Raw genomic sequence first — 144,179 nt, 5'->3', positions numbered from 1 at the left:
ACTGACTACTGGCTTCTGTAATGGTGAGGAACTGAGAAGGATGTTGTCATGAGTCATCGGTGTGGCATTTCTGGTTGAACATGCTGTGAATGCTCCATCATTGCTTTTGGCAAGCAGGATTCATGTGTCTGATTAATGAACTACCTACTGCATTCTCCTTTTGCTGTTTAACATTCACAAAGTAGTCTTTCCCACCTCTTCAGTTTTAGGTTTGTCCGCTGCTGCTCCTCACATGTCCCTCTGCACTCTATACGGAACCGGGGTTGTTCTCAGAATTGATACTAATGATAGAGGGAGGGATATTCCAGGCCACCAGGTTACAGAATGGAGATGAATAGATGAATATCACTCCTTCTGTTGCTGGGCCTCAACACGATCCCCCTGCGAACTGCTGGGATTTCCCTGTGGGCATTCTGGTTTCCTCCCACGTCCCATTCGTTGTCTGGTGGGCTCATTGACCAACATAGGTGGGAGGCAGAGTAGGGTAAGTTAATGTAAGGTGGGTCCCAAGCCTGGCTGCGAAAGGAGGAGAATTGGGCAAGGGGCTAGCAACCCTATCCCGTAAAAATCCAGAGCTACAGATCCACCAACAGAAGTTACAAAGATCTCATACCTGGAGAGGAAGGGTATTCAAAGATGGACTACACCTGGGAACAGCTTGAAAGACTGGCCCAGGACAGAGGATGCTGGCAGGATGCTGTTGGTGGCCTACACCCCAGTAGGGGTGATAGCCTTAAATAAGTAAGTAATGGGCAGGTGAGAAAGAATGGGCTACAGGGAAATGCTCAGCGAATAGGATGTCGGTGATTATTCTGAGAGCCAGCAGAGATAGGCCAAATAGCCTCCTTTCCCTTTTACAAGAAAATATGAGAAACAAAATATGAAAGCATCACGTACAAACAAACTGGAGGAACCCAGCAGCTCGGGCAGCATCCATGGAAATGAACAATCAACGTTTCAGGAGTCTTGACGAAGGGTCTCGGCCCAAAACCGTTGACTGCTCATTTCCACGGATGCTGCCCGACCTGCTGAGTTCCTCCAGCTTGTTTGTACGTGTTGATTTGACCCCAGCATCTGCAGTGTACTTTGTGTTTAAAATATGAAAGCATATTGAATAGGTAGGACTTTATTCCTTGGAAAGTAGAAGACTGAGGGGAGATTATATACCTTTTCACCAGAGTTCGTATGCCAGTTTGGCTCACTGGGTAGATCTGCTAACAGCTACGTGACTCAGCAGTGGGCAGGCCACCTTTCTAAACAATGTATGTCTAGGGTTGGTGTGATTTGGGTTCAACCAAACAGGAACGTTGGGAATTCCGATTAAAGGAACCTTGATTTGAGCAAATGCTGTGTAAAGACTGCCCATACACAATTATCGGTCACCCAAAAATAACAAATCGTACACCAGCAGAAAGTTATAAAGAAAGTATATTTACCGAATTCAGCTTTATCAAACGGTTAATAAGAAAAAGAAAAAAACATAAAAGGGCCCATAACAGTTAAATCAGTCTAAATGTGCACATTAATATTGGAGCTAAAGACAAAATATACTGCAGATGTTGTGGTCAAATCAACACATACAAACAAGCTGGATGAACTCAGCAGGTCGGGCAACATCCGTTGAAATGAGCAATCAACGTTTCGAGCCGAGACCCTTCGACAGGACATTGAAGCTCATGTCTGTAGTGATTGGGTCTACTGCTTTAATCATGGTGCTGAATTCTCATCACCAATCACAGGTAGAACTTCCCTTTCTGGACTCCTTTGTCCCATGAAGCATTCGTTGCATTGCTCTTCCCTTCAAATAGGATCCTCCAAGCATCTTCCATGATCCTCTCCTCCCTGCATCTCCCACCAGAAGACCTCAAACCTGATTACTGTCCGTCAGAAACCGCACTCTGCTCAGCTCTCTCTAGAACCCTTTCTCCATCCCACCATCCTGATTGGCTGACACAACATTCCTAAGTTGGACAACATGATTGGTCAGGGCATCAAAGGATACGGCAAGAAAGTAGGAGTATGGGGTTGAGTGGGATCCAGGATCAGCCATGTTGGAATGGTGGAGCAGAATTGATGGGCTGAATAGCCTAATTCTGCTCCTATGTCTTATGGTCTTACGGTCCTTATCTTTAGCTGAAGCCCAAACACTCTCATCAGTCAGACACACTGCCTTTACAGAAAACTGCTAAAATAAAATACCTCACAGATTTCAGTAGAAACCTTAACCAGGGCATTACAGAGGTATACAAAATTATGAGGGATATAGATAGGGTAAATGCAAGCAGGCTTTTTCCACTGAGGTTGGGTAGGACTACAACTAGAGGTCATAGGTTAAGGGTAAAAGGTGAAACGTTTAAGGGAATCTGAGGGGAAACTTCATCACTCAGAGGGCCTTGAGGGTGTGCAACGAGCTGCCAGCTCAAGTGGTGCATGTGAGCTCGATTTCAACATTTAAGAGAAGTCTGGGTGGATATGTGGATGGTTGATGTATGGAGAGCTCTGGTCCCAGTGCTGGTCAATGGAAGTAGACAGTTTAAATGGTTTGACATGGACTAGAACCCAAAGATTCTCTACTCTGTTGTGAGTTCATTCCTGGTCACCTCATTCTGGAATAGCTGACACATTACTTAATGACAGTGATCTTGGTTCTAGACACCCAGCCAGGAGATATCTCCCCTTTTGCGTCTTGTGTTGGATAATTTAGCTTCTCATTGACCAGAATCTCCATGAATCGAGAGGCTCTCTCCCTCCTCCTTACAGTGACATTCTCTGCTATGGCCCCAGAACCTTCGCTGCTGCTGAGTGGCTGCCATGGTGGGTGTGCCTTTAAGGGATAATACCTTCCTCACAGAAAAGTCTTGGCAGCTGTTTCAGCTGAGCCAGGTCCTGTCAGGAAGTTGTGGGTCACATTTTAGTGCGTCATTCTGGATACAGACCACCATTCCCGACTTCATTTTAGCCAAGTTTGCAACTTTTGCTGAGGACCTGAATTGACATCAGCAAGAATGCAATGAAACTTCAGTGCATCAAAGAATCCAGTGTCTGAGTACCAACTCCCAGAGTTGCCTCTCACTGTTCAAACAGGGCCAGTAAATGGAGATAAAATGTGTGATCAGATACTGAGATTGAATTTGGAAAATCTTTCAGAAATGTCGGTTCATTTTTAGTCTTGTGAACCAATAACAAGGGTCTGGCTGTGTCAATAGTTTTAAATCAAGAAGTACCATTACAATAGGAAAACAACAAGGTAAATGCACGTAAATCCAAATGGGAGAGCTATCATTATGCTGAGCAGGTCATTCACAGTGAATGGTGTCCTGAATACCACATGCAAAACACTGGTTCACAATATCTTCCTACATCTGTAAAGTAACGAATTACAAATGTGTTATTTTAGAACTTGAGTCTCCCAGGGATGCACATCATTCAAACGTTCACATCATTCATGTTTAAAAATAGCCTTACACCTGTTTCTGATGTCATGCAAAGGAACAAGAAATACCATTTTAGTTCTTTATTGTGGAGAATGACCTAAATCCTCAGGGGGAGTTATTATGAAAGGAGTTTTTAGTGAGAGAATGCAGGCCCAACTGGACTTAATTATAAAACCATACTTTAACTCCTAACTTGCTACGTAAACAGTTACTGTATAACCATTACTCTGAGTTGAGTAACTCTGAACAGACTGAATAACCTTATTTTCCCTGAATAGGCAGCTATTTTACTAATAGGAATTAAACCTTACCATGACTGGACAGTAATCATGTCATTGGAAAAGACCATGAATATGGATTGAAAATCAAGGAAGAAAATAAATGATGAAGGGTACCAATCACCCTTCATCACAAAAACACAAAGGTTTTCTCACATGCGGTCTGAACAAAACGACTTTGGTAAAACGTCGAGAGAAAATGAAATGTGTTTCTAACTTTCCAGTGACCGGACTTTCTGCCAATGAGAAAGGAAACCACAAAGTGAACATAAGAGGCACATTTCTCAGCAGACACCTGATCGGATCCACATCCCACAATTTATCCCAAACCACTGGGCTCCCCAACTTCAGGAGTAAGTCATAACCCTTGGTTAGAAGCTTGTGAGCAAGTTTTTGATTTGGTGTAGTCAAACTTTATTGGTCAGGTACCGATGAAGACAGAATTCTCATAGCATCCCATAGTTAGTCCACTGAAAAACCTGAAAAACTTTGGTTAAGTGGTGTCAACAAAATTTAAGCTATTTCTTTTGATTATATGTAGATATTCCTCCCAGGTTATAATGAATGATTGGCGGAAACCTCTTGGAAATTCAACCTCAAACCCTAATTGCTGATAAGCAAATATGAAAGGTTTGTAAATCTGTATCTAGGATCACTTATGATATCACTTGGAATAATAATTGGATTCTTTTGTCTTAAATATGACAACATATACAGACAGAGGTTGAATACAGAAGTTTTCCAAGATACCCGAATAATGCTTCAATAGAGGACCCCAGAGAGATAGCATAAGCTATTCAAGGCTTTGACTCACAGCCGCAGTGTGAGAACTGGGATCGACCCCGGATGAACACATCAGAGTACAAATCTATAATGATTGTGCAGGGATGGTGGAGGGCTTTAGTTGGTAATTGGCAATTGACTTAATTTTGTTGCATGTACTGACTGAGATACAATTAAAAGCTTGTCTTGCATACTATTCATACAGATCAGATTATTACACGCTGCATTGAGGTAAAATAAGGTAAAATAATGACAATAGAGAATAAAGCGTAACAGAGAAAGTGCATTGCAGGTAGACAATACTGAAATTGGTTTATCATTATCGCATGCAGCAAGATACAGTGAAAAACTTGTCTTGTATACTGCTCACACAGATTAAATCATTACATTGAGGTAGGACAAAGTAAAACAATACCAATCCAAAATAAAGTGTAAAAGCTCCTGAAAAAATGCAGTGCAGGTACACGATCATAATGAGGTAGATTGTGAGGCCAGGAGTCTATCTTATTGTACAAGAAACCCATTCAAGAGTCTGATCACAGTGGGATAGAAACTGTCCTTGAGCCTGCTGGTGCTTTCAGGCTTTTGTATCTTCTGTGCGATGGGAGAGAGGAGGAGAGAGAATGTCTGGGATGGCTGAGATTGTGATTATGCTGGCTACTTGACTGAGGCAGAATCTACAGAGGGGAGGCAGGTTCCTGTCCTGTGCTGAGCTGTGTCCACAACTCTCTGCAGTTTTTTTGCAGTCATGAGCAGAGCAGCTGCCATTATACATCCAGGTAGAATCTTTAATGGTACATCGACAAAATGGTAAGAGTCAATGGTGCCTGCCAAATTTCCTTAGCTTCCTGTCATCAGTCTAGCGTTAAATAGGTAGGTTGCTGGGCGGTGCAGCTTGTTATGCCTGAAGAGCCTCTTCTCATAGACTCATAGACTATTTTCCAAACAGGGAGAAAATTCAAAACTCTGAGGTTCAAAGGAATTCGGGAGTCCTCATGCAGGATTCCCTAAAAGTTAATTTGTAAGTTGAGTCAGCAGTGAGGAAGGCAAATGCAATGTTAGCATTCATTTTGAGAGAACTAAAATATAAAAGCAAGGATGTAATGCTGAGGCTTTATAGGGCGCTAATGAGACTTCACTTGGAGTATTGTGAGCAGTTCTGGGCTCCTTATTTAAGAAGAGATGTGTTGACATTGGAGAGGGTTCAGAGGAGGTTCACAAGAATGATTCCAAGAATGAGCGGCTTATCACATGAGGAATGATTGTTGGCTCTGGGCTTGCACTCACTGGAATTTAGAACAATGAGAGGGAATCTCATTGAAACCTATCGAATGTGAAAAGGCCTAGATGGACTGGATGTGAAGAGGTTGTTTCCTTAGGAGTCTAGGACAAGATGCCACAACCTCAGAATAGAAGGATGTCCATTTAGAACAGAGATGAGGAGGAATTTCTTTAGTCAGAGTGTAGTGAATTTGTGGAATTCCTTGCCACAGGCGGATGTGGAGGCCAAATCATTGTGTGTATTTAAGACAGAGGTTGATAGGTTCTTGATTAGTCAGGGCATAGGGAGAAGGCAGGAGAATGGGGTTGAATGGGAAATGGATCAGCTATGATGAAATGGCAGAGCAGACTCGATGGGTCAGATGGCCCAATTCTGCTCCAATGTCTTATGGCCTTACGGTCTTATGGACAAGTATAAAAGTGGTTGAACCCATCAGGAACAGAAATTTGACTAATGGCTCACAGTCTCTGTTTGCCTCTGTGTGAGGTAGATTTCCATTTCCTAACCAATGCCCTGAGGTTCGTTACTGCAGGTGCAGCAACAATGTTGCACAGCCTCTTGCCCATATGACCCTGGTTCATTGAAATTAAAGTTTTCTTCTCATAAATTTAACTGGGTCTCCCATCTATTGACTGTGGTTAAGTTTGGTCTGAAGGGAAATTGTAGGTATGCTGCTGGACCCAGCTCTCTGAAACAAAGTAAAGAGATAGTGATTTAAGCAGTCTTGAAAAAGTTTATAGTACACAGAATATAGATCAGTACAACACAGTACAGGCCTGTCGGCCCATGATGCTTTGCCAATGTATATAAACCTACCCCATCTTACACAACCAATAACCATACACTTTTTTCATCAATATACCTGTAAAATGACCTAATGTACCAGCATCAACCACCAAACCTGGGAGTGCATTCTCGGCACTTAGCACTCTCTATGTAAAAGACTTCCTCTGACATCTCCTTAAACTTTTCTCCACTCACCTTAAAAGGACACCTTCTGGTATTGGCCATTACTGCCCTGGCTCTCCACTCTATGTATGCCTCTCATAATCTTATGCAGCGGTATCAAGTTGCCTCTCACAATCCTTTGCACCATTGAGAAAGCCCCTAACTCACTCAACCTTTTTGCTTAAGACATGTTCTCTAATCCAGGCAGCATCCTGGTAGATCTCCTTGGCACTCTCCCTAATGCTTCCACATCATTTCTACAATGAGGCGACCAGAAATGAACACAATACTCCAAGTGTGTTCCAACCAGGGTTTCGTAGAGCTAAAATATTACTTTGTGGCTATTGAGCTCAATCCCCCCCACTAACGAAGGCCAACACACCAAATATCTTCTTAAACACCCTATCAGCTTGTACGGCAACTTGGAGAAATCTATTCATTTTAACTGTTTTCACTCAAATAAAATATCATTGACAGTCTGAATAGAAATATGGAATTTCATAATTTAAAATAACTCAGATACATGTCACCATTAGGCTTTGTTATAATTATTTAAAGGCCCTTCTAAGAGAGATTTGCCAGCTTGATTCTGGGTGATACAATACAGAGCATCCCAGTACATTTCCAGAACCTTGCTGACTTTGCTGATGTGGTGTATAGGGGTTCTGGAGAGTTATGCTTCTTCCCAAAGCCCTTGGCAAGTAGGAAAGGGAGCAAAGATCCCTGCTCTTGGTTGCTATCCAGTGGCTCCTGCAGGAAAATGCAGGCATGTGGATGTGGTTTGGGTGATGGCTTTCGGCTAGGCTGTGATACTGCTTCTGATAAAATTGCTTGTCAACACTTATTGTCCATATTTGTTTGTGAAGGATGCTGTTTTGGCAAAGTCCCAAGGATTCCACCATTGTCTATGGAACTTCATTCCAGTTTGGTGGAAAAAGTCAGGAGAACAAAGTACAAAGGCTGATCAAAAGCTTCAATTTAAATGAAATTAGCTACAGGTGAAATGCAGGTGCGCCCGTTAAAGCTGTCAACTTTCAGAGGCAAATATCATTGTTCTCAACTTTTGGGATTGTTGGGGAGTTTACCTTTTAAAATAGAAAATTATGGCACAGTGACCTCTCTGCACCCTTCCAAACAGACCTAGAAGCAGAGTTACATGAATAAAGCTAAGCCAGTTTAACAATAATCAGTAAAAGATCTATGTCAGCCCCTCTCACTTTCTCCAGAACCTTTCTTGGGTTTGGCTTCATGCACAGTTTCCCCAGCCACTCCCTTTGGAAGAGACGTAACTTCACCATTCTTGGATTGAGAGCAATGGGAAACATAAATGGCCATTAAACTGGACAAAGCGATCGCTTTAACAGTAAATAAAATTCAAAAATAAACTACAGATACTGGAAATCTGAAACAAAAGTGGAAAGTGCTCAGCATTTCTGTGAAGGTCTTCTATCTGAAACAATTCTTTTTCTTTTGCACAGGTGCGGTTTGATCTGAGTGCCTCTGATTTGATCTCATTCAAACGTGATGTCCTGAAAGTGTGAGGTGGTCCAACAAGCTACTCAACATACTCGTATCACCTCCCCATCTGAGCCCATCATCGTCATACTGTCAGAGCATCTGAAATCACTGAGAGGGTCACCTTACTTCTTTCAGGCAAAGGGTACTCATATAACTAGGGTGTGCACATAACCCACAGCCCTTGTGGTCAAGATGTAGGCCTGACTTCTTGAAATGTACCATCTTCCCTGTGACAGTCAGAGCTTCTGCAGGCAAGTTCATAGGGTTCAGGGCTTGTTGTTAAAGTGCTTCACAGGTTCTAAATCTGTGGTACCAATTTGTGAAAATAAGATCACTCCAGTTAATCCAGGACAGGATATGCTGTTTATTCAATGCTGTATTATGAATAGAAATCTTATTGTGAGACTATGTCTAAAAATGGTATCATTTTACCTCTCAATATTGAGGGGCATGTCACAGGATGAATTTTATTGTGTGTTCTATGTTATCTGTTTCCTAAAATGTTTTACCATTGTTTCAAATTGGAATATTTGGCAACTCGACAGCTAATGAGTTTCAGTCTAATCCACTCATTGTGAAGGTCGCTCAGATATCCTGTGATAAGACTCTGCTTCACTGGAGGCTCCTTCTTCTTTGCAGCGAGAAGGTTAAACACTGATCATTATTCTTCAGCGTTATCGGATGAACGGCTGGGACAACAGAAAAACAAGGGAGAGCAAATATAGGAATCTGATCCAAAATAAAAACAAGCTACTGGAGGAACCCAGCGGGTCAAGGAGCATCTAGGGGGAGAAAGAAATGGTCGACATGTGGGGATGGGGTTATATGCCAGGACCTGAGTTATAGGGGGAAGTTTGGACATGGTAGGATTTTATTCCCTGGAGAGAGGAGAAAGAGGTGAGATCTTATAGATCTTATATGCAAAATTGCAAAAGGTATAGATAAGATGAAAGCAAGCAGGCTCGTTTCCTTCAGGTTGGGTGAGATTAGAACCAGAGGACAAAGGTTTAGGATGAATAGTAAAATACTCAAGGGGAGTTTGAGGGGAAACTTCTTCACTCAAGGGTGTGCAACAAGTAGCCAGTGGATGTGATAGATATGAGGTCAATTGCAACACTTAAGAGAAGGTTGGATTGGTACATGGATGAGATGGCTCTGCTTCAGTTGTAGGTAGGTGGGACTAAGCAGAAGATCAGTTTGGCATGGACTACATAGGCTGAGGGGCCTGTTTCTGTGTGGTAGTACACTATGATTCCATGACTTTGACTAAGAAGAGTGAGGGAAGCGAGTGAGAAGAGAGTGGACAAGACGAGAAAGGGACCAGCAGGTAATAGATAGATGGTGGAAGTATGAGCAATGAAGGCCAGAAGGAGTCAGGTGGAGGAAGACAGAGGGTGATAAATGGAAGCGGGTGAAGAAAATAATGTCTAGGACAATCTCGTCCACATCAAATACATTGAGAATGGGAGCCAGAATCACATACACTATGTATCATTGGACACTCAGTCAATTTTCCTACCAATACTAGATGAAATTGCAGACAATAATTGATTAAATAGCTCATTGCATTATTTGCAATTTTGTTCTGGACCATCTACTTACTGTCAGTATATTCTCGTTTCACTCTGGACAGAGACATCACTGCTTCCAACTACACATCAGTAATATACAGATAGGAAGATTTGTATTACTACCATGGAGAAAGATGAATCAGAATTAGGTTTAATAATTACACATAATAACTAATATAAATTACAAAAAAAATGCAATTAAGGAATCATGAGGTAGTGTTCATGGGTTCATAAACCATTCATAACTTTGATGGCAGAGGGGAAGAAGCTGTTCCTGAAACAATAAGTGCAAGCCTTTGGGAGCCTATACCTCTTTCCTGATGGTAGTAATGAGAAGAGGGCATGTCCCAGATGATGAAGATCCTTAATGATGGATGCCGCCTTCTTGAGGCATCACTCTTTGAAGATGTCTTTGATGCCGTGGAGATGGAGATGCTGGAATCCAGAGCAGGATCAATCTGCTGAAGGAGCTCAGTGTGTCAAGCAATGAATGTGGAGGGAAAAGCTATTGTTGATGATATTGAATTCATTTCAAGCAGCATCTTCATAATATTGTCATTGAAACTTCTAGCTCCAATTGAGAGAACAGATGGAGACTAGTTTAATACCTTACCCAACATTTCAGTGCTCTTCCTGTACCCCACTGAAAGCATCAATCTGGGTTTCATTGTGTCAATTGAACACACAGCCCTCCGACTCAGGGTGGAGAGTCCTACCATGACTGATTGTAAGGAACAGTTTGTGCACAGTTTTTGTTCTCTGTGAGCTGTGCAGAAGGCCTGAGATTTCTTCCTACATCTCTCCAGTGCTTCCACACTGGGAATGAAGAGAGTGGAAGAATGTGAGTCCTGGCCCACCATTATTGGACACCCTCCTCTCACTCTCCCATTAATCACCACGTCTTGCTATCCAGATCAGCGAGAGAGTTTGGAGGCTAAAAACAAAATAAAAGGTTTCCAGATTTTAATTTACATGTAAGAGGTGTCTTAGGAAAAGGTATTTTTCTCTCATCTGTGAAATACATTAATCAGATGTGTCTCAGCTGGGTTCTTTTCCAGCAACTCAGAGCCAACTTGCAACTGACTCAAAGGAAACAGATTTCCACACCACAGTTAGACCTTAATTCTATCAATAAATGTATGAGCACATCACTGCAGTTCAAAGAGAGTGGTGATATAAATACCAACACTGCAGCATGGAAGCATTTAAGACAAGGCCTGCTTCTGTGCTGCAGCCCTGTATAACCTCTTTGATCTGTACCGGTATATTTTATGTGTTGTCTGTCAAAACGTGTGAAGGTCTATTTTTATCGCGGATTTTCCACGCAGGTAGGATCTAAACCAGATGGGCTGGAGTTTTATCCCGAGGAAGTCTGTGTGGGAGCTTGTCTTTCAGTGTGGTTGATGGAGGATACACCTTAATAGAAGCTGTTTCCTCTTATCTTTGAAGCAGCACCAACATTTGAACAGTGATCTAATGTGGGTTGATAAACTTCATACTCTGCATGTTCCGATTCAGGGAGATGGAAGCAATCACACAACACCAGACGCCAGGTCCTGCCAAAGACCTGTTGCATCACACACCTTGCAAGTTACAAGTGTGTCCAGCTAGGTCTCTTCTTTATCTTTTGCTACAGAGTGTGCACAGAAATATTAAGAAAAATAATAAGTAAAATAAACTTATAACATAAAATATTACAAAAAAATTTGGAAATGCTTAGGAGATCAGGACACATCTGTGTGAAGAGAAGCACAGCTAATATTTCAGTCAAAGACCTTTTGTCAGAGAAATACATGAAGTCAAAGTTGAGTTTATTGCTATATGTGTACACAGGTGCAATGAACAACTTCCTTGCAGCAGGATCACGGGCACGTAGTACTAGAGACACAACATTCACAAGTTACCGCACCTGAGCAATTCTGCTATGCTACCTCGCCGGAGCGGGTCCGTCAAGCTAACCTGCTGGAGTGAGTCAAGAGCTGCTGTCTGTAGTTCCAGGGCCGAGTCGAGAGCTTGCCGCTACTTGGAGCCACTTTGTGCCAAGATAAAGAACTTGTGGTTTTGTCTCTTCTTGTCCTCGCCTCCGCTGGGTAGGTCCGGCCATTTGCCACTACCCTGAGTGGGAAACTGTCTCTTTGTGTTCTGTGTTCTGTGTTCTGTGTCCTGTGTCCAAGGAAGAGTCCCGGCTCCGTGTCCGGTGTCCAAGAAGAGTCCCGGCTCTGTGTCCAGTGTCCAAGAGTCCCGGCTCTGTGTTCTGATGCTCCAAGTCCAGGCTCTAATGTTCCGAGTTCCAAGTCTAAGTCCGGGTCCCAAGTTCCAAGTCCAAGTCTAAGTCCGGAGTCCCAGTCCACATCCGAGTCCCAAGTCCAAGTCCAAGCCCAGGCCCTAAGTCCCAGTCTAAGTCCTGGGCTTGAGTCTGAGTCCAGCCATGCTTATTCCCACTTCTGCTATGCTTACTCCTTGATTTCCCTCTGAACAATCCTTGCTTCCTGACTTTCCTTGTAATTATTAATAAACTCTGTTTTGTTAATGCTACAAAATGTGTTTGTGTTCTGCATTTGGGTCCACCCGTGCCCTGCACTTGTGACCGGTATTTACATATTTATGCATATTTTATTCCATATCTGTACTTTAACCTCAAATTTTATTTTTTATATAATTCTTTATTCTTCATAATTATTGAATATTGTTTTTCTTGCATGTTACACTCTGACCAACATACACAGCAATTCCTAATAAATGTAAATGTACTGTACATAGTGAATAAAGTTGATCTTTGGAGATAAATGTTGCCTCCTTGTTGCAACACCCCCTGTGGATACTATAAATGGCAGGGAGAGATGTGCCCATGATGTATTGGGCAGAGTCCACTTGTCTCTTACAGTCCTGTACTTTTGAGTTGTTGTACCAGACCACGATGCAGTCAGGATACTTTCACCAGTACATCTGTCGAAGTTTGTTAGTGCTTGGTGACATGCTCAGAAAGAATATGTCCATGTTCGTAAGGATGGTTTTAGGGACAGAAAGGGGAGTTAGGGGTCAGGTTAGGGTTTAAGGACAGGGATGTGGGGGAATTAGAGGTCAGTCTGGAGTCTAAGTCTTCCACTCCATATTTGAAGACCACTGACACAAACTTGGGACATCCAGGGTCAGATGTCAGATGCCGACTGGCAGAAGATGAATGATGCCCCAGGGTCAGTGAGCTGTTGGAGCTCCATGCTGGCAGGAGGAACAAATTCCGATAACCCACTGGGTTTGTGAATTGGTGGGACTGGAGTTTGAGGCCTAATGTTCTGGGACCGAAGTGGAGGATGAAGGTCTGAGGGTTGAGTTGAAAGTCCGGATGTCGAGGCTTCTTGGCTAGCGCCAAGTCTCTGCAAGTCCGCTGGGAAGACTGAGGCACGGTTTTATAGACTCAAAAAAGTTCAAAGTTCAAAGTTTGATTGGTTGATTTGGCAAGGAATGAAAATGACTGAAAATTACAAAATAAATAAATGACAAATGATGAGGAGGTGTCCATGAACCACTCAGAAATGTGATGGCAGGGGGTAAGAAGCTGATCTTAAATCATTGTGTATAAATCTTCAGTCTCGTTTACCAGAAGAGGACACATCCCAGATGGTGAGGGTCTTTAATGATTGATGCCACCTTCTTGATGCACTGTCAGTTGAAGATGTCCTTGCTGGAGGTGATAGTTGTGTTGTGATGTAACTGTTTGAACCTAAGACTCTCTGCATCCTTTTCAATCCTGTACATTGAAGGCTCCATACCAGGCTGTGATGCAGCCAGTTAGAATGCTCTCCACTGAATATCAGTAGAAATTAGACTTTGGTGATGGACAAAACCTCCTCAAATTCCTAATGAAATAGAACCACTAGCATGCCTTCTTCTTGTCTGCATTATCGTATTGCATCCAAGATAGAATCTTTTGAGATGTTGATGCCCAGGAACTTGAAGATGCTCACCCTTTTCACAGTTGACCCCTCAATAAGGATTGGTGCGTGTTCTGATTCACCCTTTTTGGAATCCACAATCAATCTATTGGTCTTACTGATACTGAGCGCAAGGTTGCTGTTGCGATATACCTCAGCCAGCTGATCTACCTCACTCTTGTACGCCTCCTTGTCACCAACGGTGGTGTCATTAGTGAATTTATAGATTGTGTTTATGCTGTGACTAGCCACAGCTTCATGAGAGTAGAGAGGGCAAACCACTGGGCTAAACACACACATTCTTGAGGTGTGCCTGTGGTGTGGCAATGAGAAGGATATGTTATTACCGCAGGTGTTGAAGCTTGTTTATTAGTAGAGAATGGATGATGGCTTTGAACAATGAGCTATAATCAATACGTTGTAGCCTGATGTATCTTTTTCTAAAGCCAAGTGGAAAGCCAGTGAGATTGCAGTTGTTGTAGACCCGTTGTGGCAGCAGGCAAATTGCTTCAGCAAGGGTTAATTCTAGCCATGACCAGCCCCTCAAAGCAGTTGATCACAGTGCATGTGAGTGCTACCAGGCAATAGTTGTTGAGGCAGCTCACCTTGCTATACTTGGGCACCAGGATGATTGAAGTCCTTTTGATGTGTAATACCTTGATTAAGATTTTTACTGCTGTGCTGCAGGTATTTCATTTTAGCAGTTCTGTAAGAGCGGTCTGTTCTGCTTTCAGTATGTTTGGGTTTGAGCTGAGATAAGGGGCTATGTTGTTCAACTTAGTACTGTTGTGTCAGCCAATCAGGATGGTGGAACTGGGAGAAGGTTCTAGAGAACACTGGGTGGAGAGGTTTATGTGACGGACTCTGGTGTGAGTCGAGGTCTTTCTGGCAGGGGTTGGGAGAAGACAGGAGGGAAGATGGCTGAGGATGCCATCCCTGTTGCACAAGGTGCTGTGTGTAGATGAATGGCTTCAAGGAAGAAGGACAAATACTCCAAGGGAGAGCTTGTTTGGTTGAGATGGATTTTGAGTGTCATTTGGTAGGTGGTGCGTGCTTTCACGCACACCACGGGTCCAGCGCGTGAGTTAAAGACAACTTAAAGATGAGCTCCAACTTATGTGCACACTTGGACTGGGTTAACTGTAATAGGCCCTTTTATTTTCATTTTCTTTTTCCTACTGTATGATAAAGCTGAAATACATAAATATACAATCTGCTATTTCTTGCCGATGGCTAATTGCTCGGGGGTAATATTTACACAGTATTCGCACAGATCGGGGTTCGGGTGGTCCAGACAACTTCCTGGTTTTGGCGGAACCCAAGTCATACTGACCCTAGATGTACGGAGTTCGAGAAAGGGGGCTCTCACCATTGAATCCAGTGGCTGCTAGTGAGGGGCTATCAAGCTGGGTCTCTAAAGACGCCCGGTAAAAGGGGGCTTCAGGTGCCAGGGGTAACATCAGATTGCATCAGCGAGAGGGTGATGATGTCCTTGAATACTCTATCCACTAGGTTAGCACAGATTTTCAGTATGCTGTGAGGTACACCATTGGGGTCTGATGCTATGAGAGGGTTCACCCCTTGTAGGATGTTCTGACTTCAGCTTCAGAAACAGAGATCACAAGTTGCTGTGGGGACATAGTGTTATTCTTCCTTTCAAAGCATGCATAAAAGACATTGAGCTCAGCAGGGAATGAAACATTTATGCTCCATTCTTTACATTTGAAAAACAGTCACAACAGCTCATGAACTGGAGATGGGCTGAGACATGGCACTCAGCAAATACTTGATTATACAGCAAGGGCAAAGAAAGAAACAACTGAAACTGCAGAAGAAGTAGAAGCTACAGCAACTTCCTCATGAGAAAATGGGACAAAGTGAGTTGAGGCATTTAGATCCTCAGTACAGATCTTTGCAGTGTCAACATCTGCACCCAGTTGATCTAGGTGGAGACCGGACACTATAGATAAAGCATCGATTCTATTCTGGGCAATGTAAACACAATGTAGAAAAACAACTGGGCTTTTCTGGTATAGGGAGAGGAAATGAGAAAACAGAGCTTTGTAGATCAAGCTCAGATAGTGTAGATTTATCCCAGATAAACAACTGTACAAACAGAGAATACATATCAGCAAGTGTGAACGTAACACCAATATTCTGCTGGCATCCTAAGGTCAACAAGTTGTCAGCAAGTTCTGGAGTTGGAGTTTTGTGCAGGCAGTTAGAACGAGGTTCAATGATCGCCTGGATTCGCGAATTACTGAGACCTCATGTTCAGGGTCCCAGAGTCCAGAGTTCGAGGCCTAGTGCTTGGTGATCATCATTATCCTGTGGTCGATGCCAAAGATCAAGGCCCTAGGATCAAATCAGAAGTCCAGAAATCGAGGTCTGTTAGCCAGTGTCCTGGGTTTCCAAATGTCTGCAAGTCCACTAGGGTGATCAAAGTCCCAATGTCTGTGTACCTGTGTCCGAATCTGAGTCTGAATCTAGAGGCTGAAGTATACAGACTGTTTGTGGTTAGAAGACTGTGCATGTATGTGGGCAGGAGGGGAGGCTGGAGCTTGTTTTGTTGTTGTGTTCTGTGTTGCTCTGCCAAGCATCGTGGGCTATGTTGGCACCAGAATATGTGGAAACATTTGTGGGCAGCCCCAGCTCACCATTGGGTCTGTTGGCAGTTAATGCAAACAATGCATTTCCCTGTATGTTTCGATGTACATGTGATAAATAAACTTGAATCTTGATTCCTGAATGTTGAATCTTGAATCAGAGTTAGAAATGCATTGTATGTACATGTTCTAATATTTATGGCCTCTAGTTTGTTCATCCCTGTGTAAATTCCTCTCAGAGTCAAGGTCTCTTGTTTGGCCAGGCTCAGCACTTGCAGGCAGTGTGCCAATCCCATTTTCCACCCTACCTGTCAGGCAGGCAGGCAGAAAGATCTGAATAAAGATAAGGTGTTGGAGAACAAATTCAGAGCTGCACCCAAGGATGTTTGTGACAGTCTTGAGGGGGTAGTTCTGTTTTTCTCAAAACGTGGCTGTAGACACTCTACGGAGCTCAGTGACAGAATTTAGAGAATGCTCCTCCTCAATCTGTCTAAAAGCCTTGCCAGCCATAGCAAACAAGAATTGGCATGTTTAATTTAGAGACTTCCATACATTCAAGCCAGAGCTTTCCCTTTTCACGAGGAAGACAAGGATAAATAAGCTCCACAGGCCTGCCCGCTGATTTCAGCATGGCCATGGCTGATCTGTGCTGGCCTTACCTCCTCCTCAGTGCCAGCTCCCCATAGCCCTCAGTTCCCCAAATTTATCTCCCTCCACTTCAAGTGTTTCTAGTGATCCAGCCTCCATATTCCTCTGGGGTGGGGAATTCAACACATTTTCATTTAAAGTGATTTGACCTAGCTTGTTCATCTTTTCCTGTGGTGACCAGAACTACGTAGAGTTCTCCATCCCATCCCTCGATCCACTTTGATGCACCATCAATAACTCTCAGAGACGGGAGATGAACAATAGGCTTTTATTAGCAGCAAAAGAGACCACGACATCTTGGAGACTGAGGGAGGAGCAGTGCCCCCAATCGCCTTTATACAGGGGTCTGTAGGAGGAGACACAGGAGCAGTCAGCAGAGGGGCGTGTCCAGACAGGTATACATAGTTTACCACACACTTTCATTATGGCATTGCGAATTTCTTGCTTTGTCCATTGTTCTACATGATGAGAGCAGTGGAGATACACGCTGGGCACCCGTCAAATCTTAATGGGCAGGTGGTGACTTCCTCATTGATTCAGAGGATAGTCCTTCCACATTCTGTGAATGCAGGGCAGTTATTTGCAAACAAGCTCCTTTATGACACTTGACGCAATGCAGTTTGGGAAATAAAAACAAAGATATCAACGAATCAGTGTGTTGCCCGTGTATCACCCGAAAGGGGTTCAATGTAGTCCAATGTTTGTATTGCTAATGGAATCACAGAAGGAGACTTGTGGGCTGCCGCTCAGTTTTAGCCAGGGGATGCTTTCTGAAAATGAAACTTTGTACTATTGGTGTTTAGCATTCCATATTAAGGTTCTAGTTATGGCAGAAAGCTGCTGTTATACTTTGGATTGAGGAGATTAACTTTGCCAAATCTAAAGAAGGCATTGTGACTGCAATTGTGCTTGGAATCTCTGTTCCTTGATCAACCAAGCATCCAGCACAGAGAGAAAGAAAGAGATATTGTTTTATATTTTGGGGCTTGCATGTTTGTGCGGGAGGCTGACATTACTGAGAACGCATCATCCATAAATGGACATTGCTTCCAAGTGCTTCTTGCCTTTTATGTTCCACCATTTCTTAAAATAACTGCTGATGAGACTACCACCGGGTGTGGGGGGGCTTTGAAAATTATGGCTGGAAGAGGCTATGAGGGGAAACTGTCATTTACAGGTGGGTACCAGCCAGGTTGATGAGCTCACCACTGTGACTTCAAAGACATTAAAATTGTGGTGAGCGCATATATTATTAGATTTCTCCATCAGAATGAGAGGCAGATGTGGCAGGAGCTCACAAGAACATGAACCACCACGTAGCTAATTGACAGTCCCTTTACGATCTCAGTATTGGCTTGGTGCAAAATTCTCTGCCACATTTCTAAAGGCCATATGGAGCTACTGGTAATGTTTCCCCTTCATGTGTAAATCAGACACATTTATCAGTGGATTATGGGAAGTGAGAGGTGAGCTAGATTTGCCAGTCCCAAAATTTACTTTGATGGTTGGCATGGGAGCACCCTCTTTCTGCTTAGCCTGAAGATTACAGCATTCAGATGCCAAGGTTTACAATTAACCAGGTCTTGCTTCAATCTCCTGAGCACATTGGAAAGGATTTTTTTTCATTTTTTTGTCCATTGATTCTGCTGACCTTTCAAGTGATTATATATGTTTAAGGAGAGGGGAAGCAGCCGGTTAGAATACTCCATCCAACACAAAGCATGCTGAAAGCTTAGCAGACCAGCTGGACTGTTCCTGCCCTTCAACTTGATATGTCCATAATTACATTTTCAAAGAGAGTAGTGTTTGTTCTTGTTTTCCAAATAAAGGGAGTAAACGAGAAGGAATTTATTCCATTGGCATTTTTTTTTTGGGATTCAGATGTGCATAGTTTAGAGGAATGTTGGACATTCGAATGAATTGGAAGGAATTGGGAATCTTGCAGAATATGGGTCATGAGGAAATCAATGCCAGTGAACAATTGTAGATTGAAACATCAACTATTTATTCCGGCCTGTATGTGTTTCCATCAGCTTCTGTTTTTTTTTAATTTATAGGTGCTTGCGTCTTTAGCTCATGCTCTTCACTAAATGTCATAGGGATAGTATTTCTCAGTGGAGGGTCAGACAAAGCCTGACAGTGAATTGGGCATGACCTCTGTGCTGGCTGATTCTTCACTGGGACAGATGTCTTATTTGAACTTATCCAACAGTAAACATTCCTTGACCTTGTACTCAGCATGCACACATTTTTCTTTGCAAGCTAAAGCTGAGTTTACAACATTTTATGTCCTTTTTCAAACCAGCCAAGGCAACTGAGGGTTAATGCATTAAAGAAATCAACAAAGTCACTATATGCGCACAGATGGGAAGGATCTAGATTCAGCAGTGTCCTGCCACCTGTACCTCAGATGCAGGAATCTCTTGTGGAGTTTTGGCATTAACTATCTGAGGTGTGGGGAGACTGGATGAAATTATGCAGCATTTCAGTCTGCCCAACATGTGCACAACATCATCATTCATCCAGCAAGCCATGGATGAAAAATGTTCTGATTAGAGTTCAATGCTGTTTGAGATGGAGCACCAGCTACTAACACAGCTGGGAAAGAACAGTCAGGGGAAGAGAAGAGGTGGCCAAAGAGATCTAAATTTTGGAAACAGATGGACATCTGAGACTGGAGAGAATGGAAGAGTGGGTAAATTGAACCTGGGATCATTTAGTTTGGAAGAGGCAGATGGACAGGCAGTCTGTCTGAAACCCGGAGAAATTCCATCTTTAAGTTTTTTTTAGCATGTCGCACCAGACAGTCAGCCATTCTTGTCTGGCGCGCGATGTCAGGATTGGTCTCCTTTCGGAGTAACTGGGTCACAATATGAATGTTCCTGACTCAACCCTTTTTTTAAAATGAGGCCGAGTGGCTAGCTCGACGCTCAACCCAGCATGGACGGAAAGTGTGCTTGGGAGTGGCCCAACTTGGATTCGAACTCATGAGCCTTCGCTCCGGAGTCCGGCACTGATGCCATTGCACCACCAGCTGGCCATTTTAAAATAGTCTTTACTTAAAGTTTGAACCTTATGGGTAGACACTGCCTGAGTGTTAAACTCACCCTGAAAACTGAGTGGCAACAATTGAACCAGGGCTGAGAAATGAAATCAAAGCAACAGACGCAGAAGAAATGATAAGCAGTCATTTTGACAACAAGATCTGAGACAGGTGGCATTGAGGAACCTTAACACAAAATGTATCCTTGTTGACTTTGGTCAGAGAGGTCTTGAATCTGTGGGAAAGGCAGACACTGAATCACAAAGAAAAAGATTAAGGTCGCTGATCAGAAGTAATAACTGCCTCTCTTTCCATTGATACTGAGTGTTACAGGCACAGAGCGAGGGCGAGCACTGAGCAGGGTGTAGCCAGCACACATAAGCTGCTGAAAGGGTTAAGGATCAATTGTGAGGAGCTGTTGATGAATGATAAAGGTGTGGAGAACCGAGGCAGTAGCTGGTGGAGGATTGCAATGAAGCAAGTTCTTTCGGAGTTGAAAATGGCACAAATTACAGCAGCTCATGATTTGAGAATGAGAGACCTGAGGACAGTTAATCAAGGATAGGGCTCAAACAACAGTTGCATCAAGGGGTTTTGCAGTAGAAGAAGAGGAAGGCTCTGAGGATATCATACAGAGAAACATAGCTCAAGATGATTTGGATTCAAGGACTCCGGAGTTGCCAGACTTGGGTTAGAGGAGCACTCTCACCTCTGAGGGAGCAGGTGCTGGGTTTAAGACCGTCCTCCCCACTACAGGAACCTCAACGAGAAAGTACAAGGAATGCTCCAAAGTTTTCAACATCAGACATTGAATCAAACCTTCACTTTCCCATTCATTTAGATATAAATGTTTACACAACATTCTGCAGAGGGAGCAGAGTTTATTCTACATCTTCTGGCCAATGTTTATCCCTTGTTTAACAAATTATCTGCCAATTTGATCATTACTCATTATGGCATGTTGCTGCATGCAAGTTCATTAGTACATTTCCCCAAAGGTGATGGCACTACACAATATAAACCAACGATATAACAGATTATGTAAGATAGTATTGCATGGTTATGAAACACTTTGGGTTTTTTTGAGGTTGTGCAAGCTGCTGTGAAAGTGCAAATTCCTTCTGTGAGATGGGCTTGAACTCTGCGTAAGGCCTTTGCAAGGTGTGTAATGTGCAACGTTAGCTGCAGCGTGTCACACGACTGCACCTTGCACACTTTGGCAAGGGGAGGAGGAGGTACAGTACATGATGGAGTAGGTGAGCAGGTAATTTGGGAAGCAGTGTGCTCCTTCAGCATTTGCTCTTGGCTTCTGGGGCTTTCAATGCCATCCTGAGAGTTCCTTCAATTTCCAATGATTCCTATATGCTGATTCATCACCACTTTTGATCCGGCCAATGACAGTGGTATCATCAGCAATCTTAAATATTGCATTAGAGTTGTGCTTAGCCTCACAGTCATAAGTATAAAGCAAGTAGAGCAGGGGGTTAAGCTCATAGGCTTGTGGTGCCCCCTGTACTGAGGGAGATTGCAGAGGAGATGTTGTTGCCAATCTGAACTGACTAGGGTCTGCAAGTGAGGACATCAAGGATCCAGTTGCATAAGGAGGCATTCAGGCCAAGATCTTGAAGCTTATTAATTAGTTTTGAAGAGTTGATAGTATTGAATGCCAAGCTGTAGTCAATGAAGAGTATCCTGATGTATGCATCTTTGTTGTCCATATGATCTAGGGTTGAGTGAAGAACCAATGAAATGGCAACTGTTGTGGACCTGTTGTGATGGTAGGCAGTTTGGAGAGTATCCATTTTGCCTCTCAGGCAGGAATTGGTATGTTTTCAGCACAAACCTCTCAAAACACTTCATCAGAGTGGGTATAAATGCTACAGGGCGATAGTCATTGAGGCAGGTTACCACGTTCTTCTTAGACACCAGTGTAATTGAAGCCTGCTTGAATCAGGAAACTGCTGAAGTGAGTGGTTAAAGATATTGTAGAATAGTTGATCAACACAGGTCTTTAGTACTCGACCAAGAACCCCGTCTGGGCTGAAAGCTTTCTGTAGGTTCATCTTCATGATAGATGCTCTCACATCGTTTTCTATCTGGAGCAAATGAGGATGAAAAGTGACTTGATAGAGGTATACAAGATGATAAAAGGCATAGATCAAATGGATAATCAGAGACTTCATCCCAGAGCGGAAATGTCTGATACAGATGGGTATAATTTTAAGGTGATTGGAAGAAAGTTTTGTGGGAAGTCAGGGATAGTTTTTTTTTACACAGAGTGGTGAGTTCATGGAATGCTTACAGGGATGATATAAGGGGCATTTGAAAAACTCTTAGATAGGCACTTGGATGATAGAGAAATGGAGGGCTACGTAGGAGGGAAAGGCTAAATTGATCTTAGAGTAGATTAAAAGGTCGGCAAACAGCATGGCCCAAAGTGCCTGTACTGTGTTATAATGTTCTGTCTTCTATGTTCTAATACAATTCTGGAGACGTGTGTCAGAAGTTGCTGGTATCTAGATCAACACACATGATATTGGGGGATGAAGGGTATTGATCAGAAACATGGACTGCCTGAACCACTGAGTTCCTCCATCATTTTGCATGTTAATATAATTCTATAGGGGGCCGCGTGGGTGCTCCAGATTCCTTCCAGAGTCCAAAGACGTACCGGTTGGTAGGTTAATTGGTCATTGTAAATTGTCCTGTGATTAGGCTAGGGTTAAATCGGGGGTTACTAGGTGGTGCGACTCAAAGGACTGGAAAGGCTTATTCCGCACTGTATCTCCATAAATTAATAAATAAGTAAATAAATAAAGACAAGCCCATAAACAATTAGGGAAATTGAGGGGTGTGGACCAGTTTGAGGCAGATGGAATTAATTTAGATTTGCATACTATTTAACACTGTGTGCTGAAGTGCTGTTTCTATGCTGTGCCATGTTTATCTAGATATGTTCTACATTCTAACTCATAGACGTGTAAAACATTCTGAGAAGGCTGAAGTTCTTAAAGGCCAAAGAGTCAACAGAATGATTCAGAGATGCTCAAAAGTTTAGAACTAGATGGTAACAGTCCCAAAATGAGTGGTCGGCCATTTAGAAAATAAGGCGCACCTGTAGCTCTATTTCATTAGGAGTTTGAGGATAGTTGGCATGTTACAAAGACTCTGACAAAATTCTACAGATGTACAGTGGAACACATTCTGCCTAGTTGCTTCACAGCCTGGTATGCAGGATCCAATGCACGGAATCACAAGAATCTCTAGAAAATTGTGAACTCACTCCAGCTCCATCATTTGCACAACCCTCCCCACCTTTGAGGACATCTTCAAGAGGCAGTGCCTGAAGAAGGAAGCATCTATCACAGAAGAGCCTCACTATCCTGGACATGTCCTCTTCACGTTTTACCTTCAGGAAGGAGATACAGGAGCCTGAAGGCCCTTACTAAATGCTTAAAAAACAATTTTTCCCCTCTGCCATCAAATTTATGAACAGTCCCTGAACCCCTAAACACTACCTTGCTATTTGTCATTTGCACAAATTTATGTTATAACTTATAGTAATGTTCATGTCTTGCTGCTACAAAACAAAGTCACAACATACCGTATGTCACTGATAATAAACATGATTCTTATTCACACAGAAGGTTGTGAACCTTTGGGATTCGTTGCACTGGTGAGTTGTAAAGGCTTGATCATCGAAACAGAGGTCAATAGATTTTCAGCAATTAACTAAATTGAGGGAAATGGGGATAGGGCAGGAAAAAAATGTTGAGGTAAAAGATCAGATGTGATCCAATGAACTGCAAAGTAGGCACAAGGAATATGCCCTCTGCTGCTCCTGTTTCTTACATCCCAAACTTTACATTGTAGAGTGGATGTTGCTGGTGTGTGGATGCTTACCTCACCTGCTGTCCTGACTTGACAAAGTAAGGTCTTGTTTCGATGGCAGGAATGATTGGAGACCAGGCTCTGTGAGTGGCTATTAACACACAGAGGTGGGCACGTGCATCGGCACCTGTCAGCATGCTGACATAAGCAGGCTTGGGCACAGATGCATAGTGTCTACTGTACAGTTGATTCTACTCTCTCACAATTCCCTTGATTCCTTTTAATTATCTCCCCTCCCCACTCTCTAATCTCTTCCATTTCTCCCTCAGTCTCCCTCTCTCCAGTGCTTCCTCCCCCACCCTCTACACAGTTCTTTACCTGGTACCAAGCTTATAATAGAAATAGCAATTGCTTAGAAACAATATCAGGCTTTGTATATCTGTTTGTAGTTGAAACCACATAGAGAATCTGCAAGTTTCAGATGTTGAATCTGTCCCAGATGCAAGTTCAGGTTGGTAATGTGCCAGAGGATGTTTTGCAATACCAGACTATCAAGGGCAGAAAATAGAGCAATTTGTTTTTTTTGAGTGGATGCACATACAAATTTAGCCCAGGCTGCTCACACCCTAAATTCCATTGAAACTGCATTCCATCACAGTGCCGGGGGACTTCCTTCCTCCATCCTTATCTCACTGACCATGCAGTGCAGGGAGTTGACTGATCTTGGAGCTCCAGTGCAATTCCCCATTGTCTTCAGCCTTTTGAAATGTAAATGTACACTGACCCTTTGACATCTCTCCATTGACTCCCCTTACCTTTTGTGTGTAACTGGATAATGAACTGTTCTATTTATTTGTACTCAGAAAGTAAATGCCTAAATTATCCACAACACAAACCCACATGTTGACCTGCTTGGAGCTCTCCTACCTTGATTCTGTGAAGGGCAGACAGTTTTATACAAATCTGTAAACAGACACGGGTCTCTTAAAATACTTACATAATGGTTCTATTGTTTTTGGCTTTTATCCTCTCTGTGCTGGGCTGTGGTTCTTTTGGTGCTGGCAGCTTGTGGTATTTGAGCAAGTTACTATGCTTACTATACATCTCTATAGACCTGCTGCTCTCCACATGCCGTTGATGGAGCTCTGGATAGCGTGAAGGTTGCAGCGGGACATTGACAGGATGCAGAGCTGGGCTGAGAAATGGCAGGTGCAGTTCAACCTGGAAAAGTATGAAGTGATTTACTCTGGAACGCTAGATTTGAGTTAGAGTAAGGGGTTAATGGCAGGATTCTTGGCAGCGTGGAAGAAGAGAGATCTTGGGGTCTACATCCACCGATCACTCACAGTTGCCGCACAAGTTGATAGAGTTGTTAAGAAGGTGTATGGTGTGTTGGTCTTCATGAGTCAGGGAATTGAGTTCAAGAGTTCAAGAGCTTCTTTGCAGCTCTATAAACCTGGTTAAACGCTGGTTAGACGACACTTGGAACATTGTGTTCAGTTCAGGTTGCCTCATTATAAGAGGGATATGGAAATTTTGGAAAGGATGCAGAGCAAATTTACCAGGATGCTACCTGGACTAGAGGGCATGTCGTGTGAATATAAGTTGGGTGAGCTCGAGCTTTTCTCTTTGGAGCGAAGGAGGATGAGAGGTGACTTGATAGAGATGTGCTACAATATAAGAAGTATATGTACAATGGATAGCCAAAGAGCTTTCCCTAGGGCGGAAATGGTTGATAGAAGGTGCATAATTTGAAGAAGGTTGGAGTAAAGTATAGGGGGGATGTCAGAGGTAAGTTCTTCCCACAGAGAGTGAGGGGGGGGGGTGTGGAACACTCTGTCAGGGATGGTGGTAGAAGCAGGTACAATAAGGGCATTGAAGACACTCTTAAATAGGCACATTGTAATGAGAGTGCTACAGATGGTGGCAAACCGAAGTGCAGAGCAACGTCTAGAATTAATTCAGACTCAAGATAAACAAGATGCCACAAACAAAGTTCAAAGGCAAAATCACAAGCACTATCAGTAGAAGCGGAACTCTCACGATTGAGCACAGAGTGTTCAGCACGAGTCCTTAAAGTACAGACTTTCCTTGAAGGAATGTGGCAGTCTGAGTCTTAAGGGAACAATAGCAGTTACGGGGAATTGAGTGCCAAAACGTCGATGCCTGCTGCTGTTCAGTTGGGACCATGATACACATAGATGTTAGAAAAATGTAGCGTTAGGTAGGAGGGAAGGGTTAGATTGATCCCAGTCTGTTAAAAGGTCAGCACAACATCATGGGCCAAAAGGCCTGCACTATGCTCTAATGTTCTATGTTCTACTGACACACCAGCAATGGTAACCCATTTGTGGCTACCACTAAGACCACTAATTGCCAGCAGGTGGTAAGGAAGGGCATCTTCACCTCTGTCCCTCTGATTCTGGCTGTGTTCTGACACCCCTCCTCTACTCCCTATACACTCATGACTGTGTTGCCATGCACAGCTCCAAACTGCTGATCAAATTTTCAGATGACACGACATTGATGGGCCCTATTTCCAACGATGTTGACACAACCTACTGAGGAGAAGTCAATGCCCTGATACAGTGGTGCCAAAAAAACAACTTTTCCCTGAATGTGAAACAAATGAAGGAGTTGATCGTGGACTACAGGAGGGATGGAGACAGGCTAGCCCCTATTGACATCAAATGGGACTGTAGTTGAGTAGGTGAATAGTTTCAAGTTCCTCGGTATACACATCACCGATGATCTCACCTGGACTGTACATGCGGGCTGTATGGTGAAAAACACACAACAGTGCCTCTTTCACCTCAGACAGCTGAAGAAGTTTATCATGAGTCCCCAGATCCTGAGATCTTTCTACAGGGGCACAACAGAGAGCATCCTGACTGGCTGCATCACTGCCTGGTATGGGAACTGTACCTCCCTTAATCGCAGGACTCTGCAGAGAGTGGTGTGGACAGCCCAGACACATCTGTGGATGTGAACTTTCCTCTGTTCAGGACATTTACAGCAGCAGGTGTGTAAAAGGGCCCAGAGGACCATCAGGGACTCCAGCCCCCCCCCAAACACAAACTGTTTCCGCTGCTTCAGTCTGGCAAATGGTACCACAGCATTAAGGCCAGGACCAACAGGCTCTGGGACAGCTTCTTTCACCATGCCATCAGATTTATCAATACACATTGATCAGATTGCATATCTGATTGTATGTACATGTATACAAAACAATTATGTTTACAATCTTAGTGTTTGGGGCAATATCCTCCCAGATTTCCCTTCCTTACCGCTTGTACTTAGTGATAGAGATGCAACATAAAGATTTTTCCTCGCTCATACTAACTATGGAGAAGTGTTCATTCCAAAATCAAATGCCCCTGTTTTCAGTTCCAGATAGCCTACTATTGCAAAATGGCCTTTGGAGTTTAAAAGTAACTTTGAGAGAGGGATAGACAGGTAAATCTTTCACCAATATCCGTCTTTGCTCACTGATTAGTACCTAATCTCAGAATGACCTCATTTTTAATTATTTTTGAGTGCCTTATCTTCTAATGATTCAGCCGCCTTTATCCATTTATTGCCGGTCACCTGCCACCATGTTATCTTGTGACAGAGATAACAAAATGTATCAATGTCTCCTTAATTATAATAGAGGGTGAATTGCAGTTTCATCTTGATAAGTCAGGGCTGACATGTTCAAAACCCAGCACACCAGAAAAGTCACTTAAATTCAGTTAGCAATCAGGAATTTGGAACAGCACTATATCAATAATATTGACCACAAAAAACTACTGTACTGAGTTGTTGAAAAAAAATCCATCTGGTTCACTTATCCTCTTCAGGGAAAGGAATCTGCTGTCTTCACCATGCCTGGTCCACCTGTGACTCCAGACTCACCTAATGTGGTTAACTCTTTCAATACCCTCTGAAATGTTTGAATAAACCACACAGCTGTCAGTACCTTCTCGTGGTCAATTTAGATTGATTGCTGTTTTTACCAGTGACCAAATTCCACCCCAAAAATAAGTCAAAGTCAAAGTAAATTTATTATCAAAGTAGATTAATGACATCACATCTACTTTGAGATTCATTTCTTGCAGGCGTTTACAGGAAAATAAAGAAATACAATAGAATATATGAAAGAAGAACTATACATTAGCAAACACAAACAACCAATGTCCAAAAGAAGGTAAATTGTGCAAATAAAAAGTAACAATAATAATCATGTTATAAATAAATTGAAAAATAACTATATATATAAAGATATAGATAATAAGTAAATAATTCTGAGAACTTGAGTCGCTAAGTCCTTGAAAGTCTATCCATAGGTTGTGCAATCAGTTGAGAGTTGAGGTGAGTGAAGAGTGATGGCTGTAAGGTGCAAATGAAAATAAAAATAAAGAGCCTTCCCAACTCAAAATTGAATTCCATATCTTCACGGAGCCTAATTTTTGGTCTCTCTCCATTGGCTCAGTTCGTTGGTTTAGTTCAATTTTCCTTTTTGCCTCCTTTTTGTGAAGACTATGCTCAGCATTTTCTCACAGATGCCGCCTGATGTACTGAGCATTTCCAGCATTTTCTGTTTTTACTTTAGATTTCCAATATCTGCAGTCTTTGCTTTGGTTTTCAACTCATCTTGTTCCTCTGCCCCAGAGTCGTTTAACTCAACAACTTTCCCTGCATCTGTTACTCTTAGGCTAAGCCTTTGCTGGAAGTCTCCAGCATTTTCAATCCATTCTCACCCTGTTATTATTAATCTAAGGCAAGTAATGTACACCAGGGTCAATGGATCTTTATAAGTTTCCATCAAAGTACACAGGTCCTTCTATTGACTCAATATGCCCAGTAAATATTGTGTCGGTAACCCCCTATGAACAGGGCGAGTGAATGCTCTTTCTAGGTAAGGTGAGACTCTGCTTTTGCTGAGGATGGTGATAGATTAGCTGTTAGATATAATTCATACAACAACCCTTGCTGTGCATTTATTGAGGCAGTTGCACACTACAAAGAGACACGTACTGACTACTCTATCACCACCCACACATCTGCTGAAAAAGTAGTAGGTTGCCAAATGTAGAGAATGCTCAGCCAGCTTCTCATCCCTGAACGATGATTACAACTCACTTCAGCTCCCAGCTTCTCACTTCATCTCTCCTCCCCCTTACCTGGCTTCACCTATCACCTGCCAGCTTGTACCCCTTCCTTCCCCCACCTTCTTATTCTGGCCTCAACTACCTTCCTTTCCAGTCCTAATGCTGACCCGTGACCCGCAACATCGACAATTTATTCCTCTCCATAGATGCTGCCCGACCTGGTGAGTTCCTCCAGCATGTTTATGTGTGTTGCTCTGGATTTCCAGCATCTGTTGAATATCTCCTGTGTTCATCATACTGCACCTATAGTCATACTCTCAGCCCATTTATCACATCCTGCAGTGAAGGAAACCCACCATCCTTGGTCGCTTCAGCCCCATTTAATAATCTGGCCCCAGGGCAGTAGCTTAGCTGTTTCAAATCATTATCAGGCATTCAGAAGAAGGTCCCACCATTATTTTCTCCTCCTAAAAGCTGTCTACAAATCTGTGAACAACCAGCATGGTGCTGCTTAGCATAGCGTCCATCCATATTCCACACTGACTGGCCAGGTGTTTGTTTCTAAGGTGCCCCAGAACCTTGAACGTGACCATGAGGGCTGGGTATATATGTCCCATTGTGTACTCTGTGGCAACTTTATCAGGTATCTCCTGTATCTAATAAAGTGGCCACTGAGTGTATGTTCATGGTCTTCTGCTGCTGTAACCCATCCGCTTCAAGTTTCGAGCTGCAGTGCATTCAGAGATGCTCTTCTGCACACCACTATTGTAACTTGTGGTTATTTCAGTTACTGTCACCTTCCTGTCAGATTGAACCTGTCTGGCCATTCTCTTCTGACCTCTTTCATTAATGAGGTATTTTCACCCACAGAACTGCCACTCATGATGTTGTTTTATTGTTTTGCGCACCATTCTCTGTAAACTTTAGGAGCTGTTGCCCTTTTAGCAGTTTCTGAGATATTCAAACCATCCTGTTTGGCTCCAACTATCACAGTCAAAGTCACTTTGATCACACCTTTTCCACACTCTGATTTTTGGCCTGAATAATAACTGAACCTCTTGACCATGTCTGCATGCTTTTATGCATTGAGATGCTGCCACATGACTGGCTGATTAGATATTTGCGTTAATGAGCAGGTGTGCAGGTGTACCAAATAAAGTGGCCACCGAGTTCAGTAGGATGCTCTCCACTGCTTTATAGGGAAAAGTTGTTTAACAGACATACTTGTGGGCTCTAACATTTCCAACAGTTTGCTGGGCCAAACTCAGACTCTACCTGGAAGCTGCCAGGATCAAGGTTTGTGAGGAGATTATGTGAACAGTGTACCAAGCATACTGAGAGTCCACAAACCAAGATTTATTCAGGGGCTTGAGCTGGAAATTCATGCATTTGTAGTTGGACAGTCAATCTGCCAAAGCAAACCCAAAACCGATCAATGCTGTGCGAGAGGTGGGAGGGAAGATTTGCAGTCTTACAGCATTTAGCTTCAAAGACTTAATGCACACTCACCCTCAGGAAACCATAGCAGGATCTGAAACTTCATTCACATTAACCAATGTGCAGACTTTCACTTTACTTGATTAGCTCTTTAATTTTTATAAATTTAACTCAGGCAATGATGCAATATGGGAAGCTAAACCAGGCCAGGTCTTACACAACAAATGGCAGTGACCTGTGCTTCCTTGGGGCACGAGTACCTCGTTCCTTAAGAGTGTTGATTCAGGTAGACCGAGTAGTGATAAAGGCATAGTGATGTGCTTGCCTTCATCAGCCAAGCGAGTATGAAAGTTGGGTTGTCATGTTACAATGGCACAATTTATTGGCTTGGCCAAACTTGGAGTTTTGTTTATAGTGATGGTCACCATACTATAGGAAGGATATGAATAAGTAAGTGAGGATGCAAAAAGGGTTCTCAAATGTGTTGCTGAGATATTGGAAAGCCTAGCAGTAAAGAAAACTGAGGGGTGACCTCATAGAAATTTATAAAAGTATGAGGGGCATAAATAGAATAGTGAGTCACTGTTTCTTTTCTCAGTGTCTAAAACAAAGGAACAGGTTTAATGTGAGAGGGGAAAATCTTAAAGGGGATTTGAGGAGCAAATTTTTTTACTTAGAGGACTGTTGGTATATGGAATGATCTGCCTGAGAATGTCGTAGAGTCAGGTACAGTTATAACATTTAAAAGACATGGATGCAGATACATGAGTAGGAAAGGCTTACATGGATGTCAGCCAATTGCAGACAAATGGGATTAGCATAGATTGGCATCTTTGTTGGGTTGAAGAGCCTGTTTCCATACTGTATATAACTCTATGAATCCATTGATCTAAACATTGGCCACTGCACTTCCATTTCTGTAAATGCATTCCACTACTTACAGCTTTTATGCAGATTCTGATCATAAGAAGTAAAAGAGAGGAGTAATTTTTTTGTTGGTCACATTAAGGTTACAAAGGTATTAAAGAATGTCAGGATATTCTGCCAATCCATAATTCCAGAGAGGAAGTTAATCCAATCTCTGTTGGGGAAATGGATATTTGTTTAGTCATGAGTAATAATGGAGTGGACCTACTGAAACCTGACCTCAGTCACTTCCACAACTCTCAGCCCAAATGCTTTTCTTATTAGAAGATGTCAAACAGAAGAGCCACCTGTTTTTGCTGTTGCTGGATTGTCCTTAGTACTGTGACACTGAGTCAGGTTACTGGATCACAGGATTGGCAAAAGCCACATCTGTGCATTTTGAGTAAAGGCCGGTGCTGAGAATAAGTGATTGTTGATTGAATTATGTGCACTGTTGTATGGTTTGGGCTGTTGAAGAACATTCAGGTGAGCCACTGAATGTGATTTCAATACTGATCTTGACTCTGGATCACCAATATGCCTTCCATCCCACTCGTCCAGCTTACACTGGTATCCATAAAATTTTGCATCTCAAGGCTCTGAGTAACTTTAAAGCAATTTTACTGGGTGAGCAACTCAATCACATTCATCATGTCAATTATTCTTCACTGTACAGTATAGTATATATGAAGTTTTCCCCTCAATCAATACTTATCTCAGGTTGCACTAAGTAAAAGATTGCTTGCAGGATAGATGCAGACCCACTGCCCATCACCTGTTTTTCTGCAGCCTTGCCAATATTTCCTTGGCATATATTTATCCAATTCCCTTTGCAAAGCCACAGTGGAACTTGCCTCCATCACTTGCCTTTGGAGCACATTTCAAATTCCAAGATGGTGTCAAGCTGCTGCCTCCGTCTAGATCATGGTTCAGATTTAGCTAGTTTTTTTAGGGTTTTTTTTTTCCAGTTCACGGGAATGGTTTTAGGGACAGACTGGGAGGAAAGGGTCAAGTTAATGTTTAGGGACAAGGATATGGGGTCATCGGAGTACAGGCCTGTATTTACTGAGATTGGAATTTGAGGCCTGGTTTTTGGTCCCATCTTTGGCAAGTCAAATGTTCAAAGCCTAAGTTTGGGCCCTCATCCAGGGTTCTTATTTCTTTATCATCTGTGAGTCCTTGGTCGATACTGAAGAACAAAGCCTGAAGGGCGATTGCAGGTCTGCACCAAAGCCCAAAAGCTGATTGGAGGCCAGTTTGAAGCCCGAGGGACAATTGGAAGTCCAGAAGTTAGGAGCCTCTGACTCTCGAAGTCCAGTGAGGAAACTGAGGTCCAATGTCTGCAAATCCACAATCCTTGGTGTGTTGGTTGTTAACGCAAATGACACATTTCACTGTATGATAAACAAATCTCAACTGAACCTGAATCACTGCATAAAAAGGATTTCCTCATCTTACTGTTCATTCTTTTCCCTTTAATTATACATCTATAACCTCTGAACCATTGGGTAAAGCTGCTCATCATCTGCTTCGCTCCAACCCCTCATATACTTCCATTAGATCTCCCCTTACCCTTCCCTATAGCAAATGGCCTCAGCTTTTCTAAACTAGCTTATAACTGCAGTCCTTCATCCCAAAAATTATTCTTGTAATTTTACTTCTGGGACCTCTCTAATACCCTCAGCTCCTTGCAATAATGAAGTGGTTGGAGTTCAAAGTTCAAATGTTCAAAGTAAATTTATTATTGAAGAGCATAATTGTCTTCATATACAACCCTGAAATTCATTTTCTTGCGGGCATACTCAATAAATCCATAATACAATAGTAACCAGAATAGAATCAATGAATGACCACGCCATTTTGGGCATTAACCAGTGTGCACAAGACAACAAACTGTGCAAAAGACAATAAATTGTGCACAAAAATAAGAAATAAATAGTAATAAATAAGCAATAAGTATCAAGAACATGAGATGAAGAGTTTTTGAAAGCGAGTCCATAGGTTGTGGGAATATTTCAAAGGAAGGAATTGAAATTGAGTAAAGTGTTGGTTGGTTCAAGAGTCTGATAGCTGAGTGGTAATAACTGTTCCTGTACCTGGTGTGAGAGTCCTGAGGTTTCTGCACTCTCTTCTTGATGGCAGAAGTGGGAAGAGAGCATGTCCTGGGTGGTTGGGGTCTCTGATGATAGGTACTACTTTCCTCTGATGATGCATCATGTAGATGTGTTCAGTGGTGAGGAGGGCTTTACCCATGATGGACTGGGCCATATCCATGACTTTTTGCAGGATATTCCATTCAACGACATTGGTGTTTCCCCACCAAGCTATGATGCAACCAGTCAATATTCTCCACTACACATCTACAGAAGTTTGTCAAAGTTTTAGATGTCATGCCGAATCTTTGCAAACTCCTAAGGAAGTAGAGGCAATGCTACTTTTTCTTCGTAATTGAGCTTACGCGCTAGCCCAAGACAAGTCTTCTGAAATCATAACACTGAGGAAATTTAAAGTTGCTGACCCTCTCCAGCTCTGATCCTCTGATGAGGACTGGCCCACAGACCTCTGGCATCCTCCTCCTGAAGCCAATAATCAGCTTCGTGGTCTTGCTGACATTGAGTAAGGGTCTGTTGTTATGGCACCACACAGCCAGATTTTCAATCTCCCTCCTGTATGCTGATTCATCACCACCTTTGATTCGGCCTTCGACAGTAGTGTCAGCTGCAAACTCGAATATGGTTTTGGAGCTGTGTTGAGCCACGCAATCACAAGAGTAAAGTGAGTAGAGCAGGGGGCTAGCACACAGCTTTGTGATGTGCTGATGGAGATCAGGGAGGAGATGTTGTTGCCAATCCAAACTGACTGGGGTTGCCAACTGAGAAGATGGAGGATCCAATTGCACAAGAGGTACTGAGCCAAGGCATTGAAGATTATTGATTAATTTTGTAGGGATGATGGTATTGAATGCTGAGCCAATGTTGATAAAGAGCATACTGATGTATGTATCTTTGTTGCCCAGATGTTCCAGGGTTGAGCAAAGAACCAATGAGATAGTACCTGCTGTGAACGTGTTTGTCTATTAGGCAAATTGGAACAGATCCAAGTCAATTTTCAGGCAGGAGTTGATATGTTTCATCAGCAACCTCTTAAAACACTTCATCACTGTGGATGTATAGTAAGAGCGAGTGGACGACAGCCATTGAGGCAGGTTACCATGTTTTTCTTAGCCACTGGTATAAATGAAGCCTGCTTGAAGCATTTGGGTACCTCAGACTGCCATAGCGAGAGGTTAAAGATCTCAGTGAACACTCCAGCACAGGTTTTTAGTACTTGGACAGGAAGCAGGAGTTGAAAGCAATACTCCAGCTTAGGTCTGACTAGTGCTTCATAATGGTTCAGCATGACTTTCTGCTTTAATGTTTTGTGCTTCTATTGATAAAGGTCCCTGCACTCTGTGCCCTATTTGCCTCTTTCTCAACCTGCCTCATCACTTTCAATGATTTGTACATGTATATCCCCACATCCCTTTTCTCCAGCACCTCCACTGGAAGAGTATCCTTTACTCTGCTTTGCCCCTTTCATGGTCCCACATTTCTCCTCATTACATGTCTGTCACATGCCAGCCTGATCTACATGTCTGTTTATACTCTGCTGTAATTTATTACTCATCTTCGCACTCCACAATGTTGTCAATTTTGTGTCATATAAATTGAGAGATTTTCACCCCCATGTCTCAGTGTGTGAAAATCAATGCCTCATTATGAGCTGAAAGACATGTTTCACTGCTGTATGACTCTATGACTAATACCAGGGCTGGGGAACTCCACTGCTCCCCTTCTTTCAGTGTGAAAAACAACTATTCAACACAATCTTGAAAGGTGCAACGAAAAGCTTTCTTGCAAAAACATCAAAAGCACGCAGGGACAGGCAGCACACATTATTATACATAAATTATAGAAAAACAATGAAGAGAAAGAGGAAAAAGAAGATTGTGCAAAAGCAAGACATGACTTTAAAAAGAAGACACAATCTGAGTCAGGTCCATGGCAGTACAAGAGGTGGTGAGCAGTGTTCCACTGCTCAGGTAAGGATTAGAGTTGTGCAGGTCAGTTGAAAAACTCAATGTCTCAAATCTAAGTTCAAGTTTGTTGTCATTGGCATACACATACACGGGGTATGAATGCAATGAAAATTCGCTTTCCATTGCAATAGCTGATGCACCATCAATAACTCACACTGAGACGTAAGGCGAGATATCGGCTTTTATTGACTGGAAGAAGGAACCAGGAGTGAGTGTCCATCATACTATGTCCTGGAGACTGAGGCCGAGCGTCAGGCCTCAGATCGCCTTTATACAGGGGCCTGTGGGAGGAGCCACAGGAGCAGTCAGCAGGGGCGTGTCCCGACAGGCACAGAGTTCACCACAATAGCACAGTACATTACAAGCATGACAAACATGAGAAAACATAAACTTAAATTGTAGGAAACTAACAGTTCCTAAATGCCGATGTGGGACTGTACGTCCTGCCTGATGGCAGCAGAAATAAGGGGGCCTGACTCATACTGAACTATCTCAATACCTCCATGCTATCAATTTTTAACATGCCCATTGCCTTGACTATCTTTCTCATCACTAGTTCCCCCTTTCCTGTTGAAGACATGACAATATTCATGTATGTAGTACCTTGAGACATCCCTCAGCATCCAAGTGCAAATTTGCACATTTGTCCTTAATTCACTCTACTCTTCTATATGTTACTCTTTTACTATTTATATGCCTGATTCCCATTTTGTTTTTAAGTAATCATTCTTTATGACTTCCATTTAATGTGGTTTGACTGCATGCTGTCTTCAATAACAATCAAGTTTCAGATTGATTACCTTCTATCAGAGCTTCTGAAACACTAGCTATTACTTTCTTGGCAGATGCTGCTTGGCCTGCTGAGTATTTCCAGCAGCATCTGTTTTTATTTCTGTACCTAATAAAGTGGCCATTGATGTTCATAGTCTTCTGCTGCTGTAGCCCATCTACTTCAAGGTTCGTTGTGTTCTGCATTCAGAGACGCTCTTCTGCATGCCACTGTATGCATTCATGCTTGTTTAAGTTGCTGTTGCCTTTCTGTCAGCTTGAATTAGTCTGAACGTTCTCCTCTGACTGGCCTCATTCACAAGGTATTTTCGCCCATAGAACTGCCACTCACTGTTTGACCATTCTCTGTAAACTCTAGAGACTATTGTGTTTGAAAATCCCAGGAGACCAGTCATTTCTGCCATACCAAAACCACACAGTCTGGCACCAACAGTCATTTTACGGTCAAAGTCGCGTAGATCACATTTCTTCCCCATTCTGATGTTTGAGCAACAGCTGAGCCTCTTGACCATGTCTGCATGCTTTTATGCATTGAATTGCTTCCACATGATTGGATGATTAGATATTTGCTTATCAAGCAGGAGTACAAGTGTACCTATTAAAGTGGCCACTGAGTGTATACAATAATTACTCAAAGTACCACAAATGTTCTCACAAGTGGGCACATTAACTCTGTCTCTCTTTCTACTGGTGCTGTCTGACCTACTAAGTGTTTTCAGCATTTTGTCTTTGCTACATTTCCAGCATGTTAGATTTTAAACAATTTTAGAAAGTTCACCAATTCAGCTTTTCTCTGCGATATTATAGTAAAGTCTGAGAAAGAAAAAAAAAAATAGATTTATAAAGCACCTTTCATAAATACAGTACTTTCCACAACATTCATAGCTAATGATTACTTTGTTGAGGAATGATAGATCATCTATGTGCATGCTGTTTGTTGAGACACTGGGGATAACTTTTTCTTCCACCCATCCAAAATATTTATCAGAAATGCTTCTTTCGTAGGTCCCTTAGCTTTGTCAGGAGTCCCTCCCATCTTTGAGCCCCTACCATCACGCAGGAGCTACCACAGCAAGGACTGATGGGATGGGAAACAGCTTCTTCCCAAAAGCTTTTACAATCATCTGAAAAGATACATGAGGCCTCATCTAAAGACATCACACTAACAAAGCAGCACTCCCTCAGTACCACCTGGGAGTATCAGCTTGACTTGGGTACTAAACCTCGGCAGTGAGGCTTGAACCAATAGCTTTCTGATAGTGTATGAGGATTGTTATTCACTGCATCACAACTGGCAATTGGCTTGAAGTTGATCTTGGGCAGCAGACAATTGGTTATATCATCACACACATTTTGGTTGGATTTTTAAAAAATGCTGGCTATAAATAATAATGATAATGTAAATTTACATATACTGTATGTGGCTCAAAGTATTTTAAGATCAGTTGACTGGGTACACTGAAGTACTCAATGTCTTTATTGAGAGTATTTAATGTCCTGATGGACTCAGCTGTCATTTTCTATGATCTGTCTACACAAAGTTAGGCAGCACAGGAGCTGACAAATCAGGAGTTATCAGTGTGGCCTCCCACCACTCACGTCCAATCAAAGAATGGACTGCCCTCTAGATGATTCTGGGGTTAGTCCCGATGCAACTATAGTAAAATTAGGTGCTGTGCTATGTACATTTCAAGCCAAATAGTAAAGAAGCAGAAATTAAAAACTGATCCTGGAAATTCTCACCAGGTCAAATACAAGCAGTGAAACAAAACTAATTTGATGTTTCTGGTCTAAGACCCTTTGGTAGAAACCTGAATTCTGTTTCTTTTTCCACAGAAGCCATCTGATCTGGTGAATGTTTCCAGCAATTTCTGATTTTATTTTAACTTTGCAGCTTTTGCATTTCTTTCATTTAAAGATAGGTAGAGAGGCTTAGAAAGATATTCTAGTAAATATCAAATTAAATCGTCCTATGGCTGTATAGATGTTGCCAAGATGATGCCAGTGAACCATGGCGACATGTTGCAGTCTGCTTACAAAATTTCAAAATATACTTCTTTTGAATTACTCCCATTGTAATTTACAGCCTGTAGTTTCCCTTTAAGCAATGTACTTTTGAACTATCTTAATGAACTCACAATTTCACGATCTTCTGACTTAATCCTCATGCATGCAGGTACAGCACCTTTAGCATCCTTAGTAGTTGAAGGTACAGCGTCATGGCCGAAAGAAAAGGAGGACTTCAAACCAGAATGAAATGTCAAGGAATGAAGGTTCTGTTACCCAGCATCTTGTTAGCAAATGTACAGTAGCTGCACAACAAGACTAAGGACGTAGGGCAACGGAGGGAAATGAGGCATTGCTGTGTTCTGTGTTTCATGGAGACATGGCTCACTGGATACATCAGTAAGATCTGAAGGTTTCTCAATACACAGGATGGACTGGGCTGCTGATTTGGAGAAGGTCAAAAGGTGGGGGTCTATGCTTCATGATAAACTCCCTGTAGTGCTTGGATGCAGTGGTTTTGTCATGTTCTTGTTCCCTTGACCTTGAACATCTAGTGATTAAATGCTGACTATTCTACTTACCAAGAGAGTTCTCCTTCATGATTGTACATATCACCAAAAGCTGATGTTAGTCAGGCACTTGAGATATTGAATGTGGCCATCACCAAACAAGAAACAAGCCATCCCAACACATAGTCAGGGACTTCAGTCGTTCTTGTTTGAAGAAATCTTTACCCACTTATCATCAACATATAATCTCCGGAACCAGGAGTCCTAGCATACTTAACAACTACGATTAGGAATGCCTCTGATTCCATGCATTTCCAGAAATCTAATCACTTGGATGTTCTTCTCCTACATGCATACAGCCAGAGGCTAAAGAGCTCCAGAGATAAGAGATAAGAGGTGGTCACAGAGGGTAGAGGAGTGACTTCAAGTCAGTGGACTGAGCCATATTCAAGGACTGATCAGAGGATCAGAATGAATACACAATGGTTGGCTTGGACTTTATAAAACCACTTGCAGACAAATGTGTCCCCATTCATTCAGAGTCTTCCTCAACCAGAATCCTTGGATGAACCATGAGATCCATGATCTGCTGAAGACCAGGCATTCAAGTCTGGCAACCAATCTCACATACGATGTAACTCTTTCAGACCAAACTTGAATCACTTGAAGAATGCTCAACAGCTGTGTCAAGGTTTGAATCCTATTACCTCTTACGAAGTGAAACCAAACAACAGGGGCCCAGATGAGCTCAATGCCTTCAATGCTTGCTTTCACCATCAAAACATGTAGAAACTCTCATAAACTCCCAATAACCCTGTGAATTCAGTCTTTGAGGTCAACATGTGAGCTGAGCATCCTTCAGGAGGGTGAACCCATGGAAAGTAACTGGCCCAGATGGGGTACTTGGCCAAGTACTAAAGACCTGTGCTGACCAACTGGCTGGAGTGTTCACTGATATCTTTAACCTATCACTTCAGCAGTCTGAGGTGCCCTCCTGCTTCAAGTAAGCTTCAAGTATATCGATACCAAAGAAGGACAATCTCAATGACTACTGCCTAATAGCAATTACATTCACTGTAATGTAGTGCTTTGAGAAATCGATGATGAAACATGTCATCTCCTGCCTGAGAAGTGACTTGGATGCATTCCAATTTGCCTAATGGAGAAACAGGTGCACAGCAGCTATCATCTTATTGGTTCTTCACTCAACCCTGGCACATCCGGATAGTAAAGATACACACATCAGGATGTTCTTTATCAAGTACAGCTTGGCATTCAGTAATTCAGTGCAGACCCCAGTCAGTTTAGATTGGCAACAACATCTCCTCCACAATCTCCAACAGCACTGGTGCACCATAAAGATGTGTACTTGGTCTCCTGCTCTACCCACTTTACACCTATGACTGTGAAGCTAAATACAATTCCAATGCCGTATTTAAATTTACTGATGACACCATTGTCATTGGTCAAATCAAAGGTGGTGAAAAGTTAGCATATAGGAGGGAGATTGAAAATCTGGCTGAGTGTTGCCACAACAACGAACTCTTACTCAATATCAGCAAGAACAAGGAGCTGAATATTGACTTCAGGAGGAGCAAACTGGAGGCCCATGGGCCAGTCCTGATCAAAGGATCAGAATTGAAAAGGGTCAGCAACTGTGTTATCATTTCAGAGGATCTTTCCTGGGCCCAGCATGTACTGAGTGCAATTACGAAGAAAGCAACGCAGTACCTCTACTTCCTTAGAAGTTTGTGAAGATTCGGTATGACATCTAAAGTTTTGATAAACTTCTATAAATATGTGGTGGAGAGTATATTGACTGGTTCCATCAAGGCCTGGTATGGAAACACCAATGCCCCTGAATGGAAAATCCTACAAAAGGGAGTGGATACAGCCCAGTCGATCCCAGGTAAAGCCCTCCCCACCACTGAGCACATCAGCACAGAAAAAGACAGAGAAAAGCAGCATCCATCATCACGGACCCTCACTACCCAGACTGTTATGTTTTGTAATTCCAAAATGTGAAACTAATTGGAAGGAAAACACAAAAGTAACTTCTAGTTTTACTTTTAACAAGATGTGCACATGTAACATAGCAGCATGATGATGTATGCCATTCACATGCTTTTGCAAAAAAAAGCATAATGAATTATTTAAGTAAACAAAAAATGCTTAATCAAACAATATATTTACAATATTACTCAAATATTAAATACACAACATTTTTTCTTGCTTAGTTATAAACTCCAACTCAATATAGTATACATCACAACTTATATACAGTACATATCTGTCTACCTATACTATATAATACAACTACTACACTGTATACGTAGACTTCCACAGCAAGGTAAATTTTAAATAGTCCCACTCAGGCCTTAAGATTTAATCGCTGAGGAGAATTTCTTACCCTTGTGGGATAACCCTTGTGTGTCTTTCCTGACAAGGGGGCTCTTTCTGCTTGGCAGGTGAGACTTATGGTGTGAAACAATCTCAGGTTCTAGGGCCTCCTCTGTGCTAACTGTAGAAGTTGATTCTTGGACTGCTGGAAGTGGTTCTGACAACTCTAGATGTGTTGGCATTTCCTTTACCTTTTGAAAGACCATCTCACACTGCTTTGTTTTTGCCATTTCTTCCTGATCTGTAGTAGTGAATTCAAGGGTTAGAGGACAGTAGCCAGGTTTGGGAGGAATCTGTTGTAGTATTGACAAATCCTAAAAACGACCACAACTGCAACACATCCTTTGGCCTCAGGACATCCACCACTGCTTGAATTTTCTCAGCATGTTTGTGTAATTCTTGTGCATCAATGGTGTGATCACTGTAAGTGATACTTGGTCTAAAGTATTCACACCAGAGCATTGTGCTCTGATCCCCTAATTTTCTCATCTTCATAACACTGTCTTGTAACTTTGGAGATGTTCCTTGTTATTGTTGCTGGTGACAATGACGTTATCCAGGTGACACTCAGTAGCCTTGCAGCACTTGGTCCACGTCTTTCTGCCAGCGTGCGGGTGCAGATGCTAATACAGAAATAAGCCTATTATAGCGATAAAGCAATAATAGTATACCGGACACAGTATACCACACCAGCCGCCTCACAGGTGAAGTGTCGCCTCACCTGGAAGGACTGTCTGGAGCCCTGAATGGCGGTGAGGGAGGAAGTGCTCCCAGTGTGGCCTTTTATATATTGGTGGGTGCTCCCGGTGTGGCCTTTTATATATTGGTGAGACCCGACGCAGACTGGGAGACCATTTCGCTGAACACCTACGCTCTGTCCGCCAGAGAAAGCAGGATCTCCCAGTGGCCACACATTTTAATTCCACGTCCCATTCCCAATCTGATATGTCTATCCATGGCCTCCTCTACTGTCAAGATGAAGCCACACTCAGGTTGGAGGAACAACATCTTATATACCGTCTAGGTAGCCTCCAACTTGATGGCATGAACATTGACTTCTCTAACTTCTGTTAATGCCCCTACTCCCCTTTTTGCCCCATCCCTGATTTATTTATTCCCCCCTTTTTCTCTCTCTATCTGTGCCCATCATTCTGCCTGTTCTCCATCTCCCTCTGGTGCTCCCCTCCCCTGTTCTTTCTCCCTAGGCCTCCCATCCCATGATCCTTTCCCTTTTTCAGCTCTGTATCCCTTTTGCCTATCACCTTTCCAGCTCTTAGCTTCACCCCATCCCCTCCTGTCTTCTCCTATAATTTTGGATTTCCCCGCACCCTCCTACTTTCGAATCTCTTACTCTTTTATTTCAGTTAGTCCTGACGAAGGATCTCAGCCCGAAACGTCGACTGTGCTTCTTCCTATAGATGCTGCCTGGCCTGCTGTGTTCCACCAACATTTTGTGTGTGTTGCTTGTATATTGTTAGCTTTCATATTGTTAGATTTCACATTGTAAATCTCAAGGCTACTCAGTCCTACCCCTCTCATCATTATCGGATTTTTTTCATCAACAGCATGCAGATTAGTGCTCTTTTTGAAACTGCAACTGACTTTTTATCTTTCTCTCTTCTCTGCACAGACTATTTATTTTCATCTGCCCAGCATGCTCTTTGTATGTGTCCTATTTTGTGGCATTTTCTGCTATTTTCACCTTTAAACCTGCATTGGTACGTGAACCCCTACCACAATGATAACACAATTTGTTCAGCTAAGCCGGTTTCTGCTTAGAGAGGGTGCAGAAGAGGTTAACCAGGATGCTGCCTGGTCTAGAGGGCATGTGCTGTCATGAGAGGCTGGACAAACTTGGCTGTTTTCTCTGGAGTGGTGAAGTCTGAGGGGAGATCTGATAGAGATTTATAAGATAATGAAAGGCATAGAGTGGACAGGGAGATTCTGTTTCCCAGGGTAGAAATGTCTAATACCAGAGGACGTACTCTGAAGGTGAGAGGGGGTAGGTTCAAAGGGGATGTGAAGAGTAAGTTTTTTACTGAGAGAGTTGTGAATGCTTAGAATGCGCTGCCTGGTATAGTGGTAGAGGCAAATACATTAGAGGCTTTTAGGAGACATTCATATAGGTACATATGAAGAAGATGGAGAGGTATGGACATTGTATAGGTAGGAGGGATTCGTTTTGTGGAGTTTTAATTTATTTTTTAGATGGTTTGGCACAATGTTGTGGGCCGAAGGGCCTGTTCTTGTGCTGCATTGTTCTATGTTCTTTTGTTCATGCCCAATTTCATTCCTGACTGCAACTTAATTGCATCTCTTTCTGCTGTTTCCATTACAGCATTTCAACTGCTCTTTTAAATGTAAGTTGTTGTTCAGTTAGCAGCCATTTTGAATGCTTTCTTGTAAGAATTCACAAACTACGTTGTCTCTCAATGCATCATTAAGCTTATTACCAAACTGACAATGCTCAGAGAACTTCAAATCAGCCATGTACGCTAAACGTCTCGGTGCACCTTAATAGGTAGGTAGTTGTCTCAGGTTCATTTAAAACTTCCACATCACCACTGTCATGTTTTGTAACTTCAAAACATAAAACTAATTGAAAGGAAAACACAAGGTCAGGAACTCCTGTACAGTCTTAGTTCTACTTCTAGCGAGATGCACACGTAAAATGTAGTGGCATGGTGACATATGCCATTCACATACTATTACATATAACCTATAATGAATTATTTAAACAAAGAATGCTTAATCAAATGATATATTTACAATATTTCTCAAATATTAATGAAATAGTAAATACACAACACAGGCCATGGTCTCTTCTCATGGCTGCCATCAGGAAGAAGGTACAGGAGCCTTAGGATCCACACCACCAGTTTCAGAAACAATTATGACCCCTCAACCATCAGGCTCTTGAACCAGAGGGGATAACTTCACCGGTCCCATCACTGAACTGTTCCCACAAACTATGGAATCACTTTCAAGAACTCCTCATCTCATATACATAGAACATAGAATAGTACAGCACAGTACAGGCCCTTTGGCCCACAATGTTGTGCTGACCCTTAAATCCTGCCTCCCATATAACCCCCACCTTAAATCCCTCCATATATCTGTCTAATAGTCTCTTAAATTTCACTAGTGTATCTGCCTCCAATATTTATTACTAATTTATTATTATTATTATTCTTTTGTACCTGCACAGTATTTTGTTTTTTGCACATTGCTTGTTTGTCTGTAGGGTGTGGATTTTCATTGGTTCTATTGTGTTTCTTAGTTTTACTGTGTATGCCTGCAAGAAAAAGAGTCTCAGGGTTGTATAAAGTGGCATATATGTGCTTTGTTAACAAATTTACTTTGAGCTTTGAACTTCAATTATTACAGTTGGTTTGTCAGAGAATGAAGATTGAATTAAAGACAGCTAAAATTTTAGTGCTGCTTATTTTACTAAAAGCTGCCAATTTCAGGTTCAATCTGTGAACATTTGAAGTTTTAGGGTTGAATTCAGACATTCTGTGCTGTGGGTTGTTTGTAATTCACAATAATAAAAAGCACACAAGCTAAGAACTCTTAAAATGAACCCTCAAAGAAACGTTTTTGTTGACATCATTGCAGCTTTGGAATTGGGACAAGATCTCAGTAAAACTTAATCAGAAAATCAACAACATAGTGTCAAGCCACCGCAACTCAATTTAAAAATAAACAAGTTTACCTTTAAAAAGTACCATTCTGCTGAGAAGCCTGTATGAGATCCTGTCACATAGATATCTCCCAACAAATAATTTTACACCTGGGTTATAATACACTCTTTGATAACAGTTTTAATGAAATTTACTTCAAATATTGAAGTTTGTGTCTACAGGTGAATAGTTGAAGTCCTGCAGAGGTGTGTGAGAAGGGTAAAGGCAGTCCAAATGGCTGACAGTTCTTTCAAGCACCATTGACTAGAAGCTGTAGATTCATTTGGCTTGATTCTGTGCAAATTGGTTCAACCCAGAAAAAAGATGCCACAGGTCCAACTAAATTCTTCAGGGTATGAAATGTGCTGGCACAGTAACATAGTGATTAGCACAATGTTGTTACAGTGTCAGCCCCGCAGGATAGTGCAGCACTATTACTGTGCAAGTGAGCAAGGTTTCTTTTTCCATTACTGTCTGTAAGGAGTTTGTGCATTCTCCCCATGACTGTGTGGGTTTCCTCCAAGTGCTCTGGTTTCCTCCCACATTCTGAAGACATCAGAACATAAGAAATAGGACCAGCAGTAGGCCATATGGCCCATTGAACCTGCTCTGCCATTCAATAAGATCATGGCTGATCTAGCCATGGACTCATCTTCACCTATCGGTCTTTTCCCCATAACCCTCAATTCCCCTACTATGCAAAAATCTATACAACCTTGTCTTAAATATACTTACTGAGGTAGCCTCTACTGCTTCAATGGGCAGAGAATTCCACAGATTCACCACCCTTTGGGTTAATAGGCTAATTGGTCACTTGGGTGTAATTGGGTAGCACAGACTCGTTGGATTGGAAGGTCCTGTGACCGAGTTGTACCTCTAAGTAAAATAAAATAAATCTGGTGTTCTTAACTCAGTCTTGTTAATATGGTGCTTTACAGCCTCAGTGGCCTCAGGAGCTGCACTTGTCGAGTTCCCCTCTTCTCCCTATGACTGCACGGGGTTCCCCTCAATCCTTTGGTATCCTCCCACCTCCCAAAGATATGTGGGTTGGTATATAAGTTAAGGTAAGTTAATTGTAAATTCCCCTGGAGTAGGTGGGTAATAGCATCCAGATGGAGTTGATGGCATTGTGGGGAAAATAGGTCACTAGGAAAATAAGTGGAAATGTAACTGTTCTGTGAGCTAGAATAGGCATGATGGGCAGAATGAACTTTGGTGTATAGAAGTACAGAAGCAGGGAATAAAATTTAAAACAAAAACTGAAGTCGGTGAGTATCTTCCAACAGATGGAATCATACCTTGTACGAGAGCTCATTGCGGATGTTGGAGGTCAACAATCCTAGTCCAATGACAAAACTGCAAGAGCTTCTACAGAGCAGGGTCTTCTGGTCTTCTGGTCTTCTCCAGACCCCTTGGTTAATGGTAAGGCTCCGTGGCACAATAAAGGTTGGAAACTGCTGCTCCAGACAGAGGTCCAACCATCTTCAGTTAGTTCATTGCTCATCTTTTGATCATTATGATATCAGAAGTGGGGATGTGCAGTGTTCAATTCCATTCACAAATCTTCAACAATCAGGTAGCCGATGTGGGGAAGTAGACATGCTTGAGAAGCGGATAGTAGCTTAAAACCATATTGAACAAGAGAGTATCTGCCTGCCTTTATTTGATATTCAATGGCATTACTACTGTGTTGGCCAACTGGTTAAGGCATTGGTCTAGTGATCTGAAGGTCACTGGTTCGAACCTCAGCTGAGGTGATGTGTTGTTTTCTTGAGCAAGGCACTTAACCACACATTACTCTGCGACAACACCGATGCCAAGCTGTTTGGGTCCTAATGCCCCTCCCCTTAGACAGCATTGGTGGCTTGGAGAGGGGAGACTTGCAGCATGGGCAACTGCCGGTCTCCCATACAACCCTGCCCAGGCCTGCGCCCTAGAAACTTTCCAAGGCATAAATCCATGGTTTCTTGAGACTAATGGATGACTATATTATTGTCAGGTTTCCTACAGTCAACAGCTTGGGAGTTGCCATTTGACTCTTAACCATGCAAATAGTCTGCTGACTGGAGAGCACAAGAGAAAGTATTTATTTTTTATTTAGCAAAACAAAGCGGCCTCCCTTAGCAAAGCAGAGTAGGCCTTTCTGGCTCTTTGAGTCACACTGCCCCAGCAAACCCACAACCCCGATTAACCCTAACCTAACCACATAACAATTTACAATGACCAATTTAATAACCTACTCGGTATGTCTTTGGACAGTGGGAGGAAACCGGAGTACCCGGGGAAAACACGTGCATTCCACAGGGAAGACGTACAGAGACTCCTTACAAAATGGCGGCTGAATTGAACTCCAAACTGTAATATAATCACACTAACCGATATGCTATTGTGCAGGCCAGTATACGAGGGGCAATTGATACATTCATAGCCTAAGGTAGAAGGAGATGGGTTATTAACTTCAAACTTTCTGTATAATCACACAAAGAGTTGACCTGCATGTGTATATATACGGGAGCTGTATAACTCATCTCCTTCTACCTTAGGCCACAAACTTATCAATCACCCCTGCTGTGGACACTTTCTGGAGGTCCAAGATCTGTATGCTCCAGGGGACTATGTTGAAAAATAAATGTGCTAGGTTTTCTAAAATTGGCTCCTTCTATCTTAGGCCACAAACTTATCAATCAGCCCTCGTAGATCAGTTGCAGAGAAGTGGCAGATGGAGTTTAATCTGGGCAAGTGTGAGGTAATGCACTTTGGAAGCTTAAATGAAAGGAGGCAGAATACAACTAATAGGAGACCACTTAATACTGAGATACAGAGGGATCTTTGGGTCCAGGTCCCATGCTCACTGTAAGAGGTTACAAGTGGATAAGGCGGTAAAGAAGACGCATGACATGCTTACCTTCATTGATAATAGTGCTGATTGAGGAAAACAAGCTGCAACTATGTAAAACTTAGTCAGATTGCATTTGGAATATTGCATACCGTTCTGGTTGTGCCCATTATAGAAAGGACATGGAGCTATGGCGAGGATGCAGAGGAGGATGCTACTTGGGTTAGGGGTTTGAGCTATAAGGAAAGATTAAACAAACTTGGATTGAGGCTGAGGGGAGACTTGATAGAAGTTTTTAAAACTATGAGAGGCATTTATAGTGTTGTTGGCATCCTTCTGTCTTAAAAGACTTGTGGGTAGCACACGAAAAAAGTCAGCTCATTGCTAGAGTGGTGAAAAAGTCCCACTCTAGAGCAACAGCCTCTTCTGCAGGTGAAAGAGGCCAGGCCTCTTGTTGGAGCGGCCCGCTGCTTCAATTAAGCTCTCTTAGCAACCAGCTCGCTGATGAGGGTACTTTCTGCTCTTTGCATGCCTTCAGGAACTTCCAGACTCTAGGCCTGGAGTGCAGGTCGTCTGCTATGCCTCCCAGTTGTCCAAATCAATGTTGGCCAGCTTCAGATTTTTTTTGCTGATGTCCTTGAAGCAAAGCTCTGTGTGACTAACTGGGCACTCACCCTCTGCCAGCTGCCTGTACCGTTTCAAGCAGAGCCCATTCGCCTGGCATGACCTAACCATCTGAGCTGCCTCTGGCTGAGGATGGCTACATGTATAACACCTTTATAGTGTTAGACAGTCAGAAACTCAAAAAGTCAGAGGACATGGTTTTAAGGTTAGAGAGAGAAAGTTTAAGGGAAATGTAAGGAGCAGGGTTTTTTACACAGAGAATGGTAGGTGCCCAGAATACATTGCCTGGGGTAGTAATGGAATCAAGTAGGTTGGTGGAGATAGAGGCATAACTGTGAATGAAATGAAGGGATATGAATGAAACACAGGAAAAGAACATTTTATATAGATTAGTATCAAGATTGGCATCCAAATTGGCACATCATCATGAGCCAAATGGCCTGTCCAACATTGAATTATTCTATTTCTATGTTCAATGAATGATAGTACATACTCAAGTCAGCATTTAGGGAAAATCTTCATGATTGCTGCTGTTTCACCTTCGGCCCTGGAATGGTCACTCACTTGTCTCACTGACTTTTCTTGAATATACTTATCTAATTTCCCATTAAAACCATCTCCACACAATCTGCAGCATTCCCCTTTCAATGCTCTAGCTTCTCATCACTCTTAATGAAAAGAAATTTCTTCCGAACTTCAGGGCTCTATTTGTGGATATACCTTCTCTCCAGATTCTGGTGCACATTGAGATTGGTCCGTGAATTCAGTAACAGGATGTAAGGTTCAAAGTCATTGGTGAAAAGATTAGAGGAGGGTGGGTGGTGGAGCTGGAAAGTTTGATTAGTCAAAATTATCCTTTTTTGAGCAACGTGGTGACCTTGAGCAGGATGGTCTCCTTCAGGGTCCATGGAAGTAAATCTATAAGAATCAATACTGATCCCGAGAAAGATCTGGAGAGCAGAAATACCTTTTCTAAAATTGGGTTGACAATATTGAGGTGGACCACGACAAAATATCCTGAATCAGCCCATTGAACATACAGAACCAGTACATGACATTCAAAGCAATTGAGTGTGAAGAGCTACATTTTGGTAAGAAAACTAAAGTGTCATTGGAAAATATGAAGCAAATAAAGTAAAGGAACAGCAGGATCAGCACAGATGAATAAATATAAGAGAAGCAAACCAGGCTGTAAGGATTATTTCTAAATTTGTACTGAAAGTTGTTGAGGCCGTGCATGGAAAATAGTGTGCAGTTTTCGTCACCACAGTAAGGAGAGACAAGAGATACCAAAAAGATGCAAAAAAGATCAATGATTATACCAGGACTGCGAAATTACACTTCTCAGTAAAAGATGAATAGATTGAGTGTAGTTTCTCTAGTAATAGGAAACTGATAATGACTAGTCAAAGATCAGTAAACTGATAAAAAGTTTTTGCTAGATACTTCTTGGAGAAGACCAAAGTTAAAAGCAATGTCATGGGATGGTTACATAAAGGAACAAGGGAATTCTGAAAGAAAGTCCCACATTGTGAATGGCAAGAATGAAGAATCGGCTGCAAGAGGAATTTTGAAGAGTAGGTTCTGTGTGTGTTTTAAGAGAAAGGGGACATGCTTATGAAAGAAATGACAAAAAAAAGGCGATGCAGTTAGAAGTTGCTGAGAAGACGGGAGGATTTCTTAGTACAGCATAAACACCTGCAGAGACTGCATGAGCCAAAAGACCTACTTCTTTGTCCTATATTCTGTGACATTTTCTGTAATAGTGACCTCAAATGAAAATCATAGCAAACATTGTCCTATCCTCCTAAGAAATGCACAAGTCACTTGAGGCAATCAAAGTAATGCTTTGGGACAGGTTATCTGAGAGTCTTTACGTCTTTTATGTCTTGCAATGTATTGCTGCAAGACAATGTATTATGAAACAACACGTTTGACATACTATCAGTGGCCACTTTATTAGGTACACCTGCACACCTACTCATTAATGCAAATATTTAAGCAAGCAATTATGTGGCAGCAAGTCAATGCATAAAAGCATGCAGACGTGGTCAAGAGGTTTAGTTGTTGTTCAGACCAAACATCAGAATGGAGAAGGAATATGATCTAAGTGACTTTGACCGTAAAATGATTGTTGGTGCCAGACAGGGTGGTTTGAGTATCTCAATCTGCTGATCTCTTGGGATTTTCACACACGACAGTCTCCAGAATTTACAGAGAATGGTGCAAAAAACAAAAAAAGATGCAATGAGTGGCAGTTCTGTGGGTGAAAATGCCTTGTTAATGAGAGAGGTCAGAGGAGAATGGCCAGACTGGCTCAAGTGACACGTTACCAACAGTGGTGTGCAGAAGAGCATCTCTGAACATACAAATTGTCAAATCTTGAAGTGGATGGGCTACAGCAACAGAAGACCACAGGAGGTGCCTAAATAAAGTGGCTACTGAATATTTGTCAGTGGTAATAAACCCAAATCTAATTCTGATTCATAGGAGCAACAGATCATATAAAATAAGAGCAGAGGTAGGTCACCCACTCCACATACATGCTCCACCATTTAATTAGATCATGGCTGAATGTCCAAAGCCATCCTGAGCAGAGAATTTCAGAGGCTCGCTATCATACAGATGAGCTTTATTACCATCTCAATCCTGCATGATTGAACTTCTCTGAAGATCAGACACCTATCAAGAGAAAACATCATCTCTACATCTACCACACCAAACCCTAAAAAATCTGTATGTTTCAGTGAGGCCAAATCTCATTCTCCAAACTCAAGCAAATATAAGAGAAAACCTGCAGATGCTGCAAAGCCAAGCAACACACACAAAACGCTGGAGGAACTCAGCAGGCCAGGCTGCATCTGTGGAAAAGAGTAAACAGTCGAATTTTCAGGCCAAGACCCTTCAGCAGAACTGGAGAAAAAAAGCTGAAAATTCAGAGTAAGAGGGTGGGTGGGGGGGGGGGGAGGAAGATACGCAAGGTGATAGGTGAAACTGTGGTGGGGGGGAGTGAAGTAAAGAGCTGGGAAGTTGATTGGTGAAAGAGGTACAAGGCTGGAGAAGGGAGAATCTGAAAGGAGAGGACTGAAGACCATGGAAGAAAGAAAAAGGGGGAGAAACACCAGAAGGAGGTGATGGGCAGGCAAGGAGATAGGTGAAAGAGGGGGGGATGGGGAATGGTGAAGGGGAGGTCATTACCAGAAGTTTGAGAAATCAATGTTCATGCCATCAGGTTGGAGGGCAGCATTGATGGTAGAGGAAGGGAAGCCCCTTTCTTTGAAGAAGGAGGACAGCTCCTTAGTCCTGGAATGAAAAGCCTTATCCTGAGAGCAGATGCGGCAGAGACAGAGGAACTGTGAGAAAGGGATGGCATTTTTACATGTAACAGGGTGGGAAGAGGTATAGTCCAGGTAGCTGTGCAAGTCTGTGGGTTGGAAATAGACATCAATAGATAAGCTGTTTCCAGAGATAGAGACAGAGAGATTGAGAAAGCGGAGGGAGGTGTCAGAAATGGACCAGGTAAATTTGAGGACAGGGTGGACACTGGAGGGTAAGTTGATTAAGTTGATGACCTCCGCATGGGTACAGGAAGCAGCTCCAATGTAGTCGTCGATGTAGCATAGGAAAAGTTGGGGAGTGATGCCAGTGTAGGCTTGGAACATTGACTGCTACATAGCTGACAGAAAAGCAGGCATAGCTGGGACCCTTGCGGGTAACCATGGCTACACCTTTTGCTTAAAGGAAGTGGGAGAACCTAAAGGAGAAATTATTGAGAGTGTGGACAAGTTTCACTAGATAGAGGAAAGTGGTGATAGAAGGGAGCTGGTTGGGCCTGGTGTTCAGAAAGAAACAGAGAGCTTTGAGGCCTTCCTGGTGGAGGATGGAGGTGTATAGGGACTGGACATCCATAGTGAAAAGAAACGATTGGAGCCAGAGAATCTGAAATCAAAGAAAGATCAAGGCTCTGTCCTCATACAACAGACCTGCTCCATCCTAGAAATTGATCTGGTGACATTTGTTGCACTCCCTCTGCTTCAACCATGACCTGCCTCAGATACATCTGTAAGTATTCCAGGTGCAATCTCTCCAAGAAGGCATCACTATTTTTGTGCTCAAATTCTCTTACAGTAAAGGTCAACATCATTTCTCATACAAATTGCTAACAGTGGTGCTGGAAAGTTTGTGAACACTGTTGATGCACCATCAATAACTCACACTGAGACGTAAGGCGAGATATCGGCTTTTATTGACTGGAAGAAGGAACCAGGAGTGAGTGTCTATCATACAATGTCTTGGAGACTGAGGCCGAGCGTCAGGCCGCAGATCTCCTTTATACAGGGGCCTGTGGGAGGAGCCACAGGAGCAGTCAGCAGGGGCGTGTCCCGACAGGCACATAGTTCACCACAACTGTGGAATTTTCTCTATTTCTACATAAATATGACCTAAAATGTGATCAGATCTTCACGGAAGTCCTAAAATTAGATAAAGAAAATCCAATTAAAAAGTAACACAAAAACATTATTCTTGTTCATTTATTTATTGAGAAAAATTATTTGATATTACATGTATTTGTTGGAAGAAGTATGTGAACCTCTGAGGTAATGCCTTCTACAAAATCTATTTGGAGTCCAATCAATGAGATGAGATTGGAGGTTTTAGAGGTGTCCTGCCCTATAAAAAAGACACACAAATTCAGGTTACTGACAGAGCCTGCTCTTCTCAAGAAATATCTGCTTATGTGCACCACACCTTGATCAAAAGAACTTTCAGAGGACCTTAGAAAATGAATTGCAGAGATGCATGAAGCCGGAAAAGGTGACAAAAGCATTTCTAAAGATCTGAGTGTTCATTAGTTCACAGTAAGAGAGATTGTCTAGAAATAAAGGAAACTCAGTACTGTTGCTACTCTCCCTAGGAGTGGGCATCCTGCAGAGATCACACCAAAAGCACAATGTGGAATGGTGAAGGAGGTGAAAAAGAACCCAAGGGTAACAGCAAAAGACCCGCAGAAATCTCTAGAGCTTGCTAAAGTCTCTGTTCATGTGTCCACTATGAGAAAAACACTGAACCAGAATGGTGTTTGTATGAAGGAACATTGCTACACATGTTCCATGAAGGAACATTGCTACACATCTCAATGTTCTGCAACACTTCTGGGATGATGTTCTGTGGACAGATGAGACAAAAGGTGAACTTTTTGGCAGAAATGCACACTGCTATGTTTGGAGGAAAAAGGGCACAGCACACCAACACCAAAACCTCATCCCAACTGTGAAGCATATTGGAGGGAGCATCATGGTTTGGGGCTGCTTTGCTGCCTCAGGGCCTGAACAGCTTGCAACCGTTGAGAGAACAATGAATTCAAAATTGTATCAAGACATTTTACAGGAGAGTGTCAGAGTAGTGGTCTGTCACCTGAAGCTTAATAGAAGTTGGATAATGCAACAAGACAATGATCCAAAAGGCAAGAGTAAATCAAAGGCAGGATAGTTTAAAAAGTAGAAAATTTGTGTTTTGGAATGGACGAGTCGAAGTCCTGACCTTAATCCTATAGAAATGTTCTGGAAGAACCAGAAGCAAACAGTTCATGCAAGGAAACCCACTAACATCCCAGAGTTGAAGCAGTTTTGTAAGGAGGAATGGCCTAAAATTCCTCCAAGCCAGTGCTTCTTGTGCAAGGGGGTCACACCAATTACTGAAAGCAAAGCTTCACATACTTTTCCCAACAAATACATGTGATATTCGATCAATTTTCTCAAATAAATGAATGAGTATTATGTTTTTGTGTTATTTATTTAATTGGGTTCTCTTTATCTAGTTTTAGGACTTGCGTGAAGATCCGATCACACTTTAGGTCATATTTATGCAGAAATACAGAAAATTCTACAGGGTTCACACACTTTCTAGCACCACTGTGCACAGCTACATGTTAGCTTTCATTGATTTGTATACAAGAACACATAGGTCCCTTCGAACTCCAACAGCTTTCAACCTTTCAGCATTTAATGTCCATTTTTTTCTATCACAAACTCCCATTTATCAACAAGATATCAACAAGAAACATAGAAAACCTACTGCACAATACAGGCCCTTCGGCCCACAAAGTTGTGCCAAACATGTCCCTACCTTAGAAATTACTAGGCTTACCTATAGCCCTCTATTTTACTAAGCTCCATGTACCTATCTAAAAGCCTCTTAAAAGACCCTATCGTATCCGCCTCCACCACTGTTGCCGGCAGCCCATTCCACTCACTCACCACTCTCTGAGTAAAAAACTTACCCCTGACATCTCCTCTGTACCTACTCCCCAGCACCTTAAACCTGTGTCCTCTTGTGGCTAACCAAGTCAGCCCTGGGAAAAAGCCTCTGACTATCCACACGATCAATGCCTCTCAGCATCTTATACACCTCTATCAGGTCACCTTTCATCCTCCGTCGCTCCAAGGAGAAAAGACCGAGTTCACTCAACCTATCCTCATTAGGCATGCTCCCCAATCCAGGCAACATCCTTGTAAATCTCCTCTGCACCCTTTCTATAGTTTTCACATCCTTCCTGTAGTGTTATTCTTGGCAATCTCATCCATACTATCAGTGCAGCCTTTGAATAGTTGAGTGTCATAGAACACGACAGCACAGAAACAGGCCCTTCAGCCCATTTAGTCTGTGACAAACCATTAATCTGCTGTGATACATCTCCTAGCATTCTCATCAACATATATATATATTAAGAGCAAAAGGATAACAAGGGACAAAATTGATCCACTGGAAGATCAGAGTGGTAGCCTATGTGTGGAGCCAAAACAGATGAAGGAGATCTAAAATGGATTTCTTGCATCTGCATTTACTTGGGAGATGGACATAAGGTTTATAGAAGTGAGGCAAATCAGCAGTGAGGTAATAGACCCAATACAGATTACAGAGGAGGAGGTGCTCGATGTCTTGAGGCAAATTAGGGGGGATAAATCCCCAGGGCCTGACAAGGTGCTCCCTCAGACCTCGTGGGAGGCTAGTCCAGAAATTGCAGGAGCTCTGGAAGAGATATTTAAAAACATTCTTAGCCACGGATGTGGTGCTGTGGATTGGAGGAGAGCTAGTGTTGTTCCGTTGTTTAAGAAAGGCTCTAGTCAGAAATCAGGAAATTATTTGCTGGTAAGCCTGACATCAGTAGTGGGAAAGTTACTGGAAGGTATTCTAAGGGACTCTATGCATAAGTATTTGGATAGACATGGACTGATTAAAGAAAGTCAGTGTGCGTGGTAGTTCATGCCCAACCAATCTTCTAGAGTTTTTCTGAAGAAGCTACACGGAAAGTTGATGAAGGAAAGGCAGTGGATGTTGTCTATATGGATTTTAGTAAAGCATTTGACAGGGTCCCACATAGGAGGCTGGTCAACAAGGTTCAGTCTCTTTGCATTCTAGATGAGGTAGTAAATTGGATTAGACATGGGCTTTGTGGGAGAAGGTGGTAGATAGTTGCCTCTCTGACTGGAGGCCTGTAACTAGTGGTGTGCTGTAGGGATCGATGCTGGGTCCATTGTGGTTTGTCATCTATATCAACGATGTGGATGATAATGTAATAAAATGGATCAGTGGGTTTGCGGATGGTATCAAGATTGGGATTGTAGTGGAGAGCAAGGAAGACTATCAAACCTTGCAGCAGGTTCTGGACCAGCTGGAAAAATGGGCTGAAAAATGGCAGATAGAATTTAATGCAGACAAGTGCGAAGTGTTGCACTTTGGCAGGATGAACCAGGGTAGGTCTTACATGGTATACGTAGGGCACAGAGGAGTGTGGTAGAACAAAGGGATCTGGAAGTGTATATCCATAATTCCTTGAAAGTAGAATCACAGGTAGATAGGGTTGTAAAGAGAGCTTTTGGCACACTGGCCTTAATAATTCAAAGTACTGGGATGTTATGTTGAAGTTGTATAAGATGTTGATGAGACCTAATTTGGAGCGTTATGCACATTTTTGGTCACCTACCTACAGAAAAGACGTAAGTAAGATTGAAAGAGTGCAGAGAAAATTTATAAGGATTTTGTCGGGAGTTGAAGACCTGAGTTATAGGGGAACATTAAATGGTTTAGGACTTCATTTCCTAGAATGTAGTTTGAGGGGAGATTTAATAGAGGTATACTAAATTATGAGGGATATAGATAGGGTAAATGCAAGCAGGCTTTTCCACTGAGACTCCAACTAGAGGTCATGGGTTAAGGGTAAAAGATGAAATGTTTAAGGGGAACATGAGGGGGATCTTTTTCACTCAGAGCGTGCTGAGAGTGTGGATCATGCTGCCAGTGTAAGTGGTCTATGTGTGTTCAATTTCAACATTTAAGAGAAATTTAGATTCTACATGGATGGGAGCAATATGAAGGTCTATGGTCTGAGTGCAGGTTGATGAGACTGGGCAGAATAATGGTTTAGCATGGACTAGATGGGCCAAAGGGCTTGTTTTTGTGCTAAAATGTTTTATGAGTCTATTAATCAAACTCTTCCAGGCCATACCTTATACCTTCATATTTGGGGAAGCTTACAGTGAACAATTAACCTACTGTTGGTCAGAAGGAACTGCAGTCTACATATTTGTGGATCTGGATGAATCAACGACAGGGGAAGCTGACAAAACAATTGTCTTTGTTTGCCCCCCCCCCCCCCCCCCCACCGCCTTTTGTGGACTCTGAACTCATTCTTGCTCTGTGATAATCTAATCGGATTAATTGAGGCTACGTCCACACTACACCGGATAAATCCGTAACCGAAGCTTTTTCTCTCCGGTTTTACCCTTCGTCCACTCTAAAACAGCATTTTTGTCCCCCGAAACCGGAGCTTTCCAGAAATGCTCTCCAAAGTGTGTATTTTTGAAAATGCTGCTTGGGCAGATCAGTGTGGACGGGTAACTGGACGGCAGCATGTCACTTCATTGTTTTCTTGAACGCAACCTAACAATTTCAGAATAGACGGCAACAGGACTGAAGCCAGAAGAGTTAGAGATGTACTCTCCAAATACTTTGACGTATAATTTACTGAATAAATAAGTATACTGTACTCACTTTGCCTGTTTTCTGTCCTTGCTCATATGAAGGTGGTTTATCTATTTATGCAAGTACTTCTCTGACAATAGATGTGTAACAGCCTAATGTAACATTGTATGGAAATGCAAGATAACACTGATGTAGACATGTTTTATACATTTAACAAGGTGCTTTATTAATGCAACAGAGTCAGTCAGTTTTTCAAAGTTCGTTGTCAGCCAGGTCATACTGTCCGTATCCCTGTCAGTTGCCTCTGTACGCTCCAGTATTTGTTTTCACTTTTAACTCCTCCTGTGCGAGAGCCAACAGCTGCCCATCGTTTAAGTTTTTCTAGTCTGTAACTGAACAAACATGCACTGTCTTACGGCGAGATTTGACACCAAACGTGTCGCTTGTTTTTGGTAGATGTGTCCTGCACATATGCAGTAGGAGGAGATTCGCCGAAATCTCCGTTTCAATGTGGACGGAGATATTTTTAAAAACGCATACTGTGGACACCTATTGTTTTTACGTGAAACCGGTGTTTTCAAAATTATCTGGTCTAGTGTGGAGGTAGCCTGAATGTGGTCACAAGGAGCTTCAGGTGACCTGCTATATCTGAGACCATTCTCAGATGAGTAGCTATTTATTATGTAAAGAATTATCTCATTAAACTCGGTGTTTGGGTCGCCTAGTTTAATTGGTTTGGACCAGTCAGAGTTGTAAGACACAAATACAGAAGACTGGGGAGGTGGGGGGAGAACCATGAAACAACTTTGGTTGTAGCCCTGGCCTAGAACTAGTAAGAAGGTGACCCAGGTAGGTCAAATGACTTTAAGCCAATGAGATGAAGATCCACTAGTTCAACTGATGAAGAGCACTGTAAGAATCAGGAGCTTCAAGTATGTAGCAGCGGTAACCCGGTGTGAGAACAGCTATTGCAGATGTGAGATGCCTCACAGGACCACAGGGAACAAGTGGCCAGCAGCAAAAACTTCTTTTTAACTGGTATTATCTTTTCTGTTCTTTGACTATTCATGGCAGGTCAGGAAAACACGTGTTAGCTCTGTAAGTTCATGTGTTCTACCATTGAGACAATAAAGGTACTTGTTGGTAACTACAGATTCTCTGTGCCACCCTGATCATTATTACAAGGGGTGATCCTTGTAACACTAGCAAATGAGCAACTGGATGAGTTCAGTGGTTTGAGCAGCATCTGCAGGAGTGAATGAATTGTTGATGTTTTGGGTCAAAATTGTGCACCAGGAATCTGAGCAGGCAAAGATCAGTGCCCTAATGTAGGCTTTTGTCCTGAAATGTCGACAATTCTTCTATTCTCCACCCCCCCCCCCCAACCCCACACCCAAACAAATGTGGCTTGGCTCACTGAATTCCTCCATACGATTGTTTTTTATTCCAGATTCCAGCATCTGCAGTTTATTGTGCCTCCACCTAGCATGTTCGCAGGATGTGGAAGGACATTAGAACTTCATGCACTTCACACAGACAGCGCCAGAGGCGAGGAGTGAACCAGTGTGACTGGAGTGGTGGGCAACAGGGTTACCTTGTCTGTTTCTTTACAGTGCAGGTGCTTCCGGTCTCTTTAGAACATTCCTTTCTTCCCAGCTCTCCAGGGCTATAAGACCCTGCCCCTCACATTCTCAAGCAAAAGAACACAAATGGATTGTTGTTTTGTCACTGCCTGAACAAATAATGCTGGCCAGGGCATTCATTCAATCTGTCTGTTGGATCTCTGCTGTGCACAAGTCAGCTGCCTGTTTCCCTATGAGATGCCACTCAGGATAGAACTTCAAAAGGGCTGTACAGTGCACTCTGAGACACACCAGGGCCATTAGCATGCACATTACCAATTCCAGGAACCAATGATTAAATCTTGAAATAATCTCCACAGTAGTTGTACAATCATTAGAGTCAAGTATGATATTCTTCTCAGGGGTGAATACCCTCAATGGAGAACCCCTATGCATAAATTTGTTTAACATGTGCAGACTAATGTATAAGCAGCTACCACATGGTTCGTGGCAGATCAGGGTCAACCTCCAGTGGCAAAAATGCAAGATGACTAGGGACTGTTCACTGCTGCAGCCTTCCTCCACTTTCACTGCCATTGTGGTGTGTCATCATCTCCTACCAGCTCCACTGTTGAGGTCTTGTTCTGGAACCTCTCCCTTGACCTTACCACCATGGATGACACTACCAAGAGTTAAGTGGCAGCTAGCTAAACTCCAGACAATATTGCTCTTGGGAGCTCAGGAACTCACAGACCTCTCCACCACGACAAGGTGACAATCCTCGGAGAAAAAAATCTCCATCACTCATGAGGAAATCCTGGAAATCAGAAATTGGTACTGAGGAAGCATCCCACTTGATGATAAAGGCTGAACGGTAATGCGAAAGCTTCCACAAATAAATTGGATGGATTTGCTTGATGTTCTGGAGCTCCGTCATTCATAAAAGTCCAATCTACTTCCATTTGTTCATATAGCATTTGATTGTAATTTTTAATTTAATTTTACTTTTGCTCCCTTCCATTGATCAGAATAAGGCAACCAAGGAGGATCCCTGCCTCAGTAGCAGCTGGAACTGGGTTAGAAGGTTAGAACTCCTAGTGTCATTGATATACAATGTAAGTACCAGGCAGGAATCCATCTGTTTTGTCACATGAATGGGCTGCTCACAATGAGTTGTAAACATACTGTATTTGGAAAACAAATGAAGGTGAACTGACAATTGGTTCATCGCACTGAATGGAAAAGCAATGAGAAAAATACATTAATGATTTACATAAAAAACCCACGAGCCTGAACTTAACTTCTGAAGCTCCATATCTAAAGAGTCCCTGAATATCTAAAATCTGTTGGGTTCAGTCCAAAATGTTCTTAGTGACTGAGCTTCCCCGCCTCTCTGGGTAGAGAATTTCCCCAAGATTCACAACACACTGAGTGAAGTCATATGTGATTTGATGCAGAGCCATGTCATTTTTTTACTAATTCAAGGGATGTGGACTTCATAATCTGAGCCAGCATACACAAAATGCTGGAGGAACAGCAGATCAGGCAGGATCTATGAAGGGAAGTGAACATCCACTATTTTAGGCCAAGATCCTTCATTGGGACTGGAGATGAAATTGATAGGGAGAAGAGATAAAGGACTGAAGAAGGGATTTAACAGGAGAGGAAAGTAGACCATGGAATAAATGGAAGGAGGTGGGGAACCAAAGGAAGGCAATGGGCAACTCCTGAGGACAGAAGAGGGGAAGAGAAGGAGTGAGAAGGCCACTGGAATGTACCTCTGATTTAATTGCCCATCTTAAGAAGTGGAGGTGAGCTGCCTTCTTGAAGGGCTATATGTGAGGTATGGGTAGTCCCACAATGCTGTTTAGTGAGTTCCAGGATTTTAATCATGATTTGAATGGCTGTTGCTTTATCTTGAGACGGTGACACTTGGCTCTAGACATCCCGGCCAGCTGCTGCTGGGAGGAGGAGGAGGAGAGGAAGGCAGTGAGATCTAAAGGGATTGAGTGGCAGTGATGGATGAATAGCTTCAACCTGACAAGGAGGGAGCTGCCAACAACTGAAAGGGAGAGGAATTCTGTGGCAGAAGGTGTGGAGTGGAAAATAGGAAACAGGAGGTTGCAGGTAAAGAGGTGAGCAAAGAGGAGGGAACAGAGTGAAGTGAACGAGGCAGTGAATGAGTTGGGGGTCAGCTAGGTTCAGGATGGGGTCTGATTATAAACAAGACTGAAGGTGAGACAGAGGACAAAAGCACTGGTGACAAAATGTGTCTACCTATGTGGTCAGAGTGTGTACGTATGGTGTGCATCGGTGGATCTGTATGCATCTCTGGTGCTTGAGTTCACAGTGTATGTGTGTAGGTGTGTGTAGTTGTGTGTGCGCTTTAAGTTATTGTACATGTCAATCTTTGTGCTTCTGTAGCTTGCGTCTGTGGTGTGTTTATGTTATTGTGTGTGTGTGTGTGTGTGTGTGTGTGTGGCTTGTACAAGTCACTCTGCACATCTATCTGTGTGTGTATGTGTGTTTCTATGGGGTGTGTCAATGCATGTGTGTTTGTGGATAAGTGTGCCTATGGGGTGTGTAAGTGTGTATGTGTGTCTCTGTAGCGTGCATGTGTGCGTGCGTGCGTGCGTGTGTGTGTGTGTGTGTGTGTGCGTATGTGTGTTTTGTATGTATTAGTCAGTATATCAGAGCAGAGCCCAGTTTCCAATAGTCTTGCAGCTCCTTGCAGTTGGAGTAAAGCTAAGGTCTCTGGTGACTTTTGTTCTTTTTAAGTTATATGTCAATGACTTGGATGATGGAATTGATAGCTTTGTTGCAAAACTTGCAGATGATACGAAGATAGGTAGAGGGTCAGGTAGTTCTGAGGAAGTAGAGAGGCTACAGATGGACAGACAGTTGAGGAGAATGGGCAAAGAAGCAGCAGATGGAATACAGTGTCAGGAAGTGTGTGGTCGTGCACCTTGGTAGAAGAAATGAAAAGGTTAACTGTTTTATAAATGAAGAAAACATTCAAAAAACTGAGGCGCAAAGGGACTTGCGGTCCTTGTGCAGGATCCCTGAAGGTTAATTTGCAGGTTGAGTCTGTGGTGAGGAAGGCAAATGCAGTGTTAGCATTCATTTCAAGAGGACTAGAATATAAAAACAAGGATGTAATGTTGAAACTTTATAAAGCACTGGTGAGGCCACACTTGGAGTATTGTGAGCAGTTTTGGGCCGATTATCTTAGAAAGGATGTGCTGAAACTGGAGAGGGTTCAAAGAAGGTTCACAAAAATTATTCCAGGTTTGAACAGCTTGTCATATGAAGAGCGTTTGATGCGCCAGGGCTTGTATACACTAGAATTCAGAAGAATGAGGGGTGACCTCATTGAAACCGGTGAAAGGCCTTGTTAGAGTGGATGTGGAGAGGATGTTTCCTGTGGTGGGAGAATCTAAGACCAGAGGAGACAGCCTCAGAATAAAGGGACGTCCTTTTAGAACGGAGATGAGGAGGAATTTCTTCAGCCAGGGAGTGGTGAATCTGTGGAATTTGTTACCACAGGCAGCTGTGGAGGCCAAGTGTTTATGTATATATAAGGTAGAGATTGATAAATTCTTGATTAGTTAGGGTATGAAGGGATACAGGGAGAAGGCAGGAAATTGGGGCTGAGAGGAAAATTGGATCAGCCATAGTGGAGCAGAAATGATGGGGCAAATGGCCTAATTCTGCTCCTATGTCTTATGGTCTTCTGGTTAAGCTGATAAGCATCCACTCCAAGTTAAAAGATTGTGACAAGATCCCACCTAGGAGATTGGTCCAAATGTTATGGCCCATGGAATCCAACACAAGTTGGTAAATCAAATGCAAACTTGGCATGACTTTGGAAAACAGGCTTGTTTTGTGACTAGTGGCAAATTTGAGTGGATCCAAGTCACTTTGCCGGCAGAAGTTGATATGTTCATGACTAACCTCTCAAAACACCTCATCATGGTGGATGTAAGTGCTACTTAACTATAGTCGTATAGATACAGGGCAACATTCACATGATGGTGAAATGGGCTGAGAAATGGCAGATGGAATTTAATCCAGATAAATGTGAGGTGATATGTTTCAGAAGCATTAATAGAGCAAGGACGTACTCACATCTTTCCTGCATGCCCGGAGTATCACTCCCACCGTCTGTGGGATGACTGCTTGGGGAAGAAACATAGCTCACCTCTTTGCGGACTGAGGGGTTTGCAAAGAGGTTCTGGAGAAAGATGAAAGGGCATGTGTCATGTTTCATCCCGAGCAGCTGCATAACAGGAGACTCTCTGATCTATGGGCTGTTCCCGGGGACACACACAGTGATCAACATTGGGTGCTGCTGGCAGATCATCAACTCAGTGAAAGACGCCCTTTGGTCTGCCCGATGGATGTTGGTCTGCCAGCACGTCGAGATGCCCGTCGAAGAATGCTCCTGACTGGCACATTCCAGGCTGGAGGAGTACATGCTGAAGGACACACTGAAGCTCAGTGGGGAGAGACCATGGTGTAGGCTTCTTCTGATACTGGAGTGAAGGGCTGGGTAGGGGAAAGAAGCCCCTCAATTATTACAATATTTAGCATAGCACCCCAGGGTGCTACATGAGCAGTAGCAGTGCTATTAATGTGTATGAATGTTAGAGAACAGTACTGAAAGCATCGACCATGTATCTGAAGAATGAAAAGGCATTGAATGATTTATTCTTGTAAAAATATTTTTCTCTGTGAATAACATTTATTTTGTTTAAAAAATACACCATCAATGGTCGGGTCCTAGGGAGTATGAAGGAATAGAGGGATCTTGGTGTACAAGTCTATGGGTGCTTGGAAGTGGCAGTACAGGTCGATAGCATGGTTAAGAAGGCATATGAGATGCAGGCCCTCAGTAGTTGAGCCACTGAATACAAGAGAGGAGAGGTTATGATCCAATTTTATAAAGACATTGATCAGACCTCAGCTGCAGTACTGTTGAATATATTGAAGTGGTGATGAATCAGGATGCAGGAGGGAGATAAAAATTTGGCCAAGTGGTGTAATAACGACAACTTCTCGCTCAATGTCAATAAGGCCAAGGAACTGACTGTAGACTTCAGGAGAGGGAAACCGGAGGTCCATGAGCCAGTAGTCATCAGAGGATCAGAGGGGGAGAGGGTCAGTAACTTTAATCTCCTAAGAGTCACTGTCCCAGAGGACCTGTTCTGGACCCATCATATAAATATGAATGCGAAGAAAGCACGACAGTGCCTCTACTTACTCAGGAGTGTGTGTGGAGATTTGGCATGTCATGAAAAACCTTGGCAAACCTCTATAGATGTGTGGTGGAAAGTGTGCTAATTGGCTGCATTATGGCCTGGTATGGGAACACCAATGCCCTTGAGTGGAAAATCCAACAAAAGGTAGTGGATTCGGCCCAGTCCATCATGGGTAAAACCCTCCCAACCATTGAGCAGATCTACATGAAATGCTGCTGCAGAAAAGTAGCATCCAAAATCAAAGATGCTCACCACCCAGGCCATGCTCTTTTCTCGCTGCTGCTGTCAGGTAGAAGGTACAGGTGCCTCAGGACTCACACCACCGGGTTCAAGAATAGTTACTACCCCTCAGCCATCAGGCTTTTGAACAAAAGGAATAACTACACTCATTTAAGGACTCTTTTATCTTGTTATTTCATGCTAATTATTTATTGCTATTTATTTATTATCTGTATTTGCATAGTTTACAGTTCCTGATGTTTACAGTTTACAGATCCTGTTTACAGTTACTGGTCTATAGATTTGCTAAGTATGCCCACAGGAAAAAAAATTCTCCTGGTTGTATGTGGTGACATGTATGTACTCTGACAATAAGTTTTACTTTGAACTTTGGACTTCTGAACTTTGAAATTCTGGTTACCACACAATAGGAAGAATGTGTTAGTATTGGAGAGGGTGCAGAAGAAATTCAGCAGTATGTTCAAATGGTGAAAGGTTCAAAAGTTTATTTATTATCAAAGAATATAATTCTGAAATACTTCTTCTCCGGTTTGCCATGAAAGCAAGAAAGAAAAGAAAGACAGCACGATCATCAATCTCCAAATCCCCACTCCCCACACAAAAAAGCGAACAAAAACAGAACAGGCACATCAGCCCCCAATTCCCTCCTCCATTAAAGACAAAACAAGAAAGATCAGGCAAGAAACACAGAATACAAAAAAAATCTGTAAGACCAAAAAAGGTCTATTCTCCAAGTCCACATCCAAAACGCAGAAAAGCTGGGCGACATTCTCTGGGCACAACGGCAGGCTCTCTCCTCTCCAACAGCGTAGCAGAGTGATCCTCAGCCATCAACAGGCAGGCAGCCGGCGCTCATCTTCCACAATTTCCCTTGTCACTTTAATTGGTGAACAATGGAAGCTTCAGTCGGTGAAGAGGAGTTGAACATCGGACTACGCCCCATCCCTCGGCCTGCTCACCATGAGGTTTGCGCATACAGTCTTTGCCTCCAGGAATCCTCTCGGAGACTGCAGCATGCTGGAACGCCCAAATGATCTCCAAACAGCAAATCACATGCTCCAACAGTTCCAGAATCATATCCAAGATGATAAACAAATGTAAAAGACAAAAAAGTAGTGAAATATATGGTTTCACGATCTATCCAGAAGATGTCAACCGAAGGAATGTTGTACACAGGTGCCATCTTGACCAGAAGTCAAGATAAATTAGGTACATGTTGCCTGGGATGGAACAGTCCATTTATGAGGAGAGGCTGAGTCTGTATCTCTGGAATGGAAAAGACGAGGAGGGGGTGAACATGATTGATGTAGATAAAATGATCAGAGGTATGGATATGATAGAGTGCAATAAACTTTTTCTCATATCAGAGGTTGATAAAATTAGAAGATGTTGGCTTAGGGTGAGAGAGAAGAGATATAGAGGAGGACCATTTTCTTACCCTGAGAGTGTTGAGTACCTGGTATCAGTCATGTCAGGAGCCTAAAGACACACACTTAGCATTTTAGGAACACTGTCTTCCTCCACCATCAGATTTCTGAACGGTTTTTGCTCCCTTTTTGCCCTACTATAGATTTCTCAGTGTAATCTATAATAATGGTTTAATTTATAAATTATTCAACAAATTTCATGACATATGTCAGGGATAATAAATCTAATTCTGATTCTGATTCTGAACAAATTACCAGAGAGAGTGGTGGAGTCCATGTTGCTGACAGCATTTAAAAAGTGTCCAGATCATTTCCTTGTTTTCTCTTTTACTTAAAGAGTGGGCTCTCATTTGATACCTTCCAGTCTGTGGGAATGGTTCTGGAGTCAATGGAATTTTGGAAATTAAAACTAATGCATCCACACTCTATTTAACTACCTTCTTCAAAACCTTTGGGTGCAGGTCTTGAGGATTTATCCTCTTTCTGTCCCAGTAATTCTACTGTTCTAGGTTGATACAAAACCTAATTTATTTGAGTTTTTCAGACCTATACACCTGTAGTTCTCTTTTCCTCCGGGAGATTATTATTATTTTTTATCAACACAAAAGATTCTGCAGTTGCTGGAAATCCAGAGCAACACACAAGGTGCAGGAGGAACTCAGCAGGTCAGGCAGCGCCTGTGGAAAAGACAAAGGGTCAACATTTCAGGCTGAGACCCTTCATTAGGACTGGAAGTGAAGGTGCAAGAAGCCAAAACAAGAAAGTGGGGGAAGGGATACAAGCTGGCAGGTGATAGGTGGGGCCAGGAGAGGGGGAAGATAGTTGGGTGAGGGAGGGGGATGAAACTGGGAGGTGATAGGTGTAAAAGGTAAAGGAATCTGATAGGAGAGGAGAGGGGCCCATGGGAGAAAGGGAAGGAGGAGGGACATGAGAGACTTGTGGAGGACAGGGAATGGTGATGGAAGTGGAGTAGTAGGATGCAGTGATGACATCAGGGGTCTCTGCCTGGAGGCAGTCAGGGCAAATTAGAAAGTAATTTGTGAGAATAGTAATAGACCAAGAGGATTAAACAGACTGTCAGAATGAGTAGGTATGTGATCGTTGTAATTCAAAAGGGAACATTGCTTTTGGTGAAAAGAATGAGCATATGTGGGAGAAGATAATGTGTGTCATGAATGTATGGAGTGTGAGAAGTTGCAAGCTATATTTGAGCATCTGAGTGGGCTGTTCTTGAGGTTTTGGCTGCATGTCAACCCCAGGTTCTTGATGTTTAGTCACCCATTGTGGAGAAGGGCTGGCTGGCTGGGGGTTCTCCTGATCAGTTTGGTCCAGGGTGGGTAGTCCAGGATGCTGCCCGAGCTGATATCCTGCTCCTCTTCTGGGGTTACATCTGTGCCTGTATATCCCTGGAGGAGGAGCATGCAGTATCTGCGGGTAACTAGTGGCGGTTCAGGACCAGTGGACTCTGCAGGGGCTTGAGTGCATTGTGGGTAGAGATAATGCTATAATTTGAAGCTGTGTTGTGAAGTACCGTAATATTGCAAAAATGTAATCATGTAATCAGTGAATAAACAACCTTGGGAAAGATAAACCAAAAAGAATGAGAAAATGTGACATAAATTACTGGACACATTTATCCATAAAGTATAGGAACAATTTCATTCAAAATAAATATAGTCACAACTTCTCAGCAAATAAATAAAAACACAAGATGCTGGCAGAACTCAGCAGGCCAGACAGCATCTATGGGAGGAGGTAGTGACGTCATTTCGGGCCGAAACCTTTCATCAGGAGGGTTATGATGAAGGGTTTTGGCCCAAAACGTCGTCACTACCTCGTCCCATAGATGCTGTCTGGCCTGCTGAGTTCTGCCAGCATTTTGTGTTTTTATTTATTTCCAGCATCTGCAAATTCACTCGTGTTGTTCTCAGCAAATAAAGCTTGAGACACCTACGTTCAGCAAAACCCAGACGACAGTGGGCTGATAAGTGGAACATAACAGTACAAAAGTGCCAGGCAGTTGTGATTTCTAACAAGGTCTGGTTTTAACCACCTAAGTCTGACATTCAGTGGCATTATCAGCTTTGAATCCTCCACAGTCAAAATCCCGTGAGTCACGATTGACTAGAAGCTCCTTTGCATCAATATCAGCAAAACAAGAACTGGCCATTGACTTCAGGAAGGGGGGCAGTACACATGCTCCTGTTTACATCACCCAGGGTTGAGCTTGAGAGGGTTAAGAACTTCAAGTCCCTTGAAGCGAAAATCACCCATAGTCTGTCCAACCACTTAGCCAACACAGGCAAGAAAGCTCACCAATGCCTCATACCAATTTTTATCAATGCACCAGAAAAAACATCCTATCTAGATGGATCATGGCTTGGTACAGCAACTGCTCTGCATGCAACCACAAGAAACTGCAGAGTTGTGGACGTGGCTCAGCTCATCGCAGGAACCCCAGCCTTCCTGCTATGGACCCGGCCTATACTCCGGCTGCCTCAATAAAGCCACCTTCGCAAGAGCAACTCGGAAAGAGCACAGAATGACAGCAATCCCCAGACACTGGTAAAAGAAATAGTAATTTTTAAAAGGGGAAGATGTAAGTGTATACGTGTGTAGGCTGCTGAAAGTGCCAGGGCGTGTGAAGAAAGCAGCATATACAGGGCAGCGGGATTTGTGACTAGATGCATGGAGAACAGGACCATGGAAACAATGTTGAACTTCTGTATAAAATTGTATGTCCACAACCTGAGAGCTGGTCCATTCCTGAGCAGCTGGAAAGAAAATATAGAAGAAATTTACCAGATGGCTATCAGGAATGAGGGATTTCTTCTATGTTCATTGATTGGAGAAGCTGGTGGTACAGGGGTTAAGGGGAATCTGATAGAGGTAGATAAAATCTCAAAAGTTCTCAACAGTGTAGATAATAAAAGGTTCCCAATCATGAAAGAGTCAGAGACGAGGGAAACATTGAAAGGTTGTGAGCAAAAGAAGCAAAGGCTGATAAGAGGAAATAATTCTTTACACAGCCAGTGACTGGAGCCTGAACTTGGGATCAGTGGGAGTTTTGAAGTTCCCTTTTCAATCATGGTATTGAAAGGAACTAGATAAGTATCTAAAAAGGAAAGAAACATCACTCTGATGTGGGGCAAGGGCAGAATATGGGGAATGTAGTCAGATCACTCTTGCTTCAAACCAGCATGGATTTGATCGGCCAAATGGTGCTCTGCAATTGTTCTGCAATGCTTCTGTGATCCTAGAATAAGAAGTGTTCAGAGATGGAGTTTTAAAGGCAATCACACTGCAGGGCTGGAAAAAAGACCTGATGAAAGAAACATGACAAAGGAATTGAGTGTCTCGTCTGGAGGTTAAAAATAGATGTGAAAACACATTAACTCACAGGGGAATTTCTGTCCTTTGTGCATGAGAAAGGTCGAGAGTAATTAAAGTGATGATTGTCGTTGCTTTACTGGAGCATGAATGGTGGATTAGCCCGAAATCTTTAGCCTTTGCCTATTGCTCCATTTTGATTAAAGTCCATCAGGAGACGAAGGACTAAGATGATACAGCTTCTGGGACCTCAGTTGACTTCTGCTGTGTTATGACTATTTCAAGCACAAGAGAAAATGCCATTAACAGATGGATCATCTGGCTTACATTGTGATATGATATTGGATTATATTATGGGAGAAGTATATAGTCCATGTTTTTAGTCCAGTTGGTTTAACATAGATAAGGCCACAAGAAATAACAATGTCAAACAGCCCCTCAGACCTCCTCTAACCTTCAAAAAAGGACATTGTTCATCTGCTTTGTGTTCTCAACTCTACTCTCCTGCTTGATCCACAGTACACGTTTCCTTGGGATATTCCTAACTTATTAATCATATTTGACAAGGAAGGATCTGGTGTGATATTTTTATCCCACTCTGCCATGTAAGTAGCAGCTTCACTGAGGTACTGATAAAGAATTAAACATGAAAACAGAAGGAAATATTCTATTTACCCAATATGAGAAACTGCATGATTTTATGAGAGTGTGTGTACAGTTCATTACATTTTTGGATCAATCTAGATTATAAACTTTTGTTAACATTCTCATCACAGTGTTTGGATTAGTTTAGTGTGTGTCAGGAAAGAGAACAGTGGACTGAGTCACTAAGATTCTTGGGAATTTAGTTTAATTTAGCTGATTGATCACCATTTTAAACCCAGGGGTGTATTGTGCGCCGTGGATGTTAGATTTTTTTTAGTCGGGTCAGAGGTTACATTGTGACCCAATCTGACAATGAGGAAGCATTTTGCCCAATGGGTGGGTTTACACAGAATGCCCCCTCTCCAGGTAAAAGGACAGCTGTATCCAGTGAGAAAGAAAGCATTTAAACCATATTTCCCCTCGGGCTTTCCTCGGGATTAAGATTGCTTGCTTCCATCCGATTCTGTGGATTCTGAGGAGGCAGATGAGGTTAGTGTAGGAACTGCAGACAGTGCAGGAAGAGAATCAGAATCAGGTTTATTATCACTGACATATTTATTGATTATATTTACTTATTTAGAGATACAGCACAATAACAGGCCCTTCTGACCAACAAGCCTGCATCACCCAATTACACTCATGTGACCATTTAACCTACTAAGCAGTATGTCTTTGGACTGTGGGAAGAAACTGGAGCATATATGTCAAGAAATTTATTGTTTAGTGGCAGCAGTACAGTACAAGACATAAACCCATTACAGGTTACCATTCAAATAAATAAATAAAGAGTACAGATGAAGAATAGTGAGGTAGTGTTCATTGGTTCATGGACCATTTAGAAATCTGATGACAAAGCTGTTCCTAAAACATTGAGTGGGGGTCTTCAAATGCCTCCTCCTTGATGGTAGTAATGGGAGGAGGGCTTGTCCTGGATAGCGTGTCCTTGATCAGTGGTCTCCAACCACCGGGCTGCGGACCGGTACCGGGCCATGAGGAAACGATACGATTTGTCGATATGAAACGATATGAGTCAGCTGCACCTTTCCTCATTCCCTGTCACGACCACTATTGAACTTGAACGCATTACCCATGCGAGGTCATCATTCGCCTAAACGCAGTGATGCCCTCATGCCAGGGATCACTGGTTGGCCTCGGGTAACCGGCCGCCTCGCACGGCCAGCGGATAGTGCCATTGCTACTGGCCTGGAGCGCGGACAGATGGGTGCTGCCTCTAAACCTGTTTAGCACACCGAATGTTCGTGGGGAACCCGGTGCTAAAATATTCGCAGACGACCTAATTTGGGCTCAGGGTTTCGTAAGTAGCAGAGCAGCTACCTCGCTGCAATCTACTGAAAGTCATCCCTTGAGTTAAACTTTGTTGGCCGATAGATCCTACCTACCTACAAGGGGGTGTGGGCACGCACCCTGTTGCACTCCTCACTCGGTTGGTCGCTCTCTCCGGACTGCAACTACCGTGGCCCTAGCATGGGGACCTCCAGCCCTTACCTTGTCCTCTCACTGGTGTGTTGCAATAATTTTATATGTTCATGCAAGGAAAATATGCACTGTGTGTTTAATATTAAATTTGTTAGATAAACCCTTTTAGAAACAAAATTGAATGTATTAGCCATTTATAAGTGACTTATAATTGACTTATCACCTATATTCCGGTCGTGATTAACACCCACACCCCCACCCCCGTTGGCCGGTACGTAAGAATATTGTCAATATTAAACTGGTCTCTGGTGCAAAAAAGGTTGGTGACCCCTGTCCTTGATGATAGATTCTACCTTCTTGAGGCAACGTCTTTTGAAAACGTTCTCAACGGTGGAAAAGATAGTGCCCATTATGGAGTTAGCTTTATCTGCAACCCTCTGCAGCCTCTTTCAGTCCTGAGCATTGAAGTGCTCATACCAGGCAGTGATGCAACCAGTCTCTACCATGCATCTGTAGAAAGTTGCTGGCATCTTTGATAACACATCAAAGCTGAAGGAATGGTCAGGTGTGGAGTTGTGAGATGGAGCAATCCTTTGGCCACCTACTCAGGCGCTCCACGTGTTCCATTTTCATGGCCTTGCATCCTATCCTGGGTGTTGCTGAAATTAAAATTGGAATTGTTTTATTATTGTCACATCGACTAAGGTGCAGTGAAAAGCTTGTCTTTGTACAGATCAATTTATTGGTTGAAGTCGTACAAGGTAAAATGATAGCAAAATAAAGGGTAACAGCAAAAGAGAAAGTGCAGTGCAGGTAGACAATAAGGTATGAAGTAATAATGAGGTCAAGTGTCCAAGACTCTTCCGGTTTTGGCTGCTGTGAACCAGATGCTCCCAGGAATTGTATTTCCTCAAGAGGGCAATTTAAACCATGCAGTTGTGATTATACAATGTTTGGCTCTGTCGAATACTGCAAACCTGAGACTGTAGGTTTTCTGCACTGTTTCCTACAGAGCACATCGCCCAAACTGTCACTGTCTACTCCACCAAGGCCTTAGGCTTCAACTTTTCATTTTCTTATTCAATTTGCCATATGGCCTCACCCCTGATCTTATCTACAGCCTCCTCCTGATCAACAGATAGATTGCAAGCCTCTGTAAATTTTTGGCTTCTTCATTTCTGACATTTTGTGCATCCTCCTCTTGTGTACCAATGTCTGCACTGCTTCCAGTCATCTGGACCCCCTGCTTTGGAATTCTCTCTGTCTCTTCCTCTTCTACTGTGACAATCCAGTGATCCCATAGTTTCTGTCACCGTGACCAACTTTAGTTTCTAAATTTCAGATTTATTTATGTCCTCAGCTACCGCTGTGGGATTTGAACTCAGACTGCTGCCAAATGGTCTAGATCTCTTGTTTCTAGGCTAGTGACACGATCATTTCACTCTTGTGCCCCTGCTGTTGTATCATCTACAGAAATCCATACTTATTTTATCATGGGGAGAATCAACCTTGAAGACAACAGAGGCAGGATGTGAAGAATTTTACATTTCTTTTAGAGAATTCCATAATTCCAGGAATTGCTGACCCCTGCCTTGAAACAGGAAACCTTCTTTGAAGTAATATTTTGTGAAGATCAAACACAAATCTCTCAGTGAGTGTACAGTTTTCCTGTGAGAACCATTTTGACTCATTCTGCACTCTGTGCTGGGGTGACCAGGTACACTTCAACAGGCAGACGCCACACAAAGGATTCTAATTCATTGCAGCTCAGTCTGTCCACTCAATAAGTGAGGGCAGTTACAAGCTGGAGCCTAATCAGATGCTTTAAATATATCATAACAAAGAGGTAAACGCCAGGTATTTCGGAATGTGCCTGGAACACAGCAGGGAAAGTACAATTGTTAATCTCTTTTGAGTTGATTGGAAGACAGATTGCTGCAAAGAACTTCCACTAATGGCAAAGTTAGACATGAACACTTAGAGTATTGTCACCTGCTGTCTGTTTACATCTAAAGATATCAGTCTAGAGATTATCTGTGTAGCACTTGTCTCTTAAGTGCTATGTTGAAGGAAAACATGATCGGCAGATTCAGTGTGGCAAAGTGCACAAATTGCTTTGAACAAATGTGTTGCTGCACCTTCATTCAAGTATGCGAGTGAACAGAGCAGGGAGAGATGGCGTCAGTCACATTGTAATGTTCATTGTGCTCCAGCTGAAATGCCATCACATATTTCTGATTATGAAACAGAATGGTCATTCACAGGAAGCAAGTCTTCAACAGGGTCATACCAGATTGAAAATGGATAACCGAGCACCAGGACCTTTTGTGGGAAATGTCGCTGCAGATCACAGAAAAGGAGAGGGCTGAGGCCACACGGAGAAGGAGAATCGGACAGGTGAAGCCTGAGCGAGGCTTTACAGTTTTCTGCAATCATCAACGTGGTCATGATCCCACTGACTGTGCAGCAGCTCCACATGACAGAGGAGGGAGCTGAAGGCAAGCCCAAATTACCAAAGTATGCTGAAGGTAGAAGGTACTTTCCTGGAGTCGTCTTCCCTAGACAAGGCCTCTGACAAGATGGTAGTGACAATATACGACAGCATTTTGCAGGCGGCTCACAAAATTACTAGATATTCTTAGATATGTTTCTGGACTATGATCACTGTAATATGCAGCCCGTAATTTCCCTTTAAGCAATGTACCTTTGAAAGCTTCCAAATGAACTTGTGATTTTTTGATCCCCCAAAGTACTCGGTGGGCTTGTATCTCGAAAATACATGTACAGCCATCACTGGTGCAGATTTCAGGCCATATTAAAGCATCGAGGCCCGAGAATGGAAGACAAACCAGTATTCAACCCACTTTACTATGCCAGTAAAATCCCCCACCTGAGCCCGTCCTATCTGCCTGCATTTGACCCGTCTCACGGGAGGCGCATGAGTCTCAGGTCCCACACTGCCAAGTTCGGGAGCAGTTGTCACCCTGCAGTCATTGTGCTCCACTGCTTCAGCACTGAGCTGACCTGCAGCCTGTCGACTCTCTTTCATGGACTCATCAGTTACTGTTCCACATATTATTTGCTTACTTTTAAAATTATTTGCACGATTTGTTCCTTTATCGTGTATCGCTGCTTGTCGGTCCTTGCTGGGTGTGTTTCTTTGTTTTGTGTCTACAAGAAGATGAATCTTAAGGTTATATACTTTGATAATAAACTTACTTTGAATTTTGAACAGGAGGAAATCAGCTGCAGTCTCCAGCATTCCAAGGAGCAATATCTCTTGATGCTCACGTAAGTCGATGCTGCTGGCGACCGTCACCCCTCCACTGGCTCCAATACATACCTGCTCTGCCCATAGAACTCGATATCAGTGACATCCCCAACATCTCAACTTCTGATCTTTCCCTTCATTATATCCCTCAGGGCAACTTCTATGCCGTGCTTCCTTGGCTTTTCACCCCAACCCAGATCCTTTCATTCCGCTGCACAGGTTGGAATAACTGGATCTGTGCGGAGAAAACCTTTGGTGGTCTCAAACCAAGGCTCCATCTCCTGAACATTAAGGAGCATCCTGTGGCCCTGTCCAGAGAGGGTTTCACAGTTCGTTATGAAACGTCAAGTGTTCCACAAACTGGCCACCATAAGGTTATGTTATCTGATGATAACCAGGAGAAGTCCTCTCTAGTCAGGCTGTCAAAGCTCATGTAAAATCATGAACAAGGTGACGTAGCCTCTAAAGCTCATTTAAAACTGAGGAGTGTGGAAATTTCTCTCAGAGGACGGTGAATCTCTGGGTCTGAATCAGTCAGGTGGTGGTGGTCAGATCAGACGATATATTTACAGCTGAGATGAACATTTGAAATATTGAGGAATTGAGGGCTTTGGGAAACTGGCACAGAAGAGGAGCTGAGGCCGTCAGAGATCAGCCATGGTCATATTGAATGATGGGGTAGAATGGAGGGGCCATGCAGTCTACTCCTGCTCCTATGATTCTGTGTACCAGGTGTCTCACAGATACCTGCATGTGCTGAAATGCTCAGAGCTTTACACACAGTAGTCAGGAAATCAAGGTGCTTTACGTTATGAAACCTGCTGGCTAACTGATGTGAAAGAGATGTTGCCCCAGCAGGTCTGGGGCAGAGAAGAGAGACTCCCCTGGGCAGGGCTGAGGGAGCTGTTCAGCTGTGAATAAGGCAATCACGCCTGTAGTAATGATCGTCAGGTGACTGCTGCTGAAACATGTGAAAACGTAGACTGTGTTGTCCCCAGTTCATAAGCTGTCCTGACCACTGGCATGTCAGGGAAGGAGGATGGAAACATATCAAGAAATTCATATGGGAAGGGTCCAGAGATACTTAGCCCTTTCAAAAGAGGCAGCTTGGGTCAATTACTGTTCTCATCCCTGTCTTACAATGTCCCACTGAGTACACATTACTGACACAGTTAAAATGCCATTCTTAGGAGAAATGGGTAAAGCAAGGCCTGGCACTTGTGCACAAATGGCCAAGGGTCCCCTAATTATTCTGTGTCCTGACCAATACTTCCCTCAACCAACGCCGTCAGATGTAGCTTAGCTGCTTATATTCTTTGCTGTTTCTTGGTCCTTTCCATGTTCTAAATAGCTGTAGCAAAACAGAGGCTCCCTCTCCCCCAGTGCTGCCTGACCAGCTGAGTATTTCCACTACTTTCTGTTCTTATTTCAGATTTTCTGCATCTGCATTTTCTTAGTTCCCAGAATTGTAATAGTGTTGTCTATGAGGCTGATTACCTTACAAAAACGCTGCAGTAAAATTAACCACTCTACGAAAGAGAAAGATTTAGGTAGATAAAGAACAAACAGTGGTTAATTGTACTTCTGGTACTTATTTACATGCACACTAAAGAGAAGAGTGTCAGTGTGTCTGTGTGTCTGCCTGTTTATGTAATGTGTGCCTTATATATGTGTATGCATGTGCATTTGTCTGTCATTGTGTGTGTGTGTGTGTGTGTGTGTGTGTGTGTGTGTGTGTAAGAGAGAGAGAGAGAGAGCGTGGTAGAGATGTGTTGTCTGATGAACAGATTTATCATTTGCTGTAACAAGTTTAAGTGACTGAATTCCTTCTGGGGATCTAAGCCGATTCACCACCAACAGCTCCGGAGCGAGAAGCAGCCTCCTCTGTGGCTAGAATTCCTCTGGGCACAGTGTGCAGCAGAATGTTCAGAGCACTTTGAAGTCTCGAATGAGACCATAAACAGAACCAAATCAAAGGCCGAGTCAAAGGTGCTATCAGATTGGCATATGGCTGGGAGATTGAAAATCTGGTTAAATGGTGCACAGCAACAACCTTTCACTCAATGTCTCCAAAATCGAAGAGCTGATTATTGACTACAGGAGGAAGAAAATGCTCATTAGGGATCGGAGGTGGAGGGTCAGTAGCTTCCTGTGCATTGTACATCAGAGGAACTTTTCCTGTGACCTGCACATAGATGAGTTATTTTTTATGACTCAGCATGTCATTAAAAAAACTTTGCCAAAATTCTGTAGATGCACTGTGGAGAGTATCCTGACTCCTGTGAGTATGCTCACTGTGAGAGTATCCTGTGGAGAGTTACATCACGGCCTGGTACGGAAACACCAATGCCCAGGAATGGAAAAGTCTACAGAACGTGACGGATACAGCCCAGTCCATCGCAGGTAGGGCCCTCCCCATCATTGAGCCCAGCTACAAAGTTCGCTGCCACAAGAAATCAGCATCCATCCTCAGCAACCCCCACCATCCAGGCCATGCTCTCTTCGGAGCCTTAAAGCCCCACACCACCAGGTTCAGGAACAATTATTACCCTTCAACCATCAGGCTCCTGAACAAGTGTGGACATCTTCATGCATCGCAACAGTGAACTGACCAATGAACACAATGTGTTTCAAGAAGTTTGCAACTCCTTTTCTGATTGTTACTCCTCTATTTATTAATACTTATTTCTTTTTGTAATTGCACAGTTTGTTAGTCTTTGCGAGTAGTGATTCATCGTTCGACTGCAAATGCCCACGAGAGAATTAATCCAGGGTAGTATTTGGTGATATATACATACTTAGATAATAAGTTTGCTTTGAACTTTGAATGAACAGCGATGTGCAGAGTGGCTGCTCCCTGGAGTGAAAGGTCACGCTGTGCTGTTTGAGTTGGTGCAGTCTTGCTGCCTTATCTCCTTCACAGGTATCAGACACTGAAGGGATCAGGCTGAGCGGTGCTGTGCTCAGGCAGGGTGCGGTATCGACTGCAGCACCTGTGGTTTTTGTGATATTAGTTGCGGGGAGCAATTGATGCAAACATTTACAATGTGCACCACCTGGCCTCCCACAGACTGACAACATTGTTCTTGTGTGGGTCATGCAGTGTGCTCTCAGATCAGCGAAAAGCCCCACGAAACACTGATATTTGCTGGGTTCACTCTCTGGGGAGGTGTGGGGGAGAAGAAGCTGCACAGAGCTCTGAACCTCATCATTAAGATCCTCACCATCTGGGGCAGGCCCACTTTTCATTGGCACGTGTTGCAAGACACAGTGAAAAGCTTGTTTTCCATACTGTTCATACCGATCAAATCAGCCCACAATGCAATGAGCTAGAATAAGATAAAACAATAATAATGCAGAGTAAAGTGTAAACAATGAAGTGCATGATCAAAAAGAGATTGTGGTGTCAAGAGTCTACCCAATCATACAAGAAATCCATTCAAGAGTCTGATCACAGTGGGATAGAAACTGTCCTTGAACCTGCTGGTGCTTTAAGGCTTTTGTATCTTCTGCCTGATAGGAGAGAGGAGGAGAGAGAATGTCTGGGATGGCTGAGATTGTGATTATGCTGGCTGCTTGACTGAGGCAGAATCTACAGAGGGGAGGCAGGTTCCTGTCCTGTGCTGAGCTGTGTCCACAACTCTCTGCAGTTTTTTTGTGGTCATGAGCAGAGCAGCTGCCATTATACATCCAGGTAGAATCTTTTATGGTACATCGACAAAATGGTAAGAGCTTTTGGGACCTGCCAAACTTCCTTAGCTTCCTGAGGAGGTCGAGTCATTTGTGAGCTTCCTTGGCTGTGACGTCATCATAATTCAACCAGAACAGGCAATTGGTGATGTCCGCATCTAGAAACTTGAAGCTCTCAACCCTCACAACCTTAACATCATTGATGGAGACAGGAGCACGAGCACAGCCTCCTCTTTCTGAAATCAATGACCATCTCTTGTGTTTTCCTGACATTGTCATGACACCGTGTCACTAAGCTCTCTATCTTCTTCCTGTACTCCAACTCATCATGAGCATAGTAGCTGCTGCCCCACAGCTCCATTGATTTGGGTGTAACCACTGGTGCTGCTATTGTGGAATTTGTACTTTCTCCCTGCGCCATGTGGGTTTATCCTGGTGCTTCGGGTTCCACCACATTCCAAAGATCTGTAGGTCGGTGAACAGAACATCAACGAATACAACACAGGGACCTTTGGCCCATGATATTTGTACCTTGCGTGATGCTAAATGAAACAAATTCTGTTCTGCCTGGGGATGATCTATTTCACTCCATTCTCTGTAGATTCTTGTGCCTATCTTTCTTTCTATTGAGATACAGCGTAGAACAGGCCCTCCTAGCCCTTTGAGCCACACTACTCAGCAATTCCTGATTTAACCTGAGTCCAATTGCAGGACCGTTTACAATGACCAATTAAACTATCAACTTCGGACTGTGGGAGGAAACCGGAGCACCCAGAGGAAACCCACGCGGTCATGAAGAGAACATACAAACTTCTTACAGGCAGCGGCAGGAATTGAATCTGGGTCGCTGGTACTGTAAAGTGTCATTCTAACCACTAGGTTACCGTGTCACCCCTAGAACCCTCTAAAACCCCTTTAAGTACCATAATCATGTTTGTCTCAACCACAACCCAGCACAATCTGTGCAAAAAAACTTGTCCTGCACATCTCCTTTCAACTTTCCCACTCTCATTTAAAAGAATATATTCTCCAGTTTTCCAATATTTCCACACCAAGAATGCTGGAGGAGCTCAGCAGACCAGGAAGCATTGATGGAAAAAAGTACAGTCAACATTTTGGGCCAAAACCCTTCAGCAGGACTGGAGAAAAAATGCTGAGGAGAAGATTTGAAAGGTTGGGGGAGAGGAGAGAGAAACACCAGGTGATAGGTGAAACTTGGAGGGGGAGGGATGAAGCAAAGAGCTAGGAAGTTGATTGGTGAAAGAGACAGAAGGCCATGGAAGAAAGAAAAAAAGGGGAGGGGGAGGAGCACCAGAAGGAGGTGATGGGTGGGCAAGGGGGTAACATGAGAGAGGGACAAGGGTATGGGAAATGGTGAAGAGGGAGGAGGCATGAGAAGTCTGAGAAATCGATGTTCATGCCATCAGGTTGGAGGCTACCCAAATGGAATATAAGGTTTTACTCCTCCAACCTAAGTGTAGCCTTATCCTGACAATGGAGGAGGCCATGGGCATATCGGAATGGGAATGGGAAGTGGAATTAAAATGGGTGGCCACTGAGAGATCCCGCTTCTTCTGGCAGACTGAGTGTAGGTGTAGGATATACAAGGGGGCAAAGCAGGAGCACTGAACACTGACTCACAGGTGGAGTGCCCATTCTATGTTGCTCATAAATATTTTAGAGGTTAATTGGCTCTTGTAAATTAGACCGTAAGAGCATAAGACATAGGAGTAGAATTAGGCCATCCAGCCCATTGAGTCTGCTGTGACATTCCATCATGGCTGATTTGTTATCCTTCTCAAACCTATTCTCCTGTCTTCTCCCCACAACCTTTGACGTCTTTACTAAACAATAGGTTCAATAGGTTTTAACAGGTTCAATTTAATGTCAGAGAAATGTATACAATATACATCCTGAAATTCTTTTTCTTTGCAAACATCCAGGAAAACAAGAATGAATGACAATTAAATGTTGGAACCCCAAAGCCCCCCCCCCAGCTCCCCCCTCCCACACACATGCAGTAGCAAGGTGACAATCACCCCCCCCCCCCACCCCACCAGCATAAAAAAAGCATCGGCGCCCTTCACTGAGCACTCAAGCGTGCAGCAAAACATCGGTAAAGACACAGACTTGCAGTACTCCAAAGACTGCTTGTTCGCCCAGTAATTCGATAGACCACAGGCTCTCTCTTTCTCTCTCTCCTTAATAAGGGAAAAAGAGGTGTCCCCCCTTCACAGCGAGAGGGGAAGCATAACAAAACAACTTGCTGATTTAAGGTGTTGAAAGTCTGTTGCGTCATTTTTTTTCCAAGCTCTGTGCCCAATGATCTTGGGTCTCTGGGCAAACAGCCAGCAACCAGCTCGCTTCTTATGATCTTCCATCTCCCGCGACATACCAGTTTTCTGTAGCGGCACTGACCTCAAATCCACCTGCCGCCAGAGCCATGAAAATCTGGCATCCTGAAAGCGTGCTGGTCTTCTAGGCTGCGTCCTTGGCATATCAAAAAATGGCTGGTCGTGAGGCCCCGAGAGCAGGTGCCTTTCCTGCAAAGAACCAAAGAACCTAGTCAAGAACCTATAAACCTCCGTTTAAATGTACCCAATAACTTGGCCTCCACAGCCATCTGAGGCAATGAATTCCACAGATTCACTACCATCAGGCTGAATAAGTTCCTCCTTATCTCTATTCTGAAGGAACATACTTGTATCCTAGACTACCCGACTATGGGAAATATCCTCTCCACGTACAGTTTACAATATCTAGGCCTTTTAATATTTGATAGGATTCAATGAGATCCCCACCCTCATTCTTCTAATCTTCAGCAAGTACAGGCCCAGACCCACCAAATGCTTCTCATATGTTAACCCTTTCATTCCTGAAATCATTCTTGTGAACCTCTTCTGGACCCTTTCCAACGCCAGCACATATTTTGTTAGATAAGGGGCCCAAAACTGCTTGCAATGCTCCAAATGTGGTCTCAATCAGCAAATTAACCTTAAGGGAATCCTACACAAGGTCTCCCAAGTACCTTTGCACCTCTGATTTATGAATTCTCTCCCCATTTAGAAAATAGTCTAGGCCTTTTGTTCCTTCTATTATAGCGTTTGACCATACACTACCCCACACTGTATGCCATCTGCCGTTGTCCATTCTCTCAATCTGTCTAACTCCTTGCTTCCTCAACACTACATGCCCCTCCACCTATTTTTGTATCCTCCGCAAACATGGTCACAAAGCCATCAATTGCAGCCTGGACAACAATTATCACCTAATCAGATTTTAATGAGCCAATCACAGATTACATAATCGGTAACCAATAGCAATGGCACACACACACACACACACACACACACACACACGCACGCACGCACACACACACACGCACACAGACACAGACTAATCACAGGGCACATAAAAGACGAACAATGTAGATTACCAACACTTCATTCAAAGTTGCACTGATGACGTTGCCTAGCTGGATAACAAAATGTCGGCAACTTGCCAGCTCGGCAAGCCACTCAACAACAATTTCTGACATTATTTGTCTTCTAGATTTACTCCACCCTTTATAATTGTTAACAGATCTCTCTCCAAAATGCAGACTGTCCATTTCCCTCCATAGATGTTGCCTGACCTTTGGAATCGCTCCAGCATCTTTTGTGTCATAACAGGGTGCTTGATTGTTTACATAGATGCAAGGGGCCAAAGGGCCTATATCGTGCTTTGTGGTTCTATATCTGCAATCATGCAGAATTTAGAGTTGGTGACTGTAACCATGAATTGGCTGAATTGTCATTTCTGGGCAGCAAGAACTGTTCCAGAAACCCACCCAGGATAAAGTTCTTCCAGGCAAAGGAAATACCGAGCCAGCATGTGACTTTTGGCCCTCAGCAATGCTGTTTATGCTTGGTTGATTTCTGAGATGACCTGTTCAGCCATTTAACTTCACACTCAGATCCTTACTCAGATTTGGAGGATATGCAAATGTAATACATTTTTAATGACCACAATACAATTCGAAAAGACTGGTGAATCCAGACCACGTTAACTTTCCAAAGGTTTGTATTTGAAAGTGAAGTACTTGCAAAACAAAAGGGGGGAAAAAAACAGAGAGGGAAACGTATTGTCTACACTTTCATAGTCAGAACAGATACCAGGGGCTGAATGGCTTCCATCTGTGCTGTATTATTGAACAAGTCCCTCTCCAAAATGCAAGCTCCTTATAAAAGGAGAATTACTAAAACTGGTTCTGCAGAGATGTATGAAATATTAATGCAGATACCCTATATCCTTTTCTCATTTCAGCAAAAGGGCCCCCAGCAAAATCATTGATGTACCACACTGCCTCCTGCAGGCAAGAATCCATACCTTCTTTTGTTGTTTCCCAGTGATCCATGTTGTTTAGGGTTAGTTTAGCTTGTTGTGGTAATCCCAGTCATGTTGGATTAATTTGGACTGCTTCACATAGAATAGGCCAAGACAAACATTGCTGGTTGCAGCTTCTAAAACAAAAGGCCGAAACAAGACAGGAAAAGCATTTGGAGGAGGTCGTTCTAAAGACCTGTTATCTGGTAAACTGAAAAACATCTGCTGAGATTAATGCAGAAAATGCCTCAAGAATTACTAGGCAATGAGTTGTATAACAAATCTCTAAAGATTTAGTCCAAAAGCTTGGAATCTGAAGATGTTTTAATCCTGTATCAGAACAAATCTACACATTTCTAGCATGGTGCTAGCTCACTGCCTGAGGTATCAAAATGAAAGAAACTGGTCAGAATCCTGATACAGAACATGGTTCTGTAAGCTCATGGTTGCCAATATATAAAAAAATTGAAAATGCACACCCTTGGGGATGTAATTATAAGATTCAATACCGTTAATAAAGATAAGACCAAGTTCACATTGTTTTATTGTATAACTGAAAACTTTATGTAGTTTATTTGATTGATTTGGTCACCTATCTAGAAGCTGGCTGTCTCAACTGGTCATACAACTGTTGAAGCTCCTTTCTTTTAAACTTAGTAGGAAAGAGTATGATTATGTCTACTGAGTCCAGTGCATGGATCCACCTACAACAGGTCAACTTAAGATCCCTCCTGCCCCTGGCTCCGATGTGCCCACACTGGACCCTTGCCTGAGTGTATCTCTGATCACCCCTATCAGAGTAGACTGCTTTCCTGCCTTCAGCTTCTGCAACCCAATCTCAGTGGTCATGAAACATCCCAATTAAATATTCAGTCTTCTCTACACATCCCTGAGCCTCACACACCATCCCTGCAGCCTATGTCCCTATTTCAAACTGTAGGGCTAGTTAGGGGTGGTCTTTGTGAAAGTGTCCCATCGTTAGGCTCACTTTTTTGCACCCAACTTGGGTTTTGTGTGCAGTGGAAAACATGAGGGCCTACATGGACAAACAATGTGCAGCCCTCACTTTCAGTGTGAACTGCTGAAATCAATGTCCAAGGCTTTCACGGGAACATGAGAAGGTTCTTCAGCTCTAGTTCAAAGGAGAGCAGTGGAGTTATCACTGACAGCAGGTTAATATTTACCCCGGGTATCAGACTGCTGACTATTGCTTTTTGTGTGAGAATGGTGTACATAAATTGTTGCATTGCAAAAAAGACAGATAAGTCAACTGGTGACCTTGTTGGAATCAAAACTAAAGTCAAAGTCGAGTTTATTGTCATATGCACAGTGGATATATGCACAGCTGCAATGAAAACATTATTTGCAGCACCATCACAGACAAATAGCATCATATAAGTAGCATTCATGAGAAGAACATTAACTAAATATAAATGATACATAACTTTTACAAGAAAGAACATTTAAAAATTGCATCCAGGTCTCATGAAAGGAGAAATAAATGCAAGTTCCTTCTTGTATCTTGTTTAGGACTAGAGACTTGGATGGCTCAGAAATGGTTACTTCGAGTCCCAGGTTTTAGATGCTTCAGAAAGGAGAGGGAGGGAGGCAAAAGAGGTGGGGGTGTGGTACTGTTGATCAGAGATAGTGTCACAACTACAGAAAAGAAGGAAGTCATGGAGGGATTGTCTATAGAGTCTCAGTGGGTAGAAGTTAAGAACAGGAAGGGGTCAATAACTCTACTGGGTGTTTTTATAGACCACTCAATAGTAACAGGGATATCAAGAAGCACATAGGGAGATAGATTCTGGAAAGGTGTAATAATCACAGGGTTGTTGTGGTGGGAGATTTTAAGTTCTCAAATATTGATTGACATCTCCCTAGAGCGAGGAGTTTAAATGGGGTTGAGTCTGTTAGGTGTGATCAGGAAGGTTTCTTGACACAATATCTAGATAAGCCTACAAGAGGAGAGGCTGTACTCGATCTGGGATTGGAAAATGAACCTGGTCAGGTGTTAGATCTATCAGTGGGAGAGCAACTTTGAAGATAGTCATCACAATTCTATCTCCTTTACCATAACATTGGAGAGGGATAGGAACAGACAAGTTAGGGAAGTGTTTAATTGAGGTAAGGGGAAATATGAGGCTATCAGGCAGGAACTTGGAAGCATAAATTGGGAAAGGATGTTCTCAGGGAAAATTAGGGAAGAAATATGACAAATGTTCAGGAGATATTTGCGTGGAATTCTGCACAGGGACATTCCAATGAGACAGGGAAAGGATTGTAAGGTACAGGAACTGTGGTGTACAAAGGCTGTTGTAAATCGAGACAAGAAGAAAAGAAGAGCTTACGAAAGGTTCAAAATACTATGTAATGATGGAGATCTAGAAGATTATAATGCTAGCAGGAAGGATCATAAGAATGAAATTAGGAGAGCCAGAAGGGGCCATAAGAAGGCCTTGGGTGGACAGAATTAAGGAAAACCCCAAGGCATTCTACAAGTATGAGAAGAGCAAGAGGATAAGATGTGAGAGAATAGGACCAATCAAGTGTGGCAGTGTAAAAGTGCGTATGGAACCGGAGAAGTTAGCAGAGGTACTTAATGAATACTTTGCTTCAGTATTCACTATGGAAAAGGATCTTGGTGATTGTATGGGTGACTTACAGCAGACTGAAAAGCTTGAGCATGTAGATATTAAGAAAGAGGATATGCTGGAGCTTTTGGAAAGCATCAAGTTGGATAAGTCACCGGGACAGGTTGAGATGTTCCCCAGGCTACTGTGGGACACGAGGGAGGAGATTGCTGAGCCTGTTGCGATGATCTTTGCATCATCAATGAGGACAGGAGAGGTTACCAAGATTGGAGGGTTATGGATGTCATTCCATTATCCAAGAAAGGGAGTAAGGATAGCCCAGGAAATTATAGATCAGTGAGTCTTACTTCAGTGGTTGGTAAGCTGATGGAGAAGATCCCGAGAGGCAGGATTTATGAACATTTCGAGAGGCTTAATATGATTAGGAATAGTCAGCATGGCTTTATCAAAAGCAGGTTGTACCTTACGAGCCTGATTGAATTTTTTGAGGATGTGACTAAACACATTGATTAAGGTAGAGTAGTAGATGTAGTGTATGGATTTCAGCAAAGCATTTGATAAGGTACCCCATGCAACGCTTACTGAGAAAGTAAGGAGGCATGGGATCCATGAGGACCTTGCTTTGTGGATCCAGAACTGGCTTGCCCACAGAAGGCAAAGAGTGGTTGTAGACAGGTCATATTCTGCATGGAGGTCAGTGACCAGTGGTGTGCCTCAGAGATCTGTTCTGGGACCCCTTCTCTTTGTGATTTTTATAAATGACATGGGTGAGGAAGTGGAGGGACAGGTTAGTAAATCTGCTGATGACACAAAGGTTGGGGGTATTGTGGATAGTGTGGAGGGCTGTCAGATATTACAGTGGGACATTGATAGAACACAAAACTGGGCTGAGAAGTGGCAGATGGAGTTCAACCCAGATAAGTGTGATGCGGTTCATTTTGGTAGGTCAAATATGATGGCAGAATATAGTATTAACGGTAAGACTCTTGGCAGTGTGGAGGATCAGAGGGATCTTGGGGTCCGAGTCCATAGGACGCTCAAAGCTGCTGCGCAGGTTGACTCTGTGGTTAAGAAGGCATTAGGTGTAGTGGCTTTCATCAATTGTAGAATTGAACTTAGGTAATTGAACTTAGGAGAGGTAATGTTGCAGCTATATAGGACCCTGGTCAGACCCCACTTGGAGTACTGTGCTCAGTGCTGGTTGCCTCACTACAGGAAGGATGTGGAAACCATAGAAAGGGTGCAGAGGAGATTTACAAGGACGTTGCCTAGATTGGGGAGCATGTCTTATGAGAATAGGTTGAGTGAACTCGGCCTTTTCTCTTGGAGCAACGGAGGATGGGAGGTGATCTGATTGAGGTGTATAAGATGATGAGGGGCATTGGATAGTCAGAGGCTTTTTCCCAGGGCTGAGATGGCTAGGATGAGAGGGCAGAGCTTTAAGGTGCTGGGAAGTAGGTACAGAGGAGATGTCAGGGGTATGTTTTTTAAGCAGAGAGTGGTGAGTGCGTGGAATGGGTTGCCGGCAATGGTGGTGGAGATGGATACGATAGGGTCTTTTAAGAGAGTCCTGGATAGGTACATGGAGCTTAGAAAAATAGAGGGCTATGGGTAACACTAGGTAGTTTCTAAGGCAAGAACATATTTGGCACAGCTTTGTGGGCCAAAGGGCCTGTATTGTGCTGTAGGTTTTCTATGTTTCTAAGATGCATTTACCTTATCGATGCCCGTCATAATTTTATGTACAGCTCTGCGCAAGAATCTAAGGCACATACAGTTTTGCACAGTACTGTATTAGTCAATGTGGACTGGGCAGCTAATTTGTAAATCTAGCGGGAGCAAACGATGTTGGAATGGCAAGGGTGGAGTGCCGTGGGAGAGCTGGCAGAGAAGGAGTGCCAGAGGCAGAGGGTGGCGCGGGTGCAGACATACCCAGCCCTGAGACACCAGGCAACATCACTTAATTCCAAACAATTGGTTTATTTATCAGTAAGGAATGTCTTTCTGGTGCTTCCTGCTCCCTCCACTCTCCCTTCCCCCTTTCCCAACCATGATTCCCCTCTCCCTGCTTCCTTCCCTCTCTCTGTCCACAATAGAGACCCACATCAGAATCAGGTTTATCATCACTCACATAGGTCATGAAACTTGTTTTTTTCTGTGGTGGCAATACAATGTAATACTTAAAATTAATACTGTACTGTGCAAATGTCTTAGGCTCCCTAGCTATACATATATTCAGTGCCTAAAGTGTTTGCACAGTACTGTATGTTTACTGTTGACACTACTGCTCTGAGATAAATCTCAGGAGTGATATAGATCAGTTGGTTGAGTGGTGTCATGGTACAACAACAAGCTCGGATTCAATGTCAACAAGATCACACCTAGCAGGGTGGAGAATTTCAGATGATGACGAGGAGACGTACTGGAGTGAGCAACAACATTGCATTCAATGTCAGTAAGGCCAAGGAATGGATTGAGGACTTCAGGAAGGGGAAGTCGAGGGAACACACACCAGTCCTCATCCAGGGGTCTGCAGTGGAAAGGGTGAGCAGTGACAAGTTCCTGGTTGTCAATATCTCGGCTGATCTATCCTGGGCCTAAAGCACGTTGCTGCAATAATGAAGAAGTTGTGCCAGTGGCTATACTTCATTAGTAGTTTGAGGAGATTTGCTACATCACCAGAGACTCTACAGGTGTATGGTGCAGAGCATTTGTACTGGTTGCATCACGTCCTAGCATGGAGACTCCAATATGCAAGATCCAAAGAGGCTGCCAAGGTTTATAAGTTCAGACAGCTCCTTCACAGGCACAACCCTCCCCTTCATTGAGGGCATCTTTAAAAGGTGGTCCCTCAAGAAGGCAGCATCCATCATTAAGTACCTCCCCACCTAGGACATGCTGTCTTCCCATTATTACCATTGGGAACAAGGTGCAGGACCCTAAAGACTGGTACTCAACATTTTTGCAATAGCTTCTTCTCCTCTGCTGGCAGATTTCTGAATGGTCCATGAACACTGCTTATATATTTTTGCACTGTTTATGTACTTATTTATTTTATTTAACTTACAGTAGCTCTTATGCATTGTACTGTTCTGCTGCCACAGGACAACGTATTTCATGACATACGCCAGTGAAAAATAACCTGATTCTGATTTTGAGTTACAATGAAACAGCTTGACTCTTCCTGTCTGAGCTTCTAACTCATTCAGAGGGATCTTCACTCCAATAAATGAATGAGCCCGACTATTGTCCTTTGCAACTTTACTTGCACGAAAGAGAGGAAACAACAGATGGCCAAAGACCATACTTCCAACGTACAGGAAACTGATTAAATAGCACGTCTGACACAAACACACCTTGCCCAGAGGAAGCACACAGAATGATAAGTACATCTGTTTTTACTGGGTCATGGGCACTGCACAAACAACAGGGAAATGACACATTGAGCTGCAAAGGTCAGTGGTGAAAAGAGCTACAAAAAATAGATAAGCTTCTGACAGAACAGTGCTCAAGGATTATGTAAAATCCCAATAAACTATCATAATTAACTGCTCACATTTCAAGCCTGGATCATAAAAAATGCATAAGCTTGTGAATTCTCATCACTGCTGGTACCTGTAACGCAGGGTAGAATACAATAGTTAAATATCAACTCGTTTGCTCTGGGAAAGATTTCATAGTTTTCCTTACAGGTGATTAGAATAAAGTCATTTGCACAAATGCAGCGACCATTAATCTCAAATTAAGCTTTTGGGACAGGTCCCTGAGGTACACAAAGGAAGCTACTTCTAGTGTTGTAGCTGTGCTTGGACTACTTGTATCTATTTTTTTCTCTCTCTCTGCTTTTCTTGGGCAAGATGTCTGTAGTCTCTCGGTGTTGTTTGAATAAAAGAAGTCGTCCTATCAATTGCAAATCTTTTATTGAAGGCAGTCACTCTGAACCAAAGTGTTTGGTATAGCTTTGCATCAAAAGTTATGCCATATGTTCTTAAAGCCACAATGAAACTCTACACATTACATTACTTCTCCTTTTAAAAAAAAACTTTATGAACACACATAACTTTGGTTTGGTTTATTATTATTGTCACGTATAAAGATACATTGAACAATGTTGTTGCTTCTATGCCATTCAGATAGATCATTCCAAAGATAAGTTCATTAAGGTAGTACAAAGGGAAAAACACTAATAGAATACAGAATATAGTGCTACAGTTACTATCACAGAGAAAGTAATCAAATAATGGGCAATTGCCTCAAAAACATAGATTGATAATAGATTGAGAATTTACATATGTGGATATGGTGATCAACACAATTTGTAGATTCATTCTCTCTACTGGCTTTCTCAACTTGATTGTCGCTTCAGAAGCAAACTTGACATCGCTGAAACCATAGAGTCTTGTGGACCCTTGGACTGACCCATTTACACAGATCCTACAGATTCTCCCCAAACTCATCAACTTGTCCAAGAGTCTACACTCACTTGCACATTAAGGGCACATTACAGTGGCCGGTGGCCTACCAATCCACATTTATTTGCTTTAAATAAATAAATCAATATTGCTGTGATGCGGAAGAATAGCTGCGCACCCAGGGAAATCCTACTGTACACAGTCACAGGGAGCACACCTAAATGCACCAGAGGTTGGGATTGAAACTGGAGGAGTCAGGCATCCCATTCAGCTCCTTCCATTGACTGCATGTCTTGGCTTTAGGTCTCCATTGCAGCTGCCACAGGTACTGTCCAGCCTTCGCTGCATTGTAGAACAAACTCTGTCTTAAATCCCATGCTTGTCATGCTTCACGTTCTTGATCACTGTTCCTGAGGGCCCTGTTCATGCAGCATCACTTTTGCGTGGACCTTTGATTTCTGTCGTACGTTGTCCTGGAACCTCAGTGCTTTCCTGTCCTCCCACACTCCCACAGTTCATTATGTCTCCTCCGAGTGCAGCTGTCATATTGTCCCTGAGTAGTAGTGCAGCTCCCACTCTCATTTACCTTCTTCTTCAACTTATCTAAAATATCAAGACCCTGGAACAATAATAACCATATAACCATATAACAATCACAGCATGGAAACAGGCCATCTTGGCCCTCCTAGTCCGTGCCGAACCCTTAATCTCACCTAGTCCCACCTACCCGCACTCAGCCCATAACCCTCCACTTCTTTCCTGTCCATATACCTATCCAATTTTACCTTAAATGACACAACTGAACTGGCTTCTACTACTTCTACAGGAAGCTCATTCCACACAGCTATCACTCTTTGAGTAAAGAAATACCCCCTCGTGTTTCCCTTAAACTTCTGCCCCTTAACTCTCAAATCATGTCCTCTAGTTTGAATCTCCCCTACTCTCAATGGAAACAGCCTGTTCACGTCAACTCTATCTATCCCTCTCAAAATTTTAAATACCTCGATCAAATCCCCCCTCAACCTTCTACGCTCCAATGAATAGAGACCTAACTTGTTCAACCTTTCTCTGTAACTTAATTGCTGAAACCCAGGTAACATCCTAATAATCTTCCATTCTTATCCTTTTCTCAGCCAAGTCTGTAATAGCCAAAACGTCATAGTTCCATATACTCTAAGTGCATAAAAATGACTCATAATAACATTAAACTGCACACAATTCAACCCATCTGTCCATTGTGTCTTTCACCTTGCTCTTGCCTATTCTTACTGGTCATGATATCGACCTCCTCTCAATCCCACCATTATCTGACCTGGTTCCTATGCTTCTCCCAAGCCAGTTTAAACCCTCCTGAGGACCACTGTAGCACCTCCCAGCCAGGATATTGGCTTACCTCAAATTGACATGCAACCCTTCCCTCTTGCGCAAGTCATCTTGCCCTAGAAGAGGTTCCTAAGATCCAAGAACCTGAAACCCTGACCCCTCCACCAGTTCCTCAGCCACACATTCATCTGTTCCATCTTCATATTCCTGCCTTAGCTAGCACATGACACCAAAAGCAATCCAGAGATTACTACCTTGAGGTCCTGCTACTCGGCCTATAGACCATATGACATAGGAACAGAATTAGGCCATTCAGCCCATTTGAGTCTGCTCTGCTATTCCATAATGACTGATTTATTATCCCTTTCAACCCCATTCTCTTGCCTTCTCCTCATTACCTTTGACACCCTGACTAATCAAGAACATATCAACTTCTGCTTTTGATATACCCAATGCCTTGGCCTCCACAGCTGTCTGTGGCAATGGATTTCACTGATTCACCACCTTCTGGCAAAAGAAATTCCTCCTCACCTCTGTTCCCCACTATAGGAAACATCTTCTCCATGTCCACTCTATCTAGGTCTTACACTCAATGTGTATGACTGTTTCATTCTTTCTATCAGTGTCATTGGTGCCAACATACTCCACCAGGATTTCACAATGGCGGATGTATGGAAAAGCAATGCGGCAGACTGTAATATCATAACAGTGACTGTCAGTCTCCCCGATCGTTGTGAAAATGGGTGATATCTCTCTGTGCCCTGTTTTTGGGGGGGCGGGAGAGAGAGAGAGAGAGAGAGAGAGAGACAGAGACAGAGAGAGAGAGAGAGAGAGAGAGAGAGAGAGAGACAGACAGAGACAGAGACAGACAGAGAGAGAGAGAGAGAGACAGAGACAGAGAGAGAGAGAGAGAGAGAGAGAGAGAGAGAGAGAGAGAGAGTTGAACTGTCGGGTAAAAATAGTTTGTGTTGACTGTAGATCAGCATCTCTCTTTGGGTGCTTTGCTGTTGCTGGGTGGGTGGTGGTTGCTGACGCTTTTTGTTGAAACAAGCAGGAGCAGGGGGTAGGCTGATGTGCTGATGCCTGCGCAGAGGAGGGAAGAGGGGGGTGTTTGGGGTTCTAATATTTTTCCGTCGTTCATTCTTTCAGGGCTCTTCTGTTTTTCATGGCCTGCAAGGACAAATATTTCAGGTTGCATACTGCATATGTTCTCTGATAATAAACTGAACCTTCCTTCCTTCTTGAGAATATCCTGCAGCCACTCTGAGACATCCTTGATCCTAGCGTCCGTGAGGAAATGCACGATCTTGTCATCTCTTTTCCATGGTATTGCCTGTCTGTGCCCCTGCGTAATGAGTCTCCTATCACTATTGCTCTGCCTAACTTTACTCTTCCCTGCAGTGCCTCAGAGCTGCCCACAGTGCCACTGATCTGGCTGCAGCTGCTATGCCCTGATAGGTCATTCTCCACCCCCAGGTGTATACTTGTTGCTGAGAGGAATGGCCAGAAGGGAACTCTTGCACTGACTGCCTGCTCTCCTTACTTTTCTTGGTGGTCACCCATCCATCTGAAGCCAATACCTTGGTTCCGATCACCAGGATACCATCTTGGATTGGTGAACTAAGATTGCCAGAAGGCACCCAATAAAGTTCCTTCAAAATTTATTGCAAAAAGTTAAGAGCTTATGGTGTAGGAAGTAACACGTAGACATGAACAGAACATTAGTTGGTAGGGATCAGTGATGGGACTTGGTTTTTACGATCCATAATAATGGCCTGCATGATGACACCAAAGGTCAGATTTCTTTACAAACAATATTGTAGACTTTCACAAATAAAACAAAAGTGAGGTGTTTTATGTTTAATGAAATTTGTAACACATTTTATTGAAGTCCATAATTTAAACACCAAAGCATGCTAAAAATCTTTACGTCAGACCAGTCTCTTACGCTACCCTACACAGCTCCCCCCAGAATTCCCAAAAACCAGCATTGTGAGCCTGTCTGGAGCCTGGCTCAGGTCCTGTGTTCCATGGGTGGAGGAACAGCAGATGTCTTTGGCTCATCCAAATGTGCGTTGACACGCTCATGATCATGTTATGACGCAAGGGCATGGTAGCAGAATCCTCCAAAACTTGGTGGGCCAGTTTTATGGTAACCTACTGAAACACATTCAGGTTTACCCCTTATCTATGATATAAGTTTTTTCTCTGTTCCAAAACATGGAACAGGCCATCGTAAGGGGGGCCTAAGGGGATGTTTGTGTGCATCATAGAGGACAAAGACAAATGAGGCAGAATTTAGGTCAACAGGAACCCAAGAGTGCTGTACTCCATGATGGGAGGTAGGAACAGGTGAAAGGGAATTGAATTTACTGAGGAGGGTCAAACGCTGTTGAGAAGATGACCAGGCATTTGTGGCATCACGAATGAAATCACCTGGTACTAGTATCATCTGTCCGTATACCAAATCTGCCACAGATGACTGCAGGTCCTCTTTTGGAGCTGCTCTGATCCCCAGTAGGACCCAGAGGAGAGGATCATACTAACACTCAGCCATCAGGGAAGCCCTCAGAGCAGCCCTTAAGGAGCAGTGGAGCCTTTCACATAGACCATTGGACTGTGGGTGATTCGCTGTGGTGTGATGTAGCCTAACGCTGAGGTTCTGGGCCGTCGCAGTAGGCCATTGGACTGTGGGTGATTCGCTGTGGCGTGATGTAGCCTAACGCTGAGGTTCTGGGCCATTGCAGCCAAGAGGTCTGAAATGAAATGGGTACTGTGGTCAGAGGAAATATCAGGTGGGGTGCAAAAGTGAGCAACCCAGGTGCTGATGAATGTGGCTGCCATTGATGTTAGAGGGATGACTTTTGGCCACCTGGTCTTATGGTCCACCACAGTGAGGAGGTGCATGAAGCCACGGGAAGGGGTAAGAAGACCATCAAGGCCCACATTAACATGGTCAAACCGTCGCTCAGGGACCTCAATAGGTGCCAATGCCACCTGAATATGACTGATAATTTTTGCCCCCTGGCAGTCCACACAGGCTGCAGTCCAATCACTCACGTCCTTTCTCAGGCCATGCCAAACAAACTTTAGTGCAACCAGTTTCTGTGAGACCTTACAGACCATGTATGGAGTCAAAAACAGCCCGTCTCCAGTGTGCGGGCATGTTAGGGCAAGTGCAACCGGTTGAGACATTGCACAAGAGAGAAATCCCAGCTTCCCCGAACTCAATGTCAGGCAACTGCAGGCCTGTGACTGCTGTTCGGTAAGCCTGGACATCTGGGTCAGTACCTTGGTCAGCTGCCATGATGGCATAGTCAACCCCTATGTGTAGGGCCTCAATGTCTGGCTGTGAGAGGCAATCAGGCACAGCATTATTTTTCCAGTTGATATACTGCATATCAATCGCGAACTCTAATATGTAGGTCAGGTGGCATCGCTGCCATGTAGAACAAGGGTCTGATATTTTGGCCGTCGTGTGCAGGAGGGGTTCATGGTCAACGAACGCTGTGAAATGGGGACCCTCTACAAGAAAACAAAAATGGCAGACTTGCAGATAGAGACTGAGGAGCTCACAGTTAAACGTCCTTTTGGGGGGACAGAGTTGCCGGCTGAAAAAGGCGAGTGGCTGCCACAAGCTTCATACCAACTATTCATGCACAGCACCCACCGCATAGTCTGTTGCATCAGTAGTAATGGCTATGGGTGTGCCAGTAAGCATGTAATTAGGTATCGCCTTTAAACGCATTAAGTTCAGCAGCTCGCTGAATGAAGCGGTTATAGAAATTTACCATACCTAAAAACTCCCATAGTTTGTTTTTGTCATGCAGGGCAGTGGGAAATCCAGAATAGTGACTACTTTTAATAGGGAGAGTTTTGCACCTTCTGTGGAGACGTGATGGCCGATAAAGTCAATGGTGGACAAACCAAACCGGCTTCTAGAGTTTCAGGGGGACGGGAACCAGAGTGCCAGAGCAGTTAGTGGAGAAGCTATGGAGGCAGATGTTAGTAAGACCTCAGACAGAGTTAGGAATCGAAAGGTTGAGCATGATACGTCAAGTATCCTGAGCTGCCTATATTTCAAAGCAAGAAATATTGTAGGAAAGGTGGGTGATAGTGCTGAAGATGAGGGAGCTGGTTTAGAAACAGAGGCAACGTGTAGTGAGGAGAGGCTGTTGATAGGGCAAAATTGCAGTCAACAGGATGAGTTGCAACATTAAAGGTGGACAAAACTGAAAAGAGTGAATACAGGACTGAAGGAGTTATATTTGAATGCCCAGAGTATACAGAATAAGGCAGATGAATTGCAGGACAGTTAGATTGGCAAATATGATGTTGTAGGCTTCACTGGATCATGGCTGAAAGAAGATTATCACTGGGAGCTGAATGTCCAAGGATACACATTGCATTAAAAGGACAGACAAGATCTTGAAGTTGGTTAACTCTTCCTCGATTTGTGTTAGCCATTCATTGATTCATTTTAAAATTGTACATTGTTATTATATGACGAAGGAGAGATTGTCTAAAATGTTTCCTAATGTTGATAGTTATGTGACAGATGTAAAACTGAGACAGCTACACTGACACACTTGTTTTGGTCTTGTTCTATACTAGAACAGTTTTGGTAGTCTGTTTTTTCTACAATTTCTAAAGCACTTAAAATTAATTTACAACCTAACAAATTAACTGTGCTCTTTGGAATAATACCTCAAAGTATTTGTGGTATTTCTTTGTCTGACCAACGTGTTATTGTGTTTGTTACATTGATAGCGAGGAGGGCCATTCTTTTGAAGTTGAAGGATACATCGGCTCCCACTCTGTCACGATGGTTCTCTCAAGTGATGTTATGTCTTAGTTTGGAGAAAATTGAGACGTCGAACCTTCGAACCTATGTTTGATTTTGAGAAAAGATGGGGTTCATTTGCTCCCATTTGCAGGGATAAGGCAGGGATAATGGTAGCAAATGGTAATAAATGGTTATTACCATCTGAGTTAATTGATAGATTTTCTCCACGATCTAATTGTAAATCTTGGTATAATTTTGTTTTGCTGGCGGTTTGATGTTTATCTTTAGAAGCTTTTTGTATGACGCATGGCTCTGGGGTTGAACACCTAATAGTTTTTTTTCTCACTTTTTTCTTGCTTTAGTAGGTTTTTTTTCTCTTTTTTGTGTCACCATATTTTTCAATCCTCAATATTGTTTTTTCTGTCTTTTGAGACATTGTAAGTGTTACTTACTTCGATGTACTCTTGTATTTTGGATAATAGAAAGATTTGAAAAGAAAAGGAAAAAAAAGGACAGACAGGAAGGCAGAGGGGGAGGTGTTGCTCTGTTGGTTAAAAACTGAAACCAAATAATTATAAAGAGGAGATATAGGGTAAGAAGGTGTTGAATCATTGTAGACAGAGCGAAGGAACTGCAAGGGTGAAAAGACCCTGATGGGTGTTATATACAGACCCCAAACAGTAGTAAGGATGTCATCTACAAATTGTAATGGGAGATAGAAAATGCATGCCAAAAGGACAATGTTATGGGGGATTTCAATATGCATGTAGACTGGGAAAATCAGGTTGGTGCTGGATTCCAAGAGGAGGATTTTCCAGAGTGCCTACAAGATGGCTTTTTAAAGAAGCTCATGGTTGAGCCCACTAGGGGATCAGCTATTTTGGACTGGGTGTTGTGCATTGAACCAGAATTGATTAACACTTTAAAGTAAAAGAACCCTCAGGGACAAATGATCAAATTTACCCTAAATTTGAGAAGGGGAAGCTAAAGTCATATGTATCAGTATTACAGTGGAGCAAAGGGAATTACAGGGGCACAAGAGAGGAGTTGGCCAGAATTGACACAGGCAGGGACAATGGTAGAGCAACAATGGGTGGGATTTCTGGAAGCAATTCAGAAAGCACAGGATACGTACCTCCCAAAAAGAAAGAAGTATTCTAAAGGAAAGATGACATGACCGTGGTTAACAACAGAATTCAAACCCAACATAAAAAGAGAGGGCATATAATGGAGCAAAAATTTAGAGGATTGGGAAGCTTTTAAAAACCAACAGAAGGCTTCTGAAAAGACATCAAGAAAGGAAAGATGGAATACAAAAGCAAGCTAGCCAATAATACTAAAGAGGCTACCAAAAGTTTTTTCGGATACATAAAGTGTAAAAGAGAGGTGAGAGTGGATATTGGACCACTGGAAAACAGTGCCGGAGAGGTAGTAATGAGGGGCAATGAAATGGTGGATGAACTGAATAAGTATTTTGCATCAGTCTTCACTGTGGAATACTCTAGCAGTAAGGTGGAAGTTCCAGGTGTCATGGGTCATGAAGTGTGTGAAGTTACCATAACTAGGGAGGAGGTTCTTGGGAAGCTGAAATATCTGAAGGTAGATAAGACACCTGGACCAGATTGTGTGCATCCCAAGGTTCTGAAAGAGGTGGCTGAGGAGATCATGGAGGCATTAGTAATGATCTTTAAATAATCACTAGATTCTGGAAGGGGTCTGGAACATTGCAAAATTACAAATGTCATTCCACTCCTCAAGAAGGGAAAGAGGCTGAAGAATGGAAACTATAAGTCAGTTAGTCTTACCTCAGTCATTGGGAGCATGTTAGAGTCAATTACTAAGGATGAGCTGTCAGGGTACTTGAAAGCATATGATCAAATAAAATGCAGTCAGCATGGTTTCCTCAAGGGAAAATTTTGTCTGACAAATCTGTTGGAATTCTTTGAAGAAATAAAAAGCAGGATAGACAAAGGAGAATTGTTTCATGGTGTGTACTTGGATTTTCAGAAGGCCTTTGACAAGGTGCCACACATGAGGCTGTCTAACAAGATACAAGCCCATGGTATTGCAGAAAGATTCTAGCATGGATAAAGCAATGGCTGATTGGCAGGAGGCAAAGAGTAAGAATAAAGGGAGCATTTTCTGATTGGCTGCCATTGACAAGTGGTATTCCACAGGGGTCTGTGTTGGGACCAATTCTTTTTACATTATATGTCAATGATTTGGATGATGGAGTTGATAGCTTTATTGCAAAGTTTGCAGACAATATGAAGATAGGTGGAGAAGCAGGTAATTTTGAGGTAGGAGAGATGCTACTGAAGCCTTGGGCAGATTAGGAGAATAGACAAAGAAATGGGAGATGGAATACTGTGTCGGGAAGTGTATGGTCATGCACTTTGGTAGAAGAAATTAAAAGGTTAACTGTTTTCTAAATGAAGAGAAAATTCAAAATGCTGAGGTGTTACAAAGAACGAGGCAAACCCAAACGCTGGGCACTGGCATGAAGATAGAGTTAGAATGCAGATGAGGGCTTGAGGGTGGCTGGAACTTAACACAAAGCATGGCTGGAATTGAAGGGCAAACAGAAAGGCAGACGGCAGGCAACCCTTATCTTGACATGGAGCGTAGAAAGGCAAGTGGTAGGCAATACTTTTCTTTACACGGAGAGACGGAGTTTCACAGGTAAACCTCGGTACTGAGGTAAAACTTTGAATACACAGTCCTAAGCGGCTGGGAACATTAATTACCACAGTGGCTAAAACAACGATTTGGCCACAAGTAGATGCAAAGCTGGGGTTTTTATGCTACAGGTCTTGATGAGAACCAGGTGTGCCATCATCAAAGGGAATTAGCAGAAAATGGGGAATTAACAGTCGGGACCATGACATGAGATGCAAAGGGACTTGGGGGTCCTTATGCAGGATTCCCTATGAGTTATTTTGCAGGTTGAGTTGGTGGTGTTGAGGAAGGCAAATGCAATGTTAGCATTCATTTCAAGAGGACAAGAATGTAAAAGCAAGGATGTAATGCCGAGACTGGTGAGGCTTCACCTGGAGTATTGTCAACAGTTTTGGGCCCCTGTCTTAGAAAGAATGTGCTGAAACTGCAGAGGGCTCAAAGGAGATTCAAAAAAAAGTATTCCAGGATTGAATGGGTTGTTGTATGAAGAGCGTTTGATGGCTCTGGGCCTGTATTCACTAGAATTCAGAAGAATGAGGGATGACCTCATTGAAACCTATCGAATGCAGAAAGATCTTGATAGAGAGTATGTGATGAGAATGTTACCTCTGGTGGGATATTCTAAGACCAGAGGAGACAGTATCAGAATAGAGGGGTGTCCTTTTATAAAAGAGATGAGGAAAAATTTCTTTAGCAAATTTCTTTGGTGAATCTGTGGAATTCTGTGGAGGCCAAGTTTTTATGCATATTTATGGCAGAGGTTGATAGATTCTTGATTGGTCAGGGCATGAAGGGATACAAGAAGAAGGCAGCAGATTGGAGCTGAGCGGAAAAATGGATCGTCCATGATGAAATGGCAGAGCAAACATGATGTCTCAAATGGCTGGTGACTAGTATGTCATTCAGCTAAGCAAAAAGTAAATCTCAGACTGCTAATACAGAGTCCATCAGCCATTGGAAAATTTGAGCTGCATTTTTCAGCCCAAATAGCATGCGCAGAAACTCCAAGGGGCCAAACAGGATTTATCACAGCTGTTTTAGAATGTCCCCCAAGCACACAGGCACTTGAAGGTAGCCTCTAACTAGATCAACTTTCTGGCTAAATGTGCTGAAAGTCCTGAATGTATGGGACTGGGCAATGATCGGGAATGGTGATCTTGTTAATGTGTCAGTAATTGCCACATAGGCCACTACCACCATTGGACTTAGGGACCATGTGGTGGGTGAAGCCCAGGGGCCATTTGACCGACGTACATTGCCGAGTCTTTCCACGTTGGCAAACTCAGCCTTCGCTGTTGCCAGCTTTTCTGGATCCAGTCTACATACATGAACATGGACTGACGGGCCAGTTAGAGAAATGTGGTGCTTGACCCATGTTTTGTGACTGTTGTGCAGAATGTGGGCTTGGTGAGTAAAATCACACGCGGTGGTGCACGTGCTGGACAGAGTCAATGTGGGGAACTAACTGGGGGGGGGGGGCAGGGTGATGACCCAAAGTCCTTGACATCCACAAGCCAGCAGATCTTAAGACCGAACAGCAGTCCTTGGGCACACAGGAAATCTGCACCAAACAGAGGTCTAGCAACTCTAGCCAGGGTGAAGTCCCATGTGTAACAGTGTCCACTGAAGCACAGTGTCACCCATCGTGTCCCGTAGGTCTGAATCCTGCTGCCATTGGTGGCTTCCAGAGAAGTTTCATTGCTCGTTTCCTTCTCATCAGTAGGTGACACTGTCAGCACACTCACTTCAGCCCCTTTGTCACCCAGGAATCGTCTCTCTGAAAGGGTGTTCGTAATGAACAGTAGATGTCCCTGGCAGCTGGAACCCATGATGTCCACAGACCTCTGATGCCCTGATGCACTGGAACTGTTGAAGCTGCAAGGCGCTCAGCACTTCCCAGTGTTTACCAAAGTGACTGTGGTTAAAACACAGGCCCAGAGTTGTCTGTTTCTCAACCGCAGGTGTCCTTATGTTGGGGACCTTGCTGACCAAGCTTATTGAGGTAGGGAAAGGAGGAGGAATGATACACCACTGCCGAGCTGAGTGTAGACTATCAGCCATTTTACCAAGTTCCCTATAGTCCTTCACGGGTGCACTAACGATGGCAATGCGAACTTGATTGGGCATTTTCTGCATGAAGAGTTGTTTAAAAATAAACCAAGATGGTGATTTCCCCGGAGAGACAGCATGTGGTCCATTTGCTCCGAAGGCTTACCATTGCCGAGACCGGGCAAGGAGAGCAACTGTTTGGCGTGTTCAGACTCCGATAATCCAAAAGTCTGTAAAAGGTGAGTTTTCGGTGACCGTGTTTATGCGGGTGGTCAGGTAGACTCACCAGCCATGGAGTTGCCGAGCAACACTGCAACATAGTAGAACCTGACGTTGTCGCCGAAAATTTCTCGCAGAGCGAACTGCGTCTCAGCTCGTACAAACCAAGCAACAGCATTTTGCTCCCAAAACCACAGCAGTTTCAAAGCGACTGCGTTGGCCGACATGTTCAATAACTCTGGAATCGTCCTATGTCACCAACAAAGTGAGGCGTTTTATGTGTATTGAAACCTGTAACACGTTCTATTGAACTCCAAAACCTTAATACCAAAGTGCAGTAAAAATCTTAATGTAATAATGTCACCACGTCAGACCAGCCTCTTAAAGCAAACCTCAACTCAATGTTGGTGGCTGTGAATTATTAACATTTCCACTAATTTACATTATCCTACAATATAAAGATATGAAAAAGAATTGCTTGAGAAATGAACAGGAAGGTGCTCCAAAGAGATACAGATACACTGCGTGAGTGGACAAAGATCTGGTAAATGAAGTACGATGAGAGAAAATAGCAGGAAAAAGTGGGAAATAAAAAGAAGCATATTATCTGAATAGTGCTCTGTTTAGAGTCTAAACTTTAGAGGGATCTGGCTGTCTTAGTGCATATTACATATGACAAGCATTCAGGTACAGTAGTAATTAAGAAACTTGACTGAGTGATTTAGTTTGCTATGAGAGAAATTAAACACAAAGATTGTGCTTCAGTTATATAGGGCAGTGGTGAAACCACATCTGAGCTCCTATGTTCAGTGTTAAGTATACAAAGTTCTGTGTACACGTTTGTAGATAGCTTCATGATAAGGAAGCAAAAGGTTACTGGAGTAAATGGAAAAGCAGGGATGAGATTACAATAAGATTAGCTTGATTGTACTGAATTCAAAGCAGGTTTGGGGGTCCTTCCAATAACTTGTCTGTTGATAGGAAGTATCCCAAGGAAAGCCTGAACTCCAGGAACGAGTTACCACATTCTCATCCAACACACCTCATTACTGTCCCTGTCCATTCCTGTTGACTCCATGTTGCGGATAGATGACCGGACCCCGAGTGTATCAAAATGGTAGGGCCCAGGTCCGAGAGTGAGGAACAACCCAAAGTATGGCTGAATTAAGCGCAGGGCCAGATTGAAAAGTTAAGGTTGTTGGGGCCACACGTGAGGGATGGGACTGTTCAACTCACTACTCTATCAAGTTTACTCATCTTTGCACTGAACTGAGGCTGTGGATAATGCAACTAATGGGCAATTGGATTGGCCATAGGGATGACTAACTTCATGGCCAAGGACTCACTTTTGTGAACTTCAGTTGTTTGCTATTTGCTCGATTTTTTTGCTCCAGTCTCCAGCACACTCAGATTGAGGCCTGCAGACAATGGGCTTCAGCTTCCTTGGCAGACTGACAGAGATTTTCAGACTTGGCTCTGGTCAATGGGCCTCAACTTCCAGACTTCCGATTTGACCCTTGGGCTGCAATCCTCGGCATTGATCCCCGGACGCACCAATCACTGACTTCTAAGCCTCGAACTATGGACTTGTGATGACAGAATGCCAAAACTAGGTCTCAAACTTCGGTCTCACCAATTGGCAAGCACAGGGAGTCATCTGAACTCATTCTTCCCACCTCCACGGAATTCCAAATCCGGAATCTGCCGATTACTCCCTGACCTTTGGGGGGGGGGGGCCTTGTACACTCTCTGCTAGTCAGACATTGAAAACTAACCACAGATATCCCAGATCTGTGTCACTAGCCTTTAAATGTGGAGCAAGGACCTAGACACCACCCTGACCTTTAATTCCCCACAATCTCATCTCTAAACCTGAACTGGCCTCCCAATTCCCCTCTCTGGCCCCAAAACCATCTTTCCCAACCTAAAAAATAATTAAGGATGCAATGGATAATGATATAACAAGGCTGGAGTAGATAGAACAAAGAAAATACCTCTGATGGGGTGATGTTCCAGGTTGCTTATGGAACAATTTGGCTGATAGATTAATGAAGAAAGTCATGGAAAAAATAAAACAACTGACATGTTATCACTGGGAAATATGAACCAGAGCTACTCGTAGAGCCTGAAATCAGAAAAATGTTAGAAAAGCCCAGAGAATCAGGTAGTGTTGTGATGGTACTGACATCAGTGTTCACAAAACCCTACACCTAAAGGTGATTTAAAGTCCTATCCAATATAGGTATGTATGGGTACCCTCACTATTGGAAGATTATACTGTATCAATCTACTCTTCAAAGACTAACTTACTTCTCTGTCTCGTCTCTGTGGCAAGGTTTAGCTCCAATAGCCAAGATTTTGGAATTATAAAAAATTTATAAACTACAAAGTATTTCCAAACACAGGTAAAATGCTTACAAACTAAAAGAACACACCAACGCGTTGCAGATGAATGAGTCATCTATTATAGAAATGAAAAGTAGAGGAATGAATTCTCACTTTTCTTTCCATCACCAGTCTCCGTCATTGTGTTTGTCATTGCTAACATTCCTCAATACTCTCTAATATTTATATCATTTTGCTACAAGTTGACATTATCTGCATGCGATGTTTTTGTTAGATACCTTTGCTGGGACAAAGTAATTCACACAGAGAGTCTAAAAGTTTCCGGGAGCAGAGATCCCAGACACCCAAAATTAATGCTGCAAGTGTTGGCTCACTGAGTACACAAATGTCCCAACTACAGATTGATCAATGAAGCCTGTGACTATGTCTGATGTGCCAAGTGACAAAATCAGTCTGGTCTACGAGCTTCCTTGAACTCAGTAACTATGGTGCAAATAACAGCCAGTGTTTAACGCAGGCTAATTAACATGATCCTATTGTTTTACCTTGATTAAACATGGGTCTACAAGACCTCATTGTTTACAACAAGAAGCTGAGCAATGAATATTCATTAAAAGTTTAGCTTTGAAAAAGAAAACAACTCTAACCCTTTGAAGAGGTCATGCTGATATGCTAGAAAACTGAGGCTGGCAATAACCCTCCTGGGCCATAGAAAGTGAATATCCAGAACTGTGTCTGCGGTGAGAGGAGAACAGAGTTAATAGTGCAGTTGGTTGGCTGCAGCAGAACTGGCCAGTTGTAATACAAACAGAGAAAGCAAGTTACGCACAATTGTTGAATTTGGTACTGGACAGTCCGAGTCTTCATTTAGCTTATGAAGCTGAGAGAACAGAGTGGTGCATATGAAGGGTGTAGGAGCTGCTGCAATGTTGCTGAAGTTTTTGCATCGGCTGTGTGTACAAACTGGGCACAAATTGTGCTGCTTTTCCAAAGAGAGCTAATGGTTCAAAATTGTTTGTATAATTGTAAATCTACCTAGTTTTTCTATTTTGTTCTCTGTGCTTGATTAGAAGTCTTCTACATTTGAAATATGCCCTGCTGTGCAGTTCAAAGAGCTTGCTTCGGTTTCAGCTACTCAATCATTCAAATAAAACTGTAGCATCCCTTTTGTATTTTTATGTTAATGATCAATAATGTAATTAATTAATTCAAAGATTTGGTTTCCTTCATGGTTGATAAAGAGGCAGTTTCAATGTAAATATGCAAAAGGATAGGTCTGGTCCATGGGTTGAGATTCCAATTGGGGAAAGGCCAATTTTGATGGTATCAGGAATGATCTGGAAAGAGTGGTTGGGACAGTTTTTTTTTCTGGCAAAGGTGGATTTGGAAAGTGGGAGGCCTTTAAGAATGAAATTTGAGAGTACAAAGCTTGGATGTGCCTGTCAGAATAAAAGGTAAAGATAACAGGTGTAGGTAACCTTGATTTTCATGAGATATTGAGGCCCTGGTTAAGAAAAAAAGAGGTGCACAGCAGGTATAGGCAGGTAGGAGCAATGGGTTGCTTATGGAGTACAGGAAATCCAAGAGAGCACTTAAGAAATCAGGAGGGCTAAAAGAAGGCATGAAGTTGCTCTAGCAGACAAGGTGAAGAAGAATCCTAAGCGATTTTACAGATACATAAAGAGCAAAATGATTGCAAGAGAAAAAATTGCTCCTCTGGAAGACCAGAATGGTAATCCATGTGTGGAGGCAAAAGAGATGGGGAAGATCTTAAATCCATTCTTTGCATCTGTATTTACACAGGAGATGGACACAGAGTCTATAGAAGTGAGGCAAAGTGACATCAACTTCATGGACCCTGTACAGATTACAGAGGAGGAGGTGTTTGCAAATCAGATTGGATAAATCCCAGGCCCTGACAAGATGTTCCCTTGGACCCTACAGGAGGCAAGTGCAGAAATTTCTGGGGCCCTAGCAGAGATACTTAAAGCATCCTTAGCGACAGGAGAGGTAAAAGAGGATTTGAGGGTTGCCAATGTTGTTCTGTTATTTAAAAAAGGCTCTAAACAGAAACTAGGAAATTTTATGCTGGTGAGTCTGACGCCAAATGTGGGAAAGTTTTTGGAAGGTACTCTAACTCTGGGATCTGGGAATACAGGTACATAATTTGATAGAAGTGGTGTCACAGGTAGATAGGATCTTAAAAAAAGCTTTTGACACATTGGACTCCGTAAATCAAAGTATTGAGTACAGGAGATGGGATGTTATGTTAAAGTTGTATAAGACGTTGGTGAGGCCTAATTTGGAGGTTTGGTCACCTGCCTACAGGAAAGACGTAAACAAGGTAGAAAGAGTGCAGAAAAAATTTACAAGGTTGTTGCCAGGTCTGGAGGACCTGAGTTCCGAATATTTAAGTGTTTGGATAGACATGGACTGATTAAGGATAGTCAGCATGGCTTCGTGTATGGTAGGACATGTCTAATCAATCTTATAAAGCTTTTTGAGGAGGTTATCAGGAAACTGGATGGAGGGAAGGCACTAAATGTTGTCTACATGGACCTTAATAAGGCATTTGACCATAAGAGGCTGGTCCAGAAGGTTCTGTGTCTTGGCATTCAGGAGGAGGTAGTAAATTGGATTAGATATTGATTTTGTGGGAGTAGCCAGAGAGTGGTAGTAGAGGGTTGCCTTTCTGACTGGAGGCCGGTAACTAGTGGTGTGCCACAGGGATCAGTGCTGGGTCCTTGTTGTTTGTCATCGCTGCCTCTCTCCCAGATGAGCTAAGCCTTTTTCACTCTTGGTCCGACATAGTCAACATTGAGCCTCTGAGGAGAGCTGCCGAAGTGACCTGTGCCTTAGTCATCTCTGAGGCTGAAGTATGCAAACGTTTCCACCGAGTGGACAGTCGCAAGGCTGCTGAACTGGACAGCATCCCAGGGCGGGTACTCAGAGTATGTGCGGAACAACTGGCAGATGTGTTTACAACCATTTTTAATGTCTCCCTCTCCCAGCGTAGAGTGTACTCTTGCTTTAAAATATCCGCCATTGTTCCTGTACCTAAAAAGACCAATGTGTCAGGTCTGAACGACTGGCATCCTGTTGTACTCACCTCAATAATAAGCAAATGCTTTGAGAGGCTGGTCAAAGACTACATCTGCAGCTTGCTACCACCCACATTGGACCCCCTACAATTCACCTACCGAAACAATCGATCGACAGATGACGCAATAGCCGCAGCTCTACTTACCCTCCTTACACATCTGGAGAAGAAGGATGATTATGTGAGAATGTTGTTCTTGGACTACAGTCTAGGCTCGACAAGGAGCCCAGCAACCTTGACCTTCACCCTGCCTTGTGTCACTGGATACTGGACTTCTTGTCAGATCAGCAACAGGTTGTAAGAGTGGGCTCCCACACCTCTGCTCCTCTGCCCCTCAACACAGGTGTCCCTCAGGGCTGTGTCCTAAGCCCCTTCCTTTACTCTCTGTATATCCACCTGTATCGCCAGCCACAGCTCCAATCTACTAACTAAATTTGCCGATGACACTAAATTGATTGGCCTTATCCCAAGTAATAACGAGGCAGCCTACAGAAAAGTCATCACCCTGACGCAGTGGTGTCAAGAAAACAACTTCTTCCTCAATGTCGCAAAAACAAAGGAACTGATTATGGACTACAGGAGGAGTGGAGACAGGCTAACCGCTATTGACATCAATGGTTCTGGGGTTGAGAGGGTGAACAGCTTTAAGTTCCTCAGCATCCACATCACCGAGGACCTCACGTGGTCTGTACACACCAGCTGTGTGGTGAAAAAGACACAACAGCGCCTCTTTCACCTCAGACGGCTGAAGAAGTTTGGTATGGGCCCCCAAATCCTAAGGATTTTCTGCAGGGGCACAATTGAGGGCATCCTGACTGGCTGCATCACTGCCTGGTATGGGAACTGTACCTCCCTTAATCGCAGGACTCTGCAGAGAGTAGTGCTGACAGCCCAGCGCATCTGTAGATGTGAACTTCCCATGATTCAGGACATTTACAAGGACAGGTGTGTAAAAAGGTCCCGTAGGATCATTGGGGACCTGAGTCACCCCATCCACAATCTATTCCAGCTGCTACCATCCAGGAAACGGTACCACAACATAAGATCCAGGATCAACCGGCTCTGGGACAGCTTCTTCCACCAGGCCATCAGACTGATGAACTCACACTGACTTGAGTGTGCTCTATATTACATTGACTGTTCCATTTATTATAAGTTATTATAAATTACAACGATTGCACATTGCACATTTAGATGGAGATGTAACGTAAAGATTTCTAGTCCTCATGCATGTGAAGGATGTAAGAAATAAAGTCAATTCCTTCGTTCAATTCATTCGCCTTTGAAGATGTCCTTGATGTTGAGAGGCAAGTGCCCATGATGGAGCTGGCCAAGTTAGCAACTTTCTGCAGTTTTTTCCAATCCTGTGCAGTGGCCCCTCCATACCAGACTGTGATAGAGCCAGTTAGAATGCTCTACATGGTACATCTATAGAAATTTGCTGGATTCCTTGGTGACATACCAAGTATCGTCAAATTAAATATAGCCGCTGTTGTGCCTTCTTTGTAATTGCATCAATATGTTGGGCCCAGGATAGATCTTCAGAAAAGTTGATAACCCAGCAACTTGAAACAGCTCATCTCTCGATGGGGAATGGTATGCACTCCCTCAACTTCCAGCTCCTGAAGTCCACAATCAATTCCTGGACTTACTGACATTGTTGTTGCAACACCACTGAACCAGCTGATCTATCTCACTCCTGTATATCTGAAATTCTGTCAACAATAGTTATACCATTGGCAAATGTATGGATGGTGTTTGAGCTGTGCCTAGCCACACAGTTGTGGGGAGCACGCATCATTGAGGTGCGCCAGTGTTCATTGTCAGCGAGGTGTTATTTTTGATCCGCACTGACTGTGGTCTCCAATGAGGAAGTTAAGGATCCAGTTGCAAAGGAAGCTATGGAGGCCCAAGTTTTGGAGCTTGTTGATTTGTACAAGGCAGAAACAGGCAATTAGGCCCACTGAGCCCTAGCTGAGCAGCATACACTTATCCGCAATAATCCCATTTTCCTCTTGCATCCCTATCAATTTTAACCCCATTCCCCACTATCCTCCCAGCTATCATTTAATCTGCCACCACCTATACTTGGCACAATTTACTATCACCAATTTACCTACCACCAAGCACATCATTGAGGAGGAGGAGGAAAAACAGCTAGTCACATGAAGAAAGTGCAAGCTGTACACAGGCAGTACTGGACTGTAGGGCAATTGCACTAACTGTAGTAATGTGCCACCCCCAAGATCTCATAACAAGTCATTGACCTGAAACTAAACTCTGTTTTTATCCCCTTTTCACAGATGCTATTTGTTCAGGTTCCCACCACCTGCAGTATTTAAATTTTGTTTTGATTATTGTGTTAAGCTTTGAATAGAGGAGGCTTTGAATCCAGGAACGGATTCAGACTTGAGATCATTGTCGCTCACAGAATCAATCATAATGAGAGCTGGAGAAATTTCTTATCGAATTCACTATCCCAGAGGACTCTTCAGGTCCAGTTATTGTGGACATGGCTCAGCCCATCACAGAAAGTAGCCTCTTCTTCATGGATTCTCGGCAAGTCTTTGAAGCAGGCAGCATAATCAAAGACCCCATCCACCCTGGACATTCTCTGCTCCAACTGGGGAGAAGATACAAAAACCTGAAAGCACATACTGCCAGGCCCAGGTACAAATTCTACTTTGCAGTTATAAGGCTACTGAACAGACCTCTTCTACAATAAGATAAAGTTTTAACCTCACAATCTACCTTGCCCTGGCCTTGTACCTTATTGCTTGTCTCGTTATTCTTCATTTTGTTATAGCGTTTCCCTTGCACTACCTCTAATGATCAGAATGGATAGCACAAAAGGCACAGTTGGATTGTACCTGAGCACATGTGACAATAGTTAACTAATCTACCAGTTTACCATTTGGCTCACCCAAGTCAACAATTACTAAATTTCTGATCACTGAAGGATTCGAGAGATCTAGGATAGTTCTGAAAAATGATGTTGAGGCAGGAGATCAGGTATGATAAGAGCAGGTAGGAAGAGCTGAATGACTAATTCTTGCTTCTAGTCCTTAAATGGTTATTTGCTTTCAAGAGCACCAAGTATCAGTTTTTGAGTAGAGTGGTTTCTACTTACAGCATGCACCCAGTTTTAACCTCAATGATCTGGTCTTGCATGAGAAGGCGCAGAATACTATTCTAAAAACAAAAACAGAAGCAGAGGCTGTAAATAGAAACACAGAGAGACACAGCACAGAAATAGACACTTCAACCCACCAAATGTGTACCTACCATCACCCACCCATTTACACTATTCCAACCTAAATTTAATTTCATTTTTTCTATGTTGCACGATCCCCAACTCATCTATGCATCTACACACTTGTGGTGATTGACAGAGACCAACAGATTTTTTTGGATGTGGGAAGAAACCAGAGGACAGAGGACCCAGGGGAAATCCATGCGGTCACAAAGAGAATATGCAGACAGCCCTCCAGATAAGGTCTTTGTCGCTCTGAGGTAGCAGCTCTACAAACTGCAACACTGTAATGCTGAAATAAAAATAGAAAATTCTGAAAATGCTCAGTATAGGACAGGACGCACAGAGAGAGAGAGCAGGGTTCAGGTCAATAACCTTTCATCATTGTCTTCGTTGGTGAAAGGACTTGCAGTGAATACCAAGAGCTGGATGTGTATCCGGGCACCTCTGCCCTCTGCTCTGCTCTGATGTTGCCCTGGCCCAAGCTCAGTTTCAGGGCTCAGCCTCTCTGGTGGGCAAAGTGATTTTCCTGGATTACCTCCGGTGCACAAAGGCCCAGCATGGCATCAGCAATGAAAACCAGTGAAGAGACACAAAGCCTCCTCCTTGCCTGAGATGAAAATTTAGCCCTTAATATTTCCTGTTCGTGCCCAGTGATGCAGAGAGCTAGTTTATTATAGTTTTCACATTAATTGCTCTTTAGTCTGACAGAAATAGAGCCAAGCTGAAACCTACGTCTGGGAGGGTGGTGTTCAACCACCTGTCATAACCCCTCCAATGAATTATTGGGCTATACTGCTTCTGAACCCGTAATGTTGACTCTGTTTGATTCTTTCCGCAGATGCTATGGCCTGCTGAGTATTTCCAGTATTATCTGTCTTATTTCAGATTTTTAGCATCTGCCGTATATCACATTTCCAGCGTTTTTCCCCCTCCTCCATCTTCATTCATCTCCTTCCAGATACACCTCATCCAGACAGATCAGCGACGATCAGCAACGCTCCACCACCATTATATGTCATTCCATCTCCACCCAACTGAGACAATAATACCATTGAATGGTCCCTTAGTATGATAATTTGGACTCTTGACCTCACAATCTACCTTGTTATGGCCTTGCACTGTGTTGTCCACTGTAAGAATTACTGTGAGAGTGCACCGTACTGCACTTTCTCTATAATTGTAGCACTTTATTCTGCATTCTATAATTGTTTTCCCTTGTACTACCTCAATGCACTGTTGTAATGAAATGATTACTTCCCCTCCAACTTCCACCCTACCCTCAAATTTGCCTGGACCATTTCCGACACCTCCCTCCCCTTTCCTGATCTCACTGTCTCTATCTCGGGAGACAGATTGCCCACTGATGTCTATTATAAACCCACTGATTCTCACAGCTACCTGGACTGTACCTTCTCCCACCCTGTTACTTGTAAAAGCACCATCCCTTTCTCTCAATTCCTCCACCACATCTGCTCTCAGGATAAGGCTTTTCATTCTAGAATGAAGGAGATGTCCTTTTTTAAAGGAAGGGGCTTCCACAATCACTGCTACCCTTAACTGCAGTTACTTTTTCACGCATGCCTGCTCTTACCCCATCCTTCTACCGCCCTACCAGGGATAGGGTGCCTCTTGTCCTCACTTACCACCCCACCAGCCTCCATGTCCAGCACATAATTCTCCATAACTTCCGCCATCTCCAACAGGATCCCACCACCAAGCACATCTTTCCCTCCCCCCACTTACTGCTTTCCGCAGAGATCGCTTCCTACACGACTCCCTTGTCCATTCGTCCCCCCCCCCCACTGATCTCCCTCCTGTCACTTATCCTCGCAAGTGGAGCAAGTGCTACACCTGCCCCTACACCTCTTCCTTCACTACCATCCAGGGCCCTAAACAGTCCTTCCAGGTGAGGCGACACTTCACTTGTGAGTCTGTTAGGGTCATATGCTGTGTCTGGTGCTCCCAGTGTGGCTTCCAGTATATCGGTGAGACCTGACATAGATTGGGAGACAGCTTCGCCAAGCACCTACGTTCTGTCCGCCTGAAAAAGCGGGATGTCCCAGTGCCTCCTATTTTTATTCCACTTTCCATTCCCATTCTGATATGTCTATCCGTGGCCTCCTTTGCTGTTGTGATGAGGCCACTCTTAGGTTGGAGGAACAACATCGCTTGGGTAGCCTCCAACCTGATGGCATGAACATCGATTTCTCAAACTTCCGTTAATATCTCCCCACCTTTCTCCATTCCCCCTCCCCTTTTCCCTCTCTCATCTTATCTCCTTGCCTGCCCATCACCTCCCTCTGGTACTCCTCCCCCCTTTTCTTTCTTCCATGGCGTTCTGTCTTTTTTACCAATTTATTTCCTAGCTCTTTACTTCATCCCCTGCCCCTTTAAGGTTTCACCTCCCACCTAGTGTTTCCCTCTCCCCTTTCCCCACCTTTTAAATCTACTCCTCAGCTTTTTCTCCAGTCCTGCTGAAGGGTTTCAGCACAAAACATCGACTATACTCTTTTCCTAGATGCTGCCTGGCTTGCTGAGATCCTCCAGCAGTTCGTGTGCATTGCTTGGATTTCCAGCATCTGCAGTTTTTCTCTTGTTAGTGATCTGTGTAAATGGTATGCAAGACAAGTTTTCCACTGTACCTTGGTACATGTGAAAATAGTAAACCACTTTATCAATTTTAAATCCTTTTACCCTTTCTAACCCTTCCACTCTCAGCAACTTTCGAAATTTCTCCTGGTTTTGATGACAAATCTTTAACCTAAAATGTTGCCTGACTTGTTGATTATTTACAGCTTTGATAACCTTCTATCTGTACCTTGTTCCTGCTGCACTGAAGAAAAGAAGTCCCAGGCCATGAAACAAGGCTAAGTCAGGGTACGATCAGAGCAGTGAAGCATGTGATTATTCTGGAGAGGGTGCAGAAGCGATTCACGGGGTAATGACCCGGAGTGGAATGCTTGGTCATGAAGAGAGACTGGGTTGCCCTGGGTTTGTTTCCTTACGAGTAGTTCAGGCTGAGGGCTGACCTGCTAGAGAATCATGGATGAATGGATAGCGTGAGACATCTCCCTCAAACTGAGATGTCTAAATCCAGAGGCCATAAAGTTACAATGAGGAATAAGAGGGCAAGAGGGGTTTGAGGAATTTCTTTTCACCCAGAAGGTGTTTGGAATCTGGAAAACTCTACCTAGGAAGCTGGTGGAGACAGGGCTTCTTACAACATCTAAAAAGAATTGAAGTGTGCACTTTAAAGACCAAAGAATAGTGCTAGTAAATATGATGAGTAGAGATGGGTGGTTGGGTGATGGTGGGCTGAGAGGCTCTTTTCTGTGTTGGATGGCTATGATCTCTCTCCAGACGTGAATTCACCCAAAAATGAGATTCCAGCTCATCTTACTGGGTTTATCTTCAGATCTGTTTATTGCAACATACAATGAAAGGCAGCATTTGTATTAGCAACCAACACACACAAGGATGTGCTTGGGGAGGCCCAAATGTGTGGCCTCACATTCCTGAACCAACATAGCATGCCCACAACGTGAGGCAGAGCAACACCAAACACAACGAAACAGAGCATACTAAGTGACAAAGCAACGACAACAAAACAAGCCTCGTTCCTCCCTCCCACCCATCCATCCACCCGCGCATATACACAGTCCTGTAACCCCAGGACAGGCTTCCTCCAGCAGGCTTGTGGATTCGCAGACATTGGTCCTTTGACATCCCCAGTGGACCAACAAGTTTGTTAAAAATGTAGAAGTTTGTAAAACCTGAAGTGACCTGCATCCCCTTTAGTTTGATTTTTGCCACAAGAAACCAACGCCAGATACTATTTCTCTAGCTATCCACTCTGTTCTGGATCATCTGGACAACAGTAATGCATAGGTAAGGCTGCTGTACATGATAGTGTTAAACAGCTTGGCATTCAACACTATCAACCCTCCAAACCTATCATCAAGCTCCAGGATGTGGCCCTCTGAAAGTCCCTTTACATCTGGGTCCTTGGCTTCCTCAATGGCGACCTTGATACAGATCAGTACAAGGTCTCCCCCTCACTGATCTTCAACACAGGTACAATCCAGGGCTGCGTGCTCACAGCTGTACAGCTGAGCAAAGCCCCAAAACCAGCAACAAATTGGCTGACAGTACCAGTGTTGTTGGCTGAATCGTGGATTGTGACGAGTAGGCATGCAGGAGTGAGATAGTGAGGAGGAACATAGCAGTGCTGCAATAGCAGCCCCATATTCAGCGCCAATAAAACTGAGGAGTTGAATATTGAATTTACAGAGGGGAAGTGGGGAGACCACATGCCAGTTTCCTTGTTGGGTCAGAGGTGAAGAGAGCCAGTGGCTTCAAATTCCTAGACGTTACTGTCTCAGCTAGCCTGTACTCACCCAGCACATAAATGCTATCATGAACAAGACATGCCAGCACCTCTGCTCTGTTTGAAGCTTAAGGAGATTCAAAGATGCAGTATTGAACATATCCTGACTGGTTTCTGCCATGGACAATTCCGATGCAAGAAGCTGCAGAGAGTAGTGGACACAGACCTGTCCATCGTGGGCACAGCACCGCCCACCTGGTATGGAGACTCCAATGGACTGGACCGAAAGAGGCTGCAGAGGGTTGTCGATTCAGCCAGCTTCTCCACTATTGAGGACATCTTCCAAAGAGAGTATCTCAATATCAATAAGGGCCTTCACCATCCAGAACACACCCTCTTCGCATTACTACCATCAGGGAGGAGGTAAAGGAGCCTGAAGACACACGCTCAATGTTTCAGGAACAGCTTCTTCCCCTCCACTAACAGATTTCTGAGCAGTTCCTGAACCCATGAACATTATCTCACTATTCCTCTTTTGCATTATTTATTTTATTTTATTTCTCACTGTAGCTTAGATTAATTATTTTTGTCTTGCACTGCACTGTTGCCATAAGACAACAAATTTTATGATATACACTACATCAGTGATAATAAGCAACACACACAAAATGCTGGTGGAATGCAGCAGGCCAGGCAGCATCTATACGGAGAAGCACTGTCGACGTTTCGGGCCGAGACCCTTCGTCAGGACCAACTGAAAGGAAAGATAGTAAGAGATTTGAAAGTAGGAGGGGGAGGGGGAAATGCGAAATGATATGAGAAGACCGGAGGGGGTGGGGTGAAGCTGAGAGCCGGAAAGGTGATTGGCAAAAGGGATACAGAGCTGGAGAAGGGAAAGGATCATGGGACGGGAGGCCTCAGGAGAAAGAAAGGGGAAGGGGAGCACCAGAGGGAGATGGAGAACAGGCAGAGTGATGAGCAGAGAGAGAGAGAAAAAAAAGGAGGGGGGAAAAATAAATATGTCAGGGATGGGGTAAGAAGGGGAGGAGGGGCATTAACAGAAGTTAGAGAAGTCAATGTTCATGCCATCAGGTTGGAGGCTACCCAGACGGAATATAAGGTGTTGTTCTTCCAACCTGAGTGTGGCTTCATCTTGACAGTAGAGGAGGCCATGGATAGACATATCAGATTGGGAATGGGACGTGGAATTAAAACGTGTGGTCACTGGGAGATCCTGCTTTCTCTGGTGGACCGAGCGTAGGTGTTCAGTGAAATAGTCTCCCGGTCTGCGTCGCATCTCATCAATATATAAAAGGCCACACCGGGAGCACCGGACGCAGTATACCACACCAGCCGACTCACAGGTGAAGTGTCGCCTCACCCCAGAAAGAGAAACCATGTTTACCACATATCTCTGCTTTCTGTCCAGAAACCAGTTTTTTAAACCTGTGCAAGCACAAACTGATCCTATTAACAGTATCCCATTACCTTAGTTTTTCTAATGGGTCTTTTGCCTTGGATTCCTCAGAAGCTATCAGAAAATTCTCAGAGATAACATCAGCTACATTCCCTTAATCAAAATTCTTCAAAATATCCAGTCAGGTTAGTGAAGCGTAGTTTTCCTTTCCCAAACCTATACATGGTCATCTACTCAGAACTGGAGGCAAGCTTGCTCATTTTTTCATGATTGTTGGTTTGAGACATTTTTCCCATCATTGGTTTTATTTTAGGTTCGCGAGCTGATCGTTGCATCTCCTGTGCTTAATAAATGGACACGCCCAGCTTTCTCAGCCTTTAAGCCTTGAATGCAATAACACCCATTGACAAAATTTATTGTTAGAAAATGCTAGTCCCCTGAGCAATGTCATCAGGGACCCTCTAGTTTATGAATGAAAAGATCTTTGTCTCCGTTCACATAATAGACAATGGACTTCTTTACAAACACATTAAGTGTTCCTTCAACAGCATTTGAACATTATAAATCTTGGCTCATTTTCTTCTGCTATGAATGTGATTTCTTTTAGAACGGGCAGCCAGCACAAGGGATGGGGTGAGGATGTCGATGACTTTGTTCACACTCCTCTTCATTGTTGTACTGTGTTGTGATGTGTCGTCGTGTCACTTCAGCACATCTCCAGGGAGCCTTCCATCACTGAGTGAGAGGAAGTGTGATATCACTGGAGAACATGACTCGCCCCACTAGACAGTGTAGCGACTCTAGCCAACCGGTTGATGAGAGCATATTCAATCTGAACTGCTCACTTTACGACTATCTGATTTGCAGAAGCAGGCCTATCAATTACAGCAATTCAGTGGTGCGTGAAAGCAGACTATAGCACAAGTGTAGCATCAGGATTCTGAATATACTGTAAGTTTGACCATGATCTGACAGAGGCAGTGTGCCAGTGGATTGGTGAAGAGACTGGTCAAAATACCAGAACTGAGGACCACACCATCCAGGCCATGCTCTCTTCCCACCGTTGCTGCCATCGTGAAAGAAGTACAGGAGCCTTAGATCCCACATAACCAGGTTCAGGAACTATTACTTATATATATATAGTTTTTAAAAATTTGTTTCTTTTTGTATTTGTATGATTTGTCTTTTGCACATTGATTGCTTGTCGACCTTTGTGTGCAGTATTTCACTAATTCTATTTCTTTGTTCTACTGTGAATGCCCGCAAGAAAATGAATCTCAGGGCAGCATATGGACAGATACAGGGACAGATACATACTCTGATAATAAATTTACTTAGAACTCTGAGCTTTTAACACTTACAGTCAATCAGTTTTGGGTGACATCAGGCACTCAAAGAAGTCCTCCTATTCTGAGCTCTGTTAATGGGAAGAGATTGCTAGGTAGACAAAGGAAAAGATTCAAAGATGTACTCAAAGCTTCCCTGAGATTCCTGTGACTTCTAGCCCGTGACAGCTCAATGTGAAGAAGAAGCATTCAGGATAACATTAAGAACCACACGGCCATGTATCAGGAGCACATAAGCAGTGGACAGAGTTGACTACATCACAAAGTACAAACCTGGCTATCACATCAGACACTGGCTGACCACCTGTGACAGAGCCCTTAGTCCCCATATTGGCCTCATCAGCTACCTCAGAACTCACAGAACTGGAGTGGAAACAAGTCATCCTTGATCCTGGCTGACTGCCTAAATGGTAGGGAAAAGCGGAGTGGCAGTTTGATGGTGTCTGTCAATCAAATTTACACTAGTCCTGAGACTAGACATGCGGCTTTGATAATGTAACATGGTGCTATTGAACTAAAGTGTTGATGAACAAACCTCGAGAGACATCCATTCTTGCTACCTGTAACGATATGTTAAGCAATCTCTGCTGTTAGTCACCCAAACCTAAGACATTGGGCATTGTCTTTCACTGGGAAAGGTCTTACTCTTACACTCTGCAGCACAGAGCACAGCTAGACCCAGCACTGAGACAAGGCCTGACTGGAGCAATGTGCGAGGAAGGGCCAGGGCATGGGGGATGTTGTAGACTGGGCTGCTGAAGAGCAGGAGGGCTGTTGGAGATGGTTGCAGTAGGGAGACTGAAAACACCAATGAGGGTTAGAATGAGAATCAGAATCAAAATCAGGTTTATTATCACATGCATGACCTGGAATTTGATGTTCTACAGCAGAAGTACAATACAAGACATAACAATTACTAAAAGTTAAAAAAAATAAATAAATAGTGCAAAAGACAGACAGTGAGAGAGTGTTCATAAATTCATGGACCGTCTGGAAATCTGATAGCGGAGAGGAAAATACGAACATTGAGTGCAGGTCTTCGATTTTCTGTACCTCCTCTCTGAAGAGGACATTTCCCAGACAGAGGAATGATGGATGCCACCTTCTTGAGCTGTGTGGTCTCGGTCTTAGTGAGCACTAGGCCTGAAGCCCCAGTCTCGCCTGTTTACAACCACCCAGGAGAGTCAGAGGCACTGGGCTCGGTGCACTCCACTTGAGTGCCGGAGGCGGTGTGGTGCAGCGGCCATGCTGGACTTCGTGCTGCCCTCCAGTGTTTGCTTGACAGAAAACAAGATGTATTGTGTTTGACTATAGACTGCTGCAACATCCTTGGACTCACAGACTTGGACTATATATTTTTTGTGTGACAGTATTTTACTGCTATCTCATATATACTTTGTACTGTGTTTTGCAACTTGGCCCGGAGTAACACTGTTTAGTTTAGCTGTATTCACTGGTAATCATGTATGGTTGAATGACAATTAAACTTCACCTTACATTTGAACAAAGCTTACCAAAGAGAGCTTATCCTCTGGGGGTAGGGGATCATCTCTGTCGCAGATGCCTCTTCACCTCAAATGTGCAGCAAAGCCATTTTTGTTAGGAAAGGTGATAGGTTCAAGTTGCATCCATGGACTGGAGGATTTCACATCTTGAGGCAGCTATACCAGTGCATCCAGAGTTGAGGGAGGCACTCGGACACTGTCCACATCTTTAGTCGCCACTGAGTTTTGTGGGAGAGCAGAAAGCAGGCTGTGGTGTTACTGCATTCCTCCACCAGCTCCATCTCTGCACTTTGTTTTACTTTCTGTTTGTAATTAATTTCTACTGATTATAAGTATTTTTGAGTAATATGTTAATGTTTTTGTTATTATTTAAATCCTCATGAATTGCTTTCAGATGTTTCTGATACCACAGGCATTTAATAACCTCGAGAGGAGCAATCTGTGAGAGGTTACCAGTGGGTTTCGGAGGCAGGGTCTGAGCCTGCACTTCCTGAGCATGGCCGATACTTGCCCAGAACACCTCACATGTCAGTTGAGCAGTAGGTTGGCATGGAGGTACAGTAGGTGTGGACATTGGCGTCTTATCAAACACAATCTAGCCCAATCTACACAAAGCTCAGGAACTTTTTGAGCTGCTGCTAATTAAAGAAGATGTTAACCTTAAGGCAATGTCTGCCCTTTTAGATGATTTAAAAGATCATCATAGGAAGGATGTGGAAGCTTTACAAAGGTCGCAGAGGAGATTTACCGGGATGCATGTTGTATGAGCATCGGTTGAGTGAGCGAGGATGAAGGTGCATCAGAGGTAACTTGATAGAGGTCTACGAGATGATAAGAGGCATTGTAGACAGCTAGAGAGTTTTTTCCTAGGGCATAAATGGCTGATAGGATGGAACATTTAAGGTAGTTGGAGGAAAGTATAGGAGGGTGTCAGAAAGAAGTTTTTATACACAGATTTTTTTAAAACTTCTTTCATTTACAGGACGTGAGTGTCACCAGCTAAACCAGCATATATTGCCCATCCCTAGTTGCCCTTGAGAAGGTGGTGATGCTCTGCTTTCTTGAACCACTGCAGTCCCTGAGGTGTAAGTACACCCACAGTACTGTTAGGGAGGGATTTCGATGATTTTGACCCAGCGACAATGAAGGAACGGTGATATGTTTCCAACTCAGGATGGTGAGTGACTTGGAGGGGAATTTCTAAGTGGTGGCGTTCCCAGGTGTCTGCTGTTTTCATCCTTCTGGATAGTAGTCTTCATGGGTCTGGAAGGTGCTGCCTCAGGAACTTTGGTGCGTTGTTGCAGTGCATCTTGTAGACAGTACACACTGCTGAGACTGTTTGTCGATGGTGGAGGGATTGGATGCTTGTGGAAGGGGTACCAATCAAGTGGGCTGCCTTGTACTGGGTGGTGTCAAGCTTCTTGTGCATTATGGAGCTGCACTCATCCCGGTGAATGGCAAGTATTCCATTACACTCCTGACCTGAGCCTTGAGAATGGTGGACAGGCTTTGGGGAATCAGGAAGTGAGTTACACACCACAGGAGTTCTAACCTTTGACCTGCTCGTAGCCACGGTGTTTATATGGCTAGACCGGTTCAGTTTCCTGTCAATGGTAACTCCCAGGATGTTGATAGTAGGGGATTCGGTGATGGTGACGCAACTGAATGTCCAGGGATGATGGTTAGAGCTTCTCTTATTGGAGATGGTCATTGCCTGGTATTTGCATGGCTCAAATGTTACATGCCACTTGTCAGCCCAGGCCTGGATATTGTCCAGGTCCTGCTGCATTTGGGTATGAACTGCTTCACTAACTGAGGAGTCACAAATGGTGCAGAACATTGTGCAGTCATCAGCGAACATTCCCACTTCTGACCTTATGATGGAAGGAAGGTTATTGATGAAGCAGCTGAAGATGGTTGGTCCTAGGACACTTTCCTGAGGAACTCCTGCAGTGATGTCCTGAGGATGAGATGGTTGACCTCAAACCACCACAACCATCTTCCTTTGTGTCAGGTATGATTCCAATCAGCGGAGGGCTTTCCCCCTAATTCCCATTGACTCCATTTTAGCTATGGCACCTTGATGCTGCCTTGTTATCGAGGGCTGTCACTCTCAACTCATCTCTGGTATTTAGCTCTTTGGCTCATGTTTGGAGAGATTTGACGTAGTGGTAATTACCGCTCGACCAGTAATCCAGAGACCCAGTTATACGCTGGGGACTGAGTTCAAATCCCACCATGGCAGATGGTGAAATTAAGTTCAATAAAAGTAGCTGATGACCATGAAACCGTCGATTGTCACAAAACCTATTTGGCTCTGATTCTGGAGGAATCCTCCCTTCCTTGCCTGGGCTGGCCTGTATATGACTCCAGACCCACAGCAATGTGGTTGACTCTTCAATACCCTCTGAAGTGGCCTAGCAAGCCATTCAGTTGTATCCAACCACTAAAAAGGAAATAATAAGGAATGAACCCGGACGGACAATCTGGCATCGACCAAGGCACTGGAAATGACAATGGCAAAACTGGCCCTGTCAACCCTGCAAAGTCCTCCTTACTAACATCTGGGGACTTGTGCCAATGTTGGGAGAGCTGCCTCACAGACTAGTCATGCAACAGCCTGACATAGTTTTACTGACATAATCAGACCTTACAGTTCACATTCCGGACTCCACCATCACCATTCCTGGGTATGTACTGGCTCACCGGCTGGACAAATATAACAGAGGTGGTGACACAGTGGTATACAGTGGAGAGGGAGTTGCCTTGGCAAATCTCAACATTGACTCTGGACCCCACGAACCCATGAGGTCTCATGACACCAGGTTAAACATGGGCAAGGAAACCTCCTTCTGATTACCACGTACCGTCCTCCCTTAGCTGATGAATCAGTACTTCTCCATGTGGAGCAGCACCTAGAGGAGGCACTGAGGGTGGCAAGGGCACAGAATGTACTCTGGGTGGGGGCTTCAATGTCCATCACCGGGAGTGGCTCGGTAGTACCACCGCAGACCGAGCTAGTCGGGTCCTACTGGACAGAGCTACTAGACTGGGACTACAACAGGTAGTGAGGGAACCAACAAGAGGGAAAAACACACTTGACCTCATTCCCACCAACCTGCCTGTCCACTGTATCAACACACAAATTTGTGGAGACTAAATCCCATTGAAGAAACCCTCCACCACGTTGTGTGGCACTACCACCGTGCTAAATGGGATAGATTTCAAACAGATCTAGCAGCCCACTGAAACTGAGATGGGGGAATACCATGATGAGGCCAAACTCAGGTTGGAGGAGCAACACCTCATCTACCATCTGGGTAGCCTCCAGCCCCTTGGTATGAACATTTGAATTCTCCAACTTCCGGTAATTCCCTCCCCTTCCCTTCCCCTATCCCAGTTTCGCTCTGCCTCCTCTTCCAGTTGTCTATTACCTCTCTCATGATTCTGCCTTCTTCTACTACCCATAGTGCTTTCCCCTTACATTCCTTCTTCACCTTTCCTGTCTATCCCTTCCCTGCTTCTCCTCCCCTACCCCTTGATCTTTCCCCTTACTGGTTTTTCACCTGACATCTACCAGCCTTCTCCTTCCCACCCTCCCCCCACCTTCTTTATAGGGCCCCTGACCCCTCTCTCTTCAGACATGATGAAGGGTCTTGGCCCGAAACGTTGACTGCTCGTTTCCACGGATGCTGCCCGACCTGCTGAGTTCCTCCAGCGTGTTGTACGTGTTGCACTACTAGCCAAGCTGTTCCAGGACAGCTACAACACTGGCATCTACCAGGCAATGTGGAAAATTGCTCAGGTGTGTCCTGTACACAAGAAACATGACAAGTCCAACCCAGCCAACTACCGCCCTATCAGCCTTCTCTCACTCAACAGCTAAGTAATGGAAGGGGCCATCAATAGTGCTATCATGCAGCACCTACTCAGCAATAACCTGTTTGGGTTCCTCAAGGCCACACAAATTTTCAGATTCAGACTGAGATTTACTTATCACATACACATCGAAACATGGAGTGAAATGTGCCAATTCCATTAATATTGGACATACCCAAGAATGTGGTGCAGGAAGCCCACAAGTGTTGCTGAACATTCTGGTGCCAACGTGGCATGTCCATGGTATTCAACACAACAACAGCACAGCACAACACAAGCAGCAAAAATAACACACAATAACAGAATGCCTGGCATCTAGCCCTTGGCATTGGGCTTCCAAACTCACAGACATTGGGCCTCCAACCTTCAGTCACTGGCCCAGACTGGTCCTCTACCAGAGGGCTGGAGGTGCATGGGACATGCTGCCAAGGGTAGTAATAGAGGCTGATACATGAAGAACACTTAAGGCACTTTTAGATAGGAACATGGATGAAAGAAAAATGAAAGGCTATGTGGAAGAGAAGGGTTAGATTGATCTCCGAGTATATTAAAATGCTGACACAATGTCATGGACCAAATGACCTATACTGTGCTGTAGAGAGCTACATTCCATGTTCTATCTTAGTGTATTATTCAAATAATTTATGGGAGCCATCTCTTGTGTCTTCTGGAAATTATTTATTCTACAAATGACATTGTTAAAAAGCAGATGAACTAGTCAACATCACACCTTTGGTTGTGGAATTTCGATACATAAAAATCCGATATTACAACAGTTTGTACACATCAGAGTTAGTTTATTCATACACTGTAAGTGGTTTAAGATGCTGCACGACCTAATGTCAAGACATGCCTTTATTGCAATGACACTTGGTTCAATAGAGGACTGTTGGTACTACCAATGGAAGGCATTGCCTGAAGAGGGCAGCTTCCAGGATCCCCACACCATCCTTTTGTAGCTACCAGCAGGCAGGAGGTGCAAAAGCATCAAGTCCAACACAACACAAGGTTCAAAAGCAGCTAATTCCCTTCAACCATCCAGTTTTTGAACCAACTGTCAAAACCCTAATCACCAGACTTAACAACACTACATCACTTTGATCACTTCACATTAAAGTAGACTTTTTTTTGTTCCAATTATGCTCTTTCTTGTAAAGTTGTGTGCAATTTATGTTTAACACGTTTTTTATTCTTATTCCTGTAATGCTGTGCAAGGAAGTGTTTCATTGCACCTGTCCAGATATGCACTTGTGCAGATGACAATAAACTCGACTTTGACTTCAGTGCGTTCCTGTTGGAACTCGTACCAGTCCAGGACATATGGCTGAATTCTTAACTCTAGTATAATTTAACATAGATTAAAAGATTCAACAGGTCAGGAAGCATCTGTGGAGAGAGACACGCACAGAATTAATGTTACAAGTCTACATTCTTCAGCCTAAAATATTAACCATGTTTCTCTTTCCACTGACTTCCTGACTATTTCCAGAATTTTCTTTTTTTTAATTTCAGTCCTCCAGCATCTTCAGGGTCTTTAATTCTTTAATTCAATAATTATATTACTTAGTCTTTGAGAGGAATCTTAATAATCTCAGGGGCCTAAACTTTTCGATTCTTTGGTGAACTAGTTGCAAAGATATGAATTTGAAGTCAGCCTGCCAAAGCTTCAGTCTCATGTAATTTTCAATTAATCTGATGACTTTTGCACAGTAACTGGGTCAGCACTTGATGGTAATCAGGGGAGGTGCAATTAATGAACAAAAGATTTAACGAAGAATTTAAACGTGCATGTTGCAACAACTCAATGTCCACAGTCTGGCCTGGTTCCAGCCCATTGCTCCAAATATAACTGAGGTCAGCATCAGTCACTCTGAGAAGGCAGGAAACATCTTAATCACAGTGGGGCAGTGACTCAGAAAGAGGCATTTTAACACCAGCTCCTGCGAGTTTCCTGTTGGCGTGACGTCTTCCAACAGCTTGAACTGGATGGAGAACAATTAATGTCATGACTTGAACTGCAGCAAAACACACTTATCAGGGACTGAGAAACCAGCTGAAGTGACCTTGCTTGTTATAAATAACTGGGCCCAACAAAAATGAACTGGTTGCATGATTTGTCCAGCTTTGGTGTTTACCAGTTACATGGATGGAATATGCTGTGTGACATGTGGGTTTTATCCCTGGCTCTCTCTGGGAAACCAAAGATCAGCTCTGAAATTCTGTTAATATTACACTTGGATTCAAAGTGAGATAAATGCATGCCCTCTGGGGCACTGGAGACATATACAACTCCTGCCAGGGCGTTGATAGGTTTAGTTATCCTGGGGAGATGCTCTGGTGAGAATTCTAGGTTAGCATGTCCTTCTCCTCCACCTCAGTAACGAATCTCAAAAGTTGAAAACTGTGTAACTGCCCCAAATCTCAATAATCAGCTTTAAGGCTCCACATTCCCCCTGCTTCCATATCCTCCTATCACACTGCATGTCCTCATCTTATGCTGCTCCTGACTCACTTCAGGTCTGACAATGAGCAGCTCATCTCTCATCCCTGAACACACTGATGTTACTCTACAGATTCTAGGATGTTCTCCCGTGGCCAACTGGTGGTGTAGAGGCATCAGCACTGGATTTCGAGGCAAATGGTCCTGAGTTCAAATCCAGCCAGCCCCTTGCATGCTTTCCATCCGTGTTGAGTTGAACGTCAAGCTAGTAACTTAACCTTGTAAAAGACAGTCAAAAATGCTGCCCAATACAGCACACAGTGTGAAAAGGAACAACAGCAATAAAAATCTGCTCCAGTGTTTCCTTGAACAAATCTGACATCTCCACAAATTCCTGGAAATCCTTGACCCAAAGTTGTTCAGACTGGAGGAGGAGCTGAGAACTGCAGTAGGACAAGTCATTGAGTATACTTAAAGCAGAGGTTGATAGGTTCTTGATTAGTAAGGGTGTTCAATGTTATGGGAAGAAGGCAGGAGAATGGGGTTGAGAGGGATAATAAATCAGCCATGGCTGAGCAGACTCAATTGGCTAAATGACTTAATTCTACTCCAATGTCAATGGTCTTAACTTCAAGCTCAGAAGGCAAACCAACTGAAGGACATCAGTACATAGACTACACCCCCACCCCTCTGCCCCATCAGGCACCTTCTGCTCCATTGATGGCAGAATCTACCATTCCCACATGGGGATCTCATCTGTCAACTCAGAGTCCATAAATTTTGAGTGGAAGCAAATCATACTGAATCCCATGGAACTGACTAGGTGGAAGATATAAAATAACCGATCCTGGACCTGAATAACAAGCTGGAGAGTGATTGAAGGAATAGGTGTTAATACATAGAATAACTGTTCCTGGCATTATGTGAGTGCCTAGAGAGTGGTTAATGGATTCAGGGATTCATTCATGGAGCAAGAGAACCTGGGAATGCGTGACTGAAAGGAGTGTATAAAGGAGGAGGTACAGGAGCTGGGAGACCCACATTCATGGATTTAGGAACAGCTTCTACTCTTCCACCTTCAGTTTTCTGAATGGTCCACAAGCCCATAAACACTACCTCACTATTCCTCCTTTTACTGTTGTTTTTTTTATTTTTGTAACTTACAGTATTTTTTATTATGTATGGCTGCCACAAAACAACAAACTTCATGACAAATGTCAGCGATAATAAACCTGATTCTGATTTTAAACAAAGCTTACCATGGATATATGAGCATGCAGAGTTGATGTTATAATTTGACGTGACCCTATTTAATGACGGAACGGACTTGAGTGGCTGAATGGCCTGTTAGCAACTCATATGCGGAATGGCATGACCCAAGTAGTTTTGAAGAAGGTTTCACGCATTGCTGGGTGCAATGCTGGTCTAAAAGCCCGGCTCATTTATTGCCATCTGGGTTCAACTCCTTCTGCCCATAATCTGCAAGTGGAAAAGGAGCTGACAGAGAAGAAATGGGTGTTGGTGCATATCCAACATGTTAAGTGGGCAGCTCTATTGGTGACAGTTTCCAATGTACTCACTCAAACCCAGGATCAAGTATTTTATATATCAACCCCTGCATCAATCTATGGCACCAGTCACTCAGTCATGCACTCAGTTATTCAATATACAGTATTAAAACTTAAAGCACAAGCATATACCAAGTATGTACCCTCCTCCCTGAGGGTAGCAATGTGAAGAGGGTATGTCCTGGATGGTGAGGGCCCTTAATGAAGGACTACACCTTCCTGAGGCATCACCTTTTCAAGATGTCGTCAATGGTGGGGAGGCTTGTGCCTATGATGGAGGTGACTGAGTCAATGACTCTCTGTAGTCCCTTTTGATCCTGTGCATTGGAGCCTCCAAACCAGGTGGTGATGCAAACAGCCAGAACATTCTCCAGGGTACATTGGTAGAAATTTGCTAGAGCTTTTGTTGACATACCAAATCTCCTCATATTCCCAATGAAGAATAAACGCTGGTGTTCCTTCTTCATGATTGCATCAATGTGTTGGGTTCAGGATAGATCCTCTGAAATGTTGACACCCAGGAACCTGAAGCGCTCACACTTTTCACCACTGGCGTGTGTTTCCCCAACTTCCCCTTCCTGTAGTCTACAATCAATGACTTGGTCTTGCGTCACTGCTCTTCTTAAATTCAACTATCTATGCCGTAACTATATTCAGGCTCTGCTTCTACCACCCCTGTGAAGAAGAGTGTTCCAAAGTATCATCATCCTTTGAGAGCTTTTACCTCCTCTCTGTCTTATTTTTAAACAATGACCCGCAGATCTGAATGCTCCCACAGGAAAAAGAAGCAGCAACTCTATATCCACCCATTTCATCTGACACATTTCAACCACAGAGCGTGCCAGCTTTGCCATTCTGTTTCACAGTAATTGGCCACAATGATGTTGTTTCCTCTGCATATATGAGATAGTGCAGGACAGGCTATCTAAAATCTTAAGACCTCTTGCAGTATCCTATTGAAGACTCACTAAATACTTTCCATGGTGTGCTAACCTATCAGTGTATGACTCATCTTCTTCGGACAAGCATTTATTTTAATAGTTGTCTTTTAACAACTACCATGCTACCCTATTTGGATCGGCTGGAGGTAGACTGAGATGCCATATTAAAAGGTATGACAGTAGATAAGCGATGGTGAACGTTGTCAGAATGAAGGCACAAGGACCCAGCATGAGAAACGATCCAGTCATGGCTAACAAAAGAGGTCAACAGAATAGAACAAAGGAATCAAATCAAAGGAATAGGCTTAAAATGTTCCAAAAAGAAAGAGAAGCGTTCTCAAAAAGTTCAGAATACAGCAAAGAAGGACCAAAAGTTGATGAAGAAAGAGAAACCAGAACAACTGAGACTGGAAGCATAACAACAGACTAAAAGGAGAAAATAAAAATAGTATGCAAAAATTAGTGCGTACCCCTTGCAGACTGAGGGGGAAAGATTTATGCTGAAGAAGGATATTGGAGCACCATGGTACTGTAGCAGTTAGCGCAACACTATTACAGCTGGGGGCGTTGGAGTTCAGAGTTCAATTCTGGGGCCATCTGCAAGGAGCTTGTACGTTCTTCCTGTGACCGTGCGAGCTTCCTCCATGTACTCCCATTTATTCTCACAGTCCAAAGGTGTACCAATTTTAATTGGTTAATTAGTCATTGTAACTTCATCTGTCTTCATGGGAGGAGAGACAGGAAATCCCATGAAAATAACCAAAGGTAGCATGTCTAGAGTGATTAAGGAGATGAAAGGAATTAGAATTTAGAAATAGTGTTGGAGAAATTAATAGGACTGAAGACTGATTAAGCCCCAGGATATGATGATTTGTATCCAAGGTTTTGAAAGGGTTGGATGGGTTATCATGGTGAATGCATTAAGTGGGTATAGACAGAGTAATTAAATGGACACCAATGTGACAAATAGAATATAATAAAAATGTAACCTTTGGTAGATGAAATAGAATGACTGGATATTTTTAAATGGCAAGAGATTGAAATATTCTGTTTCTTGGGAAGGTTCTGTATGTCCTTGTACACAAATATCCACCTGACAATGTAGGAATTGCTCAGTACTCCCGTCCAGTCGAATGAGTTGATCCAAATCAGTTAGCTCTAAATCATCACTGGTCAATGTGGACATGATGGGCCAAATGGTCTGTTTCCATGCTGTATGAATCTATGATACTATCACCAATGTAATTAAAGGTGACAACAGCTCTATTAAAGAATAGCTATTCATCAAAAATGTACTTACCATTGCCCATTTTGTGGTTTTCTGTGACAATTTGGCTCCAGACTTTATCATGTGATCGTAACAGGAACCAAAGAGTTGAATTCTCAGGATGATGCCCTATGACCACCGTCTATCAGAGGATCAGAACTGGGGATATTTATTGGTGATTACCCAATATTTGATACATTGATAACTCAGCAAGTGTAGCAGTCTATGCTTGCATTGGGCACAGGTTGATAAATGACAGGTGTGATTGTAACTAGCAATAACCAAAATTCAAATTTCAAAATAAGTTTATTATCAAAGTACATATTTGTCACCACATACAACCCTGAGAGTCATTTCCTTGCAGGCACATGCAGTGAATCCAAGAGCCATAATGGAATAAACGAAAGATCAAACCCAACAGACCAGACAAACACCCAATATGCAAAAGACAGCAAACTGCAAATAGAACAACACTATTGAATCTGCAGATGCTGGAAATAAATAAAAAACACAAAATTCTGACAGAACTCAGCAGGCCAGACAGCATCTATGGGAAGAGGTAATAACGACGTTTCAGGCCGAAACCCTTCATCAACTGCAAATAGAAATGATAATAGCAAATAAATAAGCAATAAGTATCAAGAATGAGACGAAGAGTCCTTGAAAGTGAGCTTCTCCAACTTGAGAGAATCTACTCCTGGCGTTCACTGACATTGGCATCACCAAGTCTACAACCATTAATGTGCTAAGAGTCACCATGGACCAGAAGCTTAGCTGAAGAGGCCACATAAATACTGGGGCTACAGGTCTAGACTGCTTATCCCATCATGAATGGCACAACTGCTGATACTTTAAAGTCCCCCTTACTCCAGCCATCAACGAACCACAGATCAGAACTGTGATGTAATACTCTCCACTTGCTTGGAACAGTGAAGATCCTACAATTCTCAAGAATTGTAAATTCTTAATTCTTAAGTTATGTATTCTTAATTATGTATAATTGAACTATACAGATGCTCACTTGAATGCCCTCCATCATCGATGTCCACCCCCTCCCCTGTCTATGGTGTGTATCCTGTGCAGAGTGGATGGCAGTTACTCACAAAAACCACTTCAACTAAATGTGTGACATCTACCTCTGAGAAAGACAAAGGAAGCAGCCCAGAGGAACACCACCACCTTCAGATTTCCCTCCAAATCACACACCACACTGATTTGGAAATGCATTTCCATTCCTCTTTATTGCTGTCTAAATCCTGGAAGCCTCTCCCCAGCAACAGTGTGGGTGATGCTTCATCAGAAGGTTTGCAGTGGTTTCAGAGGGCAACTTCTTAAGGGCAATTTGGGATGAGCCAAAAAGGCTGGCATGTCAGATGATTCCAATATCCTAGCTGACTTTAAAAAAAAGTGGAACTCTGAATGTTGCTGAGTGTTTACAGAGAATCACAGAAATCTCTGCAACTGTTTTGGCAGGCACTTTTGTGGGAGGGGTGTTCTACATTTCTAACCCCCATTCTTGTGCTTCTTAACCTCCCATTTAAGTGGCCTGGTCTGATATTAAAGTAGTACAAAAGTGACTGATGCTCCATCACTTCACCTTTGCCGCTGAATGGTTGCAGTGTGCTCTACCTACAAAATATATTCTAGGCTACTCCAAAACCATCAAGAAGGGTTTGCATCACTACTCCCAACAGACATATTTAGAAGTCACATGAATATGCTGAAATTCCAAGCAATGGGTCTGAATTGTTGCAGTGTTCAGGACCCAGTGCAGGTGGGAAATGCAGTCATTTGGTCCTATTCTTTGGAATTTGGCTATTTGGCTTCCAGGCAAGTCTGTCGGGATTAGGGATGTAAATCCAGAGATACATCTACAAGTTTGCAGCTGAGATAAAACTGTTAATGTAAATGACCTTAGGTGTTCCCGCTGCAAGGGTTTCTGCATGGTCTTTACCCTGAGATGTACCTTATGGTCGCCAATTAATAGATATAACAGGTAGAGTCCCATCATATCTGTCTCTTTACCTGAAACACAAGTCGACCACAAAATGATTCCTGCTCATCTCTGAAACTGCAGCGTTCAAATTGATGGAAAAATGCTAACATTTCCTTTGCTTGAATTAGAGTGATAATGAAAATGTTCCGCGTAAACACAGCTGGGCTGTTTCACTGAGGGAAGACGCCCGTGATGGTTCAGCTCGGCAGTCACTGCTTGTTGGTTCAAGAAGAGCAATGGGCCACGAGGGACCGGCTGGGTGATTAGAGACCCAAGCTGCCCTCCCAGGCACATGGATAGCGGCTAATTATTTTCATTCCTTTGAATTCTGTTTACAGTGTCTCTATTAAGAACAGAGAGCTTTTCACTTCCAAAAGGATTAGCCGCACAACAGTTCCCTGAATAGAGATTCCCGCATCCCCGAGAGGTCTGTCTGACAACGGGGCCATAGTTGTGCTGTTGGGCAGCTGCTACACTGAGTGATGGTGCTATCTGCTGTTTGATCAATGTTACTACAACTCCTGTCACCAGTCACAGAGTCATAGAGCACACAGCACAAAAGCAAGACCTTCAGCCCACCTACACACTGGAATATTATTTTGCCTAGTCCCATTGACCCATTGCCCTCTATACCCCCTTCCATCCATGTACTTAAGCAAATTTCTCTTAAATGTTGAAATCAAGCCTGCATCCAAAACGTCCACTGGCAGCTCGTTCCACAGTCACACCACCCTCTGAGTGAAGAAGCACCCTCTTAGGCTCCCCTTAAATATTTCACCCTTCACCCTTCAGCCATAATCTCTAGTTCTAGTCTCATCCAACCTTAGTGAAAAAGCCTACTTGCATTTATCCTGTCCAGACCGCTCAAAATTATGTTTATCTCTATCATATCTCCTCTTGTTCTCCTACTCTCCAGGGAATAAAATCCGAACTTATTCAACCTTTCCATATAACCCAGATCCTCAAGTCCCTGCAACATCATTGGAAAATTTCTCTGTGCTCTTTCTATCTTATTGATACTTTTCCTGTGGGCCAGGGATCAGAGCTGCACAAAATAATCCAAGTTAGCCTCACCAGCATAACAACCCAGCTCCTGTACTCAGTACTTTGATATACGGCTAATGTGCCAAAAGCTCTCTTAATGATCAAAACTTTTTTTACTACCAAGAAATTATGGATCTGTCTTCCCAGATCGTTGTTCTGCTACACCCAGGTTGGTCATTCCAAAGTGCAATGACTCACACTTGTCTGCATTAAATTCTCCCTGCCATTTTTCAGCCCATTTTCCCAACTGGTCCAGATTCCACTGCAAGTTTTGTTAGCCTTCTTCGGTGTCCACCATGCCCCCAATCTTGGTGTCATCCACAAATAAGTTGCTGCCTCATGGGTTTCCAGTGGGTCTTGGCAGATGCGACTGGCCAGGAAGACTCTGAAAGTTGCTGCAGTCGTGTTGCTAATAGACTACATCCAACTTTCCAAAGCAGGATACAGCTCACAGCCACAAACCCCAACAATTACAGTAGCATTTAATGACACGTTACTCTCAAAACGTGTTTCTAATGCATCACCTTTGTATTACTTACAAAGGTGTCACTCAGAAGGACAAGGGTATGGAATTCACAGGCTCTGCAATCAGCACCCCTCAAAAATACACTCAGGTTCACAGCAACTGTGCAGGGCACTAGTTACTGGACAACTTGTTTTCACGCTTCTCCTGACCAGGTAGCGGTATTTTAACTCAAATTTGTTAATTATTAGAAAAGGTAATACAGAACTTACTCTCATTGGCCACTTTATTAGGTAAACCTGTACACTTGCTCATTAATCTATTCATGTGGCAGCAACTCAATGCATAAAAGCATGCAGACATGGTCAAGAGGTTCAGCTGTTGTTCAGACCATGACCATTGGTGACAGATGGGGTGGTTTGAGTATCTCAGGAACTGCTGATGTCGGATTTTCACGTGCAGCAGTCTCTAGAGTTTACAGAGAATGGTGCAAGAAATAAAAACACCCAGAGAGCAGCAGTTCTGTGGGCAAAAAGGCCTTGTCAATAAGACAGTCAGAGAAGATTTGGTAGACTGTTTCAAGCTGACAGGAAGGCAACAATAACTCAAATAGCTACGCATTATAACAGTGGTCTGCAGGGAAGTTTCTCTGAACGCACAACATTTTGAACCTTGATGGGCTACAGCAGCAGAAGACCAGGAGCATACACTCAGTGGCCACTTTATTAGGTACAGGAGGTACACAATAAAGTGGCCACTGAGTGTATATTAATTACATACTTAATGGGAAATGAAAGTTGATACGGTTTTATTTGATTTGCCAAAATTACCAAAATAAAGGGAGGGTGTAAACATATGCAATGGTAAGTAAGGTACTGCAGTTTTAGTGTAATGTGATTACAGTGCCAGCAGTCCAGATTCAATTCTACCGCTGTCTATAAGGAGTTTGTACATTCTCCCTGTGACCACATGAGTTTCCTCTGGGTGCTCTGCTTTCCTCCCACGTTCCAAAGATGTACGTATGGGTTTGTCGTTTCATTGGTCACATGGGCGTAACTGGGCATTGCAGGCTCATTGAGCCAGATGGGCCTGTTGCTGTGCTGAATAGATGGATATGAAAAGATTGATAGATGGATAAGTAAACAAACGAATGAATGAGGAGTGGAAGTCAATCATCCCAAGCCTCTGAGTGCTCTCCTCCACTCATGAGCTTCGGCATCAGCTCCATTTCCCTTGCTCTATTCCTATGTCCCTCAATTCCTCTCACAACTCAAAATTAGTTGATCTGTGCTGAACCATTCATGTCTCTCTGGATCTCTAGGGGCAAGAATTCCAAATATTCTCTTTATCTCAGTCTTAACTGGCATACCCTTCCTTCTGAGTTTGTAAGCCATGGTTCTGGACTCCTCAGACTGGAAATGCAATGTCCCTGCACTCAGCATATCCCATGTCAGGCTACTGTTTAAAATACTTTGCAAAAGTGTATACCAATGTATCCTACATTGAACGTATCCCAGGAGGGCAAGCATGGAGACATTAAAGACTGAAAATAATAGAATCCAGGGGAAAAAATAAACCTTCGAAAGATCTCAGTAAGTTGAGCAGTTATGTTCTTCTAACCTTTCTTTTGTTTTAGGTAAGGAATAGGTAACTCCACCATGGACAGCCCCAAGCCCAATTGTGAAAGGAGGAGGGTTGGGATGAGGTTAGAAACCCTGTCCCATTACTACGGAAGCTCTCAGGGAGAGGACAGGTTACACCTGGGATCATTTTGAAAGACTGCCCCAGGAGAGAGGACTCTAGAGAGCTGTTGTCGACAGTTTATGCCTCATAATTGATGGACTAAGAAGAAGAAGAAGGAATAGTTGTTGCTCTCCTGCAAGCAAGATGTAATACACTGAGCATAGATTCTATCTCCAGTTTCTCCACCTTTGTTATCTGCTAAAGAAGGTAGGTGTCCAGTAAGATTTGTCAAAATGGTTAACTGAGGAGACCGTTACTGGCAGGGAAAAAGTGGAAGTGGTGTTGTCCCTTTGCACTGGCTGGCAAGGACAGAGTGTCTTGGGCTGCTTGCGAACACAAGGGGCGAGGTTAGTATACTTGGAGACAACACAAAAATTGGCGGAATCATAGATAATGAAGATACAGGGAAGAAAGAGCCAGTGGGAAAGAAGAGTGAGGCAGATGAAATTTAATCCAAACAAGCGTGAGGTAATGCACTTTGGGAGGTCAAATTCTGCTGGGATATATATAATAGGGGCAACACGGTAGTGTTAGTGCATCGTATTGCAATTCGAAGCGTTGGAGTTGGGGGTTATATTCCAGCACTGTCTGTAAGGAGTTTATACATCCTCTCTGTTAACAAGTAGTGCTCCAGTTTCCTCCCTAATTCCAAAGACATTCCAGTTATTTGGTTAATCGGTCATTGTAAATTATCCTGTGATTAGGCTAAGGCTAAATAAGTGAGTTGATGGGCGGCGTGGATCTTTGGACCAGAATGGCCTGTTCCACACTGTATCACAGCAGACTAAACACTCAAGCCTGTAGGTACGGCACCCTTATGCAGACGAAGGTACATCACCATGGCCGAAAGAGAGAGAGAAGGGGAGGACTCCGAGCCAGTCTAAAACGCCAGGGCATGAAACTTCCTCCACCCAACACCTTGTTAGCAACTATACAGTTGCTGGAGAGCAAGACTAAAGACCTAAGGGCAAGATTGGTGTATCGGAGAGGAATAAGGAGTTGCTGCGTTTTCTGTTTCATGGAGACATGGCTCCTCCGGACACAGCAGATACTTTGTAAGACCCAAGATCTTCTCGGTACGCTGGATGGACCAGTTTGCTGATTCGGAGAAGGCGAAAGGTAGGGGTTTGTGTTTCTTGATAAATTCTTTGTGGTGTTTGGATAATAAAGAGGTGCTTGAGGGATGCAGAGGAGCGGCTGTGGGATTGCTTAGAGTTGGTGGACTGGGCCATGTTTAAGGACTCATCAGAGGATCTGAACCAATACATAGTGGTTGGCACGGAATTTATAAAAACAGCTGAGTGTGTCTCCACAATATTATTTAGGGTCTTCAACCAGAATTTCTGGATGAACCATGAAATCCATGATCTGGTGAGGACCAGATTAGAGGTATTCAGGTCTGGCAACTAAGTAAGAGATCCAGGCACAATCTCTGGGAAGCCATCGCACAGGCAAAATGGCAATTCAGGAACAAAATTAAATCAGTGAAGGATGCTTGACAGCTGAGGCAGAGCTTGAATGCTTTCTCCTCTTACAAAGTGAAACCAAGTGACATAGGTGACAACAAGGCTTCGCTCAATGCCTTTTATGCTCACTTTGACAGTCAAAACATGGAAGCACTTTCCTGAACTTCCATAGACCTCAATGACCATGTGGTTTCAGTGTCTGAGACCCATATGAGACCATCCTTCATGAGAGATCTTTTGCCTCTTGCTTTTGCAGTCTGAGGTATCCACCTGCTTCAAATGGTCTTCAATTATTCCGGTGCCGAAGAAGAATTTGGTAACCTGCCCCAATGACTATTGTCCACTAGCACTTACTTCCACTCTGATGAAGTGCATTGAGAGGTTTGTGATGAAACATTTAAACTCCTGCCTGAGAGGCAAAATAGGTACTCTCAAACTTGCCTACCATCACAACAGGTCCACAGCAGATACAATTTCATTGCCTCTTCACTCAACCCTGGAACATCTGGACAGTGAAGAAGCAGACTTCAGGATACTCTTCATTGACTACAGCTTGGCATTTAAATTATTATTTCCTCAAAACTAATCAATAAGCTTCAAGACCTTGTCCTCAATACCTCCTTCTGCAACTGGATCCTTGATTTCCTCACTTGCAGACCCCAGCTAGTTTGTATTGGCAATAACATCTCCTCAACAATCTCCATCAGACAGGTGCACCACAAGGCTGTGTGCTTAGTGCCCTGCTCGACTCGATTTACATTTATGACTGTGTGGCTAAGCACAGCTCCAATGCCATATTAAATTTGCTGATGACACCACTGTCATGGGCCAAATTTAAGGTGATACCGAATCATCATTTCAGAGCGGGACTGAAAATCTTGCTGAGTGCTGCCACAATAACAATCTCTCGCTCAATGTCAGCAAGACCAAGGAGCTGCTTATTGACTTCAGGAGGAGGAAACTGGAGGTTCATGGGTCAGTTCGCATCGGGAGGATCAGAGGTGGACAGGGTCAGCAACTTAAAATTCCTTGGGGTTATCATTTCACAAAGCCCAGCATGTAAATGCCATTAAAAAGAAAACACAGCAGTGCCTCTACATTCTTAAAAGTTTGCAAAGATTCAGCATGTCATTTAAGAGAGTATATTGACTAGTATGGTATGGAAGCACAAATGCCCTTGAATGGAAAACCCTACAAAAAGTAGTGGACATAGCCTAGTCCATCATGAGTAAAGCCTCCCCACTAATGAACATATCTACAAAGGGAGCTATCGCAGGAAAGCAGCATCCATCATCAAGAACCCCACCATCGAGGCCATACTCTCCTCTCATTGCTGCCATCAGGAAAAAGGTCGCAGACCCTCAGGACCTACACCACCAGGTTCACGAACAGTTATTACCTTTCAACCATCAGGCTCTTGAACCAGAGGGGACAACTTCACTCAACTGCACTTGCCCCATCACTGAACTGTTCCCACAACCTATGGACTGACTTTCAAGGGCTCTTCATCTCATATTCTCAATATTTATTGTTATTATTATCATCATTATCATTACTATTAGTATTGCTTCTTTTTTTATTTGCACAGTCTGTTGACTTTTGCACACTAGTTGTTTGTCCATCCTGTTGAGGGTGTTCTTTTACTGATTCTATTGAGTTTCTGTCATGAGCCCTCCGGGCCTATGTGGCGAACCGTAAAGTGTTTGGCTCCAAGGTTTCTAGAGCGTCTGTATTTGTTAATTGTTGTCTTAGCTACAGTTGTTAAGCCCTTGTGCTTTCTGTTCAACCTTGTCAAGTTTACTTTGACTGGCTCGGGTTTTCCACATACCGTGATTATTTAAAGTGGACCCCCAATTAGTGCTTATTGCGGGATCCTTGTTTTGGGAATGATTTGTCTTGAGGTGTCACTCAGTGAAGCCATTGATGTTCTGTCGGAATTCCTATGTATAAACTCTTGCTTCCATCTCTACATGGGATTCTGTTGTTCCTCCGCACCTGAGTTCAGTCATTGCCAGCACCCACCGTGATAGTTACTTGTATTTACTGTGAATGCCCACAAAAATGAATCTCAGGGTTAGATATGGTGATGTATATGGACTTTGATAATAAATTTACTTTGAACTTTGAAAATTGAAATAAAATAAATAAGTGACAGCGAACTTAGGAGCGCTGAGAAACCGAAACCCTAAACGTGATTTCATGGGTTGATAGGGGTGAGCAAGAAGTATTTAATTTGCTTGCTTTCACAGGACACAACACTTAGTTGGAATGTTCTTTTGCAGCTGTACAAAACAATGCTCAGATACACTTGGAGTACAGAGTACAGTTCTGGATATCACACTACAGGCAGGATGTGGGAGGATTGGAGAGAGAAGAGAAGGTGCTTTCTGGAATGGAGGGAAGTAGTAGTAAGGAGAGATTAGACAGGTTAGATGTATTCTCACTGGAAAATAGGACACTGTGGGCTACTCTTGTTGAGGATTTTAAAACTATGAGGAACTTAGGACAGATAGTCAGAATCATTTTTGCAGAGTTGAGGAGTCTAGAATTAGAGGACAGAGGATTAAGGTTAAAGGAGACAGAAATTTAAAGAAAATCTGGGATTGGCATGATTGAGGTGAACTGAAAGAGCCCATATCTGTACTATACATTCTCTATGGTTCCATGGTGGTTTCTGCTTGACCTGCTAAGTATTTTCTAGTTTTATTCCAGCCCTCCTGCACCTGCTAGTTTCTGATTTTCATTTGTTGAATTCAGTCCTGATTTCTGAGCATTGCAGTGTAGAAATTAGTAAAAAACTTTTCCACTCTCTTTCATGGCACCCAACGCAAGCCGGATAGATGTCAGCCCCAAGGAGCCACAGAGGCTGATGACACGGCAGTAGCACCTCTAGTCTGAGCAATGAGCAACAGCTGTTGTCGGGACGCTGGTGAGAGCAGAGCTGCAACTGGTCTGGCTCATTCCCAGGATTACAATAGCAAAGGTTTTCACTGAACCTTGTCATTCCAACCCCATCTCCGTGACAGTTGGAGAAACAACCCACTGTCCCCTCTATCCCACTGTGCTAACAATGAAAGCCCACATGTTGTCATTACGGTGCAGTGACTGCTAACGATTGAATCTCTGGAGTGCTACATTCAGATCCAGTTACTGCCGCCAAGTCTCCAGGGCTCAATAAAAAGAACGAGGCTCAACTTTGTCAACAAACTGTTACTGGATATCGCTGGGCTATAGCTGTGGAGGGAGCTAATGATCCAATTACAATAGGATTGGATTTTCACTTTAAAGGTTCAAGCATATGATTCTTTCTGGCTTGAAAATGTGCAATTCATTCAATGCAATGGCCCTATTTACTGGTTTGATCACTAGCCCAGAGTTGGCTGATATCAAGAGGAATGTTGCTAGATAACTCAATTTCCAATTTAGTTTCAGATTTACAGCATCAGCAGTGCCTTTCTTTTTCCTTTAATGTTTGATCCATGGGCTCTTCTTTCTTCCAGAAATTCCACCTTGAACAGATTCCCTTTCTTCCACTTGGATTTCCTTTAATCTGTTTTCACTTTGTTCACATTAACCATGATTTCCCTCATCTGGTGTTTGATCAGAGCTTCGCTGGCCCTTGTCTGCAGACAAATTGCTTACTTAACAACTGTCTCTGGACACCTTTACTCCACATGAGTTCTAACTTAAATTCTACTGCTTCAGACCCACCTTTGACTGCTGCAGTTTTGCAGTAACTTTGGACATGGGAATGAAAAATGTACACAGAACAATATTTTTAAAACTGAGATCTTTGGCTTAAGACAGCCCAGGAACCTTTAGGAATTAGATGAGTCTCCAGGATACAGTTGCATACAAACTGAAATAGAGAAGTCCCAAAAGTACTAATAAATTTTGAGTTTTAGAGATATTGATTTATTAGCGTTAATGTACTACAAGTAAGACTCATTGAATAGGAGTATTGACTGGTGGGGCAAGGTGAGGCAGTGAGACTTATAGTTTAACTCAGGGAAAAATTAGTGAGAGACAGTCCTAACAACATTAATTTTGGGTGCTTAGCTCTCTGTTGTCAAAAGATTTTAGAATATTTGTGTCAATTAGTTTTTCCCAAGGTGTCTGGGCCTTCAGAGGTGTCTTATCAATTACAATGTGCTTCCACTGTCTATCTCCAAGGAACCATTAGCCAACACAAAGCATTGAAGTAAACAATGTCATTGTAACTATTGAAATTATATTGAATACCCTACTGTTATCTTTGATCTTAAGGGCATAAAAATATAATGTGCCTTTGGGCTTGTGGGTCTCTATCGTGAATATTCACAGAATGATGTCTACTTGCATTGAATAAAGACTTGGAAACAGGGTCTCTCCAGTGACTTCAATCACAGTCACAACAGTTGGGTTCTCATCCAGGATAGGTTCATGACCACTGTGTGGCCCGTGACTTCAGCAGCCTAAGGTGGTGAGTATTTTCTTTAAGAATAGCACCCATACTTAGACCTTAGACCTGTTTAGGTCAACCACCACGGGATCACGAAATATCAAAGCTGAACCAGGTGTGTGTGTGTGTGTGTGTGTGTGTGTGTGTGTGTGTGTGTGTGTGTGTGTGTGTGTGTGTGTGTGTGTGTGTGTGTGTGTGTGTGTGTGTGTGTGTGTGTGTGTGTATGTGTGTGTGTGTGTGTGTGTTGTGTGTAAGGGAACAACTACCAGACAGTCTGGGTAGTTTGTCAAGAAAGGGCACCAGTTGAGAAAGGAGGTACCTGGCCATTCGAGATCCCAGAAAGGTGTGCTTATATTCATTCAGTGATTAACATCTTCAATGGATTAGGTATAACATGGCTGCTGAGAACACTCGTGTAGTGTGCGAGGTACCATTCAGAATGCTTTAAGGTACATGTACACTTGTTGGGGTATTGTTTGTGTGTGTGTGGAGAAACCCTATGAATCAAAGCCTAAGAGGGGCAATAGTGCAGAAATATTTAACTTTCTACGTAAAAGGGACACAGGAACATCATGGGCTCAGTTATAAAGAGGGGAGAACTCAGAGTTTATCCTCCATAAACATGAAAGGGTTGAACAGGGAATGGGCAAAGCCTTGTCCAGGGTTAAGACCTGGAGCCCGGAAGAACATTGGTTGTGGTGGAAGAGCCAATCAAAGATTCTGGGAGTAGATGTTCTGAGGGAGGTAGGTGCCATTATAGATTCAGGAAAGGGAGAAATTACATGGACAAGTTAGGGTAAGCAACCTCTAGAGTTTACAATGTGGCTCATGTAGCTGCAGCAGCCCCGGCAAACAGGGACTGGAGCCAGGAGGTACAGTATGTATGGGCTACTCTGTTAGCAGTTCCCAAGTGTATGAGCCTGTCACCCATTATTCATGGTGTCAGGGCTGTCTCTGGGTGCACAGATATGGTAAGTACACATAAACTATTGGTTGCCTATACCTGTGACCATGTTTGATATGCTAGGCAGATCTAAGCATAACAGATCAGTCTGATCTTTCAGCTTGCCACTCAAGTCACATTACTTAGCCCATGTTGCCTGGTTTGATGCCGCCTCAGTTAAAACACCCCCATTGTCTTAACGTTTAGCTGAGGCATATGCAAATCTCTTTGTCTGAGGGCCAGTTTAACTTGCAACTTTCAATAAGAACTGAAGGCTAGTTCTTTTTTAAATTAATATCTGGTATATTCACAAAACTCCAGAATGCTTCCTCACACTGTAAATACCGGAATTCCAAAGCAACACAAAAAGTGCTGGATCAGACAGGCAGCATCTATGGAGGGGTGTTAACAGTTAATGTTCCAGGCCGAGACCCTTCATCAGGACTGGAAAGGAAGGGGGAAGAAGCCAGAGTAAGAAGATGGAGGGAGTGGAAGCTGAAAGGTGACAGGGGAAGACAGGTAAGGGGAAGGTGAGTGAGTGGAATGAAGTGAGAAACTGGGAGGTGATAGGTAGAAGAAGTAAAGGGCTGGAGAAGAAGGAATCTGATAGGACAGGACAGCGAACAATGGGAGAAAAGGAAGGAGGAAGGGCACCAGAGGGAGGTGATAGCCAGATGAGGAGAAAAGAAGGGGTAACAGGAGAGCCAGAATGGGCAATTGAAAAAGAGAGAAGGGAGAGGGAGGGGAAATACCGGAAGTTGGGGAAATCAATGTTCATACTGTCATGCTTGGGGGCTACCCAGATGGAATATGAAGTGTTGCTCTTCCAAACTGAGTGGCCTCATCGTGCCAACAGAGGAGGCCATGGACTGATATGTCAGCATGGGAATGGGAAGTGGAATTAAAATGGGTAGCCACCTGAAAATCTCGCCTGTTGTGGCAGGCAGAGTAAAGATGCTTGATGACCGGTCCCCCAATCTATATCAGGTCTTATTGAAGTAGGGAAGGCAATACCAAGAGCACTAGATTCGGTAGATAACCTGACAGATTTGCAAACGAGGTGTTGCTTCACCTGGAAGAACAGTCTGGGGCCATGAATGATGAAACGCCAATTACTTTTGGTCAACATGATGCCTGGATACAGAGCTCCTTCAATCATCATCTTCTGGATAGATCATTAAACCATGTATTTTACTTCTTTAATGTCTTTTATGCTTGTTTTTCATCCTGAATGTGATTCTAGAACTGTTGGAGCCCGTGATTTGCAGTTTGTAGATTGTTTGGGTGTTTCAGCACTCTGCAGTCTCCAAGAGGATTCCGGGAGGCAGAGGCATGAGTGAACCTTGTGGTGAGAAGACTGCGGAACAGGGTACAAGTCAATGTTTGACTCCATTTTGTCGATAAAAGCGACAAACCAGATTGAAGTATTGAGGCAAATGCAAAAGATAAGCACTGGCTCCCTGCATTTTGATCACTGGTGGGATTGCTCTGCTATGGAGAGAGAAACTGCCTTTTGATCGTCAGTGAGATCATTCTGATACAGATAGGGGAGACTGCCTTTTGGTCACTGGTGAGATCACTCTGTTATGGAGAGGGAAAGCCCTGCCACTGAGACTGGAGAATGTTACCCAGGTTTTCTGCATTTAGGATATGGATTTGGACTATAGACTATAGCAGTCCTGCCGGAGGATTTCGGCCCAAAACATCAACAATGCTCTTTTCCATAGATGTTGCCTGACCTGCTGAGTTCCTCCAGCATTTGTGTGTGTTGCTTGGATTTCCAGCATCTGCAGATTTTTTTCTTGTTCCCCTAGTTCTAGTCTCACTTACCAGTGAAAACAGCTTTCCTGCCTCTTTCTCATCTATTCTTTTCATAATTTTATATGTTTTTATAAGATCCCCTCTTTGTCTTCTGAACTCCAGAAAGTATAGTCCAAGTCAGCTCAATCTCTCCTCATAGGCTGACCTCCTCAACTTGGTGAACCTCCTCTGCACTGCCTCTAAAGCCAATGTATCTTTCCTCAAGTAAGGAGGGCAAAACTGCACACAGGACTCCAGGTGTAGCCTCACCAGTTCCCTGTAGAGTTGCAGCATAACCTTCCTACTTTTAAATTTAATCTCCCCAACAATGAAGTCCAACATTACATTTGGCTTCTTGATAACCTGTTGCACCTGCAAACCATTCTTTTGCAATTCATGCACAAGCACTCCCAATTCACTCTGCATGCTGCAATCTTTCACCATTTATAGTAAGTAGTAATTGATCTTTGATCTTTTCCTTCCAAAGTGCATGATCTTCAATTTACCAATGAAGTACTCCATCTGCCAGACCCTTGCCCACTCATTTAACCTATCTATATCTCTCTGCAGACTCTCCGCATCCTCTGCACAATTTGCTTTTCCACTCAATTTAGAATCATCAACAAACTTAAAAATGTTGCACTTGGTCCCCTCTTCCAAATAGTAAGTGTGTATCATGAACAGTTGTGGACCAGCACTGACCCCTGTGTCACTCTGTTCACTACTAATTACTAACCAGAGGACGATCATTTATCCCAACTCTCTGCCATTTATTGTTTAACCAATCCTTGATCCATGCTAATACATTATTCCAATTCCATGCATCCTTACTTTATGGATTAATTCTTTTACTGTATGTGGCGTCTTATCAAACACTTTCTGGAAATCCAAGTTTATAATATCTACCTGTTCCCCTCTACCCATTGTGTTCATTATATCCTCAACAAATTCTAGTAAGTTTGTGAGACAGGATCAGCCCTTCATGAATCTGTGCCATGTCTGCCTGATGGAACCACTTGTATCCAGATGCTTCACAATTTCTTCCTAAATGATAGCTTTAAGCATTTTCCCAACCACAGATGTTAAGCTAAATGGCTTATACTTACCTGCCTTTTGCTTTCATCCATTTTTAAAGTAACATGAATTCACAGTCTCTCAATTTATCAAGAGCAGATGATGCCTCTTCTCACCTTGTCACTTGTAAAAATACTATCCCCTTCTCTCAGTTCCTCCGTCTCCACCGTATATGCTCTCTGGATGAAGCTTTTCACTCCAAAACTACTGAGATGTCCTCCTTCTTCAAAGGAAGAGTTTCCCTTCCTCCACCATTGACGATGTCCTCAACTGAATCTCTTCCATTTCGTGAATGTCTGCCGTCACCTCATTCTCCTGCCACCCCACCAGGGATAGGGTTCCTCTTGTCCTACCACCACACCAGCCTCCACATCCATGACATAATTCTCTGTAACTATTGACACCTCCAACAGGATCCCACCATCAAGCATGTCTTTCCCTCCCACCCCACCCGCACTTTCCAATTTCCACAGGGATCGCTTCTTTCACAACTCCCTTCTCAGCTCATCGCTCCCTACTGATCTCCCTCATGGAACTTATCCTTGCAATTGAAATAAGTGCCACACCTGCTCTTAAACCTTCTCCCTCACTGCCACTCAGGGCCCCAAACAGTCCTTCCAAGTGAGGAGACACTTCACCTGTGAGTCATTTGGGGTCATCTGTTGTGTCCAGTGCTCCCGCCATGGCCTCCTGTTTATTGGTAAGACCCGACATTGATTTGGGAGACCACTTCACCAAGCACCTACCAGAAAAAGCGGGATCTCCCAGTGACCACCCATTTCAATTCTACTTCCCATTCCCATTCTGACACGTCAGTCCATGGCCTCTTCCACTGCCATATTGAAGCCACAATCAGGTTTGAGAAGCAACACCTTATATTCCGTTTGGGTAGTCTCCAACCTGATGGTATGAACGTCGATTTCTTGAACTTCTGGTAATTGCCCACCACCTCTTCTTCACCATTCCTGATTCCTGTTTCCCTCTCTCACATTATCTCCTTACCTACCCACCATCTCCCTCTAATGCTCCTCCTCCTTCCCTTCCTTCGATAGTCTTCTATCCTCTTCTATCAGATTCCCCTTTATCTCTTTCACCAATCAACTTCCCATCTCTTTACTTCCTCCCCTCCACCCACCTTCTTACTCTGACTCCTCCCCTTTGTTCCAGTCCTGATGAAGAATCTTGGCCCAAAATTTCGACTGTTTACTCCTTGCTGCCTGGCCTGCTGAGTTCCTCTAGCATTTAGTGTGTGCTGTTTGGATTTGCAGAATCTGCAGATTTTCTCTTGTTTGTGATCTTCCCTTGTAGG

The sequence above is a fragment of the Hypanus sabinus genome, chromosome X2 (assembly GCF_030144855.1).
Source record: "Hypanus sabinus isolate sHypSab1 chromosome X2, sHypSab1.hap1, whole genome shotgun sequence".
In the NCBI taxonomy this organism is placed as follows: domain Eukaryota; kingdom Metazoa; phylum Chordata; class Chondrichthyes; order Myliobatiformes; family Dasyatidae; genus Hypanus; species Hypanus sabinus.
Note: the sequence above shows the minus strand (reverse complement) of the source record.